Source organism: Scyliorhinus canicula, chromosome 7, assembly GCF_902713615.1.
Source record: "Scyliorhinus canicula chromosome 7, sScyCan1.1, whole genome shotgun sequence".
In the NCBI taxonomy this organism is placed as follows: Eukaryota; Metazoa; Chordata; class Chondrichthyes; order Carcharhiniformes; family Scyliorhinidae; genus Scyliorhinus; species Scyliorhinus canicula.
Genome location: NC_052152.1, coordinates 38754623 through 38889023, shown reverse-complemented (window position 1 = coordinate 38889023; position 134401 = coordinate 38754623). Strand labels below are relative to the sequence as shown.

Below are 134401 nucleotides of genomic sequence, written 5' to 3'. Positions count from 1 at the left end.
CAGGGGTCACATCTACGCCCGGCACCGGACCCTCCTGCTCGGTGGGCAACAATGACCTGGGAGTCTGAGCAGCCTTGACGTCCGCCTTGACTCTCTTCCTCATTAGGATGGGTGTGATATTGAGGGGGATGCACTTGGGCGACACCCACCCCTCGCCTAGGGAGGGAGTAATGAGTCCTACCTCCCTCCACCCTGAAATGCGGCGCTTGCGGGGTGTGGAGTCTTCTGTTTGCGAGGCCTCCACCGCTGGAGGGCGCTCCGCACCGTCCCCTCCGCCACCCCCCCTCCCCTCCCCCCCCCCCCCCCCCCATCCGCATCACCCAGCCCCTGGGGTTCTGGTGGGGCCATAGCACCCGCCGACTTGGTGCCACAGAACAGCATCCCCGTCGCCCTCTGGAGCCCGCCTGGTGGCTTTGCCGGGCCCAGGATGTTTCGGTGAGGTGGTGGCAGTGGCGTGAGGTGGGGTAGCGGCCACTGAGTCGGTCTGGACAGGCACGGGGTCTGTGGACGTGTCCAGGCCAGACTGCCGTGCTGCTTTCTTTCTGTCCTACTTTGGAGGCCTCTGGTTACGTGGAGGCTCCCTCCCACCCTCGCCAGCAGAAAGAATGTTAGCAGAGGCTGGCTACGGAACCACCCCTCCCCGGGGCTGTCAGTTGAGGCCACGAGGGCAGGGCTATTGCGCCGGATGTGTCCCACCCCTTTACAGACGTGGCACCGCACGCAGTCCGCAGACCAGAGTCCCAAAGCTACTCCGCCATTCAACCATGGCTGATATTTTTCTCATCCCCATTCTCCTGCCTTCTCCCCATAACCCCTGATTCCCTTATCAATCAAGAACCTATCTATCTCTGTCTTAAAGACACTCAGTGATTTGGCCTCCACGGCCTTCTGTGGCACAGAGTTCCACAGATTTACCACCCTCTGGCTGAAGAAATTCCTCCTCATCTCAGTTTTAAAGGATCGTCCTGTTCTTGAAAATACAGAAAAATGTGTCATTTGAAACATGGAAGTCTGGCAATATCTGGTCTGAGAGGCTACAGGGAAAGATCCCACAAAAGGTTAATAGTAGCTGCAAAGAGCAGGGTTATAAAATGCAGATTCTTTCTCACAAGCAGGTTTAGCAAACACACAGGTTTCATGTAATAAGCTAAAACAATGGCTCACACCTTCATGGAATGCAATTATCTCAGGAAACATCTGGAAAAGCATGGATGAGAGTTTCAATTGAAATAAGTGACGAATGTTTAAAGCAGGCAAGTCTTTCAAGTCATAACCAAGTTAAATTTTAGCATACAGTTAAAAGCAAAGTTTCACACCTTAATTGAAACAAACTCTCTTAGTAAACAGCTGGAAAGTATTGATGATGTTCAGTCATTAATTGGAAAATTAAATGATTCGAAATCACAGAAATAAAAGTTAACTATTGAAACCAAAGTATTTTTTAATCAGATCTGAGAGGCGACGTTATGCCCAAAATTAATAATTAGTGGTATTAAAATGTTTACATCAAAGATACTTTTTAACTATCAAAGTGAAACAAGCTTATTTACAATAAAGTTGTTAAAACGTAATAACTCTTCGAAAGAGAATATAAACCCGAAGAAGGGGACAGCCAGCAGAGCCAGAGCCAGCTCTCACAGCTCGGTACATGGGAAGGATAGGACACAGCAACCGAGTTCACCAGCGAATACATCTCAAGAAGACCAGACTTTAAAGAAGATTGATTGTCAAGGTGGGCCTGAAGGTCCCTTCAACCAACAGGAAGGATCCAGAAGCAAGATCTTTTTAACTTTCTGTTAAGAAAGTGTTTACAGCTTTAAAAAAAATTAAATTATAATAATAAAATAACTTAAAAGTTTTAACCTGAAACAGTGGTTATTAGCCTACTTTACTTACTTAATAACGCAGGACCTAGGACATCGATGCTACTAAGGGGTAAGTATGGGTTATACCAGGGGATAACTTGAAAATATAGTTTGACCTAAATAGCACCCACCGAAGCCTGCATCGGAGTCAGGGAGTGAGAATCCCTGTTCACCATTTAGAATATCGACCCTTTTTTGGTATGGGGGAATTCTAAGAATAGTGGTGAGTTTTAACTTCAGTCCCTTTAGTCTAAGATTGTGCCCTCTGGTTCTAGTTTTTCCTACAAGTGGAAACATCCTCTCCACATCCTCCCTATCCAATCTATCCAGGCTTCGTAGTATCCTGTTTCAATAAGATCCCCCCTCACCCTTCTAAACTCCAACGAGTACAGACCCAGAGACCTCAGATGTTCCTCATACGACAAGTTCTTCATTCCAGGGATCATTCTTGTGAACCTTCTCTGGACCCTTTCCAAGGCCAGCACATCCTTCCTTAGATACGGGGCCCAAAACTGCTCACAATACTCCAAATGGGGTCTGACCAGAGCCTTATATAGCCTCAGAAGCACATCCCTGGTCTTGTATTCTAGCCCATTCAACATGAATGCTAACATCGCATTTGATTTCCTAACTGCCAACTGAACCTACACGTTCACCTTAAGAGAATCTTGAACAAGGACTCCCAAGTCCCTTTGTTTTTCTGATTTCCTAAGCATTTCCCCATTTAGAACATAGTCTATGCCTCCATTCCTCCTTCCAATGTGCATAACCTCACACTTTTCCACATTGTATTTCATTTGTCATTTCATTGCCCACTCTCCTAGCCTGTCCAAGTCCTTCTGCAACCCCCTTGCTTCGTCAATACTACCTACCCCTCTACAGATCTTTGTACCATCTGCAAACTTAGCAAAAGTGTCTTCAGTACCTTCTTCCAGATATTTAATGTATATTGTGAAAAGTCGTGGTCCCAGCACAGACCCCTGAGGCACACCACTAGTCATCAGATACCATCCTGAAAAAGACCCCTTTATCCCCACTCTCTGCCTTCTGCCAGTCAGCCAATCCTCTATCCACGCCAGGATTGTACCCTGAACACCATGGGCTCTTAAACTTATTTAACAGTCTCCTATATGGCACCTTGTCAAAGACCTTCTGGAAATCTAAATAAATCATGTCCACTGATTCTCCTTTGTCTAACTTCCTTGTTATCTGTTCAAAGAACTCTGACAGCTTTCTTTGGAGAAATCTCGAATAGATTTGTCAGATATGACCTCCCTTTGACAAAGCCGTGCTGACTCAGTCCTATTTTATCATGCACTTCCAAGTACTCCATGATCTCATCTTTAATAATGGTCTCTAAAATCTTGCCAATAACCGAAGTCAGGCTAACCGGCCTATAGTTTCTTGTCTTCTGCCTGCCTCCCTTCTTAAGCCGGGTGTTACATTAGCCACTTTCCAGTCCTCTGTGACCCTTCCTGCCTCCAGAGATTCCCAAAAGATCACCACCAATACCTCCACAATCTCCTCAGCTATCTCTTTTAGGACCCTGGTAGTCCACCCAGTCCAGGTGATTTATCCACCTTAACACCTTTTAGTTTCCCCAGAACCTTCTCCTTAGTCTTGGTCACTGCACTCACCTCTGCCCCCTGATTCTCCTGGAGCTCTGGCATCCCACTGGTTTCTTCCACCGTGAAGGCTGATGCAAAGTAACTATTCAGTTCATCTGCCATTTCTTTGTTTCCTATTATTACTTCTCCAGCCACGTTTTTCAGTGGTCCAATGTCTATTTTTGCCTCTCTCTTATGTTTTCGGGATGCAGCCTCTGAGAAGGACAGAGCTCACAGCTTGTAGCACAGATCTTTACCATGTGCTGATAGTATTGACTGGTTAGGATAGGCATAGGTCTTCAGTTTAATCTAACATAGTGTCGACCCACAGTGAAAGTATGTTCAACAGTTCCTAGCTTAATAAAATAGTGTTGTACTATTTCAAGTGTTGGTAGCCTGTACGTGTTACTGCTAAGGTAAACGCAGTCTCCACAGATCCAGAGTACCCAACACATCACCACCTTGTCCTCCCCTCAGCATGTTTCCTCCTCCTTGGGATGAATTTCTGTTGTGCCTCCCGAATAACCCACAGAAACTCCTGTCTTTGCTGTTCCACTGTCTTCCCTGCTGGGCTCCTTTTCTAAACAACTATGGCCAGGTCCTCCCTCATGTCTTTGTAGTTTCCCTTATTTAATTGTAATACATCTGATTGCAGCTTCTCCCTCTTAAACTGCAGGGTAAATTCTATCATGTTGTGGTCACTGCTCCCTAAGGGTTCCTTCATCTAAAGTTCCCTCATCATGTCTGCCTCGTCAACCATGGACTGCCCACTGGCAGTCAGTTGGATTACCTTCTGTCGGCCATCTCCACTGATGCCGTTAGCCTGGAAAAAGTAACTCATTCGCTCTGTGTACTGAGCCCAATCTTCCAGGCCTGCATCGAAGGGCTCTAATTTCCCAAAGAGCGGCATTTTTCAAAAGTCTGTCAAACAAGTTGCTGCGCGGCAATATGCAGCTGCTGGGACATCCAGAATCAGAGTTAAAGTTCCTTTTACCTCGTCGCCAGTTTTCATACCCAGGAACCTGAGTGGTCGGGGGAGCCTGTTTATTTACAGTCATGGAAAATCTGCCCAAGGCAGCAAATATACACACAGAATAAAGTCCTGTTGGGACACCAACATTCCGGTCCCTGTCGGGGCCGGCATTTACACTCAGTTCCTATTACCCCCAGCTGGAGGGGGGCCTCCATCCACGAGCGGGGATTCTCATATTCCACTTCAACCCAAAATCGGGACGCAGAGCATACTCACAGGCAAATCGACACGGGAGCAAGCGTGAGGATCTTACCAATCAGAATTCTGCAGAATATCAGTCTGATTTTTAAAAGTCAATGATACAGCCAACCACAGATAAACTAATTCATTCAATGCATGGTTGTATTGACATTGAAATACAACTACGGCAAGTCTGCATGGAAACCACAAGTATTCCACCTGGTGGGCACAAGCGGAACAGCAGTAGCACGATTCAGGTTGGAAATGGAACTCAACATTGTGAGCATTCATAAGATCACCATGATACAGTAGTCCCCCGTTATAACGCGGGTGTTGGTGTCCAAGACAGCCACCCGCATTGCATCCGAGCCGCGGATATCCACGATGGGGGTTTTAAATTTATTAAAAAATCTATGCATGCGCTTCCCATTGTGAGTCTACGGGGGGCGGGAGGAGAGGTCAGACCCCCGTAGACTCACAATGGGAAGCGCATGCATGTTCTGACCGCCACCGGTTTAAAGAACCTGTCTGCTGTGCAGGGTTGAGGCAGCTGTAGCTCTGCACTATCCCCTTCCGGACGCTCTCCCTCCAATCAGCCGGCAGTGTCAACTTCAGCGGCCGGCTCACTTTGATCCGGAGAGGGAAGCTGACAGTTGGGGTCCATAAGCCCCCCCGCCGTATATCGCGAACCGCGGTATTGCGGAGCGCGGTATAATGGGGGACTACTGTATCAATCGCAGCTGAGACCCGGAGTCATAGAGTTTACAGTGCAGAAAGAGGCCACTTGGCCCATCAAGTCTACAAGTGCCCCTGAAAGAACACTATACTTAAGCCCAAACCTTCACTCCATCCCCGTAACCCAGCAATCCCACCTAACCGTTGGACACTAAGGGGCAATTTACATGGCCAATCTACCTAAACTGCACATCCTTGGACTGTGGGAGGAAACCGGAGCACCTGGGGGAAACCCACGCAGACATGGGGAGAAAGTGCAAACACCACATAGACAGTCACCCGAGGCCGGAATTGAACTCAGGTCCATGGAGTTGTGAGGCAGCAGTGCTAAGCACTGTGCACCTGTGCCGCCCAACACATAAGTCAGTTCATGACCTCCAACAGATGGACCAGACATATTCAACACTCACCTCGGTTGGGGATGTAATTGAAGAGGCTCCAGAGGAACTATCTGGTACGCACCACACAGCTGTTCCAATACATCAGGTGGGGGTAGGAACCTATGAGGGGGCAGATGGTCAGGCGGCAACCAGATCCCAGGGTCTAGCTGCCATCCAGACGGATCTCGGGCTTCAGGAAATGGCGGTCCTATCAATGCTGGAGATGCAGACAGAGAGCCAGGGACGATATGAGGGGTTGTCAGCAACCGTCCAGCATTTGCAGGTGCAGTTGGAGGAATCCAACTGCCTACATGGGCAGAAGGCGATGCCCACAACGCGTGCCACCCAGGCCAAAGCCGCACGGGTGGCATCCGTGGTGTAGATCTTGAGGGCGAAGCTCTCGGCCATGGGTCAAGATGTCCAAGGCGTGGGGAACTCTGTACGGGCAGTGGTTAAGGCACAGGAGAAGGCTGTCCTCTTACAGGAAGCTATGTACCAAGGCCACCTGGATATTGCAACGGCGCTCCGGATCTTGGCCCAGTCACAAATAGTCATGGCTGCGGGCGTCAACAGCAAGCAAGTCACAGAGGGAAGTGGCACAGTCCCACAGAGAGGCGGCCCAGTCCCTGTGCTCCATGGCCATGAGCATTGAGGCCCTCGTTGAGACGAGGGTGGGCCTCCAGGACAGGCAGCGCCAGGTGGAGGAAGTTGCCCCAGAGCTCGCTCCGGCCATCCCCACGTCCGATGGAGTAGCCCGGGGGCCATCGGGAACCCCGAGGGAGGAGGAGATAATGGGGCCTGTACAGTTGACCCCACGGGGAGGTCCTGGAACATTGCAGCACCTCAGACTCCCCCCTTCCAGTCCCTGGTACATCCAATGGGCAGTGATCATAACAGGGTGGCAGCAAGCCACCTGGGATGCCTGGCAGACAGGCGGGCCTGATAAGGCCTGGTCTCTCCAGAGTATGCCCACCAAAGGGGACCCAGGTCACAGGGCAGGAATCACATCAAACTGCCTCATCCCCTGATGTACTGCCTCAGGATGCACCTCGATGTCGGGTTCGGGCCTCGAAGGCCAGGAAGTTAGACATCAATTGAATTGGCACTGGTGCAGCACACAGGATACGTTGGGGGTGAGGGCACAAATCTGTAGATAAATGTTTGATTATTCACAATAAATACCTGTTCACAGATGTTTCAACCTGCCTCGGTGCTCTGCCAGAAGGGTGTGAGGGATGGCTGGGCTATGCTGGCTGCAAAGGGGATGCTGGGGGAAGTGGGATGGACGGCTGTTGGAGGGGGTCACGGGCCAGGACCCCAGGTCAGCCACTGCTCACCACCCTGGTACCCGGCCCAACTCCCATTCCTCTTCTTCCCACGCCCCGCACACCCCGTCCCCAAATCTGCCAGCCCAAGGGTTCGGTGGGAACCTGTGATGAAATTATTAGCTCGCATGCAGAGACCACCCAGGTGGACGGTGGAAACTGCTGCCGTGGGCAGGAGTGAGACATTTTCAAACAATGGGGGGATGGCCTATTAGGGGATAACAGCAGCAGCAGCCAGAGTACTGACACCGCGGCTGGCTATATTGTTAAGCAGGGAGGGACGAAGAGCACTAGAGCACTAGTTATAGGGGACTCTAAAGCTAGAGGTACAGATAGGCACTTCTGTGGATGTGAAAGAGACTCCAAGGTGGTATGTTGGCTTCCTGGTGCCAGGGTCCAGGATGTCTCTGAATGGACAGAAAGCATTTTGAAGGGTGAGAGTGAACAGCAATGGTCGTGATACATATTGTTAATAACGACAGGCAGGAAGAGTGACGCGGTCCTGCAAGCAACAGTTTAAGGAGTTAGGTAGAAGGTAGAGTTAGCAGAACCTCTCGCCCTGTGCCATATGCCAATGAGGCTAGAAATAGGAAGACAGTACAGCTCAACACACGAGTTCGCCTTACCAGATCTGGGTGAACGAAGCTCTCGGTGCTCCCGGAGTCGAAGAGGCACTGTGTCTCGTGTCCACTGATCTGGACGGACATCATGGATCTCTTGAGGTGCTTTAGCCATGACTGGTCTAAAGTGACCGCACTGAGCTGCGGATAGTTGGTGGCGTGGTCGGCGGTGCTGGAGCGGCCCCGTGATGACTGTGTGTGGAGGTCGTAATCATTGAGTGGCGTAGCGGGTGATGGCCAAGATGGCGGCCCCCATTGATCGCACGTGGCAGGCGGCCCTGAGGAAGATGGCGTCCAAGATGGCCGCCCCCATGAATCGCACATGGCCGGCCGCATGGGGGAGGATTGCCAAGATGGCAGCCCCCATGAGTCGCACATGTTGTGCGGAGGCGGAGTCGGCAGTCACGCTGCCACATTGCGGGGTCTGCGGGCCTGTGAGTTGGAGGAGCGAGTGTTCGGGTTAGGGTTCGAGTTAGAGTTTTTAGCTTTGGCTAGGCAGACCTTAGCAAAGTGCCCTTTCCGCCCACAGCTTCCGCAGGTCGCGTTGCGGGCCGGGCAGTGCGGCTGGGAGTGTTGGGGCTGGCCGCAAAAGTGGCATGATAGCCCTCCGTGGTGGGCGGGTGGCCGCACGGCGCAGGCCTGGGGCAGTCTCTGGTCGGGGGTCCACGATGGGGTTGCGTGATCGGCCGGGAACGCATTTAAACTTTGGAAAGTGACCTCTAACGAGATCGCTAGTTTTACCGTGTCCTCCAGGTCCTGGGCCCCTTTCTCAAGAAGACGCTGCCACACATAATCGGATCGGATTCCTGCAACAAACACGTCTCGGACAGCAAGTTCCATGTGCTGTGAGATTGTCACGGCCTGGAAGTTACATTCTCGTGTTAGAGCTTTAAGGTCGCGCAGAAAGTTTTCTAGCGACTCCCCAGGGCGCTGGCGGGGAGTTGTAAAGATGTGCCGCGCGTAGACTTCATTCACGGGCTGCACGTACAGGCGGTCGAGTATCACGAGGGCCTCACTATAAGAATCAGTTACATCAAGTTGAGTTGAAATACGATGGCTCACCCGTGCGTGGAGAAGATTGAGTTTCTGTCCTTCTGTAACAGAGGACGTAGTCGAGGCAGCCAGGTAGGCCTTGAAGCACCGAAGCCAATGCAAAAAAATTTATTTTGCTTCTGCGGCCTGCGGATCGAGTTCCAGTCGGTCAGATTTGAGGGCTGATTCCATAGTAGTTTTTAAGTCAATTAAATTGATTCGACCATCAATTCGTTCAGAGACACGAGTTGAAGTAAACTGTTGCTTTAATTGGCTTACAACTGAGCCTGCCTGCGACTATACTGAACTAAGGGCGGACTCGCAGGACCGCAGCACTTATACTTCCTGAAGGGGGCGGAGCCAAGGGTGGAGCCCTGTACATGCTCCTCATCTCCCCCTGTGGGCAGAGCCGCGCAACGGCTCAAAGATGGAGCCCACAGGGACACAGTAATGTACAGTGTGAATTTATAGTGGTTACACATTCACCACAAAGGGTTTACCTGGCTGTTGTCCTGAAGCGTTAACTTCCGCTAGACAATTGCGCTGCGCTGGGACCAACTGACAAAAGTGATTTAAATTGCTAACTTTGGATGATTATAATAATGTTATGCTCATAGTTACTCCAAAAATGTTAGAAGCAATAAAAGGCACTTTTAACTTCAGCGTAACTATTCAAAATACACAGACCGACCCCCCCCCCCCGATATCCAACACCCCCACCCTCACCGGTGTCTGACCCGCCACCTCCCAATGTCCGGCCACTCATTCCCTCAGTGTCCGACCATACCCGTTTCCAACCTTGACTGACCCCCTCAATGTCTGACCTACCCTAATGTCCCACTACTGCCCCCCCTTGCCCATATCCCTAATATCTGATCCCTCCACCTCCCCTGATGTGCAACCCCCCCCCCACACCCCGATATCTGACCCATCCCGCACAGCCCCTAACCCCCATCCCTCCTCCCATCCCACCAATGTCGGACAGAAGCCAGGGACTAGCACTTTTGGTATTTATGTTCTGAAACAGGAGCATGGCACAAGTCCCAACTTGTCCTAGCTAGGTCCACAGCTCAGGCCCACAGCTATGGATCAGGTTGCAAATTCTGGCCCTTCTCACTGCTGACAGAGGCAAAAAAGCCACAAAACATCCAGGGAGATACAAGACCTGAAGAGCTGAAACTTTACCAGCCTTGATCTGCTCTGGGAACATTCTGATCAGTGGGGTGGGAGGGGTACAGGTCTCAGCTCCATGGTTCATTGGGAATCCAGTGACCATTCCTTTGGGAAAGTGAAGGGGGAGGCTGGAATACTGACTTGGCTTCATTAGTTGACTCATTGTTGGTGTGCATTCTTGCAGACACTTACCCAATACATCTCACCCGGAAAGGCCAGAGCCATGGGACCAATCAAAACAGATCTGCTCCAATGTTCCTGTTCTCTGCACCGAGGGGAAAGGCCATTTTCGCAGAAAAAATTGGGAAAAAGAAAAAATCTACCAGGTCTTTTCAAAAAATATTTTGTAATATGGATTTTTTAAACATTTCACGATTACTTTTCTGCCCTATGTCAGTGAAATCAGAGGGTAAAACGGGGAATGAAAACCATTTTCCCCAGTATTCTGATTGGTTCACCTCCACTTTTCCTTTATTGTTGGGAGTCATTTACAGCTCTTTTCATAAATCCTGAGATGTTTCTCATCAGTACATTTATAAAAATCTCGATTCGGAATTGTACCTGAGGCAATTATAAAGTTATAATTTAGAAACTTCAAGTATCACATGTGCATTAATGTGTGGTCCAAGTTAAATGCAAGATACAGGAGGTTTGATGAATGGATGGACGGAATAACCAACCTAACCTGGCAAACATTCAGTGAAATATTGAAACCACTGACGCACAGTGGAATCTCCAAACAGGTAAACCATTTTCCTCCGGAGACAGTTTGTAATTCTTGCAGGAGTGTCAAAGCGGCGAATATTGCAGGTCATTGACATCCACTGGTCCTGATAATAAAAACCAGATGGTGACACCAAGGGCTTTCCCCGGACACACTCTCCGAGAGCTGTGGCTGAAAATAAAGAGAAACAGGCAGAGGAGTCGTGATGCACAAGACTTTGAGTTATCAATACTTGTCAATTGGTTAATCACAGTTTCCATGGTAATGACAAATCTCAAGACTATTAGTGTTATTACAGTAAGTACTTAAGAACATAATGAATTGGAGCAGGAGTAGACCATTCAGTCCTTCTTGCCCGCTCCGCTATTCAACAAAATCTTTTCCAATCTTCTCCTTCAACATTGTTTTCCTCCATTGTCCCCTCTCTCCCTTGATGTTTGAATATCCAGAAATTTTACTTCATTTTTATGCAACTGCTAAAGACTAGCTGTGGGTGAGAACATACAAACAAGACAAGCTGAATCTCTCCACATGTCGATTTACCTGAAACCAAACCAGGAGCAGGAAGGAGATGCTGAACCGAATTGAGCCCAGGGGAAAAGGTGACATTCAGAGCTGTCTGATCATGAACAAAAATGAAAGTTACATCACAGGTACCACAAGTCTTCAACTAAACAAACTAATTTATAAAAGTAACAATCTAAGTTCGACACTCTACGGAACTATCTCTAGATATCAAGTAATTAAATATGATTGAATTAAGTGATTCACAACTATAAATACTAACTATACTGAGAGCTATCTATCATACAGAAGTGCTTACTAAACACTCTTGAGTTAGAAAGAGACCGAGATCCTCTGGGAGCTGAAACATGCTGGGATCTAGTGGTGCCCTCTGGTGGCAGTGTTACAGCTAGATGTTATAATTAACCCTTTAGCTATATACACATATGCAGACCATTACAAATCATAGTAAAATAAAATGAATTTAAAGGAAGTAAAGTTAAGACATGGCGGGGACATTTGGTCATGTAGAATGTGTGGCATGTAAAATGTGGGAAGTCATGGACACCACTACCAGTGTCCTAGAAAACCACAAGCACAGCAAGTGCTCTGCTCCAGAAACTTGAGCTTCAGGTTTCAGAGTTCAGTGGTGGCTAGATTCAGTGAAGCACACCTATGGGGTCGAGAAGTATGCGGACACCATTTTCAAAGAGGTGGCCACAGCATAACTTAGGAGCTTGGAGGCAGAGAGGGAATACATGACTCCAGGTCATCCAAGAGAACCAGGCAAGTAGAGCAGGAGTCCTCTAGGTTCCCCTTCACAAACTGTTCATTCATCTTGGAAGCTGCTGAAGTAACTGGTTCCTCAGGGGAGTGCAGTCAGAGCCAGATTAGTGGCACCACGAGCAACTCGGTTGCACAGAGACAGGAAGAGCAATAGTGAGAAGAGATTCATTAGTTTGGGGAACTGACAGGTTTTCTGTGGCCATCGACGTGACTCCAGGAAAGTATGTTGCCTCCTTGGTGCCAGGGTAAAGCATGCCACAAAGCGGCTGCAGGACATTCTTCTGGGTGAGGGTGAACAGCCTGAGCTTGTGGTCCACATTGATACAAATAACTAAGGGCGATATAGTCCTGCAGTCTGTGGTGTGTGTGTGATATGTGTGTGTGGTGTGTGTGTGTGTGGTGTGTGTATGTGTGTGGTGTACGTGCGTGTGGAGTGTATGTGTGTGTGTGTGGCGTCTGTGTGCGTGTGGCGTGTTTGTGTGTGGTATGGTGAGTATGTGTGTGCGACATCTGAGTGTGTAATGTGTGTGTCTATGGTGTTAACGTGTGGTCTGTTTGTGTGTGTCCGTTTATGTGTGTATTTGTGTGAGTGTGTGTGTGTGTGCGGCATTTGTGTGGATGTGTGTGTGCGTGCGGTGTGTCTGTGTGGTGTTTGTATGTGCGGTGTGTGTGTGGTGTTTGTGGGTGCGGCATGTGTGTGTGTGGTATGTGTGTGTGTGGTATGTGTGTGTGGTATGTGTGTGTGCGTGTGTTTGTGTGTGGTATGGTGAGTATGTGTGTGTGGCATCTGAGTGTAATGTGTGTGTCTGTGGTGTGTGCGTGTGGTGTACTTGCGTGTGTCTGTTTGTGTGTGTGTTTGTGTGCGTGCAGCGTGTCTGTGTGGTGTTTGTATGTGCGGTGTGTGTGTGTGGTGTTTGTGGGTGCAGCATGTGTGTGTGTGTGGTATGTGTGTGGTATGTGTGTGCGTGTGTGTGGTATGTGTGTGTGCGTGTGTTTGTGTGTGGTATGGTGAGTATGTGTGTGCGGCATCTGAGTGTGTAATGTGTGTGTCTGTGGTGTGTGCGTGTGGTGTGCTTGTGTGTGTCTGTTTGTGTGTGTGTGTGTGCAGCATTTGTGTGGATGTGTGTGTGCGTGCAGCGTGTCTGTGTGGTGTTTGTATGTGCGGTGTGTGTGTGTGTGTGTGGTGTTCGTGGGTGCGGCATGTGTGTGTGTGTGGTATGTGCGTGTGTGTTTGTGTGTGTGGTATGTATGTGCGTGTGTGTTTGTGTGTGTGGTATGTGTACGCGTGTGTGTGTGTGTGGTATGTGTGTGCGCATGTGTTTGTGTGTGTGGTATGTGTGTATGTGTGTGTGGCGTGTAACCATCTACTCCTCATCAGTCAGGAACTGTTCTGTATACTTTTACTTACTTTGAATTCAATTCTCCTTTCTCATCTGTATGCATGTGTATCCATGTTTATTTTGAACCATATTATTGCTTTTAATAAATAATAAACTCACTATCTTTAATTCAAGAAAGCCTGGTTAAATTGGTTCCTTTTAAAACTCTTGGGGCTGGGAAAAAAATATCCAGGAAAAGGGATCCTTTTTAGATTAAATCTTATTGCAACCAACAGAGGGGATTGAATAAAGATGGAGCAGAATCTTACGCTCCCCCAGGTGGTTCTCAGATGGTGGGGAGGTGAACGGGACACCCTCCGCGATCCCATCCGCCCTGATCCACAAAAATGTTTTACGGTGGGGTGAGAAGGACCTCGGATGTGAAACCACCCCCTGCCCCTATTAAGGGTGTCTGTAAGTGGCCACTTTATGTTCACTGGCAAGCACGGGCCAGATTAGGATGGGAAACTGAGAGATGGTTGAATCTCCATCTCAGTCTGAAGTCCGCTTTAGATCTGGGGCACCCTCAACTCTGGGACCTGGAAGCTCTGGCCCTTCTTCCCCCCTTCCCCCCTTGTCTAACTCCTGATACCAAGATCGTCCCCCTCCCAACCCCAGGGCATCTCTTACCATTACGCCCCTGGGACCTACCTCATGTATGGTCCCCGAGGGCACGATTCTCTGGCATTGTTACGCTCTCGCTCAAACGAAATGAAGCCGGTGAATAGCGGGAGAGGCCAAAAATGAGAACTGCACCAGGCGTCAAACAGTTTGCGATGCAACCGGTCCGTTCCCGTTGGTGAAATTGGGATCTCGCCGTAGCGTGGCGAGAAACCAATTATCACTACTTAAGCCCCATTTCCATACAATTAACGAGAGTCACCCCATATCCAAAGGCCTCCCGTCATTCAGCGGCCTCCCCAGCAAGTGGTCACTCTGGCGCCGATTAGCACCCCTTTTGAAAAATGTGAACCTGGCAGAAGGGCTTCTGTGGGAAGCCGAGGAGGGGAGTAGCCATCGTTGCTCACAGGCAAAGAGTCTGGGGTGCTGGACTTGCCACCTCAGTGCTTGGTAGGAGATGGGGAACCCTCAGCTGGGGGTAGGGGACCCTCCTCAGGGGTGGGTGCCATGGGAGGGTGGAGGAGTGCATTGAAGGGGCAACCGCCCGCAGCACCACAATGCCAATCCCTGGACCATGTGTACCCATTCAGGTGCAACATTTGCCCCTGCCCGTCATTGCCTAACATCCGAATCACACCTTGATGCCTGTATACTGTGCTTGAACACTGTGGGAGGCAACACCACTCACCCAACATCCGAACACCCAGGGGATGAGACAGACTTACAGGGACATATCCATGGCCAGAGGATGGGTGGGTGCCATGGGGAAGGAGAGATGCCTGAAGAGATGGACCAAGGGTTCAGAGGTCAGCCCGCATTGTGCAAGAAGGTGTTATTGTGTTTGACAATTCCCCACCCTCCCGATGGTTCTGCCCCCTCCCCCACCCCCAGTCCCTTCACCCCCTACATACAGCCCTACCCCTTCCCCTTCCTGGTACCCTCAGTGATCCTCAACGTGCTTGGCCGTCCTCGCTCCAACACTACATCGAGGTGTGACCCCCAACATGCACATCAGAGGTGGAGGCAGCCAGCTGCTTACCTCATCCCACGATCTTTGATGCGTTCTCTGGGAGCACAGGCCAGTGGGCCCTGGCTCACTTGTCGGCAGCACATGCACAGTCATGCCGCCCTGTCCCGTGTGCTCGTTGTGAGATACGGCCTCATCAGAGGGTTGGAACTCGGGGGAGCTGGTGGCCACCGTCGCCACTCCATGGGAATGGTTGGGGTTGGTACCCAGCACCCCCTCCTCCCGCTCAATGCCCATAGGGTCCTAGGGTTCACCTGGGGATGGAGGGGCAGCTGGTTCAAGCCCTGGCTGTCCCTGCATCATGTGGGCTCTACCAGCCCTGCTGGTTCCCCATAGTCCACACCATGGTGTCGATGCCCTCGACGATGCTCCTCAGTGACTGGGACCCCCAGTGACCGTGCCATGCTCTGCAGTGCCTCAGCCATGCCCACCTGCAACTGAGACAAACTCCGCAGTGCCTTGGCCATTCCCATCTGAGAGCGGGACATGCCCTGCAGAACCTCATCAAGGTCAGCCTGGTACTTGGTTATATCCCCCAGTAAAGCAGACATTCTGCCTAGACCCTCAGCCATGGCCGTCATTGACTGAGAAACGCCTTGGGCATCTTCACTAATGGTTCCAACATCGTGCACCAGGCTCTTCACTGCATCACCACCCTAGCAGTGTTGGCTTCATTGCCACGCATTTGCGATGACATCTCCTGTGCCCGTAGCTTCTGGGACTCCTCCAATCAGCAATGGACCTGCTGGAGTGTCGCTGACATCTCCCTTTGAATGTCGCAGGTGCTGCCTTACATCTCCATCAGCTCCGGGTAACCCTGTTCCACAGGCTCAGCATCAGGCTGGGACCCAGCTGGGTCCTGGGATCCAGCAGGCCTCCAACTGCTGTCTAGCCTGAGGGTTTCCTGTCTCCACCTGATGTACATCAGCAGCAGTGCGGTGCTCAGCAGATTGTGCCCCAGAAGCCTGTCCATTAACATTTCCCACCGAGGCCTGCGTATCTGTGCTGGGGGAGGGTGTGAATGACAACTGTGCCAGAACTATTGCGGTGGCATCCTCAGAGCTCTTCTCTGATGTGGTCGCATAATAATCATCTTTATTATTGTCACAAGTCGCTTACATTAACACTTCAATGAAGTTACTGTGAAACTCCCCTCGTCGCCACATTCCGGCACCTGTTCCGGTACACAGAGGGAGAATTCAGAATGTCCAAATTACGTAAGAGCACGCCTTTCGGGATTTGTGGTATGAAACCGGAGCACCCGGAGGAAACCCACAAAGACACAGGGCGAACATGCAGACTCCGCACAGACAACAATCCAAGCCAGGAATCAAAACTGGGACTCTGGCACTGTGAAACAACAGTGCTAATCACTGTGCTGCTGTGCTGCCCATGGGAGACTGGAGCGGTGGCCGCTAGGGATGGGGCAGCAGCATCAGCTGGACGACATGCAGGAGAATGGACATGTGGTCAGTGGGAGGGATGGGTCAGTCAGTAAGGCAAGAACAACTCAAATGTGACAGGTCCCCCCCCCCCCCCCCGGGTGGAGTCCGGTTGTTCCTCACCCCTGCGGCATCAGCTAGCCTCCGCTAGCCTCCATGTTGGTGGCCAATCTGTCCTCGGCCACATGTTGGGTCTGTACACTCCCCATTTCCTTTTTGAATGCCTCCCCTCCCCCATCCGCCCACTGCTCTGTAAGACCATTAGTTATAGGAGCAGAAAATGTATAATTTATTCTAATGCTCTGTGAGGAATGATCTTTTATTGTTTAAATCTCCTGTTGGATAATTACTCTTTTTCCCTCTGTAAGGACCCTCCTGTTTGTTCCTGACTATTCCCTTATTTTTCTCTTTTATTTTTGCAGTTACCATTTTGATTCATTGATGATTAATGGACCTGTGACTTTAAGGTAAAGCAGCTTGGAGGTGGTCTGTGCCTTCAATTTGAGCAGAGGATTGTAGTAGTCGGAGAGATCGGTGATGACTTGCTTTGACTGACTTGGCTGGCGGCTAATGAACTGGCTCAAAATGCTGTACTTTGCCCAGTAACCAGTGGTGATTAGTTCTGATCTCACTGAGATGTTTGTTCAGACACAAGGCTGGGTTTCTAGTTTCACTTTTGGGACTGGAGCTTGGAAGGAGCAGCTCTAACTCTCTCTGTCTCTCTGATCAGTTGCATTCACTCTAAAAATCCACTCTGAGAGCTCTTCCCTCTCCCCAGTAAGGCTGGATGTCGTTCTCTCGAGACGGCAAAGGATTGGAATCAACCCGCGGACTGGAAGCCGGGATTGATGTGAGACAAAGGGTTTCAAGAAGAAAACAGGCCTGAAGGGGACGTTTCGAGTTGGAGGCCCAGTTTAATAACAGCTAAAGTGTGTCTCCAGAAGAAAGGCCAATGCTTGTGAGTAGTGAACGAATGACTCTGCAAAAAGACCATCACCAACTATAACCCAGAGGCTTTGATCAACCAGCATGTTGGGGGAAAGCCTACAGCAAAGAACTCATCATCTGAAGCAAGCACTCTTTATTTTGCTCTTAACACTTTTTTTTATCCCTTTCCACCCTTCTGTGTTTGTTCTGTGTGTGTGGGTAGAGGGTGGGTCAGTTAAGTGGGGGGGGGGGGTGTTTACAAATTAGCTTGCTTGTTATCCAGCTAAAATTACTACATATTTCATCTTTGTTTTGGTTATGAGTAAAGAGTAATCATGCTTCAACTTACAAACCTGGTGACTGTAATTATTGGGAATCCAAGGGCCAAAGATTTTGAGACTGTTTGTATAAATATCGGCTAATTCACTTGTGTTGGGACTCTGGGGTCTGTGGGGCTGGAATTGCCCGTGGACTAGCCCAGGGTGTCATGACACCTCATGCCCTACAACTTTCCCCGGGCCTTTCCTTTCTCTGTGCCCCTTTAAGATAAAACCATAAGACTATAAGCATAGGAGCAGAATTAGGCTATTTTGCCCATCAGGTCTGCTCTGCCATTCGATCATGGCTGATATGTTTCTCATCCCCATTCTCCTGCCTTCTCCCTTTATTCCCTGGTCCCCTTATTACTCAAGAATCTATCTATATCTGTCTTGAAGACACTCAGTGACTTGACCTCCTCAGGCTTCTGCAGCAATGAGGTCCACAGATTCACCATCCTCTGGCTGAAGAAATGCCTCCTTATCTCAGTTTTTTAAGGCCCAAAACTGCTCACTTTATTCCAAATGAGATCTGACCAGAGCGTTATACAGCCTCAACAGTACATCCCTGATCATGTATTCTTTGCATTTGCATTTGCCTTCCTAACTGCCAACTGGAACTGCATGTTAACCTTAAGAGAATCCAGACCGAGGACTCCTAATTCCCCTTGTCCTTCAGATTTCCAAACCCTTTCCCCATTTAGAAAATAGTCTGTGCCTATTTTATCTTACCAAAATGAATAACCTTACACTTTTCCACATTGTATTCCATCTGCCACTTCTTTTGCCCACTCTCTTAGCCTGTCCAAGCTCTTCTGCAGCCTCCTGCTTCCTCAACACTAGTTATCCCTCTACATATTTTTGCATCATCTGCAAATTTAGCAACAATGGTCTCAGTTCCTTCTTCCAGATTGTTAGTATATATATATAGATATAGTGAATAGTTGTGGTCCAAAACGGACCCCTGCGGAACACTAGTCACCGGCTATCATCCTGAAAAAGACCCCTTTATCCTCATTCTCTGTCTTCCATCAGTCAGCAAATCCTCTATCCATGCCAGTACCTTGCCCCGAACACCACAGGCTCATATCTTATTTAGCATCCTCCTGTACGACACCTTGTCAAAGGCCTTCTGGAAATCCAAATAGATCACATCCACTGGCCCGCGTTCGTCTAACTTCTTCATTACCTCCCCAAAGAGTTCTAATAGATTTGTCAGACATGACCTTACCTTAATGAAACCATGCTGACTCAGCCTTTTTTACCGTGCATTTCTAAGTACTCCGCAATCTCATTCTTAATAATAGACTCTAAAATCTTACCAATGACCGAAGTGGTAAGAGTTTCCCAAAAGAAGCTATTCCCAGTCTATTTTGGTCAGATCATGCTTTATTCAAGTAAAATCTGCCTTCCCCCAATCCAAAACTCTTTTTTTGCAAGCCATCCTTTTCCTTTTCCAAAAACAAGCTTAAATCATACTGTGTTGTGGTCGCTATCACTAAAGTGCTCCCCCACTGCCTTCTCAAACACATGTCCGGCTTTGTTATCCAGAATTAGACTGCATTATTGGACCTTCTACACATCGACATAAAAAGCTCTTCTGAATACTTATCAAGAAATCCGCCTCTTCTAAACACTTTATACTATAACTATCCCAGTTAATGTTGGGGAAGTTGAAATGCCCACAGATAATTACACTATTATTGTTATTTTTACACCCTTTAATGAATTGTCTACATATCTGCACTTCCATTGCCTGCTGACAGTTTAGGGATCTATAATACACCCCCAGCTATGTGACAACCCCCTTTTTTATTCTTAAGCTCTACCCTCAAAGTCTCATTTGAAGACTCTTACAAGATATTGTCCCTCCTTATTGCAGGAACTGAATCCTTAATTAATAATGCAGCACCACCTCCTTCTGTCTCATCTGAAGATCCTGGGCTGGGTTCTCTGCCCCGCCGCGCCACATTTCTACCCCGACCCGCCGACGGGATTCTCTGTCACACCAGCTGGGCAATGGCGTTTCCCACTGTGGGGCAGCCCCACGCTGTCGGGAAACCCACGGGCACCAGCAAAACAGAGAATCCCGCCCCCTATACTCCGGAATGTTAAGTTGTCAATCCAGCCCCTCCCTCCATCACGTCTCTTTAATTGCAACAATATCACAATTCCACATGTCAATTTATGCCCTTAACTCATCAGTCTTACAAAAATACTCCTATCATTAATCTAGAGGCCATCCAGCCTCGTCATGCTCCCTTGGAACTTAAATGTCTGAACTCTCTCTGTCTTTGTTCATTTACCCTCGTACACTGTGTCTCTATTGTACAAACACTGTGATTTAGGTGCAGACTGTCCCACTTTTACATAACCCACCTTCCTCAGAAATGATCCCAGTAATCCAGGAATCTAAAATCTTCCCTGCTGCACCAACTCATGAGCCATACATTCATCTGCCCAATTCTCCTACTTCCGTACTCACTAGAACATGGCACCAGGAGTTCAAAGAAGAAATAACAATACAGCACAGGAACAGACCCTTCTGTCCTCCAAGTCTGGACCGTTCATAATACAACCCTTGGCCAAAACCCTTACCACTTCCTAGTACCGTATCTCTCCATACCCATCCTATCCATGTATTTGTCAAGATGCCTTTTGAACACCATTAATGTACAGTTAAACAGCTCACTGGAGGAGGAAACTGCACAAATATCCCCATCCTCAATAATGGAGGAGCCCAGCACATATGTGCAAAAGGCAAGGCTGAAGCATTTGCAACAATCTTCAGCCAGGAGTGCCGAGCGGATGATCCATCTCGGCCTCCTCCAGAAGACCCCAGCATCACTGATGTCAGTCTTCAGCTAATTTGATTCACTCCCCATGATAGAGAATCATAGATTCATAGAGTTTACAGTGCAGAAGGAGGCCGTTCGGCCCATTGAGTCTGCACCAGCCCTTGGAAAGAGCACCCTCCTTGAGCCCATGGCTCCACCTTATCCCCGTAACCCAGTAACCCCATCCAACCTTTTTCGACACTAAGGGCAATTTAGCATGGCCAATCCACCTAACCTGCACACCTTTGGACTGAGGGAGGAAACCGGAGCACCCGGATGAAACCCACACAGACACGGGGAGAACGTGCAGACTCCGCACAGACAGTGACCCAAGCCGGGAATCGAACCTGGGACCCTTGAGCTGTGAAGCAACAGTGCTGACCATTGTGCTACCGTGCTCTCCATATCAAGAAATTTCTGAAGGCACTGGACACTGCAAAAGCCCTGACAATATCCAGGCAATAGTTCTGAAGATTTGTGCTCCAGAACTTGCCGCACCCCTGGCCAAGCTGTTCCAGTGCAGCTACAACACTAGCATCTACGCGGCAATGTGAAAAATTGCGCAGGTGTGTCCTGTACACAAGAAACAGGACAAATTCAACTTCGCCAATTACCGCTCTATCAGTCCACTCTCTATCATCAGCAAAGTGTTGGAAGGAATCATCAACAGTGCTATCAAGCAGCACTTAATAATCTTTATTAGTGTCACAAGTAGGCTTACATTAACACTGCAATGAAGTTACTATGAAAATCCCCTGGTCGCCACACTATGGCGCCTGTTCGGGTACACAGACAGTGGCCCAAGCCGGGAATGAAACCCGGGTCCCTGTTGCTGTGAAGTAACAGTGCCAACCACTGTGCTACGATTACTCAGCAATAACCTGCTTACAGACACTCATTTGATGTTCCACCAGAGTCACTCAGCTCCTGACCTCATTACAGCCTTGGTTCAAACATGAACAAAAGAACTGAATGCCAGAGATAAGGTGAGAGTGACTGCCCTTGACCGAGTATAGCATTAAGGAAGCCTAGCAAAATTGGAATCAATGGGAATCAGGGAGAAATCTCTCTGCTGACTGGAGTCGCACCTGGCACAATGGAAAATGATTGTGGTGGTTGGAGCTCAATCATCTCAGGATAGTGTCCTAAGTCCAGCCATCTTCAGCTGCTTTATTAATGAGCTTTCTACCATCATGTGATCAGAAGTGAGGATGTTTGCAGATGACTGCCCAATGTTCAGCACCATTTGTGACTCCTCAGGTAATGAAGCAGTCCATGGCCAAATGCAGCAAGACCTGGACAATATCCAGGTTTGGGCTGACACGTGGCAACTTACATTCATGTCACACAACTGCCAGACAATGACCATCTCCAACAAAAGAGGATGTAACCATCAACCCTTGACATTCAATGACATTATCATCGCTGAATCCCCCACTAACAACATGTTGGGGGTTACTATTGACCAGAAATGGAACTGGATCAGCCATATAAGTACTGTGGCTATAAGAGCAGGTCAGAGGCTGGGAATTCTGTGTGAGTAACTCATCCTGTGACTTCGCAATGCTTGTCCACCATCTGCAAGGCACAAGTCAGGAGTGCATGGGAACACCATCATATGCAAGTTCCTTCCAAGCCACTCACCATCCTGACTAAATCCTCTGCTAGCAGCACTGTTGGTGTACCTACACCACATGGACTGTAATGGTTCAGTAATGCAGCTCACTACCATCTTCTCAAGGGCAATTAGGGATGGGCAATCAATACTGGCTGAGCCAGTGATGCTGACATCATAAAATAATAAAATAAAGTTAAGCAGTCAGGGCAATAAATACTGGTCCTGCCAATGACATTCACACAAGATTAGATCATATAATCTCTCCTCATAAATGTGACATATCGAGCCCAGGTTAAATATTAACCACTTGTTCCAAAGGCAGCATATCTTTTATTTGCGTGTTGTGCCTATTTGCAAAGCTCCAGCTGTGGTCTAACTTTTTCTTAATTTTATTCGTTTTGGCATATCGTTAAGAAACAGGAATCAATGAGACGGATTGGTAACACTGGTGAACTGTGAGCTCCAAGTATGGATCAAAGAACAAGGAAAGAATCATCGTATCCCTGGTCCGCATTCCGGTTCTTTTTCTGCCTGTTGATACTGTTGGCTTTGCTGCTGATGGAGAATCTGAGTCTTCATCACATAAAGGTAAAATAATAAAACAACTTATTCACTGATATTCATGTTTAAGCCTTTGACAGAAAATGTTGGCAAGCTACGCGACAAAAGGTTACTCCAGATAAGAGTGAGTGGGCCGGCTTCTCCGTGCCTGAGACTAAGTGTTGATGTTGAGGCAGGATTAGTGAACTCCAACGACAGCAAAGCTGGTGCCGCGCCTGGACGAATTCACTGACCGTTAAGGGGCTTGTTCGCTGGTGGAGATCCAGTCTCAGAGCCAGGGCAACATGAGGGTTTGTCAGCGAGTATCCAACGCCTGCAGGTGCAGTTGGACGAGTCCAATTGCGTGCAGGAGCAGGAGGTGGTGCCGACCATGAGTGCCACCCAGGCCAACACTGAACAGGTGACCTGTGGTGAAGGCCTTGGGGCAAATCGTTTGGCCATGGGTTAGGATGTCCATGGCTTGGGGCATACTGTGCAGTTGTTGGCCGAGGCCCAGAACAGGCTCACCCTGTCACAGGTAACCATGTAACAGAGCCAGCTGGACATTGCAGTGGCGCTTCAGAGAGTGGCCCAATCACAGCTGAGAGTGGCGGCGGCATTGCTCAGGCACTGGCTGACGTGAAATAGATACAGAGGGAGGTGGTCCAGTCCCAGGAGGAGGTGGCGCAGTCACTGGCGCAGTCACTGGCTGATGTGGCACAGACTCAGAAGGTGCGGGCACAGCACTGGGTGATGTGGCGTAGTCCCAGAGGGAGGCGGCCCACTCCCTGTGCTCCATAGCTGCGAGCACAGAGACAAGAGCAGGGCTCCAGGACTAGCAGTGCCAGGTGGTGGGGGTGCCTTAGCAGTTAGCTCTGCTTACACCCCCGTCCCATGGAGTACCCCAGGGGCCATCGGACAATCCAAGGGAGGAGGAGGTGATGGGCCCGTGCCGGTGACTCCCGCAAGCGAGGTGCCAGAACACCGCAGCGCCTCGATTCCGCCCCCCCCCCCCCCCACCCCAATCCCTCTCCTGTCCCTGACGCATCACATGGGGAGCAGGCAGAACAGGGCGGCACCACGCTACTTGCTTGAGACTCCCAAGCAACACCTGGGTTGATCCTGGCCAAGTTGGCCCAGCAGACAGGCACCAAAGGGGACCCAGGTCACCGGGTGGGAATCACAGCAGGCCGCCTCCACTCCTGATGTACCATCTTCAGATACGCCAAGCGCTGGGTCAAGATCCTGGAGCTCTGTCCCTAATAGCACTGTGGGTGTACCTACACCTCATGGACTGCAGCGGTTCAAGATGACACTACACCAACATCTTCTCTCGGACAATTAGGGATGGGTAACAAATGCTGGCCGAGCCAGCGAAGTCCATATCCTGTCCAGCCTCCACTTACTGAAAAAACTGTGATTTTCACAATTGTTTTCTGTCACGTGAGAATTTCAGGTCTCTGATCCCAATGTTCTCCTTCTCACTGTGAACATCAAACATGCCGACACCCTCACTATTGGGTAATCTCTCGTGCACCTTCCTTGAACAATTCCAAACTCCGGAAAGATCCTGAACACATCTCGGAGGCTTTTCCCCCTTTGTTAATCACTGCTTCTTTCTTGGTTGGAGGTGGGCCTGTTTCAGAAAGTGAATCTGAAATTAAACTATATTTATTATTTTACAAAGTTGTTTCTTTCCTCAGTACAAAAAAGTACCAACTTCAGGAATGGAGGCAAATTGGAAAAGGTACCCACCTCCAAAGATTTATTCCACAAATGTACATCCGAAGGAGAATAAAACATATTTTTGGACAGACAAACTGTTGCAATGTGGCTACCAGAATCACAGCTTCACCCCTGAAGAAAGGTCAGAGGGGACGTCCATTATGAAAATGATCGAATGGCCAAAACCACCCAACCCTTCTGTGCCCTTTGTGAAAAGCAGCGACCCAGCACATGTTCGCTTTATAATTTTAAATTCTACCAAAACTTTCTATGTCGGGGATCAGTTACAAGTGATGCTGCAAATGAAAGATTTTGAAGGACACCCAAAGCAATATGGGGGTGACTATCTCCAAGGCCGGATCCACACTCCAGCTTTAAAAGCTGGTTCAGCCGGAACAGTTGTAGATACACAAAATGGATTTTACTATCTAAATTTTAATTTATCTTGGCCGGGGAAAGTTGAAGTGTCTGTTTCCCTGGTTCATCCCAGTGAAGGAATCCAAGCACTTGAAAGACTTCGCAAGGAACGGCCAGAGAGGGTGTATTTTCAAAGTACCTTCAAATATCGGGGTACTTCAGAGACCACTGTGTGTAATCTCTGTTTGCCACAAACTAAACCACTCTGTAACTTTACTGATCCCAGAACCGGGGAACCCTGGTTCTGTTACAAACCAAAGAAGCTTCCGTGCTCTGCCCGTATCAACCATGCAATGGGAGGTTATGAGCAGAAACTCCTAATGACAGAAGAAGAGCATTTTTTCAAAAGGTACGTCGCTTAACATTCTCCTTCCCTTTCTTCACATCCTTGAGACGAGTGTAAATTCACCAACCTCATGCTTCACTACTTGTGAATGATAATATGTTGGAGAGTGATATGATTCTAACTCCTTTTGACTGTGGCTTGTTGCTGAGAGTGTGGGATTGATGAGGAATGCACTTTGTCGAACTAAACCTGTCATTGCTCGAATTTCAATGACTTCCAAACCTGTCGTTGCATTCAACTAGAGATTAGAAGCTGTTGAGGGGCAGAGATGCAAATTTAGTAAGTAGAAAGTATGGGAGGAAAATGCAAAGTGGAAGTCATCCTTGATCACTCCATAGAGATGCCTGAAGACCATCATTGGCAGATACTTTGAAATTGATCCAGAATCCAATATTATGCAACATGGAGGGAGAGGGAGTGGGATAGAGGGAGAGCCAGAAGAGAAGAGACAGAGAGAGATAAAATTCAAGAAAATTGTAAATTCTTCCTTGTGTTAAGACAACCTAGGCGAATGTGCAGTCAATTCAAGCCCCACATGCCCCAGAGTTCCATTGTAAGTGAATAACCAATAATTTACCTAAAGTTTCTGGGGTGTTTGGCCCCCGACTGTTCCAATGACTTACAGGCCCCGGATATGTAAGTAAAACACAAAGTAACTGTTTATTTATAACAAGAGAATAGTTAAATATGTAATGACGATAATAGAACAATCAGCAGCAAAAACCACACAGGTCCCGGGATTTCAAAAGAGGAGATTGGCTGCTAGCCAAGTCTATCAAAAATCTGACATCACTGGACTATGCCACATAGCACACTGTACTGAGGGGAATCCTGAGACCCGTACAAATAGCACATTAGACTGGGTTATTCCAGTTTAAAATCAAAATCTGCAGAATTGTGGAATCCAGTACAACAGAACATAAAGGGGATTACAGAGCCAGATTTAAATGGGGAAAGCAATGTTTAAACATGATGGGTTGGATTCTCCATTGGCCGACCAAAATTGGAAAAGGCGATTGGGCGGACAATCGGTTCTGACACCTAAATTGTGGTGGGCGGCAGGTTCACGCCACATCTCAATGCTCCGTCACCTTTACAGCAGCGTCAATGCGTTTCCACTCCCCACGTAGAGTAAATGCTGTTTGCATATCTTTAACGGGCCTTTCCCAGTATTCTCTGGGGGTCTCCGCAATTCTCCACTTCCACTGAGGGGAATTTCCAATGACGAGGTTAACTTGTGCTGTTAAAAATTGAGAAACAGGCGCCGTGGCTGATGAGGGAGAGAGAAGAGGCAGGACATGGAGAGGCACGACTGTGTGCTGCCGGTCCTGGCACTGGCCAGGGGGAGTGGTGGTGGGGGATGGGTTGCGGGGCCGGGGCGACCCCTCACGGGACTGCAGCAGTGTCTGGGCACGGACCGCCATTGTCACGACCTGTAAGGCAGCCATCTTGCTGAGCACCCAACTGACCACCTAAATTGGCCTCTGGTTCTGCAGAATGCCACCGGCTGTGTGGGTACCAGGAACTGCCTTTCACCCGCCACTTGGCCTGGCTTCGCACAGCCTTCCCCCCTCACCTTGCCCGGCTCTTCCTTCCTTCCCCATCTGGCCTGGCCTGGAACAGCCTTACTCCCCAGCTGGCCTAGCCTGGCACTGCATTCCTCCCCCACCTGGCTAAGCCCGGAACATTTTTCTCCCCCATTGGCATGGCACTGCCTTCCTCCCCCTCCTGGCCTGCCATGGCACTGCCTTCCTCACCCTCCTGGCCTGTCCCGGCACTGCCATCCTCCCTCCCTGGCCTGACGTGGCCCGGTCCGGCAGTGTCTTCCTTCCCCGCCTGGCCTGGCCTTTCACAGACTTTATTAGCGAACACAAAAGGTATTTATTGACAACAATTGTACAGGAGCCTCCTGGCTGTAGTAAGCTGCACGGTAGCAAAGTGGCTAGCACTGTTGCTTCACAGCATCAGGGTCCCAGGTTCGATTCCTTGGGTCATTGTCTGTCCGGAGTCTGCACGTTCTGCCCGTGTCTGCGTGGGTTTCCTCCGGATGCTCCAGTTTCCTCCCACACGTCCCGAAAGATGTGCTGTTAGATAATTTTGGCATCTGAATACTCCTTCTGTGTCCCCGAATAGGCGCCGGAATGTGTTGACTAGGGGCTTTTCACAGTAACTTCATTTCAGTGTTAATGTAAGCCTATTTGTGACAATAAAGATTATTACTATTATAAATGTCTCTTTGCCGAAGAGCCTCTCTCACACCTCCCAATTGGTTACACAGACCATGTGACCCTTAATGTGCTGTGTTGCCCTTAAAGGGACAATCACCACAACCCTCGCCCTTAAAGTCCTTCACTCAACAGCTAATTCACTCAGTCCTAAATACTAACTAATAATTATATACATGAGTTGGACAATTATAAGTCTTTGTGGCGTTTTCTGTTCTTTGTAGAGCGACGTAATTCTGTTGTCTGAGATGCTTCCACAGGATCAACATTAACAGGAATTAAATTTCCGGTGGTGGCCATGAAGTGGGTGGTTGCACACAGGGCAGCTCCAGCTCGAAGGCATTGATTTGAACTCTTTTTACCCAAAAACAGGGGGAATTTTGATGGGAAAGTGTAGTTGAAGGTGTGGAGAAGTTATCAGACCCGGCAGAGGAAAGTTAAAGACCTGACCAAGGAGCTGGAAGAGACCTGTGGTGCAGCAATAATTGGAAAGATGGTGGAGGGGGAAGGGTTGTCGCATTCTGGAAAACCCCAGACAGAGCAGTTGGGCATTCATCAGAGAGGGGTTTCGTCAGCAACAGAAAGGAGATGCAAGAAGAGCAATTAGAAGGACATCGAAGGAGTGTAGCACCCTTGAAAGGCTCGATGGAGAGAGTTGAGAAGTGCTTGGAGGCACAGGGGTTGCAGATCCGGGACATGGTGAGCGTGATGTCTGACCCCAATGATCAAGTGGTGGCATTGGAGGTAGAAGTGGGGCACATGGGGGATCTTTGCAAGTCGCTAAGGGCAAAGGTAGAGTAGCAGGTGTATAGATGTAGAAGCAGAACCTGTGGATCATTGGTCTGCCTGAAGACGTGGAAGGCACGAGTGCTACAAGATAAGTCTCAAGAATGCTGGCAGGGCTGGTGGCAGAGGGGGTATTGGAAAAGTCCCCAGAGGAGGATAGAGCGCACAGGTCTCTAAGGCAGAAGCCAAGAGTGGGGGAGCCACCACGGGCGGTGATTGTGAGGCTCCACAAGTTTGTGGAGAAGGAGAAGATTCTACAGTGGGCCACAGAGAAACGGAACTGCGAATGGGAGGGGAACGAGGTCCGAATATATCAGGACATTAGAACGGAGCTGGTGAAAAAGCATGTTGGGTTCAAAAGGGCTAAGGCAGCTCTCTATTGAAGGCAGATAAAGTTTGGGGTGCTGTACCCGGCGAAACTGTGGGTGATTTTTGAAGGGTGGGAGTACGATTTTATTAGAGATCATAAACTGGGCGAGAACTGTACATTGTTGGGAGACAGATGAGTTGGAATAACGGAGTTCGGAAGATGCAGGTAGTCTGGGGGCTGGAGGGTGAGGGTTTTTTTTCTTCTCTGGTAAGGCGATTTTATTGTTGCGATTTTATTTGTTAAAGGACAATAGGTTTGTAAGGGGACAACTGTACCCCCAACCCGCCACCTGTGATGGCGTTTAATTTTTTGGCAGGAGGTGACCTGCGGTTTTAGATGTGTCTTTGTTTGGGTGGGAAAGGGGGAGGTCCACAGGGAGCCGTTTATACAGGGAGGAAAGAGTGGAGGAAGGGGTGGAGGGGTAGGCAGGAGGAGCGTTTGGGCAGGAGCTGCCACGCTGGCAATGAAGTGGGGGAGATGGCCACGGGGGTTGGTCAAGGGTGAGGGGAGGGGGGATGTGACATGACAGTGTTGTCATGGATGGAGAACGGGGCCAATTTGAATAGGCTCTCTGAGTAAAGAACCTACCTCGGACATCCCTCCTATATTTCCCACCCTGAATCTTATAGTTATGCCTCCTTGTAACAGCTACATCCCCCCGAGGAAATAGTCTCTGAACATCCACTCTATCTATCCCCCTCATCATCTTATAAACATTTATTAAGTCGCCTCTTATCCTCCTCCGCTCCAAAGAGAAAAGCCCTAGCTCCCTCAACCGTTCCTCATAAGACCTATCCTGCAAACCAGGCAGCATCCTGGTAAATCTCCTTTACACCCTTTCCAATGCTTCCACATCCTTCCTGTAATGAGGTGACCAGAACTGCACACAATAATCCAAATGTGGTCTCAGCAGGGTCATGTATAGTTGCAGCATAACCCCGCGGCTCTTAAACTCAAGCCCCCTGTTAATACACGCGAACACACTATAAGCCTTCTTCACGGCTCTATCCACTTGAGTGCAACCTTCAGAGATCAGTGGACATGAACCCCAAGATCTCTCTGTTCCTCCACATTCCTCAGAACACTGCCGTTGACCCTGTAATCCACATTTTAAAAAATTCTACCAAAATGAATCACCTCGCACTTATCAGGGTTAAACTCCATCTGCCATTTATCGGCCCAGCTCTGCATCCTACCAATGTCTCTTTGCAGCCTACAACAGCCCTCCACCTCATCCACTACTCCACCAATCTTGGTGTCATCAGCAAATTTACTGATCCACCCTTCAGCCCCCTCCTCCAAGTCAGTGATAAAAATCACAAATAGCAGAGGACCCAGCACTGATCCCTGTGGTACACCACTGGTAACTGGTCTCCAGTCTGAAATTTTTCCATCCACCACCACCCTCTGTCTTCTATGTGATAGCCAGTTACTTATTCAATTGGCCAAATTTGCCTCTATCCCACACCTCCTTACTTTCTTCATGAGCTGACCATGGGGAACCTTATCAAACACCTTACTAAAATCCATGTATACGACATCAACTGCTCTACCTTCATCTACACACTTAGTTACCTCCTCAAAAAATTCAATCAAATTTGTGAGGCAAGACTTACTCTTCACAAATCCATGTTGGCTATCCCGGATTAAGCTGCATCTTTCCAAATGGTCATAAATCCTATCCTTCAGGACCTTTTCCATTAACTTACCGACCACCAAAGTAAGACTAACTGGCCTATAATTACCAGGGTCATTCCTATTCCCTTTCTCGAACAGAGTAACAACATTTGCCACTCTCCAGTCCTCTGGCACTATCCCCGTGGACAGTGAGGACCCAAAGATCAAAGCCGAAGGCTCTGCAATCTTATCCCTTGCCTCCCAAAGAATCCTTGGATATATCCCATCTGGCCCAGGGGACTTGTCGACTCTCAGGTTTTAAAAAATTGCTAATACATTCTTCCTCAGAACATCTACCTCCTCCAGCCTACCCGCCTGTATCACATTCTCATCCTCAAAAACATGGCCCCTCTCCTTGGTGAACACTGAAGAAAAGTATTCATTCAACGCCTCTCCTATTTCTTCTGACTCCATGCACAAGTTCCCACCACTGTCCTTGACCGGCCTACCCTCACCCTGGTCATTCTTTTATTTCTCACATAAGAGTAAAAAGTGTTTTCCTTGATCTTTCCCACCAAGGACTTCTCATACCCCTTCTTAGCACTCCTAAGCCCTTTTTTTTAGCTCATTCCTTGCTACCTTGTAACCCTCAAGCGACCCAACTGAACCTTGTTTTCTCATCCTTACGTACACTTCCTTTTTCCTCTTGACAAGACATTCAACCTCTTTTGTGAACCATGGTTCCCTCACACAGCCATTTCCTCCCTGCCTGACAGGGTCATACCTATCAAGGACACGCAGTATTTGTTCCTTGAACAAGCTCCACTTTTCATTTGTGCCTTTCCCTGACAGTTTCTGTCCCATCTTATGCTCCCTAATTCTTGCCTAATCGCATCATAATTACCCCTCCCCCAATTATAAACCTTTCCCTGCCGTATGGCCCTATCCCTCTCCATTGCAATAGTGAAAGACACCGAATTGTGGTCACTATCTCCAAAGTGCTCTCCCACAAACAAATCTAACACTTGGCCCTGTTCACTACCCAGTACCAAATCAAATGTGGCCCCACCTCTTGTCGGCCTATCCACATATTGTGTCGGGAAACCCTCCTGCACACACTGTATAAAAACTGCCCCATCCAAACTGTTCGACCTATAGAGGTTCCAATCAATATTTGGAAGTTGGGCAGCACGGTGGCACAGTGGTTAGCATTGCTGCCTACGGCACTGAGGACCCCGGGTTTGAATCCCGGCCCTGGTCACTGTCTGTGTGGAGTTTGCACATTCTCCCCGTGTCTGCGTGGGTTTCGCCCCCACAACCCAAAAGATGTGCAGGTTAGGTGAATTGGCCACGCTAAATTGCCCCTTAATTGGAAAAAATAACTGGGTACTCTAAATTTTTTTTAAAATTTAAAAATATTTGGAAAGTTAAAGTCACCCATGACAACTACCCTGAGACCTCCACACCTATCCATAATCTGTTTTGCAATTTCTTCCTGCACATCTCTATTACTATTGGGGGCCTATAGAAAACTCCTAACAATGTGACCGCTCCTTTCCTATTTCTAACTTCGGCCCATATTACCTCAGTAGGCAGGTCCCCTTTGAACTGCCTTTCTGCAGCCGTTAAACTATCCTTGATTAACAATGCTACTCCTCCACCTCTTTTACCACCTTCCCTACTCTTACTGAAACATCTATACCCTGGAACTTCCAACAACCATTCATGTCCCTGTTCTAACCATGTCTCCGTAATGGCCACAACATCGTAGTCCCAAGTAACAATCCACGCTCCAAGTTCACCTACCTTATTCCGGATGCTCCTTGCATTGAAGTAGACACACTTCAACCCACCTTTCTGTCTGCCGGTACACTCCTGTGACCTTGATACCCTCCTCAGTACCTCACTACTCTCAACACTGGCTTCTGGACTACAGCTCGTTTTCCCAGCCCCCTGACAAATTAGTTCAAACCCCCCCCCCGAAGAGCCATAGCAAATTTCCCTCCCAGGATATTGGTGCCCCTCTGGTTCAGGTGCAAACCGTCCTGTCTGTACAGGTCCCACATTCCCCAGAATGTGCTCCAATTATCCACGTACCTGAAACCCTCCCTCCTACACCATCCCTGCAGCCACGTGTGTATCTGCACTATCTCCCTGTTCCTCACCTCACTAGCACGTGGCACTGGCAACAAACCAGAGATGACAACATGGTTTGTCCTGGCTCTTAGCTTCCACCCTAGCTCCCTAAATTCCTGTTTGAAATCCCTGTCCCTTCTCTTACCTATGTCTTTGGTACCGATGTGTACCACGACTTGTGACTGTTCCCTGTCCCCCTTAAGGATTCTGAAAACACGGTCCGAGATGTCACGGACCCTGGCACCCAGGAGGCAACATACCATCCGTGAGTCTATTTCGCTGCCACAGAACCGTCTATCTGTCCCTCTAGCTATCGAGTCCCCAATAACTATTGCTCTCCTGCTCTCCCTCCTTCCCTTCTGAGCCACAGGGACGGACTCAATGCTGGAGATCTGTTCACCGTGGCTTACCCCTGGTAGGTCGTCCCCCTCAACAGTATCCAAAATCGTATACTTGTTACTGAGGAGAACGACCACAGAGGATCCCTGCACTGACTGCTTCCTCCTAGGCCCTCTCGCCGTCACCCATCTATCTCGATTCTTCGGAGTAACTGCATCCCTGAAGCTACTATCTATGACCACCTCTGCCTCCCGAATGATCCGAAGTTCATCCAGCTCCAGCTCCAGTTCCCTAATGCGGTTTCTGAGGAGCTGGAGATGGATGCACTTCCCACAGGTGAAATCAGCAGGGACACTGACGGTGTCCCTCACCTCAAACATTCTGTAGGAGGAACATTGCGCTGCCTTCTCTGCCATCCCCGCCAGATAAAAAAAGAAAAAGAAAGAAAAAGCTTACCTGTTATTCACTCTACCCCTTAGGTTAAAGGATGTGGGAGGGTGGGGGACACTACAAGTGTAGTGTCTAGGGTTTAGGAACTGCCCAACTTAAATACAGGTAAAAATAAAACACTTAACCAGCAACCACTGTGCCCCACACTAGAACAGCAATCAGCAGTTATGGGCCTGCATAAACAATTCAAATCTTTACTACTTACCCAGCAGTCACTCTGTCCTCACTCCGACCGGATTCAGCTGGAAACTCCCAACAGTACGTTTTTTAAAAATTTACTCCCCTTCTCAGCAAGCACTCACTCAGCAACCACTGCGCCCCATACGAGAACAGCAATCAGCTGTTATAGGCCTGCGCAAACAATTTAAATCTTTACTACTTACCCAGCAGTCACTCTGTCCTCACTCCGACCGGATTCAGCTGGAAAATCCCAACAGTAAGTTTTTTAAAAATTTACTCCCCTTCTCAGCAAGCACTCACTTAGCAACCACTGCACCCCACACAATAACACCTCAGGGAAAAGAAAAACTACTTACCAGTCACCAGCCAATCACTTACCTGCAAGCTGTGATATCACGGTTCAACTTCTTTCTACTTCTACCTGCCCTCGAGTCTCCCTCTTTATCTTTACTCAGCTGGGATCCTTACAGTGATTATTATTTTATGGTTAGAGGAGGAGGTAGGGAGGGAAACACTGTCCACTTGACAACAGCTCCTTCACACAAACAGCCTCAAGATACAGTGACCGCAATGCACTGATGCAAATTTTCCCGCAACAGCCAATCAGTAGCTCCGCTCTACTGCCCTCTCCTGGATGCTTGCCTTCACTTGAACACGGAGGGTGTCTTGCTCAGGTATCAGCAGCCACATTCTGGGAGGCATTGAAGACGGTGGTCCAGGGGGGAGATTATCTCATTCAAGGCGCACGGCGATAAGATGAGGAGAGAGGAGTATGGGTGATTCCCACGGCTGAATGACGAAAGGAGGCAGGTGCTGGAGGAGCAATTAGGTTTGAGAGAGGTGGTGCAAAACATAAGAAGGATAAAGTTGGGGAAGGCCTCGGTGCTGGACAGTTGCCTGGTGGAGTTCTATGAGGAGTTTGCAATGGAGTTAGCACTACATTTATTGGGAATGCTTAGCGAGACGCTGAAGAAGGGGGAGCTGCTGGAGATACTGACATAGGCAATGATCACGCTAATTCCAAAGAAAGGGAAGGACCCGCTGGAGTGTGGGTCATACAGGCCCATATCACTGTTGAATGCAGATGTGAAAGTGTTAGCTAAGTTCATAGCGGAGAGAATGGAAGGATGTGTTCTGGGAGTGGTTGCAGAGGACCAATCGGGCTTCGTGAAGGGTAGGCAGCTTTCCAGTGATACTAGGCGGTTACTAAATGTGATCATGATCCTGTCGAAGGGATGGGTACCAGAGGTAGTGGTATCTATGGACGCGGAGAAGTCTTTCAACCGGGTGGAGTGGTGGTTCGAGGTTCTGTGAAGGTTTGGGTTTGGGCCGAAGTTTGTGGCGTGGGTGCATCTGCTGTACATTGCCCCGGTGGCTAGTGTATGGACAAATGAGATAAGTTCATGGAGCTTCAGGTTGCATAGGGGAATGAGGCAGGGGTGTCCGCTGTCGCCGCTGCTGTTCACGCTGGTGATAGAGCCCTTGGCGATGGCCCTTTGGCGGTCAGCAGAGTGACAGGGGATTACAAGGGGCAGTAGGGAACACTGAGGTTTTTTTGTTTTTTTTTTCAAATTTTAGAGTACCTAATTATTTTTTCCAATTAAGGGGCAATTTAGTGTGGCCAATCCACCTACCCTGCACATCTTTGGGTTGTGGGGGTGAAACCCACGCAGACACGGGGAGAACGTGCAAACTCCACACGGACAGTGACCCAGGGCTGGGATTCGTACCTGGGTCCTCAGCGCCATAGGCAGCAATGCTACTCACTGCGCCACCGTGCTGCCCGGGAACACTGAGTTTCACTCTATGCAGACAACTTCCTTCTGTTCTTGTCGGACCCATTGGAGGGTATGGGGGGAATTATGGGTTCATTAGAGAGGCTTGGGGTGTTCTCGAGTTATAAGTTGAATGTGGGAAAAAGCGAGGTGTTTCCGGTGAATGCAGCAGGTCAGGGAGACAAGTTAATGGTGTTCCATTTAGGATTGCCAGGGATAGGTTTTAGGTATTTAGGGGTCCAGGTGACTGGGGAGTGGGCGACGATGCATAAATGGAACTTAACAAAGTTGGCGGAGGAGGTAAGAGAGGACTTTAGGAGATGGGATACGTTACACCTGACACTGATGGGGAGGGTCCAAGTGGTGGAAATGAATGTCCTACCAAGGTTCCTATTCTTGTTTCAGACCCTCCCGATCTTCATTCCAAAGGCCTTCTTCCGGAAGTTGCATGCAGCAATCTCAGAGTTTATATGGGCAGGGAAGGTATCTGGGGTGAAGAGGGCCCTGCTATGGAGGCTGAGGGAGAAAGGGGGGTTGGCGTTACCGAATCTGCTGCACTACTATTGGGCGGAGCATACGGAGAAGGTGAGGTGGCGGTGGGAAGGAGCGGGGTTAGAAAGGGTTAGGATGGAGGAGTAGTCCTTTAGGGGGTCCAGCCTGAGGGCCATAGTGACAGCGACACTACCGTTGGCACCGAGGAGGTGGACAGTACAAAAAGAGACCCTTCAACCCAGTGGTACAGTCCACAATTAGGGTTGGAACCAGCTGAGGATGATGGTGCTAATACTGCTGTGTGAGAACCACGGGGGAGTCAGGTGGCATGTATAGGAGGTGGAGAGGTGGGGCTGCTGAGGGAGAGGGTTCAAATCTGGAGGCGAGGTTTGCAAGTCTGGAAGAGCTGTAGGAGAGGTTAGAGCTCCCGAAGTGAAGCAAATTTAGGTATACGCAAGCGAGGGACTTTGCATGGAAGGTGTGGAGAGGGTTTCCCAGGCTGCCGAAATATGGCCTAATGGGACGGTTGCTGCTTCCAGACGTGGAAGGGAAGGGTAGGATCGGGGACATATACGTATGGTTGGGGATGCAGGGGGGAGCACAAGTGGTGACAATTAAGGAGAAATGAGAGGAAGGGTTTGGGGGAGATAGGAAAGGGAGTGTGGAGTGAGGTGTTGCGGAGTGTGAATTCAACATCCTTTATCCTTTGATAAAGTTTAAGGTGCTACACAGGGTGTACATGACTCTGGCAATGATGAGTGGGTTCTTCCAGGGGTTGGCAGACGAGTGTGAGAAGTGTGGGCGAGGACCAGTGAACCACGTACGTATGTTCTGGCTTATGAGAAGTTGGAGAGTTACTGGGAGGGAGCGTTCAAGACGCTAACAAAGATTGTGGGGGTGGAGGCCATACCCTGTGGTAGGGATTTCTGGGGTATCGGAAATGCTGGAGCTGATGGAGGGGAGGAAGGCCGATGTTGTGGTCTTTGCCTCTCTAGTTGCCCGGCGAAGGATTTTGCTGGAATGGCGGTCAACAAGGCCGCCGGGAGTGGCGGTCTGGCTGGGGGACCTATACCACTTCCTCCGGCTGGAGAAGATTAAGTTTGAATTGAGGGGATCAGTGGGGGACTTTGAGACACGGTGGGGACTGTTCACGACCATGTTTGAGAAATGTTCGCGGGGGGTGAAAAGGAGGGAAAATCTATAAAACTAATTCATGAGATGTGGAGAATGTTCTCTGACTTTTTTATGTTTTTGTACTTTTGAACATGTTTGGAATAGAATACATTAAAAAAAGGATTAACAGAACTGCAATAATGGGTACTTCTTCTGGCACAGGGGATCTATCTCTATTTGTTTCCACGAGACATCAGTTATGTCGATAACAGGGCGATCAGGTACTTTGGTGCTTACAGGCTCAAAAACATTTGTTAGAATGTTCTACAGTACAAAAAGAGACCCTTCAGCCCATCATGTCTGCGTCAGCCATCTAGCATCTATCTATTCAAATTCAATTTTCCAGTACAGGGTCTGTCACCTTTTTTGCTATGGCATTTCGAGTGCTTATCTAAATGTTTCTTAAATGTTTTCAGAGTTCCCGCCTCTACCACCCTTTCAAGCATCGAGTTTCAATTAGTTTTCATGATTCCATGTTAGATTTTAAGATAGACATTGTGAATTGTTGTCATTTTCTGACTTTGTCAAGGTTACTTTCTTGAGTATATTTGTGAGTGTGTGTGTGTGTGTGTGAGAGAGAGAGTATGTATGTGTGTGAGTGTGTGTGTGAGAGAGAGTATGTGTGTGTGTTTGTGTGTGAGAGAGAGAGAATGTGTCTGTGTGTGTGTGTGTGTTTGTGTGAGAGAGAGAGTTAGTACCAAAGGGGTGAGTGCTTCAATCAAAAAATTCATCCATCTTTTTTCAACCCACAAAATGTTCGCTGCTGATTGTTCAAGCTGTCCACACAACGAGTATTAAAAACATGCACGCATCTTCCTCACAGTAATTGACTGATTTCAGACAGTCGACAAGGGAACAGGGACTTCAGGGCAGCACGGTGGCACAATGGTTAACACTACTGCCTCACAGAGCCAGTGAATTCTGGCCTTGGGTCACTGTTTGGACATTATAGTAAATGAATGTAGATTATATGTTTAGTATCAATTGTGTATTATATAGGAGTAAGTGTCGAATCCAATTAAGTAGTGTTAATAAATTTATAGCTTTGTTCAATTTAAAGCTATTTTGTGGTCTTTGTGAACACTACGCCAACCATCCTAATGTTAGCAACACAAGGAACACCACACGACTCTTTGAAGGAGCAGCCCACCTCGGCCCATTCCCCCACAACCCCACCTAACCTGCGCACAATGGGACAATTTTGGCATGGCAATCCACCTCACCTGCACATATTTGGACTGTGGGAGGAAACCGGAGCACCCGGAGGAAACCCACACAGACACGGGGAGAACGTGCAGAATCCTCACAGACAGTGACCCAAGCCGGGAATCGAACCTGGGACCCTGGAGCTGTGAAGCAACTGTGCTAACCTTTTGCTGCCGTTCTTAAAATGTATTAGCAGAGACCATCAAAACATTTACAGTGAAATTACTATGACTTGCAACATTACTTCTTTAAATCCAGTGCCATCCTGTGCCACCCTTCTCTCTCTCTTTCCTCCACCCGCAATGGTGGGATTAGAACCGGGACCCCAAAGCATTACCCATGGTCTCTGGATTACTAGCCTAGTGACAATACCACTAAAGCCACCACCTCCCCTTTAGTACCACGAATATGAAATTGCCTCAGACAGTACTGGAACTAACTGCGATTGTGCAGTGGTGTCCTCCAGTGGCTGCACGAGGAGCACAGTTCCTTTTAATTTATTTTAATTACTTGGACTTGGATACAGGGATGATACTTACATCAACATGCTCTGCCACCTTCAAAAACATTTACGCACCCAAGCCTGGGGGGTCTCTGTTCCTGCACCCATTTTAAAATGTAACCACATTTATAATGCCTAATTTTCCATCCAAAATGTTTTACCGCACATTCCTCTGCATTAAATTTCACCTGCCACGTGTTTACCCATTTCAGCAGTTCTCCTGAACACTTCTACTCTTCTCCTCACTGGTTACACTTTCTCATCATCGAACGCCAAGTTGACGTGCCCCCTCATACCCCGCCTTAAGCTCAAACAGAGTTGAGTTTACTTCACAAACTGTTCTCAGCAGTGAATTTAATGGTAAGAGATGAGGAGTTATGTAGTTTGGGAAGAATATTGCCAGAAAAGGTGGTAATATGTGGAATTCAGGGTGAGAGGAGTAGTGTTCCATTATATAAGGTAAGATTGGAAAGTCCAGTGAAGAGTGGTGAAGTGGTAGTAGGAGTAATAGAGAAACTATCTTGTCCAGGAATACAGTTCATCTTGGGTAATGATATAGCTGGATCGCAGGTGGGAGTGATGCCTACTGTGGTTGATAAGCCAGTAGAAAATCAAACAACTGAAGTTTTGAAGGACGAATATCCTGGGATCTTTCTGGATTGTGTAGTAACAAGATCGCAAAGTCACAGGTTAAGACAAGAGGAGAAATCAAAGAGTGAAGATGATGTCGAAGTGCAATTATCAGAAACGATTTTTGATCAGATGGTTGAAACAGAACAAGGACAGTTGGAGGATGAGACGGAATTTTTTAGTTCAGGAAAATTGCCGCAGTTACAACAGAAAGATATAGAAATAAAATGGATGTTTCAGAAAGCATATATGATGAGGAATCTGAGTGTATACCAGAGTGTTATTACCGTAAAAATGATGTCTTGATGAGAAAATGGAGACCTGTACATATGCAGGCGGATGAAAAGTGGGCAGAAGTTCATCAAGTAGTATTGCCGGTGGGGTATAGAAAGGAGGTGTTGCGAGTTGCACATGAGGTACCAGTGGGAGGTCATTTGGGAATAAGAAAAACTCAAGCTAAAATACATAAACATTTTTATTGGCCTGGACTACATAAAGATGTGGTTACATTATGTCAATCATTTATTTTTTTTAAATAATTCTTTTTGAGATTTTCCAAAACATATCAAAAACAGAAAATAACAACAAGAAACCAGTATTAACAACAACAAAAAGAAAAACACACTAACCCCCAAAACCAAACCCCCCCCCCCCCCCCCCCCCCCCCCCGCCAGTAACTACAAAAAGAGAAATAGATAAACACCCGGCATATTCAATAAACACATGTACGCATTTCTCCCTTCCCCCGAAACAAACCCCCCCTCCCCTCCTCCCTCCCTCCGTCCCTCCCTCCCTCCACCCCCCCCCCCCGGGTTGCTGCTGCTGCCGGCCTATTTTCCTACCGTTCTGCCAGGAAGTCCAAGAAAGGCTGCCACCGCCTAAAGAACCCCTGTACTGATCCCCTCAGGGCAAATTTCACCCTCTCCAATTTGATGAACTCCGCCACATCATTGATCCAGGCCTCCACACTTGGAGGCCTCGCCTCCTTCCATTGAAGCAAAATCCTCCGCCGGACTACTAGGGACACAAAAGCCAGAACACCGGCCTCTTTCGCCTCCTGCACTCCCGGTTCCACTGCAACCCCAAAGATTGCGAGTCCCCAGCCTGGCTTGACCCTGGATCCTACCACCCTCGACACCACCCTTGCTACCCCCTTCCAGAACTCCCCCAGCGCTGGGCAAGCCCAGAACATATGGGCGTGGTTCACTGGGGTCCCCGAGCACCTAGCACAACTGTCCTCGCCCCCGAAAAACCTACTCATCCTCGTCCCGGTCATGTGGGCCCTGTGCAGCACCTTGAACCGTATGAGGCTAAGCTTCGCACAGGAAGAGGAGGAATTCACTCTCTCCAGGGCATCCGCCCACGTCACCTCCTCAATCTCCTCATCTAGCTCCTCCTCCCATTTACCCTTCAGCTCCTCCACCCAGGCCTCACCCACCTCCTGCATGACGTTGTACACGTCCAAAATCCTCCCTCCTCCAACCCACACCCCCGAGAGCACCCTGTCCCGTACCCCACGTGGGGGCAGCAGAGGGAACCCCTCCACCTGCCGCCTGGCAAATGCCCTAACCTGCATGTACCTAAACATGTTCCCTGGGGGGAGCCCAAACTTCCCCTCTAACTCACCCAGGCTCGCAAACCTCCCATCCACAAACAGGACCCTCAACCTCCTAATACCTACCCTGTGCCAGCCAAGAAACCCGCCATCGATGCTCCCTGGTACAAACCGGTGGTTGCCCCGTATCAGGGACTCCATCAAGCCCCCCATCTCCCCCCTATGCCGTCTCCATTGCCCCAAAATTTTGAGGGTAGCCGCCACCACCGGGCTTGTGGTATACCTCGTTGGAGGGAGCGGCAACGGCGCCATTACCAGCGCCTCCAGGCTCGTGTCCACGCAGGACGCCATCTCCATCCTCTTCCATGCCGCCCCTTCCCCGTCCATTACCCACTTACACACCATCGCTGCATTGGCAGCCCAGTAGTACCCACAGAGGTTGGGCAGCGTCAGCCCCCCCCCTATCCCTGCCCCGCTCCAAAAACAACCTTCTCACCCTTGGAGTCCCATGCGCCCATACAAATCCCGTAATACTCCTGTTGACCCTCCTAAAAAAGGCCTTCGGGATAAGGATGGGGAGGCTGTGGAGGAACAGGAACAAAATCCTTGGAGCACCGTCATCTTGACGGACTGCACCCTACCCGCCAGCGACAGTGGCAACATGTCCCATCTTTTAAACTCCTCCTCCATTTGCTCCACCAGCCTAGTGAGGTTAAGCTTGTGAAGGGCCCCCCAGCTCCGAGCCACCTGGACTCCCAGGTACCGAAAGCTCCTCCCCGCCCTTTTCAGCGGGAGCCTATCAATCCCCGCCTCTTGATCCCCCGGGTGCACGACGAACAACTCACTCTTACCCAGGTTGTGCTTGTACCCAGAAAAATCCCCAAATTCCCTAAGGATCTGCATCACCTCCGGCATTCCCCCCACTGGGTCCGCCACATAAAGCAACAAGTCATCTGCATATAATGACACTCGGTGCTCCTCCCCACCCCGCACCAGACCCCTCCAATTCCTCGACTCCCTCAACGCCATGGCCAGGGGCTCAATTGCCAACGCAAAGGGGACAGGGGACACCCCTGCCTCGTCCCCCAGTGCAGCCAAAAGTACTCCAGTCTCCTCCTATTCGTGGCTACGCTCGCCATCGGGGCCTCATATAACAGCCTCACCCACCTGACAAACCCCTCCCCGAACCCAAACCTTTCCAGCACCTCCCACAAGTACCCCCACTCAACCCTATCAAAGGCCTTTTCCGTGTCTAATGCTACCACTATCTCCGCCTCCCCTTCTACCGCCGGCATCATGATAACATTCAGAAGCCTACGTATATTGGTGTTCAGCTGCCTTCCCTTCACAAACCCCATCTGGTCCTCATGAATGACCCCCGGCACACAGTCCTCTATCCTTGTGGCCAAGATCTTCGCCAACAGCTTGGCATCCACATTTAATAACGAGATCGGCCTATATGATCCACACTGTAGGGGGTCCTTGTCCCGTTTAAGGATCAAGGAAATCAGCGCCCGTGACATAGTCGGGGGCAAAGTTCCCCACTCCCTTGCCTCGTTAAAGGTCCTAACCAACAGGTCTGCATACATTTTGTAAAATTCGACCGGAAACCCATCCGGCCCCGGAGCCTTCCCCGACTGCATGCTGCCTATCCCTTTGACCAGCTCCTGCAGCTCAATCGGCGCCCCCAGCCCCTCCACCTGGCCCTCCTCCACCTTCGGAAATCTCAGCCTATCCAAAAAGCGCCCCATTCCCCCCCCCCCCCCCCCCCCCTCCTCCACCGGGGGCTCGGACCGATACAATTCCCCATAAAAGTCCCTGAAGACCCCTTTAATGTCCACCCCCCTTCGCACCACATTACCTCCCCTACCCGTCACTCCACAAATCTCCCTGGCCGCGTCTCGCTTACGTAGCTGATGCGCCAGCATCCTACTCGCCTTCTCCCCATATTTGTACACCGCTCCCTGTGCCTTCCTCCACTGAGCTTCCGCCTTTCCGGTGGTCAGCAAGTCGAACTTGGCCTGAAGGTTATGTCGCTTCCTCAACAGTCCCTCCTCCGGAGCCTCCGCGTATCTCCTGTCCACCCTCACCATCTCCCCCACCAACCTTTCCCTCTCTCTTTGCTCTCCCCTCTCCCTATGGGCTCGGATCACAGCCCCTCTAATCACAGCCTTCAATGCCTCCCAAACCGTCCCCACCCGGACCTCCCCATTATCATTGGCCTCTAAGTACTTCTTGATACACCCCCGAACCCGCCCGCCCACCTTCTCATCCGCCAGCAGTCCCACCTCCAGGCGCCAGAGCGGACACTAGTCCCTCTCCTCCCCCAGCTCAAGGTCTACCCAGTGCGAGGCATGGTCCAAAATGACTATAGCCGAATACTCGGCATCCTCCACCCTCGAAATAAGCCCCCTGATCAGGACAAAAAAATCGATCCGGGAATAGGCCTTATGCACATGGGAAAAAAATGAATACTCCCTGGCCCTTGGTCTCGCGAACCTCCACGGATCCACCCCTCCCATCTGGCCCATAAACCCCCTCAACACCTTAGCCGCTGCGGGCCTCCTGCCCGTCCTGGACATGGATCGATCCAATGGGATCCAGCACTGTGTTAAAGTCCCCCCCCAGTATCAGGCCCCCCGTCTCTAGATCCGGAATGCGGCCCAACATGCGCCGCATAAAACCCGCATCATCCTAATTTGGGGCATAGACATTCACCAGCACCACCCGCTTCCCTTGCAACTTGCCGCTCACCATCACATACCTCCCTCCACTGTCAGCCACCACCTTTGATGCCTCAATCGACACCCTTTTTCCCACCGGAATCGCCACCCCCTGATTTTTTGCATCCAGCCCTGAATGAAACATCTGGCCTACCCAGCCCTTCCTCAGTCTAACCTGGTCCGCCACCTTCAGGTGTGTCTCCTGGAGCATAGCCACGCCCGCATTCAGCCCCTTCAGGTGCGTAAACACCCGGGCCCGTTTAACCGGCCCATTCAGCCCCCTCACATTCCAAGTTATCAGCCGGATCAGAGGGCTCCCTGCCCCCCTCCCCTGCTGACTAGCCATAACCCATCCCCTGCCCGCCCCAGGCCAGCGCCCCCCGCTCGGCCCGTTACATTTTGTCAATCATGTCACACATGTCAAGTGATAGGGAAACCTCAAGCAGTGATAAAACCAGCGCCCTTAATATCAATTCCAGCATTTGAGGAACCTTTTACAAGGGTCCTAATTGATTGCGTAGGACCGCTTCCTAAAACGAAAAGTGGGAATCAATATCTTTTGACGATAATGGATGTGTCTACTAGGTTTCCAGAGGCCATTCCAGTACGTAATATTACAGCTAAAAATATTGTGTCGGAGTTACTTAAATTCTTTACTGGAGATGGATTACCCACAGAAATACAATCGGATCAAGGATAAAATTTCACCTCAAGGTTATTCAAAGAAGTTATGGATAACTTAGGAATAAAGCAAGTTAAATCAACTGCGTACCATCCAGAATCGCAGGGAGCATTAGAAAGGTGGCATCAGACATTAAAGACAATGTTGAAGGTTTATTGTCACGATTATCCAGAGGATTGAGATAAAGGAATTCCATTCGTACTGTTTGCAATCAGGGATGCACCTAATGAGTCTACCAAATTTAGTTCTTGTGAACTAATTTTTGGTCATGAGGTAAGAGGACCACTTAAATTAATTAAGGAAAAATTGGTGAGTGAGAAATCGGAAATTACATTAATGGATTACGTGTCAAATTTTAGGGATAGATTAAAAAGAGCAGGTGAATTAGCTAGACAACATTTAAAAGTTGCACAAAATGTGATGAAACGGGTAGCGACAAGAAATCCAATGTTTGTAGTTTTGCCAGTGGAAATAAAGTTTTAGCATTTTTACCAGTGGTAGGTGAGCCTTTAAAAGCAAGGTTTGTTGGATCTTATCAAATTGAAAGGAAATTAAGTGAGATGAATTATGTGGTAAGAACACTGTATAGAAGGAAAACTCACAGAGTGTGCCATGTGAATATGCTTAAGGGAAGGAGAGAAAAATTAGGAGGTTTTAATGATTCTTTTTTTAAATAAATTTAGATTACCCAATTATTTTTTCCAATTAAGGGGCAATTTAGCGTGGCCAATCCATCTACTCTGCACATTTTTGGGTTGTGGGGGCAAAACCCATGCAGACACGGGGAGAATGTGCAAACTCCACACAGACAGTGACCCAGAGCCGGGATTGAACCTGGGACCTCAGCGCCGTGAGGCAGCTGTGCTAACCACTAGGCCACCGTGCTGCCCTGGTTTTAATGATTCTAACTCAAAGTGACGAACCAAATCCAGATGACTGTGAATTTCGCATACCTCAAATTAAATTGGAAAATGAGGATGTTCTTAAAAATTGGGATAAATTGTTGAGTTACCTTCCAGAGGAAAAACAGACTGACCTGAAAGAGTTATTGGTATCACGTGGGCAAGTTTGTGGAGTTAAATTGAGATAAAATGGCTATACATGATGTAGATGAGGGAAATGCTGTTCCAATCAAACAACATCTATACAGACTTAACCCTTTAAAATTGGCACAGGTTAACAAAGAGATTGAGAGTATCCTTTAAAATGGCATAATTGAAGTAGGTTGCAGCCAATGGAGCTCACCCATAGTGATGGTACCTAAACCAGATGGTACCCAACGGTTGTGTATGGACTACAGAAAGGTTAATGCAATTAAAAGCACGGACTCTTATCCTATTCCACGTTTGGAGGATTGCATTGAGGAAGTGGGACAATCAGCTTTTATTTCCAAACTGGATTTACTTAAAGGTTACCGGCAGGTACCTTTATCCGAAAGGGCAAAGGAGATTTCAGCTTTTGTGACTCCAGATGGTATATACAATTCAAAGTTATGCCATTTGGCATGAAAAATGCCCCAGCCACATTTCAACGGTTAACTAACAAAGGATTACCCAATTGTGCGGTATACATCGACGATCTGGTAATTTTCAGCCAGACATGGACAGAACATTTGAAACATCTGATGGAGTTCTCGATCGACTTCAGGAGGGGGGTTTAGTGATAAACCGAGCCAAAAGTGAATTTGGAAAAGGTCAAGTCACTTTCCTTGTCCATACAATCGGACAGGGTTGAATGGTCACACGGGATGTGAAAGCTACCGTTATTGAGGAGTTTCTAATACCCTCGACACAAAGGGAAATAATGCGATTTCTTGGCATGAATGGATTTGACCGAACATTTCTGCAAAAGTTTTGTCGCGTGATTGCTCCACTGATGGACTTGCTGAAGAAACATCAAAAATCTCAGTGGACAGCTGACTTTTAACAGGTATTTGACCGCCTGAAAGCTGTATAACCAATGCTCCTGTGTTACAAGGGAGTCTTTGATCAGATTGAACTAAAGTATCTGACTTTAAAGAGACATGCTGAGGCATAGAGAAATGGATGGATCGTGCAGAGACCTTCTTGTTCAAACACACTGTCACTCAAGAGGGATTGCAGTTGGAGGAAGAAGAACAAAAAAAATGGACTATATTATTATACCTGTTTACATGTGTTGTTTTTTGAAATGAAAAGCATATTTACTGTGTGCATTTCTTAAAGGATAGTGAAAAGGTAAAAAATGAAACCATCTTGAAGTTGATGGTTTATTTTTTTTCTTGGGGGGAGATGTCATGTGAGAGTACCTTTAAGAAATGGGTGTTTTTATAGAATAACTGTAGTGGGTGTACCTTTAAGAAATGGGTGTTTATTACTACAGTGATGTCAGAGTGTGGGCGGAGCTGGACTGTCTGTCAGCTTTTAGTTTCACTTTGATAATAGCTTGGGTGTGTCTGTGTTTTTTTGGTTTTGTTTCAGTATTGGAGCTGCAGTCAGCCACAGAATGTGTAATGTTGTTCTCTCTGCCATGTAAAGACTATCTCTTGATCATTTGGTGAATTCAGAGTTATAACTGTTCTCAGTAGTGAATTTAAACCTGATATGCTTCTGTTAAAAGTTTTTTTAAAGTCTTATGGATGTTAAAAGGAAAGTAAGGATTACTTAGTGTTGTATTCTCTGGGGTTTTTATTGAATTAATGGTTGCTAAGATAGAGATAGAGATAGATAGAGAAATACAGCACAGAACAGGCCCTTCGACCCACGATGTTGCGCCGAACATTTGTCCTAGGTTAATCATAGAATTTTGGACACTTTTTCATGGCCAATCCACCCAACCTGCACATCTTTGGACTGTGGGAGGAAACCGGAGTACCCGGAGGAAACCCATGCACACACGTGGAGGATGTGGGAATCCTGGGCTGGATTCTCCACCGGCGGGATGCTCCATTTTGCCGGCAGCCTGGGTGTTTCCCAACGGTGTGGGGCTGCCTCACAATGGGAAACCCGATTGGCCAGCCGGCATAACGGAACATCCCGCCGGCGTGCTGAAGCAGAAATATGGCGCAGCGAACGGAAATCCAGCCCCCTGAGCATGAAAGACAATTCTGAGGTTAAGAGTTACCAGAATGGGAAAGAGAAAGAATGAAAGTAACCCCTCAGAAGCTATGAATTACTATGGATTGTGTCCAGGAATATTGATTGTCTATTAAGGGATAGTCTATGGTGAGATTCTCCCTCCCGCCAGACCTATTTTCTGGTGCGGCATGCCCCCGCCAGCAGCGGGATCCTCCATCCCGTCAGTTGGCCAATAGGGTTTCCCGTTGTAGCCACATCATCGGGAAATCCCCAGGTATGAGTGCGCTGCCAGCAAAGCGGAGAATCTCGCTGACGGAGAATCCCACCCTATATCTGTGAAGTGGGTTTCTCAGTTGTGCCACAATTAAAGCAGAAATTTCTATTCTACAATTTAAAGTATAAGGGCGCGATTCTCCGCAAAGGCGGAGAGTCGTGAAGGCTGCCACGAAAACGGCCGTGTTTCACGGCAGCCTCCGCGCCCCCTCCCGGGACCCGATTCTGCTCCCCGGTCGGGGCTAGCATCGCGGCCCCGTGAACTACGGCATCGCGGTCTTAACGAATTTCGCTAAGCCCGCGCGCCAAAGTTAGCGACGGCTGACGCATATGATGATGTCAGCCGCGCATGCGCGGATTGGACGACTCCAACCCGCTCATGCGCGGATGACGTCATCCGCGCATATGCGTCAGACCCGCGCATGCGCGGTCCGTAATGCCCCTCAGCCGCCCCGCGGACTTATCCTGTGGGGCGGTGGAGGGAGAAAGAGTGCGAGGGAATCAGACCCGCTGCCCGCGATTGGTGCCCACCGATCGCAGGCCCATGCCACCTTTGGCACGGCCGTGGTGCGGCCATGCCAATCGGTGGCATGGTTGTGCAGAACGGCACTTTGCCGCCATTTTCACGAACTTGTATAGCAGGTGTATTAAAATTCGTGAAAACGGCCGTAAAGGCCTTGGAAATCGGCCCATCGGCCAGGGGAGAATCGCTGTGTGCCGTAAAAAAAACGGCGGGCAGCGATTCGTGTCGGGGGGCGGGCGTGGGGGGGGGGGGAGAATAGCGGGAGGGCGTTGGACCAGCGTCGCCGTAAAAATTTGCGCCGCCCGCTATTCTCCGCCCCGTTGTGAGTCCGGAGAATCACGCCCTAAGTTTCTGACAAAATATTGAACCATAACTTCCAACTAGTGGTGGAACGTAATGGCTTGTTTAAATTACAAGAGATTAAAGTGCACTCACCTGCTCTGTGGAGCTATGTTGAAACCTCTGCAGGCTGTACCTACCTGGGACCTGTAAAACAGCTTGGTTTAAAGGGCTAAGTGAAATTGACAGCTCAGGGAGAAGGTAAGTGGCTAAGTGGATGTGATTTGGCTGGTCAATTCAGAGGTGGAGGGGATCGGGTCAGGAGCAGGGATTGGGAGGGGTGGGATGGTTCAGGAGGAAGGGTCGATTTGGGTTGGGTGAGGAGGGGTTTGGGTAAGCTTGAAGGGGAGGGTTAGGTTGCATCAGGCCATCGGGAGGGTTGGGGTCAGGTCGGGGGCCAGGTAGCAGTAGTCAGGCTAGGGGTGTTACGGGTTTGATCAGGAGATGTATGGGTCGGGTTGGGCAGGTTGGGGGAACTTAGGCATGTGGATTGTGGGGGTGGCAAAGTTGTGGGCATTGGGTGGGATTCCCATGGAGCTGGGGTTTGGTGGGATGGGGAAATTATGTGGTTGGGTGATTAGGGTGGGGTTAAGGAGATACCCTAGGGATGTGATTAGTCAGGGTGGTTGGGGGTGGGGGGGGTGGGGGGGGGGGCCTCCGGAATGTGGACGGTGTTCCATGCAGAGCTTGATCTGAGTGTTTATTATTATTATGCTGAAGTTAGAAATGGTATTATTTGTTCTAACTCACTCAGAGTAGTGTAACTATGAGTGTAAGACTGGTTGAACCACCCAAAGATGACAATTTAAGGAAAGAAACCCTGATTATAAATGAGCTGGATTGGGCTTCCTGTTCACAGCTATAACCAATCAATGTTCTGACTGAGACCGGCTAGAAGAAGCTGGTGACCCTTAGCCAGGGTTCCTGATATGGCCGAGTGGTAGAGCTCACTGAACTGGTCAACCACAAACCTACAGTAATGCTCTGGGGTCCCAGGTTGAAATCCCACCATGGTCGATGGTAAATCATCCTGTGCCAGGCAGGGGTGTGATGAAACGTTTTGATAATCATTGACAAAGGAAATAGTTCTTGGATATGTCATGGCTCAGGGGTCTGGGAGGGGGTGAGTTGCTGACTCTGCTTCCAAATAATAAAATATGCCCTTGCCCTTGTATTTTTAGGTTTCTTGCCATATGACATTTTCACTTGTTAACGTTCATGGATACAATTGTTTAACTGACAACCATCATCTATTTTCAGTGGGGTCAATGTCAAGAAACCTATATTACCCAATGATGCTGGTTATGTGATTGTAAAGCCTTCACCTCAAACAGGTAAGCGAAATTTCAATTATTATAATGACCATCACAAGAGAGGTTTAATGTGTGAGAGGAGAAATTAGAAGAATGTTGGAGTAATTCTTTGCTACAGGTACTACTATACTGCAAAGTTTAAGCTCGCTGTAAAAGGGGAAGTTTTTAGCAGTGACAAGAATGTGAGATAATTGTTCTGATTTTTAAATGTTTTTATTGGTTTTCACATATTTATGTTCCACATTTCAGTTTATATGTTAAATTACAAGTCTCATAACTGCACATAATGTCAAACAAAATTACCCAAGGCGAAATTAAAATTACAAAAGAGAGATAGACCAAAGAACGAGAAAATCAAAACGCAAACAGAAGAGAATAGTTAGATCTGCACGTTTTGCACCGCCCATCCCACGGCTGTGGGTCCCACTTGGCCGATCTGCCTCAGTTGCCCTACCTAGTGTTGGCCCCAGCTTGTATTTCCCAGCATATTGCTGCTCCCTCTAGTTGTCCGCTTGCCCTAGGGCCTGTCCCCTGTGGCTATGCCCCATGTGTCCTGCGGTCATTTTATGTGGTCCCCCCCCCCCACCCCCCCCCCCCTCCGCTCCCCTCCCCCCTTCCCTTTACGACAGGACGACCGATCGTCTGTGCCCCCTCCCCCCCACTCTATTGGCTGTTCGCTACAGGTCTTGGAACGAGTTAGTGAATGACTTCCGCGTCTTGTGGAAGTCCTATTCCTACCCTCGGATGGCGAATTTGATTTTTTCCAGTTGGAGAAATTCCGACAAGTGTGCCAGCCGGTCTGCAACTTTGGATGGTGCTGCTGATCGCCAGCTGAGTAGAATTCTTTGGCAGATGATTAGGGGGGCAAAGGCTGAGGCATTGTCCCTCCTCCCCATGAAGAATTCTGGCAGGTCTGATACCCCGAAGATTGCCACTTTTGGGCTTGGCTCCACCCTCACCCTCACAATCTTAGACATTGCTCCGAAGAAGGCTGCCCAGAACCCAACAGGTCTGAGGCAGGCTCAGAGCATGTGGGCATGGTTGGCCAGGCCTCCCTGGCACCATTCACATTTGTTCTCCACCCCTGGGAAGAACCTGCTGATTTGGGTTCTGGTGAGGTGCACTCTGCGCACCACCATTAGTTGCATTAGGCTCAGCCTCACGCATGTGGAAGTGGAGTTTGCCCTGTTCAGTGCTTCTCTCCAGAGTCGCCTCTCTATTTCTATCTCTAGTTCTTCCTCTCATTTTTCCATTGCCTCCTGTAACAGTTGCTCATACAGGTCCCCGCAGTTCCCCCTCCCTAAGTCGCTCGAGTCCAACAGCTCTTCTATCAGTGAGTGATCCGGCATCCGTGGGTGCATCATTGTTTCCTTACGGAGAATGTTTTTGACCTGTATGTGCCGTAATTAATTATCTTTGGGCTATTGAAACCTCTCCATCAGTTCTTCTAGCATCACTAGTCTATCGTCCATGTAAAGATTGCTAACTGCCAATGTCCCCCAGTTCTGACTCCACCTTTTAAAGGTGGCGTCCATTGTGCCTGGTGTGAATCTGTGATTGTTGCAGATGGGGGCCATTGTGAACATTTCTGACAGGCCAAAGTGTTGCCTGAACTGGTTTCATGTCTGGAGCATGGCTATTACCACTGGGCTTGGTTGGTGGGGATGGGAATGCAGTTGTGGCAAGGGCTTGGAGGGACGTCCCTATGCAGGAACCCTTCTCCATCCTTGCTCATCCTGCTTCCAGCTCCCTTACCCATTCCCTCACTCTTTCAGCTGCGGCCACCCAGTGGTAGTATTGCAGGTTTGGGAGGGCCAGGCATCCCATGTTTCTTTTTCTTTGCAGGACTTTTGAACGGCAGACCCTCCAGCTCTGTCAGTCACCCTTGTGGGTTCACCGCAAAGATATCACTTTTTCTCAGGTTGATTTTGTAGCTCTTTCAGGAGCATCATGATCCCCTCCATGCTGCTTTGGGGGTCCGGAATGTAGAGGTGGAAGTCATCCGCATAGAGGGAGACTCTGTGCTCTCTGTTCTGTCTCTGGATCCTCTTCCAATTTTTCCCCGTTCTGAGGGTGATTGCCAGTGGCTCGAATTGCCAGGGCAAACAGAAGCGGGGACAGCGGGCATTCCTGCCTTGTGCCCTGTGGAGCTGGAAGTAATTAGAGCTGGTGGTGTTAGTCCGCACGCTCGCCATGGGAGCCTATGCGGTGAACCCTGTTCCCAGCCCAAACTGTTCCAGTACCTCTATGAGATACTTCCACTCGACTCTGTCGAAGGTCTTTTCTGGGCCCAGGAAGGTGATCACCTCAGGTGTTCTCTCCCTGGATGGGGTCATTATCACATTCAACAGGCGCCTGATTTTCGATGTTAGCTGCCTACCCTTAACAATGCCCATCTGGCCCTCTGCGACCACCTCGGATCCGCAGGTCTCCAATCACCTGGACAAACCCTTGGCCGGTATTTTTGCACCTATATTGAGCAGTGGGTTGGGCCTGTAGGACCTGCATTCAATCGGGTCTTTGTCTTTCTTGTGTATCAGCGAGATTGAGGTTTGTGCTAGCGTTGGGGCAGGGTGCCCCTCTACAGTGAATCTGTGAACATCTCCTGCAGGTACGGGAGTACTGCCACAAATATTTTGCAGAGGTCCACCAGGAATCCTCTGGCCAGAGCTCCTTCCCCACCTGCATGGAATAAATGTTCTTCATGACTTCTCCCAGTTCTAATGCTGCTTCCAGCTCCCGTTTCCTATCTTCTCCCATGACTTGCATGTCCAATCCATCGAGGAACTATTTAATCCTCGAGTCCCCTTCGGGGGGGCTCGGAGGTGTACAGCCCCAGTAGAAGGCCTTAATACTTCATTGTCCTTTTCCAGCTCTGCTATCAGTCTGCCGTTGTTGTCCCTATTTGATGCTATTTCCCTTGTGGCTGCCTGCATTCCCAGCTGGTGAGCCAGCAGGCGGCTAGCTTTGTCTCCCTGTTCCTAAATGATCTCTCCTGACTGGTTGAGTTGATGCACTGCTTTCCTGGTGGACTTTCCTGTAGCTTTTTCCTCTCCCGCAGAAGCTCAAGGTCGGGGCCTTGGAGTATTGCCAGTCCATCTCCAGTATGGAGTCGGCCAGTTGTTGCCTAGCCTCCCTCTCCTGCCTGTCTCTGCGCGCTTTATAAGCGATAATAGCGCCCCCTGACCAGAGCCTTCACGCCTCCCAGAACATGGAGGGTGAGACCTTCCCATTCTGGTTATTGGTAACATACTGTCAATAGCCTGTGATATTTTCTTGCAAAAAGCCTTGTCGGTAAGGAGGGCCGTGTCCAACCTCCATGGGAAGTGTTGGGCACGTCCCCTCTCCAACCTCACGTCCATGTGTGGAGCATGGTCGGAGATAACGATTGCGGAGTATTCCGCACTTACTATCCCTGGAAGCATTGATTAACCCACCACAAAAAAGTCAATGCGTGTGTACACCTTGTATACCTGGGAGGAGAAGAACACCTTCTCCCCTGGGTGTGTGAACCTACGCAGGTCCACTGCCCCATCTGTTCCATAAACGCGCTTAGTTATTTCACCATATTTGAGGTCTTCCCTGATTTGGGGTTTGATCTGTCCGTCTGTGGGTCCTGTACACAGTTAAGGACCCCCTCATGATTAGTGAGTGTTGGGGATTTCCGCCATGGTCCTCTTTAACAACTTTGTGTCATTCCAGTTGGGAGCATACATGTTAACAAGGACCACTGGTGCCCGATCCAGGATACCACTGACCATGACGTACTGTCCCCCTGGGTCCGTAACCGCCCTCGTCACGGTAAATTCTGTCCTCTTTAACTCCCCTAGCTCTCGTCCAGTAGCAAAAATGGTAGGTCTGTCCCACCCAACTCTTTCTTACCTGCAGTCCGTCCCTCTCCCTCAGGTGCGTCTCTTGGAGGAAGACTATGTCGGTTTTCATACTGTTCAGGTGGATGAAGACTCTAGATCTTTTCACTAGGCCGTTATGTCCCCTGACGCTCCAGGTGACTATTCTAATAGGGGGGTTTCTGTCCCCCGCCCCTCCTGCAGGATTAACCATATTTACCTTGCAGATGTGCCCCTGCACTCCAGGGTTTCCCTTTGTTAGGGGCACATCCAAGATGGCTGCGATCTCCTTGCTCACCATGAGGACGGGCCCCTGCACTCGGGGTTTCCCTTTGTCCAGGGGCGGCCAACTGTGTATATGCCATGTGGGTGTGCCCCTGCACTCCCCCGGTGGACCCCCCCCCCCCCCACTCATATTTACTGACCCCAGCTTTCCCGCTAGTGTGGTGGGCTCCCCTCCTGGAGTCGGACTAAGCCTACCCTTCGCCCCCTACTTTTCTTACCCCTCTTTCTCCTCCTCCCCCTCTCCTGGGCTCTTCTGCCCTCACTCCTTCCTTTCTAGAGTTCTAGACACTCTATCATATAACTGCTTTTGTTTTGCTTTAATGCTTTGCATTTCCTGTAGAACCACTGCATTCTCCTCCTTCTTTGCCAAATATGGAAGTGTGGTATGCAACCTTCTATTCATGAGTAACTCTGCTGGCGTTACTCATTGTACTTCTGTAAGTGCTGGAGAATGTTTTGATGTCACCAAAAAATTATTCTTCCACGTTATAACACCAACAAACAATGATGTTTCATCACTGGAGACTGTGTCTTCCACTGTGTTGACTAATTTGAGGTTGAGCTTAGAATAACAATTCTGAGCAAAGTGGTTTTCTCTTTTGTATCTGGAATAAAACTTGCCAAATGCTGGACACTGTCTTAATTTGTGCTTTTGACCTCATTCAATGGGTTGACAATTGATTTCATTTCACGAGAGAGATTTGTGGCCTGTCTACTGGAAATAGGAGAAACAAATGAGAGTTCCTTGTGTTATTCACAGCATTGTACATTGACCCAGCCTGTTCTTTGTGCTGTGGTCCTAAGATCAGGCTCTTGCTTAATCAGGTAGACACTAGTCAATAAAACACTGCAGATTATCAATGGGGCAGGGTTCACTTATGGAAAATACTGTTAATATTAAAGGATACACCTTGAGCAGAATCAAAATTGCAACACTGCCCATTCTTCTTTTCAAATGATTGTGATTTATGTTGGCATATTATCCCATAAATTCAGAAATGCTCAAGCAGTTCACACAATGGACCATGTTTTACATGTTACATTAGTTGTTGGTATTGGGTTGATGCGACCTTTGCTCCTGCCAATCCTAATTTTGTCTTTCTGTTGTCCACAACCATATTTGTTCTTTGGGACCTCTAGATATTTGCTGGGAGCGGAAAATCTTTGATTGACTCGGTCATGATTCTCTCTTTGATCCTGGCAATGATTGACTGACTCTTCAAATGGAATATGAAATGGAATGGGGCAGCACGGTAGCATGGTGGTTAGCATAAATGCTTCACAGCTCCAGGGTCCCAGGTTCGATTCCCAGCTGGGTCACTGTCTGTGTGGAGTCTGCACGTCCTCCCCGTGTGTGCGTGGGTTTCCTCCGGGTGCTCCGGTTTCCTCCCACAGTCCAAAGATGTGCGGGTTAGGTGGATTGGCCGTGCTAAATTGCCCGTAGTGTCCTAAAAAGTAAGGTTAAGGGGGGGGTTGTTGGGTTACGGGTATAGGGTGGATACGTGGGTTTGAGTAGGGTGATCATTGCTCGGCACAACATCGAGGGCTGAAGGGCCTGTTCTGTGCTGTACTGTTCTATGTTCTATGTTCTATGATAACTTCCCAATTTGTTTGGCTCAGTTTATTGCATCAATCAACAAATCACAAAATGAGGGGTGCTCTTTGAGCCAATTCCCTCATCCTTCCATAGCGTCAGGAAGAGTGGCAGCTGACTTGTGCAGAAAGATAGTCCCACCAACAGAAATGCATGATGACAACATAATCTGTTTTACTGATCTTGGGTGATGCATACCAGTGAGGACTCCTTGATACCTTTTTGAATTATATCACGGGATCTTTTATATCATCTGCGAGTTCAGATTGCACCATTGCCAGGGCTTAATAATTTTCCTTACGTCTTGGTGACCTGTTGGTCATTCTGGGTGAGTGTGCTTAACACTCAATTTGGCTCTGTTTCTTTACTTAGCTCTGGAGTCGCCAGGTATCATTAAGATACCGCCACAAGTTCAAGGTGAAGTTCAAAGCAATAAAACCATACACCAATTAGTAAGTTCAAACAACTGAGTTTATTATAATACAATTATAATAACTACCCATGCACACGCTAAGATGATTAAACTATTCCTACCGCTAAATAAACTAATACTTATCTCAAAGGAACTGCCGGGTCAGGGAACAAGGCCTCTTGCTCTGCTCTGGTCTGCAGACTTCAGGTTGGTATAAGTTAAAAGGGGTCAGGAGTGTCTATCTCTGGTAGCGATCGTTGTGAGACACTTACTTGCTGGCGGCTGCTGTCCGAACCCTCTCCTCTCTCTCGTTCAAGGTCTTCTTGGCAAAAGCTGGTCGAGGTGCTGGTCCACGGAGGAGTGCTGGTCAAAGAGAGGGGAGGGCTGGACAAGAAGACTGAACCATGTGTGGGACCTGTCTTTTATAGGTCCCAGGGATCCGCGCCCCTTTGGGCGGACTCCCTTACCTTCTTGGAATCTATTGGGTCTCTTCCCAATCGATATGTTTGAATCCCCCCAATACTGAGGCTGTTCCTTAGCTACTGGGCGGGCTCTCAGGCTCTTTGTTTTCAAACCCTGTTGGTGCCTGAGTGTCTGGTATCCTTTACAATGTTGCAGTTGCTTCCCCATTTGTGTCCATTATCTCTGGAATCATTCCATTAACATGCTAATTATCCTGGTGATTGCCTCATTAGTATGCGGAATGTTCGTTTCGGTGCTGTCTGCTTTCTTAGCAGACAGAATCCACACCTGCTAGGTGCAGCCTGCTGGCACTGCAAACATTGTCCATTTTATCCTATATGCTTTGCGTTCCTCCATTTTGTATTCAGGGAAATAAGAACATAAGAACATAAGAACTAGGAGCAGGAGTAGGCCATCTGGCCCCTCGAGCCTGCTCTGCCATTCAATTAGATCATGGCTGATCTTTTGTGGACTCAGCTCCACTTTCCGGCCCGAACACCCGAACCAAATGGCCAACTTCGGTGGCTACAGACCAGAGCTGGAATGACAGAATATTTCTCGCAGTATTGTCTTTTAACTATTTGCCTCTTAAGTTTCTGGTCTGTCTTTGGTAATTATGGAAGGCCTTTTGGGATATTCTACAAACCGTGATTGGCCAATTGGAAAAAGACTTGGGTGACTCATATTTTTTCAGGCGGTGGCAAATGACTTTTGTGTTTTTAAATGCTTTTCTCTTTATTTTCAGGAACAAGTCTGGGTAAATGTGCCCCTGGAAGGTCTCTGCTTTCACCATCTGGGTTTTATTACCAGGACCAATGGATGTCATCAAGCTGTGACATTCGGCGCTTCAACAGTCCTGCAAGTATAACAGACTGTCTCCGTGGGAAAAAACTTTACATTTTTGGAGATTCTACAATACGCCAATGGTTTGAATATTTGACAGCATTCGTACCAGGTTAAGTGTCGCTTTTTCTCATATGTTTTTTGATATAATCTGCCTTAATTGTAGAACCACAGAATTCCTATAGCGCGGAACAAGCCATTCACTTCATCGAGTCTGACCATCTGAAAGAGCACCTGACTGGTGCGCACTCCCCCACCCTAGCCCTGCAACCCTCCCTAACCTACACACCCTTGGATACTATGCCGCTCCTCGCTCCCTATTCTCCCCCCCCTCCGGGGGGCTGGGAGCGGCGTTTCGTGCAACTCGGCCGTCGGGCCTTGATGCTGGCGTCAAGGCAGCGTGCCGAGAATGACGCGGCCGGCGACGCCTAATGTCGTCAACCGCGCATGCGCGGTTGCCGTCTTCCCCTCCGCTGCCCCGCAAGACATGCCGGCTTGATCATGCGGGGCGGCGGAGGGGAAAGAGTGCGTCCCTTGGAGACGCCGGCCGACGATCGGTGGGTACCGATCGCGGGCCAGTCCCCTCCCGAGCACGGCTGTGGTGCTCGATCCCCTCTCGGCCCCCCACAGGCCCCAAACTCACCTTTTGCGCTATGTTCACACCGGCAGCGACCAGGTGTGGTTGCCGCCGGTGTGAACAGGTCGGGAACGGCAGGTGAAAAACGGCGACCCGCGATTCTCCGAGCGGCGTGTCGCAAAACGCGTCACGCCATTTTGGGGGGGGTGGGTGGGAGAATCACGGGGGGTGCCAGAGCGGCCCTCCCGCGATTCTCCCACCTGGCCTGGGGAGTGGAGAATAGCGCCCTCGGTTTACTGAAGAGGTTCAGGTTTGCGCAATTCCGGCCGTTCACCACCGGATGGTGTTTTACCCAAGAGTTCCAGGTCAGTGCAATTCCATCCTTCCACGACCAGATGGAGATTTACACAGGATTCAGGTCAATGCACTTCCAATTACGGCCACCAGATGGAGCTTCTACCTCCTTGAGATATTATGGGGCTCAAAATCTGAGAGTTTGCAGGCCTTTTGTTTGCCTGATTCCTGTGGACAAATGCCAGTTGTATTTTAAAGAATGCTCCCAGTTTGACCTCTTCCCATCCTTCCAGAGAGAGAGATAAAAAATTACAGACCTGGATAATGACTGCTTGTTTTCTTACTCCAGATGCCCTGCACAAACCAGAGTGCTGTCTGTTTTCTCACTAGGAGAGCCTTCACAGAACTTTTAAAAAATAAATTTAGAGTATCCAATTCATTTTTTCCAATTAAGGGGCAATTTGGTGTGGCCAATCCACCTAACCAGCACATCTTTGGGTTGTGGGGGCCTTCACAGAACTGGCTTGGAGGTTTTAGATATTGCCTGGCTGAGAGAGAAAGAGCAGCAGAGAGAGAGAGTGTGACTTCCAGCTTTTTACATATTTGAAGAACTCTAGTGTGGTGAATGTAGCATGGTAATTCACACTGTATCTTTGTAAGCGCAGTAGCGTTATCAGACCACTAGGGGGAGTAGCTCTGGGAATGCTCAGGAGCTTGTACAGGGCTCCACCCTTGGCTCCGCCGACGACTACTCCCCCTTGTGCTGCTGTATAAATACCCTTGTCCAGAGTCAGCCTGCAGTTCACCGAGAGTTCATCAACGGGTAACAGGCTGGCTCTGTAGTAAGTTGATTAAAGCCTATATTCATATCGGAAGACACGTGTCTGGTGAATTGATGGTTCCATCAATTTAATCAACTTAAAACAGTCAAGACCGATCATGGAATCGGCCCTCAAGCCTGGACGCCTGAAACTCGAACCACAGGATGCAGAGGCAAAAGAAATCTTCTCCTACTGGCTGCGGTGCTTTAAGGCCTACCTGGCAGAAGCAAGCACAGCCAAAACGACAGAGGAACAGAAGTTAAATCTACTGCACGCGAGGGTGAGCCACCGAATCTCTACGCAACTAAACTCGGCCGGTTCATATACTGCAGCGCTAGCGGTACTCGATAAGATATATGTAAGGCCCATTAACGAAGTTTACGCTCGCCATGTGTTCACGACTCGCCACCAGCAGCCTACAGAATCACTCGCCGAATTTTTAAGGGAACTCAATAATTTGTCAAATGACTGTAATTATCAAGCGGTTACCGTGGCTGAACACAGAGAACTTGCTGTACGCGATGTTTTTGTAGCGGGCCTCAGGTCTAATTATGTGCGCCAACGACTGCTGGAAAAGGGGGCCCAAGACTTCGTAACAACTGTGGAAGCTGCGACCACGATGGAGGTCTCCTTCCGCAGCCTTAACTCGTTCCCCGTGGACACCGCGACCCAATCATGGGCCCCCGACCAGCGACTCCCCCAGGCCTGTGCTACGCGGCCACCCAGCCACCATGCTGCCCCAGCCAGCCACTATGCTGCTCCGGCCAGCCACTATACTGCTCCAGCCTGCCAGAATCAGCACCCGCGGCAGCACTGCCCGGCCTGCAACGCGACTTGCAGCAGCTGCGGGCGGAAAGGCCACTACGCAAGAGTGTGCCTCGCTAAAAGGGCCCCAGCTTGCAACAAAGTAATCGGTCCCCACACCCGCAGGCCCACGGGGCCTGAAACGCTGCGGCCTATGCCCCGACTCCACTCCCTCCCGCCACATGCGATCCATGGGGGCCGCCATCTTGGCAAACCTCCACCATGCGGCCGGCCACTTGCGACTCATGGAGGCCGCCATCTTGGACGCCATCTTCCTCGCCGCCCGCCACGTGCGATCCACGGGCCCGACCTGCATCTCCACGCTCGGACAACTCATCGGAAGAGTACGACTATGAACTCAGACGGCAGTCATCACGGGGCCACTCCAGCACAGCTGATCGAGCCGCCAACTACCCGCAACTCAGCGCAGTCACTCTGGACCAATCATGCCCGAAGCATCTGCGAAATTCGATGACAGAGGTCAAAATCAACGGGTACAAAACGCCATGCCTCTTCGACTCCGGGAGCACTGAGAGCTTCATACATCCAGACCTGGTAAGACACTGTTCGCTCCCCGTTTTCCCCATGCGGCAAACTATCTCGCTCGCTTCAGGCTCCCATTCGGTCTAGATCCAGGGACGCACCGCCGCGACACTCACAATCCAAGGTGCTAGCTACTCAAAATTCAAACTCTACGTTTTGCCCGACCTCTGCGCGCCACTCTTATTAGGCCGAGACTTTCAATGTAACCTTAAGAGCCTCACCCTCAGCTTCGGCGGGCCCCTGCCCCCACTCACTATCTGCAGCCTCGCTACGCTGCGAATCCCCCCCCCTCCTCTCTTCGCTAATCTTACAAAGGACTGTAAACCCGTAGCCACTCGTAGCAGGCGGTATAGCCTGCAGGATATGGTATTTATCAGAGCAGAGGTCCGAAGGCTTCTCAGTGAGGGGATTATAGAGGCCAGCAATAGTCCCTGGAGAGCTCAGGTGGTGGTCGTTAAGACCGGGGAAAAATTCCGCATGGTTGTCGACTATAGTCAGACCATAAATAGATTTACGCTCCTCGACGCGTATCCCCTCCCCAGGATTGCAGACATGGTAAACCAGATCGCCCAGTACCGGCTCTTTTCCACGGTGGATCTGAAGTCTGCATACCACCAGCTCCCAATCTGCCCGGAGGACCTCCACTACACGGCATTCGAGGCCAATGGCCGCCTCTTCCATTTCCTCCGGGTCCCTTTCGGCGTCACTAATGGGGTCTCGGTGTTCCAACGAGCAATGGACCAAATGGTGGGCCAGTACGGGCTGCGGGCCACATTTCCGTACTTGGACAATGTCACCATCTGCGGCTATGACCAGCAGGACCACGACGCCAACCTCCACCGTTTTCTCCAGACGGCACAGAAACTGAATCTCACGTATAACAAGGAGAAATGCGTTTTCCGCACAACCAGACTAGCCATCCTCGGCTATGTCGTGGAAAACGGAGTCCTGGGCACAGACCCGGACCGTATGCCCGGACTCTTAGAACTCCCCCTCCCCCATTGCCCCAAGGCCCTCAAACGGTGCTTGGGCTTCTTCTCCTACTACGCCCAGTGGGTCCCTCAATATGCGGACAAAGCCCGCCCACTCTTTAGGACCACACGATTTCCCCTGTCAGCCGAGGCACGCCAGGCCTTCGACGGCATCAAGGAGGACATCACCAAAGCAGCCATGCAGGCGGTGGATGAATCCGTCCCTTTCCAGGTTGAGAGCGATGCCTCAGAGGTAGCTCTAGCAGCCACATTAAACCAGGCAGGGAGACCAGTCGCATTTTTCTCCCGTACCCTCTCCGCTTCAGAACTCCGACACTCCTCAGTCGAGAAAGAAGCACAAGCCATTGTGGAGGCTATCCGTCACTGGAGGTACTACCTCGCAGGTAGGAGGTTCACCCTCATCACCGACCAAAGATCGGTTGCCTTCATGTTTGACAACTCGCAAAGGGGCTAAATTAAAAACGACAAAATTCTGAGGTGGAGGATCGAACTCTCCACCTACAATTATGATATTAAGTATCGACCCGGGAAGCTCAACGAGCCTCCGGATGCCCTATCCCGCGGGACATGCGCCAGCGCGCAGATTGACCGATTGAAAGTCATCCACAATGACCTCTGCCACCCGGGGGTCACCCGGCTTGCCCACTACATCAGAGCCCGAAACCTGCCTTTCTCCAACGAGGAGGTAAAAGCGGTCACCAGGGACTGCCCGATCTGTGCGGAGTGCAAACCGCACTTTTATAGACCAGACAGGGCCCAACTGGTCAAGGCTTCTAAGCCCTTTGAACGCCTCGCGATTGATTTCAAAGGGCCACTCCCCTCAACTAACAAGAACGTTTACTTTCTAAACGTCGTAGATGAGTTCTCCCGTTTCCCATTTGCTATCCCGTGCCCCGACATGACCTCCCACACAGTTATTAGGGCCCTGCATAGCATCTTCATCCTGTTTGGTTTCCCCAGCTACGTACACAGCAACCGGGGTTCGTCCTTCATGAGCAACGAGCTGCGTCAGTACCTGCTCGACAAGGGCATTGCCTCGAGCAGGACTACCAGCTACAACCCCAGGGGGAACGGGCAGGTGGAGAGGGAGAACGCGACGGTCTGGAAGACCTTCCTACTGACCCTCCGGTCTAGAAAGCTCCAAGTCTCCCAGTGGTAGGAAGTCCTCCCAGACGCGCTCCACACTATTAGGTTCCTTTTGTGCACAGCGACCAATCAGACCCCCCACGAGAGGCTCTTCATTTTTTCCAGGGGCACTACCATGGGGGTCTCACTTCCGGCATGGCTGAGGACGCCGGGTCCCGTACTTCTGAGGAAACACGTCAGGGCACACAAAACCGACCCCCTTGTTGAAAAGATGCGCCTGCACCACTCCAACCCCCAGTACGCATTCGTCGAGTTCCCTGACGGCCGTCAGGACACTGTATCCCTCCGGGATCTGGCACCCGCCGGATCCAGTGCCCCCTCTACCCCCACAGAAGGACCTCTCACCCTACACCCCATGCTGCCGCCCCCTTGCACTCCCGAGCCCACGAGCTCGCTCCACCAGTCCCGCGCACCCGCGCCGGCCAGCCCCCAGCGCCCCCAGTCCCCGGTCGAACCAGGAAAGTATGAAGCTCGGATACAACCCTCCCTGGAGTCCGCCATCGTACCCCAGCACACAACACCCATCCAGCCACCGCAAGAGGCTGCAACCCCGGTGCTCCGCAGATCACAGCGGACAGTTCGACCACCGGACAGACTGACTTTGTAAACCACCACCCCCGCCGGACTTGATTTTTTTTGCATGGGGTGAATGTGATGAATGTAACTTAGTAATTCACACTATATCTTTGTAAGCGCAGTAGCGTTATCCGAACACCAGGGGGAGTAGCTCTGAGAATGCTCAGGAGCTTGTACAGGGCTCCACCCTTGGCTCCGCCCACAACTCCTCCCCCTTGTGCTGCTGTATAAATACCCTTGTCCAGAGTCAGCCTGCAGTTCGCCGAGAGTTCATCAACGGGTAACAGGCTGGCTCTGTAGTAAGTTGATTAAAGCCTATATTCATATCGGAAGACACGTGTCTGGTAAATTGATGGTTCCATCATCTAGCAAATTAGTCAAACATGATTTACCCTTCATAAAACCATGCTGACTGTGATTAAATGCATTTTGACTTTCCAAATGCCCCATTACTATTTCCTTAATAATGGATTCCAACAATTTTCCAATGACAGACGGTAAGCTAACTGGTCTTTAGTTCCAGTTTCTACTTTTCTCCCATTTTGCACAGGGGCATTACATTAGCCTTTTTCCAATCCCTTGGAACCTTTCCAGAATCCAGGCAATTTTGGAATATTATAACCAATGTCTCCACTCTGTCTGTTGCCATTTCCTTAAAGACCCTAGGATGTACGTTATGAGGCCCTAAGGACTTGTCTGCCTTTAATCCCAATATTTTCCTCAGTACTTGTTTTCTAGCGATCATGATTGTTTTAGCTTCCTCCTTTTAAACAAGCTCAGCATTACCTGTTATTGTTGGGATGGTTCTAGTGTCCTCCACTGTGAAAACCGAGGCAAAATAGCAATTTAATGCCTCTGCCATTTCTGTGTTCCCTATTATTAACTCCCCAGTCTTGTCCTCTATGGGGTCAACATTGACTTTAGCTACTCTCTAGCTAAATAGCTAATCCGGATATAGCTAAATAGAATCTTTTGTTTTCCGTTTTTATATTTTGTGCCAGATCTCTTTCATAATTCACATTTGCTCTTTTTATTACTTTTTTAGTAACTCTTTGTTGGTCTTTAAAAGTTTCCCAAACCTCCAGGCTGCCTTTGCAATATGATATGACTCGGTGTTATATTCTTTGTTTTAGTCGCAAAGAGAAAGAATCAGAGATGGCACACATCCAGTTCGCATAACGTAGTTTCAGAAGTTTATTTACAAGATGCTGCTCAAGCAGGGTATAATGGTGAACTCCACAAAAGCCCGGGAAATGCTCCAATGACGTATTTGCGTTACACGTGACAATACACCAGTCAATAGTGTTACTCTGATACACAACACCACTCCTTCTTTACTCCTTTAGTGTCCCTGGCATTTTTACTTAATCAAACACTTTAACACAGATCCAACACACTATGCCATAACGAATAGCATGGGGCAGGGTTTTTCAAAGTGCGGATCGTGATCAGCGGGTGATTCGTAGTTGGGCGCGGCGAGGGTGAGCTGTTCCCATGGTGGTCCCAATCATGGGAGATGTACCCAATGGCTGCTACCAGCATTATTATTGAGAATGCTGGCCGCTGCTTCCTCTTAAATGAGAAGCAAAAGAAGCTGTGCGCAGTCTTCCAGCCAGACGCGGCAGCAGTGTGCAGGTCATACACCTTGCAAGTATACTTGACATCAAGTGTGCTTTTGCCGCCAAATGACGGAGGAGAACTTCATCCAATTTCTAGCTGCAAGCGAGCAAGGCAAGAGGACTGTTGAATCATTTCCTTACAAGTAAGAAAGGGCCAGAAACACTTATAGACAGTGGGCTGGATTCTCTGTCTCAGGATGTCTGAATGCTTCCCTGATGGGACGGAGAATCGAGCATCAGGGCAAAATCAGGATCGGTGCTAGATGCCCACCTGAACGCCATATCTGACCCCCGCTGATGGCGTGAACGAGTTCAATGCCACATGCCAGCAGGAGCACGTAATTAAATAGGTCGTAATGATCCATTTGTATCTCTTTAGTATGCTCAGTGCCCTAAGCTCTGCCCACCTATGATTCTCCCGTCCCCGCGGTTGGAAAGCACCTGGATGCAGTTCATTTGTGGACTCTACCATCGTGGTCCTGGCATGGTGCACCTCATGGTGGGCCAAAAGGGGCACTGCAAAGCAGCCCAAACCCCCGGATTAGCTTGGTGACCCCCCCAACCCCAAGTACGAGAGTGAACTGACCTGCCCCCCCCACCCCCCACCCCCCCAGGGACCCCTGTGATAGGGAGACCCCCGTCTCACTGCTCCCCCTTCCAGCTTTGTGATAGGGAGACCCCCCCATAGGACATCCCCAAAGTTTAACATTGGCAACATCAAAGAGATGCAAGCACACTAAGTGCGTTCCAATCACTCAAGCGTGTGATTTCACTGGACTTATCTCTCTTGGCTATGGGCAATATTTACAAATGCCTTAAGCCACTGAAGCCTGAAGAGATATGACTGGGTCAAAGCTGCAGATGGTTTTTACCAGCTGTCAATCACAGATCATAAGTCAAAAGCTATGATTGGCCTGCAGATAGAGGATCTGTGAGAATCAGAAGCAGGTCACAGCTGCTCTCCTTCCAGGAACGGTCCCGTGTAGCTGCAAAGTAAGTGTTACAGATATAGGATTCTTCAAAACGGCGGCGAAGTGTTAACTCCAGCATAAACACTGGAGTGTTTCACGGCAGCGCCAACGGGCCTCTTGGCCCAGCGATTCCGTGGCCCACAGGGGCCAGCGTGGCCCCGGAGTGAGCCGCGCTGCTCCAGCTGCCGATACACGGCCCTGCACTGCTGGCCGCGGATCTCCGCATGCGCACGGTGGCCGCTTCTGCTCAGCCCCGCATGAAATGGTGGACCCTCACAGCGAGCCAGCGCAGAAGAAGGTAGGCCCCCCCAGATCGCACGTGCCCGCCGATCGATGGCCCACGATCGCAGGCCTAGCCGTCGTGTAGGCCCCTGCCCCGGAGATTGATCCCCCCCCCCCTGTCCCCCACCAGGACGGCCACCGCACCAGCGACGCCAAGCTCCCGCTGGATAGAACCATCCGTGAACCACACCGGCGAGAACTCGGACGGTCGACCGCACGCGGGCAACGTGCCGATTCTCCGGTCGCCAGAGAATCACGTCCTGGCGTTGGACCTGATCGCGAGTCTGACGCCCCATTCTCCGCCCCCATGCCAAAGGCAGAGCCTCAGAGAATCCCGGCCATAACGTTTCCCACTGCTTCCATCTGGAATTCTCTCTCGCTTCCAATCAGGGGTCCCTTTTCCTGAGGGGGTTTCTGTACGTGGAGGAGTTTCCTTTAGGCAGTGGGACCTTGTGGGTGTTCCCCTTTCCAGGAGTCCCTGTGGGGTGTCCCTCTATTACAAGGGTGCAAGGATGGATCCTCCTAGTCCAGGGGATCCAGGAGGGCTGGTCAGGTCACGCCTGTGATTGCAGGTTGGGGGAGCCCCCAGGCAATCCGGGTGTGGGGGCACTGCTGCATGGTGTGGGTGTCAGGGCCGATTTATGGTGCGGGAGAGTTGGGACCAATTTGCGGTGCGGGGGGGGGGGGGGGGGGGGGGTCAGGGCTGATTTGCGGTGCGGCGGGGGTTAGGGCTGATTTGCGGTGGGGGTGTCAGGGCTGATTTGCGGTGCGGGGGGGGGTTAGGGCTGATTTGCGGTGCGGCGGGGGTTAGGGCTGATTTGCGGTGGGGGGGGGGGTCAGGGCTGATTTGCGGTGCAGGGGAGGGGTCAGGGCTGATTTGCGGTGTGGGGGGGGGGTGTCAGGGCTGATTTGCGGTGGGGGGGTCAGGGCTGATTTGCGGTGCGGCGGGGGTTAGGGCTGATTTGCGGTGGGGGTGTCAGGGCTGATTTGCGGTGCGGGGGGGGGTTAGGGCTGATTTGCGGTGCGGCGGGGGTTAGGGCTGATTTGCGGTGGGGGTGTCAGGGCTGATTTGCGGTGCGGGGGGGGGTTAGGGCTGATTTGCGGTGCGGCGGGGGTTAGGGCTGATTTGCGGTGGGGGGGTCAGGGCTGATTTGCGGTGCGGGGGGGGGTTAGGGCTGATTTGCGGTGCGGCGGGGGTTAGGGCTGATTTGCGGTGGGGGGGGGTCAGGGCTGATTTGCGGTGCAGGGGAGGGGTCAGGGCTGATTTGCGGTGTGGGGGGGGGTGTCAGGGCTGATTTGCGGTGTGGGGGGTCAGGGCTGATTTGCGGTGCGGCGGGGGTTAGGGCTGATTTGCGGTGGGGGGTGTCAGGGCTGATTTGCGGTGGGGGGGTCAGGGCTGATTTGCGGTGCAGGGGAGGGGTCAGGGCTGATTTGCAGTGCGGGGGGGGTGTCAGGGCTGATTTGCGGTGGGGGGGGGTCAGGGCTGATTTGCGGTGTGGCGGGGGTTAGGGCTGATTTGCGGTGCGGGGGGGGGTCAGGGCTGATTTGCGGTGCGGGGGGTGCGTCAGGGCTGATTTGCGGTGCGGCGGGGGTTAGGGCTGATTTGCGGTGGGGGGGTCAGGGCTGATTTGCGGTGCGCGGGGGGTCAGGGCTGATTTGTGGTGCGGGGGGGGTGTCAGGGCTGATTTGCGGTGGGGGGTGGGTGTCAGGGCTGATTTGCGGTGCGGGGGGGTCAGGATTGATTTGCGGTGCGGCGTGGGTGTCAGGGCTGATTTGCGGTTTGGGGGGGTCAGGGCTGATTTGCGGTTTGGGGGGGGTCAGGGTTGATTTCTGGTGCGAGGGGGGGCGGGTTGGGTCGATTTGCGGTGCGGGGGGGGTCAGGGCTGATTTGCGGTGCGGGGGGGGGGGGTGTCAGGGCTGATTTGCAGTGTGGGGGGTCAGGGTTGATTTGCGGTGCGGGGGGGGTCAGGACTGATTTGCGGTGCGGGATGGGTGTCAGGGCTGATTTGCGGTTTGGGGGGGTCAGGGCTGATTTGCGGTTTGGGGGGGGGTCAGGGTTGATTTCCGGTGCGAGGGGGGGCGGGTTGGGTCGATTTGCGGTGTGGGGGGGGTCAGGGCTGATTTGCGGTGCGGGGGGGGTGTCAGGGCTGATTTGCAGTGCGGGGGGGGGGTCAGGGTTGATTTGCGGTGTGAGGGGGGTCGGGTTGGGTCGATTTGCGGTGTTTGAGTGGGATGCTGGCCTCGCTATTGGGCTGACCGGTCAACGTGGCAGCCCATTAGCGGGATTCCCTGAGAATCTCTCATATACCACGCCATGCAGAAATTTGCATGCCGGGGTACACTGAATTGCATCCCACGTTATGACTCCAAGCGGATCGTAAAAGTGGTGCAAATTCCGCTTGAGCAGGACAACATGGGCGAAATTCTCCGCCCCCCCGCGACGGGTGGGAGAATAGCGGGAGGGCCTTCCCGACATTTTTGCCGCCCTCCCGCTATTCTCCCCCCCCCCCCCGCCGAAGTCCCGACCCGAATCGCTGCCGCCGTTTTTTTACGGCCGGCAGCGATTCTCAGCTGTTAGATGGGCCGAAGTCCCAGCCCTTTCCGCCGTTTTTACGAACGGCAAACACACCTGGTCTTGCCGTTCGTAAAAACGGCATCACAAACTCGCTATTAATAACCATGGCACCGATTGGCACGGCCGTACCACGGTCGTGCCAAGGGTGCCATGGGCCCGCGATCGGTGGGCACCGATCGCGGGCAGCGGGCCCGATGCCCGCGCACTACTTGTCCTTCCGCCGCCCCGCAGTATTCATTCGCGGGGCGGCTGAGGGGCAACCCGGCCCGCGCATGCGCGGGTTTCGCGCAAAAACGCGATGACGTCACCCGCGCATGCGCGGGTTGGAGTCTTCCAAACTGCGCATGCGCGGCTGACGTCATATGACGCGTCAGCCGGCGCTAACTCTGGCAAGCGGGCTTAACGATTTTCGTTAAGCCCGTCTTGCCGGAGCCTACGGCGTCGGGCTGCTAGCCCCGACCGGGGACCAGAATCGGTCCCCGGTCGGGAAGGGGCGCGCTGCCGTAAAACCCGCCCGGGTTTTACGGCAGCTTTACGATTTCTCCCGTTTTGGGAGAATCGCGCCCCATATTCTCCAAAATGGAGAATCCAGCCCAGTGTACCCCAGTGGACAGGATCTCACAACAGAATCTGCTGCAGAGAACTGCTCAGGGAATTCCAGGGCAGGACAGAGCAGTACTAATATTAGCTCTGTACAGAGCTCCAGGCCTCTGGTTAACAGCCTACAAAGAAGAAATGTAACTTGGTAACAATGCAGTATACAAATTATGTCTTGAGGTATGGTTTTGTCAATTGTGCCAATGTAAATAAGGATGCAAAGCTATGTGTGTTATATGCAGGGAGGTACTGGCAAATTAGAGAAGTTGCAGATTTTAAAGGGAAGTGGTGGGTCAAAAGTTCCTTCTGAGATTGAGGCCCCAGAGTTAACTTACAGCTGCCTCCAAATGAAAAGACTATGTTGCTGTACCTGACCTGTGAAAGCACATTAAAAACATGCCACAAACCCATGAGGCTGTCAGAATTCTGGAGTAACATCTCCCAGGATTATCCAGTGCTGAGTACCCTTCAGACAAACTGCATGTGCGAGGTTGGATTTTCTGTTCTCACAAAGATGGAGATGGCACAAAGGAATTGGCTGAAGTTTGCACCTGATATGTGCATTGTCTTCTCCACCTGTGAACTGATTGGAGTGAGACCTTGAGGGCCAAGAAGGCTCCCCTTTCACATTAAAGGTAAGTGAACATGACATGTGAAAGTGAAGTTTGGTCGGCGTGGGTACTGAAGGTAGACTGGTTGGCAAAAATGGGTCCCGGACAATAATTTTGAAAAATACTGGCATAGGGTATGGTATGCACTTTCAAACACTTCGGCACACCGTCTGCCTTCTTGAGTTTCATTTCGACCCCAGTCATGGATCCAAGTGACTCCAAGAATAGTTTTGCATACTTTTTCAGAAGTGGTTGAAGATCACTCGTAGAATCAACAAGTTGGTTCATGATAGCCCAATTTAACCTTATCAATGTTCAGAGGCAACTCTACTTTCTGCTGATTAACTTCCATAGTCACCCTGAGGAACCTCTTCATTGGCATGAGCTCCTTGGTATATGTCTTCAAGACCATATCAGAAATGACAGATGCTTCAATCTCTGACGCTATATCAATTTCAGGTATAAGTGAGACTGCACGCCCCCATCCACTTCCAGCTTAGTAATGTTCCCATTTAACTTTTGATACACCCAAAATCGTTGCTGGCCTCCTTGTACTGCTACAATGCTGAGCTTAAATTCAAAAAGCTGACTTGACACATTGGTACTTGGTGAGTCTTCAGTGAATCACTTAACTGGTAAACTCACTTGCAATATTTTTCTTTGTACGCTTCTTTTTTGCTGTTGAAGGTTGGCGTGACCAACATGCCTTGGCAATGTGACCAACTTTACCACAATTTTTGCATTTGTTCTCCTTGATCCAACGATCTCCAGCCATATGTCTCACTTGGTAGCAGCGATGGCATGGGAGATTGTTGGTGGACCTCCTTCTCACAGACTCCATTTTATGGACATTAGCTCGAAATCCAATTAGTGAAGCTTCTCTCACTGCAAGTTCCATGGACAATATGATTTCTACAGCAGACTTTAGGGGTAATGCCTTCAGTCAACAAGTTCCTTTGAATGGCTTCATTCCTGAGGCAACAAACTAATCGGCCGCAAAGTGTATCATCCAAAGACAGACCAAATTTGCAGAACTTAGCTAGCTTTCACAGTGATGCAACAAACGGTGAAATGTTTTCCCCTTCTTCCTGCGCACTGACGGTGAAAGCTGTATGTTTCAGCTATTAGCAATGGACGGGAAGAGAAATGTTCTTGCAAAGTAGTCATTAACTCTTCATATGACTTGCCTCCAGATTTATCTGGGTGAGCTCAATTCTGAAACAATATGAATGTTGAGAAAGGTCACAGAATGCAGGTCTGCTCTTGTCTGATTGGCTTTAAGGAATGACTGGGACCTTTCCTCATAAGAGTTCCATGTCGCCTCCTCCTCATCAAACGGGTCCATGGTGCCTTTTCTTCCTGGCATTTTTGGATTGCAGCTCCCTGATCTTTACCACTCAGCCTTCAGCCCATCTTCCGTGACCTTTATTTTCTCTCTTTTTAGGGTTGCGTTCCCGCAGCCTGTTTCAGTGCCTCGTGCGCGGTCTCCCTGTAGTAGGTAGCTCTACTGAAAACTTCAATCCTCCATTTGAAGTAAGCTCCCAGTACAGAACATAGAACATAGAACAGTACAGCACAGTACAGGTCCTTCGGCCCACGATGTTGTGCCGACCATTTATCCGAATCTAAGATCAACCAAACCTACACCCCTTCAATCTGTTGCTGTCGAATATTTCGCAGCTTTGTAAAAATCTTTTTTTGAGAACCCTTTTACTTGCACTAGCTGTAGTTGCGATCGAGCAAATGATTTGCCCCCATCCCACTACAAACTGTACGGTGTCCATGTATTTATGGAATTAAGTTTACTTGCCACAACAATGATTTTGCCTTGGAAGTCGACGATATTTTTTCCGACCTCACTCTGGCAGGTTTATGGGCTTGGATCTCCGCCCATGGTTCCTTCTTCTGGCTCACAAAGTCATCGTCGCAAGTTATTTTTCCTCCTGTTTTTCTTTACGGCCCAGATCTCCTCACCAGTTTCTCTTTTGTTATGTTGTTTGTTGCAGCTGCAAATAGAAAGAAACAGAGGTGGCACACATTGAGTTCGTATAACGTCATGCAAGGGGTTTATTTACAAGATGCTGCACCAACAGGGTACAAAGGTGAACTCCACAACAGCCCGCAGAATGCTCCAATGACGTAATTGTGTTACACGTAGCATTACACCAGTCAATGGCGTTACTGTGATGCATAACACTTAGTTTTTGCCTTTATATTATCTTTACCTCCTTTCTTAGCCACGATGCATTTTCTCCCTCTTACAATCTTTCTTCCTCTCTGGAATATACCTTAGTTGGGAGGAATTGAATATATCCTTAAATGTCTGCCACTGTTCATCAACTGTCCTACCTTTTAGTCTTTCTGTCCAGTCAACGAGGGCCAAATCAGTCCTCGAGCCAACATAATTACCTTGGTTTAACACCAGAACACTGGTGTGGGACTCAGGTTTACTCAAACTGAATTTGAAACTCAAGCATGCAATGATCATTTTCCCCAGAGAATTCTTTACTACAAGATCATTAATTATTCCCATCTCATTGCACAATACTAAATCCAAAATATCATGTTCCCTGATTGGTTTGACAACATTTTGCTCCAAGAAACAATCCCTAATACACAATGAATTCTCCCTCGAGGCGACCTTTGCCAATTTGATTAATCCAGTCTGTATGGATATTAAAATCACCCATGATTATTGTTGCACCTTTCTTACCGAATTTACCGAAATTCACTAGACTCTGGGGTGGTCCCGGTGGATTGGAAATTAGCAAACGTGACGCCACTGTTTAAAAAAGGAGGTAGGCAGAAAGCAGGAAATTATAGGCCAGTGAGCTTAACTTCGGTAATAGGGAAGATGCTGGAATCTATCATCAAGGAAGACATAGCGAGGCATCTGGATAGAAATTGTCCCATTGGGCAGACGCAGCATGGGTTCGTAAAAGGCAGGTCATGCCTAACTAATTTAGTGGAATTTTTTGAGGACATTACCAGTGCAGTAGATAACGGGGAGCCGATGGATGTGGTATATCTGGATTTCCAGAAAGCCTTTGACAAGGTGCCACACAAAAGGTTGCTGCATAAGATAAAGATGCATGGCATTAAGGGTAAAGTAGTAGCATGGATAGAGGATTGGTTAATTAATAGAAAGCAAAGTGTTGGGATAAATGGGTGTTTCTCTGGTTGGCAATCAGTAGCTAGTGGTGTCCCTCAGGGATCCGTGTTGGGCCCACAATTGTTCACAATTTATATAGATGATTTGGAGTTGGGGACCAAGGGCAATGTGTCCAAGTTTGCAGATGACACTAAGATGAGTGGTAAAGCGAAAAGTGCAGAGGATACTGGAAGTCTGCAGAGGGATTTGGATAGGTTAAGTGAATGGGCTCGGGTCTGGCAGATGGAATACAATGTTGACAAATGTGAGGTTATCCATTTTGGTAGGAATAACAGCAAACGGGATTATTATTTTAACAATAAAATATTAAAGCATGCCGCTGTTCAGAGAGACTTGGGTGTGCTAGTGCATGAGTCACAGAAGGTTGGTTTACAAGTGCAACAGGTGATTAAGAAGGCAAATGGAATTTTGTCCTTCATTGCTAGAGGGATGGAGTTTAAGACTAGTGAGGTTATGTTGCAATTGTATAAGGTGTTAGTGCGGCCACATCTGGAGTATTGTGTTCAGTTTTGGTCTCCTTACTTGAGAAAGGACGTACTGGCGCTGGAGGGTGTGCAGAGGAGATTCACTAGGTTAATCCCAGAGCTGAAGGGATTGGATTATGAGGAGAGGTTGAGTAGACTGGGACTGTACTCGTTGGAATTTAGAAGGATGAGGGGGGATCTTATAGAAACATTTAAAATTGTGAAGGGAATAGATAGGATAGATGCGGGCAGGTTGTTTCCACTGGCGGGTGACAGCAGAACTAGGGGACATAGCCTCAAAATAAGGGGAAGTAGATTTAGGACTGAGTTTAGGAGGAACTTCTTCACCCAAAGGGTTGTGAATCTATGGAATTCCTTGCCCAGTGAAGCAGTTGAGGCTCCTTCATTACATGTTTTTAAGGTAAAGATAGATAGTTTTTTGAAGAATAAAGGGATTAAGGGTTATGGTGTTCGGGCCGGAAAGTGGAGCTGAGTCCACAAAAGATCAGCCATGATCTAATTGAATGGCGGAGCAGGCTCGAGGGGCCAGATGGCCTACTCCTGCTCCTAGTTCTTATGTTCTTATGTTCTTATGTTCTTACAAGCCCCCAGTATTTCCTGGTTTATACTGTGGAACTACTATTGGGAACCAATAAATTACTCTGTCTATCCTTCTGAACATGAAGTACCCTAGGATATTCAACCCCCTAGACCTGGTCTCCTTGTAACTATGTGTTCGTAATCACCACAAAATTAAACCCCAATGTCTCTATTTGCGCGGTTAACTAATTAATTTTATTCTGAATGTTATATGCATTCAGGCACAAAGCCTTTAAAATTGTGCTCTTATTAATTTTACCAACTCTGTATGATTCCCTGATGCAATATGATGTTCACACTCTCTGTCCCTTCCTTTCATTACAGAATCATAGAATCATAGGATCACTACAGTGTAGAAGGAGGCCACTTGGCCCATCGAATCTGCACTGACCCTCCGAAAGAACACCTGACCTAGGCCACATTGCCACCCCATCCCCATAACCCAATAACACCACATAACCTTTTGGATACTAAGGCCAATTACGAATGGCCTAACCTGCACATTTTTGGACTGTGGGGGGAAACCAGAGCACCTATAGGAAACCCATGCAGACACGGGGAGAAAGTGTAAACTTCATACAGACAATCACCAAGGCCGGGATCGAACCTGGCACAGTGAGGAAACTATTGTGCCATTGTGCCACCCTTATCTGGTAACCACCCTTATCTGGTTCATCATTAACCTGTACTCCTACCTTCTCTTGACACTTTGATTTTTAAAATAATTTTCATACAACTGGATCCACCCCTCCCCCCACTATTTGTTGTGTGACTGGGGTACATTAGGGTCTCTATTCATCTCACATGTGACACCTTTCAGTTTGCTGATACTAGTGAAATGGTCAGTTTACAATTCATCAATATTGTTAGTATGTGTCGGAATTATTTACTTGACTGCAATCACGCGCACATCTGTTGCTCTGTGGAAACTGATGAACTTGCCATTTTTGAATATAGTATTCATTCTAGTTGTGACAATTGGAAGACTTTGAGAAAATTGGACTAGAAATGTATTGGACAATTTAAGGGTTAAAAGCCTGGGGTTAAAATGTGTTTGATTGCAGTGGTCATGTTTCTTTAAAAAAAGAAGTTCTGTTCTGCGGGGCTTGGGTGATTTTAGCAGCCAGCAAGTGAAATTGATGAAGGAATGTGTTTTTCAGTCTGGGTTAATGCATTGTGGTTTGCCTGGGGAAGTCCCTGTGGAGTTCATTTGTTTTTTTGCTGGGGTGATGATGTCATTGTTGGGTGGCGCTCAGAAAAGCAGAGAGACATTTTGGGAAGCTGTGGAGAGAGAGGCAGTATTGAAGAGAACTGTGGAGAGAGAGAGAAAGGAGTTTTGGAGAAAGGCTTTTGGAAGTAAAGTCTGATCCGGCAACCCTTGTTTTGTTAGACTACAAATCAAGGCAGTTTTCCTTCCCAGAAGTGAGTACAAAAAGAGTAATAATATATTAAAAGCAGAGCAGTCTTGTTTGAAGACAAGGAAAGGGCTGAAACAACCCAATGGAAGCAGCCATTTGAAGATATTCAGCCAGAGTCTGAATGGGTTCTAACAGGAACCCAATCCTGTTGTGTAATGCAAGTATTACTTTATGTCGTGCTGGTTTAAACTGGATTGAGAGCTATATGTTTATTTTCTTGTTGTTTAATTGGAAATTGAGTGGCAGAGTTAAGGCATAAGAGTAAGCTGTTCTTTTCAGGTGTGAAGTTAGATGTTTAATACTGTATTTACAATAAAGTTTTGTTTTAGAAATACCTATTTTTACATGCAATCAATCCTGGAGTGAATAATTCTTTCCGCGCAGTCTTAAATAAACTAAAGTGTTCGGGTTTCGGGTTCAGTATCCTAGCCACAGTTTGGGTCTGGTGTGGGATTGTAATGTAGTGCCTTTGAATCAGACCGGTGTTTCAAAAGCCCCCAGGAACTTTCACTGGCTTGTCACCGTTGTAAGGGAAAACTTTCATATTCCCTGGTTTGCAGAGGATGGAGCGATCCTGAAGTTTGTTGGATGTTTTGTCTCCCACGACATTGACAAATGCTCCAGAATCTACGTCCGAGCAGCCAGTGGTCACTGTCGCAAGTTGCTGGTTGCTGTGTCTGAACGAGAACGGCAACATATATTCAGAGTTATCTGCTTCTACGTTGGCTGCATTATCTTCCCCTTTTGTGTGGCACACGTATGTGGCACCATTCTGTCGGTATTAGTCATACTCGTTGATTTCACTGCCTGGTGTGGCAAGTATCGCCACAGGGGAAGCATTCTTTGGACTAGTTGCAGCTCTGGCTGTGGGGCTGCTGTTATTGCTTTGCAGCTGGTTCCCTCGCAGGTGGATCATGAGCACTGAGTTTAGAATGTGATAGTTCCTGCTGCCAACCTCAACTTCAGCAGCTCAAAGGGTTTTTTTAAAATGTATTTATTCAAAGTTTTCAATAAGTTTACAAAACCCTCCAAAAAAGAAAATAATACAAAGAAAGAAGGGCAACATGCCAACTGAACAGGACAACTTAACCCTCTAAATGATACAGTTTAGCAAATTAACACTAAATTCAAAACAGGATAGAGCATGCGCCCCTTACAAAAAGGAAAATAAATCGCAACCCCCCCCCCCCCCACCCTCGGTTGCTGCTGCTGTGGTTTTTTTAATTAAGGTTTTGCAAAATTGTCTATGTTAAATAGTAATAATCTTAAGACAGCAACGTAGTGAACATTAATCTAGTGCATAAAGAGAATATACATCAGCAATCCACTAGACGTTACCCCACGCGCCTCAATCCTCCCACCCCCTCCCATCGGGGCCCCCACCCCCCCCCCCCCCCCCCCCCCCCCCCCCCCCCCCCCCCCCCCCCCCCCCCATGGGTCGCTGCTGCTGCTGAAGTGTTAATTTTCCCGGCGAAGTCAGCGGACAGTATTGTGCCCCTGCTCAACAGCGGCAGCTCTGTACCCTTGGCAAAGTTATTTACACACATATGTAGGCATCCGTTCGTGGTGTTGTCCCTTGCTCCTTCCGGACGGATTTCACTGACGTTGTCGTCTCGTGCGCACTTCCGCTTCTGCGGCCCTCCCGTCTTCCCCATTTTCTCTGTTTCTGTGGATGCCAAGTTTGTTAACATTTCCCTGCCTCCCCCCTCCCCTTCCCTGGCTCTCCTCTATTGTTCTCTGTCTCTCCCCTCTGCCCCCCCCCACCCTCTCCCCACTTCTGCACTCCCCCCCCCTCCCCCGAGCCCTGTGGTTCGCCTTTCCCTCCCCTTAGATTTAGCTGTCCCTCCCCCCCTCGTTCTGTGGAAGCCGTCGTCTGACCCTCAGATGGCGAATTTGATTTTCTCCATTTGGAGAGATTCCGAGAGGTGGGACAGCCAGTCTACAGTTTTGGGTGGTGCTGCTGACCGCCAGCCGAACAGGATTCTACGGCGGGCAATCAGGGAGGCAAAGGCAAGGGCGTCCGCCCTCCTCCCCAGGAATAGATCTGGCTGGTCTGAAACTCCGAAGACCGCCACTTTCGGGCATGGCTCCACCCTCACCCCCACCACTTTGGACATTGCCTCGAAAAAGGCTGTCCAGTACTCCACAAGTCTGGGGCAAGACCAGAACATGTGGGCGTGGTTGGCCAGGCCTCTTTGGCACCGTTCACATCTGTCCTCCACCTCTGGAAAGAACCTACTCATATGGGTTCTTGTTAAGTGGGCTCTATGTACCACTTTTAGTTGCGTCAGGCTGAGCCTTGCGCACGTGGAGGTGGAGTTGACCCTATGCAGTGATTCGCTCCAGAGTCCCAACCCTATTTTGATCCCCAGGTCCTCCTCCCACTTCCTTCCTGTTGCGTCCAGTACGGTGTCAGTCCCTTCTACCAGTCAGTCGTACATGTCGCTACAGTTTCCTTTATCTAGTATGCTTGCATCTAGTAACTCTTCCAGTAGTGTCTGTTGTTGCTCTTTCTGGGTGAGTGTGCTTAACACTCAATTTGGCTCTGTTTCGTTCCTTAGCTCTGGAGTCGCCAGGTATCGTTAAGATACCGCCACAAGTTTCAAGGTCAAGTTCAAAGCAATAAAACCATACACCAATTAGTAAGTTCAAACAAATGAGTTTATTATAATACAATTATAAATTACTCATACACACTAAGATGACTAAACTATTCCTGCCACTAAATAGACCAATACTTATCTGAATAAGGAACTGCCGGATCAGGGGACAAGGGCCTCTTGCTCTGCACTGGGTCCGCAGACTTCAGGTTGGTACGGGTTAAAAGGGGCCAGGAGTGTCTATCTCTGGTAGCGATCATTGTGAGACACTTACTTGCTGGTGGCTGCTGTCCGAACCTCTCCTCTCTCTCGGTCAAGGTCTTCTTCGGTAAAGGCTGATCGAGAGGGCTGGTCAAGAGAGGAGGGCTGGTCAAGAAGAACAAACTGAGTTTGGGACCTGTCTCTTATAGGTCCCAGGGCTTCGCGCCCTTTTGGGCGGACCCTCTATCTGCTGGGGATCGATTGGGTCTCTTCCCAATCGATTTGTTTGAATCCCCCCAATACTGAGGCTGTCCCTCGGCTACTGGGTGGGCCTTCAGGTGCTTTGTCTTCGAACCCCGCTGGTGCCAGGGTGTCTGGTTTCCCATACACTGTTGCAATCACTTCCCTATTTGTGTCCTTTGTCCAAGGCATCGTTCCATTACTATGCTAACTGTCCAGAAGATTGCCTCATTAGTAGCAGACAGAATACACAGTGGCTTGTTGCAGCCTGCTTGTGCTGCAAACTTTGTCCATTTTACCCTGCAAGCTTTGCGTTCCTCCATTTTGTATTGAGGGAATGGCCAACTTCGGTGGCTACACTGTCGTGGTGGTTGTGGGTACTTCCTTGTCTCCTTTCGTAGGAAGTTTTTGAGTTGCAGGCACCTTAGCTCGTTCCCCTGGCTAGCTGGAATTTCTCTGTCAGTTCGCCCAGTGTTGCGATCCTGCCGTCCGTGTATAGGTCCCTGACTGTCAGTGTCCCTCTGTCCTGTGCCCACTTCTTAAAGGTGGCGTCAGTCAGCGCTGGGGTGAACCTATGGTTGTTGCAGATGGGAGCTTTACCAGACATTTTGGTCAGGCCAAATTGCTGCTGTAGTTGGTTCCAGGATTGGAGGGTGGCTATTACCACCGGGCTGCTGGAGTGTTGTTTGGGTGGGGATGGGAGTGCCACCAGCAGCTCAAAGGTGACCGTGATCTTGCTAACTCAAACAGCTTTCTGTCTTTCTTAAGTGCTTTTTGGTATAGTTGACTGGAAAGACGACTGACAATAAACGCAGAAAATGTTGGACTATCTCAGCAGGTCTGACAGCATCAGTGGAGAGAGAACGAAGCTCGCGTTTCGAGTCTGGATAACTCTTTGTCAAAGTATCTTGTGCATCTTGATTTCCACTTCGGCATGTTCACCAAAGTCACACGTAGTTTGCTAGTTGCCTCAATCATGTCCAATATTGGTCAATTGTCTTGTTTGCTTCTTGCTTTGTGCAAGAAGAAAATTGTTTATATATTGTATTTGGTTGTTAGAAGTGCATGTTGGCTCAGTTGCAGTCATTTTGCTCAGTGTCTCAAAAATATCATCCAATTCTTTATGGTAGCATAGTGGTTAGCACTGTGGCTTCACAGCGCTAGAGTCCCAGTTCGATTCCCCGCTGGGTCACTGTCTGTGCGGAGTCTGCATGTTCTCCCCGTGTCTCTGTGGGTTTCCTCCGGGTGCTCCGGTTTCCTCCCACAGTTTAAAGGCATGCAGGTTAGGTGGATTGCCCATGATAAATTGTGTCCAAAGAGGTTAGGAGGGGTTATTGGGTTAGGGGGATAGGGTGGAAGTGAGGGCTTAAGTGGGTCGGTGCAGACTCGATGGGCTGAATGGCCTCCTTCAGTACTGTATGTTCTGTGTTCTACCTTCTTGGTGGCGAAGTAAGGCCTTTTGTCAGTTGTTATCTGTGACTGCAAAACCTCTCATCACACTTCAAAATGTCACTGCTGTTTTTACCAATACAAACACAGTTCTGAAACAGTTGATGACTTTGAATGTACATCAAAGGATGATGCATTGGGCATAGGCAACTTCACACTAATCAGCAAGCCAATGCATGATCAATGATCCAGGAATGTGTTCCTTTCAAAGCAAAAGTCTCTGTTATGATCCAAGAGTGTTGGGCGCAATTCTCCGCTCTCACGAAAATTCAGAGAATAGTGGGCAGTGTAAATTTTTACGGACGCGCTGGTCCGACGCCCTCCCGCTATTCTCCCCCACCCACGCCCGCCTCCCGACACGAATCGCTGCCCGCCGCTTTTTTACGGCGAGCAGCGATTCTCTCCTGGCCGATGGGCCGATTTCCAAGGCCTTTACGGCCATTTTTACAAGCGTAAAACACACCTGCTCTGGCCGTTCGTAGAAACGGCCGTAAAGTCCCGTTCCCGGGAACCATGGCACCGATTGGCACGGCCGTACCACGGGTTGGAGGGTGGCTATTACCACCGGGTAACGTTCGTTAAATTCGTTAAGCCCGCGATGCTGGAGTTCACGGCCGCGCGATACTAGCCCCAACCGGGGAGCTGAATCGGTTCCCGGTCGGGGGGGGGCGGAGGCTGGCGTCAAACGCGCCCGTTTTTGACGCCAGCTTCCCGAGTTTTCGTGACTCAGGAGAATCGCGCCCATTATGTTTCTTTGCTGAATGGTTATTTTTGTGAAATCAATGTGTCTGTTCCCGAGATAGAGTGCCTCCTGTATGTGTCCAACACAGCCGCAATGTGTTCCCTGGCTCTCCAATTTATAATGCTGTTTGCAGAAAATAGCTTAACAACTCCCAAGAGTTTCATAAAGCCAATGTTTCCTATTTTTTACCTTCCTGTTGCCAGAAACAGTGAGATTCAACAAGGTCCTGAACTGCTGCATGTGTTGTTAAAACTTGGGGATTCCTTTGTTCCTATCTATAGGCTGCTGCATGTGTATGGCAGCCTTACGCAAACAAAACACACAATGCATTTTTCAATACACTACAAATGCAAATTCAGAGAGTGGAAGTTTGGGTGAGAAGGGGGAAATTTTAAACAGCTTTCTAAAAATCGAATATTCTTTATATTTGTGTTTAACATTTAACTGCAAGTACTGCTTAACTTCAAAAGCTCATCCAGGTGTCAAAGTTTGGGACAACTGCTGAGGGTTGGAGAGGTACTTAGAGTGGGAGGGGGTGAATCCAGTGATCATGCTCCATGTAGATTCCAGCAATATCGCCAGGGTGAGGAAGGAGGTTCAACGCAGTCAACATGAGGAGCTAGGCAACAAATTAAGAAGCAGAACCTCAAAAGTAATAATTTCTGCATAATTACCTGAGTCACATGCAAATTGGCGGAGGACAAATAAGATTAGAAATATGAATGCCTGGCTCAAAGACTGATGTGGGAGAAGTGGGTTCCAGTTTGTGCGGCATGGGCACTAGTTCTAGGGATCCAGAAAGTAGGATCTGTACTGTTGGGATGGTCTACACCTGAACTATGCTGGGGCTATTGTTCAAGTCAGCAACATAACCAGGAGGCATAAGTAGAGGCAGATGTTCTTAATTAAATGTTTTTATTGGGTTTTAGTTCTTTCCATGTGACTGTACACTCAGGAAAAGGAAGAATGAAGCAATTCACGCAAAATACTCGGATAACATCGCCCCTATTCCAACTCCCCTTGTGTATGTACAGTGGCTTGGCACTTGTCCGCCTGTTTTATTGACACATTTCCATCTGCGGGGAGAGGTGACCCCACCCCCCAGTACAGGGTTAGTTTGGTATGTGTTTGCCCCCATTCTGCCCTGGGGCCTGTTTTTCTAAATTCACCTATATGTTTTAGAATTCCCTTTATACCAAAGAACCTTAAGGGCCAATATTCTAAAAACGGCGAACAGGGAACTCCCTCCCTGACTCCAGTACAGGCCTCTGTGAGTGCTATTCGGGTCAAACTCTCCTTTCAAGTTATCCCCCGGTATAACTCATACCTTCACTGAAGAATTTTACTTACTTACCCCTTAATGGCATTGATGTCCCGGGTCCTGCGTTCTTAAGGAAGTGAAGTAAGCTAATAACCACTTTTTCAGGTTAAATTATTTTATTATTAACATACTCTTTTCTATTTCATTAAATTAAAAACATTATTTACTTTTTGATGTTGTCTGGTTGGTTGGTGAGGCCTTCAGACTCTCTCTCTCTCTCTTTCACTTTCAAGTCTCCTGGTCATCTCTCCTGGTGCAGTTTTCTCTTTTTCTCCTCTTCTGTCTTCAGTGGCTGCTGCTCCTGCTGCTGGGCCGTCTTCCTTCTGGTCTGGTCTGGTCTGCCGTTGGGCCGCTTCTCTCCTGGGCCTTCCCTCTCCTGGGCCGCTGCTCCTGCTGTCCTTCTTCCTTCTTCGGGTGCCGCTGGTGTTCTGCTGCTGGTGTCTTTGTTCCTGCTTCTTGCCTCGTGGGGAGAAAAAGGGAGGAGTCTGAAGCCCGCGCTGGTTTCTTTCTCCCAGCTGTTCTGGAAGCCCGCGCTGGCTGATCTCTGGCGCGAGATCGGGACCTCCGATAAGGATCGGACTTCGGGTCTTAAAGGGGCAGTCCATCACAATTTTCCAACAACACAAAGAGCTTTTTAAAAACTTTTTTCTTCTGCCTTTCTCCTGCTGCAGGTTGTAATAACCATTTTGATAGACTGAAATTGCTGCCCACAGTTTCTGTGCTCTTCAGCTGCCACCAACCTCTTGTGGGATCTTTCCCTGCACTCTCCCCGATCAGATGTTGGCAGACCTCTATGTTTCAAATGACACATTCTGTATTTTCCAGAACACCCCGTCTTGACATTTGAAACATTACTATAATTTGGTTTATTGTCCCCCCATCCAATTGTACTAACCTACATCCCTGATCATTGTCATTTGTATGCATATCACAGACCAGTGTCAATACGAGTCTTGTTTTCCGTTCCAGTCCAACTTGTTTTCCATTTCTGATTGGAATGTGGTAATTGTGATATCTTTTACCCCCCACTGATCCCCTAGTCTTATTAATTTAAAATGTTCAATTGATCCTGCTTGTATTCCTAACTTCCCCATTATTTTTTGAACCCCTTTTTTCGAAACCGGCGCAGTAATTTCAGCTATCTTCTTCCTCATTTCAATACTGGCCTCTCTACCTTCCTTCGATACTGAATAACCCAAATAGTTGACTTCGCTTCTCCCAATTTGACATTTCTTTAGCCCTATTTTAAAGCCTGCTTCACCAAGTGTCTTAATGATCCTGGCCACTCTTTCCACATGTTTGTCCTGATCGTCATCTCCAATTAATATATCATCGATATATACTAAGGTCAAATCATCTTGAATCAGCTCCCTGATTATTGCCTGAAAGTGATTTGGAGAATTAACATATCCCTGTGGAAGTCTACAATATACATAATGCTTAGTTCCAAAGGTGAATGCTGTTTTCTCCCTGCTGTCTGGGTCTAATGGAACACTCCAGAATCCATTCGCCAAATCTATACTAGTTAAGTAAGTTTTTCCCGCGACTTGCTCTAAGGTAGCTTGTGGATTTATTAAATATCTCTTGTCCTTCTTTGTGACTTTATTTAAAGCTTTGTAATTTGTTACCATTCTAAATGTACCATCTGGTTTTCTTACTACCTGAAGTGGACTATTTGTTGAGGCATATGTGACCCCTTGAATAATCCCCTGCTGCTCCAATTCCTTGATTATTATCTCCAGCTCGCTCTTAGCTCCTCTAGGCAAAGGATACTGTTTTTGAGGTCTGTGTTGTCCCCCATGAATTGTGTGTTGAAATTGCTGGCTAAGCAAACCTGTGTCATTCTTACCTATCGCTAGGTTTGCTCCCATCAGTACTTCTTCCATCTTCTTCCAAGCTTCGTCATTTAAAATACTTTTCTCTTTCTGTTTCCTTATTTCCTCCATGTTATCAATTGGTTTTAATATCCTTATTTTTCCAGTATCTATTTTTATTAAATCTTTCCCTGCCATCAGATTATCAGTTCCTGATATTGCCAGTAATTCTCCCAATCTAACTTCTGGCCTAATATCCTTATTCCCTAATGCTCCTTCTACTATGTATTTCTTTCCTGTCGGATTTCCAGCTTCTTCCCTTATCATTGATATCTCAGCCCCTGTGTCCACTATAAATCTTACCCCCTTGTACACTACTACTAATTCTCCTTTGTCTGTTTCTGTGGTTAGATTTTGTATAGCCTGTTTAAGGGGAGAAGCCGAATCCTGTCAATATATACCGGGGCCTCCTCTGCCTCTTCCTCGGAATCCCCCTCGCGAGCGTCCCGGATACCCTTCTGGTGGTTGATATCTACCTTGCTCAATCCTCCCCTGACCAGCTGCTCTTCTTCTCCTATCCTCAATGAATCTGTCTCTTTCCTCCTGGCTGAGGGCTAGGAATTGTTCCCTTGGTAAATAATCTAGATTTTGTGGTGGAGGTGGCCCTTGGGACCGCAAATTATACCCATGTTGTGGCATTGCTGGTTGTGCTGGATTTTGTTCCGATTTGTCAGGTATCTGCCGGTTTGGTGGTCTAATCTGAGCATTTTGTGTTGAAACATTATTTTGGGCAGCTGCTCTTTTTTGTTCCCCTTTTGTGTGTTTATCCTTAAATGCTTTGCCTGCCAAATCAAATTTAACCAGTTCTCTTCCTATTTCTCTTCTAGAGGTCGTTAACAGTATTGTTGAGAGGCTTTTTCCTCCTGGAATCTTGGGTCCTAATTCCCTCAGGAATCTGACTACATCGACCCCCTCTTCCTTATTAACCTCATATATTCGGTCGATATATGGTGTGAGGTGTTCCCCTGCATATGCTGCCTCTGTCATCTCTTTCATTAAATTAGCTCTCTCATTTCCCAAATCTAACTCACTTATTAAATCTGAGACTTCGCCTGTAACTATTTCTCCCACTGTATGTAAATCAATCAATTTGGTGGATTCTCCTGATGCCCCCATTTTCTTCGCTAACTGTTTTAACCTCTGTGAATACTCAATTTTACTCTCCCCATGTTTCTTTGGGCCTGCTGTCTTCATTACGGCTGCTACTATTTTATACGGTACCATGCCTCCCTGTCCTTCCTCTGGACCTGGTGTAAATGACTGAACTATTTTCTCACTTCTGGGGCATGGTGTTCTCAAAGGGGCACCTCTATCTGGGTCCCTATATTCGGAGAAATGTATCCGTCGTCGTACCGGTTCTTCCTCAAAATAGGGGGTACTATGTTGTGCAAACTCTTCCACCGATTCTATATATTCTTCAAACCTTGCACTTGGTACCTGGCTATCTCGTGGAGCATAACTTGCCCTATCCATTGGAGTAGGAGCAGTTTTTTGGGGTCTTGGACGATTCTGTATCCTTTCCTGTGGTCTTAGTGCTGCTATTATCTGGCCTTGTGTTTCTGTGCTGTTCCTTACCCTACTCATGGCTCTTCCGAAACTGTCATACCCTTTGCTCATTTGCCAAATTTTTGCTTTGGGGGTAACGTTTGGTAATTCTAGTAATTTCGTAGAATCAATTTGTTGACTTCCGCCTAATATTTCTCCTATTTTAAGTCCCCTAGCTGTAACCTCTCTTTCCCATCCTTCCTGATCTCTATGGTGTACCATTTCTGCTTCTGGATTATAAATATAATACGGTACATCCTTATTTACTGGTTGATAAGTGGAAGGTTGTTGGTGTTTCCAGTAATCGCTATAATCCCCTATTTCTAATGGTTTAGAATTTTTTCTATTCCCTATTCCTCTCTTTGGTTTGACTATTTCCTCATTCTCGGATGAGGATGATAATTCTTCCTGTCCCATCACAGGAGGCGCCATAATCCCAACTATGCCTTGTTCCTCTTCACTTTCTTGTGGTTCAACGAAATGATCGATAAACGCTTCTTTCTTATGTGTGGCAGATTGCTGAGGCCAATTTTCTTCCTGAAACAGACTTGGATCTGGGTATTGAAAATTGTATCCCGTTGGGAAATTTTCACAGGAGTCCGAATTCTCTCGGCTATCTGATTCTAGGCCTGATTCCTCGTCACTTTCCATTTCTAATGGTTCATTTTTCTGCAGTTGTTTTATATATTTGCCTACCACTTCAGAGTTAATTTTGTGTTTACTATGGATCTGTATTATTTCTGTCCTGTTTACTCCGTCAATGATTTTAATCAGTTTGGAACACACTTTGCCCACTTGAGCAGCTGCATGCTTCTGTCTGTGTCCAAACACGATTAGTGATTCAGCTCGCTTTTCAAATGCAAAATGACAAAGTGCTTTAAGGACCCTGACTGAATCTGTATATTGCAGGGCTTTTGGCACTCTAACAAAGAGGGAGATATCTCCGTCTGGATACATATCGCTTGTCCAGGATTTCTTTTGCTCTTTTAATTTCTTCCATTCCCTTTTCATTTCTACATTTCTCTTGACCGTATCCCAGGGCATGAGAATTACCCTAATTGCCATTTTCGGATTTTTAGTTCTGTTCCTGGTTGTCCCTTTCAGGTGCACTCTGAAATTAAGGATAAGTACCCTTTCTGGGCCCTATCCAAGGCTGACCAAGGCACTATCTTCCTGCTCTAGTTAAGGGTCGATTGATTATTGGTTTCTGAATATAAGCGTCCCTATTTTCCAGAAAATGTCCGCACAATCCGCCTTACTCTGAGGATGATTTATTCTTTAGCCCCTTTTACCAGTAATGGATGCAAGATTTTAGTGCTATCACCAAAATGTCTTGCAGACTTTTTCTCAGGGTCAGTATCTTCTAGTCTACTGATTTTCACACCCAACCTGAGCTTCAGTCCCCTCGATCCACAGAATATCCTTACAAAAGCCAATCACACCTGACTTTCCAAACTAAACTCGGCAGGTAAAGTTTGACTCACACATAGACTAGAAACTTCTAATATTCTAGCCTTTTTGCCGGTTAGAAACTTCTAATATTCCACCCGTTTCTTGGGAACTAGAAACTTCTAATATTCTAGCCCCTACTCTGCTTAACTAGAAACTTCTAATATTCTAGCCTCGCTTTACCTAGAAACTTCTAATATTCTAGTCTTTTCTTGGGAACTAGAAACTTCTAATATTCTAGCCCCCACTCTGCTTAACTAGAAACTTCTAATATTCTAGCCTCGCTTTACCTAGAAACTTCTAATATTCTAGGCCTCCACGCTGGGCGCCATGTTTTTCTAAATTCACCTATATGTTTTAGAATTCCCTTTATACCAAAGAACCTTAAGGGCCAATATTCTAAAAACGGCGAACAGGGAACTCCCTCCCTGACTCCAGTACAGGCCTCTGTGAGTGCTATTCGGGTCAAACTCTCCTTTCAAGTTATCCCCCGGTATAACTCATACCTTCACTGAAGAATTTTACTTACTTACCCCTTAATGGCATTGATGTCCCGGGTCCTGCGTTCTTAAGGAAGTGAAGTAAGCTAATAACCACTTTTTCAGGTTAAATTATTTTATTATTAACATACTCTTTTCTATTTCATTAAATTAAAAACATTATTTACTTTTTGATGTTGTCTGGTTGGTTGGTGAGGCCTTCAGACTCTCTCTCTCTCTCTTTCACTTTCAAGTCTCCTGGTCATCTCTCCTGGTGCAGTTTTCTCTTTTTCTCCTCTTCTGTCTTCAGTGGCTGCTGCTCCTGCTGCTGGGCCGTCTTCCTTCTGGTCTGGTCTGGTCTGCCGTTGGGCCGCTTCTCTCCTGGGCCTTCCCTCTCCTGGGCCGCTGCTCCTGCTGTCCTTCTTCCTTCTTCGGGTGCCGCTGGTGTTCTGCTGCTGGTGTCTTTGTTCCTGCTTCTTGCCTCGTGGGGAGAAAAAGGGAGGAGTCTGAAGCCCGCGCTGGTTTCTTTCTCCCAGCTGTTCTGGAAGCCCGCGCTGGCTGATCTCTGGCGCGAGATCGGGACCTCCGATAAGGATCGGACTTCGGGTCTTAAAGGGGCAGTCCATCACAATTTTCCAACAACACAAAGAGCTTTTTAAAAACTTTTTTCTTCTGCCTTTCTCCTGCTGCAGGTTGTAATAACCATTTTGATAGACTGAAATTGCTGCCCACAGTTTCTGTGCTCTTCAGCTGCCACCAACCTCTTGTGGGATCTTTCCCTGCACTCTCCCCGATCAGATGTTGGCAGACCTCTATGTTTCAAATGACACATTCTGTATTTTCCAGAACAGGCCTTTTGACCCTGCTATCAGATCCTCTCTTTCTGGCCTTGCTCTCGGCCCTTGTCGTCTGCCTAGGTAGTTTCTGTCCTCCCCACCCGCCCCCATCCATCCCCTTCTTTCTCCTTTTTATTTGGTGTTTTGTTCCTCTCTTTGGAGCCGCGCTCTCTCCACCCCCCCCCCCCCCCCCCCACCCCCCACCCTCTGCTCTATTGGCCTTTGGCTTCAAACAGGTCCGAGAACATGTTGGTGAATGACTTCTACATCTTGTGGAAGTCCTCTTGTGATCCCCGGATGGCAAGTTTAATTTTCCAACAGGTCGGACAGCCACTCTGCAGCTTGGGTGATTCTGCTGATCGTCAACCGAGCAGGTTCTTAGGCAGGCAAATAGGAAGGCAAAGGCAAGGGTGTCAAAACCGCTCCCCATGAAGCGTTCTGGCTGCTCTGAGACCCTGAAGGCCGTCATGTTCGGACACGGCTCCACCCTCACTCCCACAACCTTGGACATTGCCTCAAAGAAGGCTGCCCAGAACCCGGCAAGTCTGGGGCAGGCCCAGAAAATGTGGGTGTGGTTGGCCAGGCCATCCTGGCACCGTTCACATTTGTCCTTCTACCCCAGAAAGAACCTGCTCATTCTGGTTCTGGTGAGGTGCTCTCTGTGCACCATCTTTAGCTGCATTAGGCTCAGCCTTGTCCTCGTGGAGGTGGAGTTTGCACTGTTCCGTGCTTCAATCCAGACTCCACTCCCACTTCTATCCCTAGTTCTTCCTCCCATCTTTCTCTTGTCTCATCCAGAGGGGTGCATGCTTCCTCCAGTAGTCACCCATACAGGCCCTCGCAGTTACCCTCCTCAATGTCGCCCTTTTCCAACAGTTGGCCTAATCGTGAGTGTCCCGGCGTATGTTGCTGTTTCCTTGCAGGGGAAGTTTTTGACTTGGATGTACCTGAGGTCATTTCCCCTCCCCAAGGCAGCTGGAGTCTCTAACCTATCACCCATATAGAAATCACTGACTGTCAGTGGCCTCCCATCCTGTATACACCTTTTAAAGGTGGCATATATTGTGGGAGGTGCAAACTTGTGGTTGTTGCAGATGGACATTGCGGCTGTTGCAATAGACGTTGTGGTCACCATTGGTTCCAGGTCCAGACTGTGGCTATTACCACTGGGCTCGAGTGTTTGGCTGGTGGGGACGGGAGTGCTGTTGTAGCGAGGGCTCGGAGGGACGTCCCTATGCAGGAACTCCCCATCATCCTCACCCATTCTGGTTCCTTCACCCATCCCCTCGCTCTCCCTGTCCAGTCGTATTATTGTAGGTTCGGAAGGGCTAGACCACCCATACTTCTTTTTCTTTGTACGACCCTTTTGGGGATCTGAACGCCATGATCAATTTATTAATTGTGTTAAAGAAGGCCTTGGGGATGTAGATCGGTATGGATCTGAGGAACCAGGGCAACACGTTCATCTTGATCATCTGCACCCTCCCGGCTAGGGAGAGTGGGACTGTGTCCCACCTCTGCAGGTCTTTTTTACCTTCCCCCACCAGATTAGTCAGGTTCCATTTGTGGATCTGTGTCCAGTCATGGATCCCCAGGCAGTGAAGTTAGCTTTGGGCTTGCTTGAATTGCAGTCCTTCCAGCTCTGCCCCCTCCCGTTTGGGTTCCCCGGGAAGATTTCACTCTTGCTTAGGTTGAGTTTGTAGCCCGAAAAGGCCCCAAACAGTTTCAGGAGTGTTGTGGGCCAGGGTTTAGAGAGCCCCAAAGTGTATCATGGAGTTCACCTGACCCACAACTTTTAATAGATTGTGGTTATGGGGAGCACACGGGCCTACGTTACAGGTGTGGTGCACCAGAGATCCACAGTACTTTTAAATTAAAACAATGTTTATTTATGAAACCAGCTAACACTTTATAAACCCACAGTAAACATCTTAACAACTATCAACACCAATAAATCCCCAAAGAATACAGTATTCTATTGATAACCCTTAATAAATTCCCAAACAACATCCGGAAGACAAAAAACCCTTTTTAACACAGAGATCAGGTTTCAATTCACTATTGAGAGCAGTCAGCACTTTGAAATCACCCAATTGATTTGGAGACAGTCTTTAGTTTGCAGAGAGAGAACCTTATGCAGCTCCTTGCTTTGCCTGCGGCTATCCAGCTCTCAAAACGAAACGAACCACACCCTGTAGCAAACAGCCTAAAATGAAATTAAAGCAGACAAACAGCCCGGCTCCACCCACTCTCTGACATCACTGCAGCTCTCTAAGGTCCATGACACAGAGGAGCAGGTCATCCACATAGAGTGAGACTCTTTGCTTTCTGTCACCTCTCTGATCCACTCCCAATTTTTTGCTGTTCTGAGGGATATCGCCAGTGCCTCGGTTGCCAGGGCGAATAGTAGCAGGAATAGCGGGCCTTGTGCCCCTGTGCAGCTGGAAGTATTTAGAGCTGGTGGTGTTGGTCCGTACGCTCGCCATGAGGGCATTATACAGGAATTTCACCCAGGAGGTGAACCCTGTTCCCAGTCCAAACTGCTCCAGTACCTCTATGAGGTTATCCCACTCGACTCTGTCAAAGGCCTTGTCTGCATTTGCGGGAGATGCTCACCTCAGGTGTTCTCTCCCCGGGACATGATCAAGTTCAGCTGGTGCCTGATGTTTGATGTTAGCTGCCTGCCCTTGATAAAGCCCATCTGGTCCTCTGCGACCACCTCTGGTATGCAATTCTTCAGTCGCCTGAGCAGGATTTTTGCCAATATTTTCACGACTACATTGAGCAGCGAGATGGGCCTGTAGGACCTGCATTCAGTCGGGCTTCTGTCTTCCTTGGGTATCAGTGAGGCTGTCACTTGTGTTAGCATTAGTAGCAGAGTTCCCCTTGCGAGCGAGTCTGAGAACATCTCCCTCAAATGCAGGGCCAGTGCTGCCACAAATGTTTTGTAGATGTCGCCGGGAATCCGTCTGGTCTTGGCGCCTTCCCCACCTGCATGGAGTTAATGCTCTCCATGACTCTTCTCCCAGTTCTCATGGTATTTCAATCTCCCTCCTCCCATCTTCCCCAACGACTGGGTATTTCAATCTCCCTCCTCCCATCTTCCCCAACGACTGGCATGTCCAGTCCATTGAGGAACTATTTCATCCCCTGGTCCCCTTTGTGGGCGTTCAGAGGTGTACAGTCCCCGCTAGAAGGCCTTGAATGCTTTGTTGACCTTTTCCAGCTCGGCTACCAGTCTGCTGTTGTTATCACTAACCTGCGCTATTCCCCTCAATGGCGCTGGCACACCTCTGGGCGCATGTATCACAGGCTTAGCATCCTTTTTACTTTGATACTGTATGTGAATGGTAAGGTTCCCATTCCACAAAAGACATGCTTGAAATTGCCCAATATCTCTTCAATATCTTTGTCATTGAGTGTGTCATTTAAATTTCTGGCTGTGTATTCTGTGTCCCAAACTGGTACATGCATATACCACAATTACCGATGCCTTGTCATTGTCCACAATTTCAAATTCCAGTGGCATACACATATCACTATTCTGCACCATAAGGCAGCAGGAACCTTTTGTCGCTGTGCCGTTTCCATTATAGTCTGTCAATCGACAGCTTGATTTTTTAATCTGTGGCATTCTGTGCATTTGTCTTAAATCTGTTTCTGTGATTAAATTTGCATGTGCACCTGTATCCAGTTTAAATGGAACCTCAGACCCATTAATGTTAAGTGTTGCAGCCCAAGGGCAGCATGGTGGCACAGTGGTTAGCATTGCTGCCGACGGCGCTGAGGACCTGGGTTCGAATCCCGGCCCTGGGTCACTGTCCGTGTGGAGTTTGCATGTTCTCCCTGTGCCTGTGTGGGTTTCACCCCCACAACCCAAAGATGTGTAGGATAGGTGGATTGGCCAGGCTAATTACCCCTTAATTGGAAAAAAATAATTAGGTACTCTAAATTTATTTTTTTTAAAGTGTTGCAGTCCAGTCTTTTATTATATCGGAGAGCTGATAAATTGTCTATTATCAATGTCCAGTGCATTAACCTTGGTTATCGCTTAGAATCATAGAATTTACAGTGCAGAAGGAGGCCATTCAGCCCATCATGACTGCACCAGTCCTTGGAAAGAGTACTCCACCCAAGTCCATACCTCCACCCTATCCCCCACCATGAAGGTATCTTTCAGAGCAAACTTAGAGGAATCATTATTTGCAGATAACATTTTGTCTTCGTGTCTTCACTTTGTACACTCTGAACCTTTCTAAATTTGGTGAACGATTGTTTGGATTTATTTGCTAGTACTGCTGAAGTGAAACGGCATTGTGATGCAAAGTGATTGAACTTGCTGCGTCGCGAGCATTACTTTCCTTTCGTCGGACAATTTTGTTTACTGTGGGCATGGCCACAGCGTGTGCACGTCATCACTCACGTGATGTCACCATCAGTGGCGTGTTGTTTTCTGTACTGCGGCACAGCATTAATGGTGTTGGCCACGTTTCCCGACTTTGCGCCTTTTTCTTCAGCCCTCAACTCCACATATTCAATTGTGGCTCATTCACTGGCTTTGCACAAATTAATGGCTTCTTCAAGTGGCAAGTCTCAGCAATCGTTCTCGCAATTGCTCATCGTAAATGACAAACACTGTTCGATCCTGCAGCATCGAATCCGCAATGGAGGAAAAGCTACAAGACTGCGCTCTTAGTTTTAAACCAGTAATAAACAAATCCACCGACTCCTCTTTTGGCAGCAGCCTTTTCCAAAACATATAGTGCTGGTACGTCTTGTCCACTTGCCCTTTGCAGTGAGCATCAAGTTTTTTTAGCACTATGTCAGATTTTGTTTTATCCTCGGTTTCTGCAAATTCAAACGAATTGGACAGTTCTAATGCTTGTGGTCCAGCCAAATTGAGGAGGAGCACAATTTTTCTTTGATCTGGAGCTGATTGTAGCGTGGAGGCAGATACTAAAACCTCAAAATTTATCCAATTCTGACTTAGTTTACCGGTCGTCCTGAAGTGTTCTGGTTTTTTCAGACCTTCCATCTTATGATCAGTGGATTGGTGCAGTTTTCAGATCTGTGTAGAGCCAAACTAACTATCTAAACTGACTGCTTACTTTTCAGGAATAAACTTCTGGTACCATGTGTTGTGCTTTGTGATTCTGATTTCAGGATGGATGTTATAGTGTTCACAAAGACAATAAAAAGCTAAGTTCTTAAACAAAGCTAACTTTTTATTTACACTACTTGACATAGTTTAACCTCTTATTCCTACAATAAACAATGAACAATAAATATACAATATATGCTCAGCTAACACCAATCTCTGCACTATCTCTATAACTATATCCTGCTCTCACTCACACACTAGCTTTCTCCTGTCTCTCTCCTAGCCTTCTCCTGGACTCTCTCCCAGAAGCCTGAGTATCAGTGCTTTATATAGTTTTGCATCTAGCTCTATCTAGTGGTTGATTCTGATATGGCATTAACCCTTTCTATTCTTTAGATTTTCCAGAATGTCACAGATGTAACATCTTCTGTTTTAGGTCTGAGGAAGTTTGACCTTGGAAATTCTCAAAACACCGGCCCTCACCTCGCTTTGGATATTGACAACAAGATCAAAGTGGATTATTATGCCCATGGCAAACCAATCCGAATCGCCCCCATTGCGAGTCAGGATCTGCCATTCATTGCAAACAAACTGGATGAGATTAAAGGAGGAAAGAGCACAGTTATAGCCTTCACCATATGGTGTCATTTTAACACTTTCCCAGTGGAACCGTACATCCGGAGGCTCCAGAACATCCGCAGGTCAATCCTGCGATTGTTGGATAGGAGTCCAGACACACTGGTTGTAATAAAGACGGCCAATGTCCAGGCCCTCCCACGGGAAGTCAGTCTCTACAACAGTGACTGGTATTCCTATCAACTTGATTTAGTGATGAGAAAGATGTTTGAGGGCATCAACGTGGCATTTGTGGATGCCTGGGAGATGACCATTGCACATTACCTGCCACATAACCTGCACCCTGAACGAGTCATTATAAAGAATGAAGTAGATGTGTTTCTTTCTTATGTGTGTCCATCTGAGAACAGTTAAATATTGTTTTAGATCCAGCTTGGTAATGTGGAGAATTATATTGCGTGACAGAATGAAGAGATTAGCAACCTGAAGTGTTTTTGAAGTGAATCTACTATTTTATTTTGAATGTTGGTGCCCTGCAGACTACAATGTTTTTGAAATTAATCGTAAACCAAATGTGAAGAACGCTTTGTATCACATGTAGATTAGTGTTTATTTATACTAAGTCACAATGCCTGCTGGAACGATGCGTCGGGTATGCCGTGGGTGTTGAAGGTCTGCCAAAGCCATTCGATCGTGGCCCTCCCAGTGGTTGCCTTCAATCGGTGGACTTCTATCCACTTGGAGTGGGCCTCCACTATGAGGAACATCGAGCCCTGGAACGGACTCGGCTTCAGGACCTTGGAGGCGGGACCAGGGCCGACCCGACTATTCCCAAGGGTGGAGGGGCGCAGCCAGTGGCAACATTTGATGCTCCTGGCACTGCACACATCACTGGGCCAACAATTTGATGTCAGCGGCAATTCCACGCCACCAGACGTAACTCCGGGCCACCATCTTCATTTTGGACACTCCCGGGTGTCCGTTGTGGAGGTCCTGGAGGAGGGGCCATGCCCATGTTCCGGAACTGCGACTTGTGTCCCCTAAAGAATGACACCATCTTCGACGCTCGGCTTCAGGACCTTAGTCGTACAGGCCTTTAGGTGGTCTGGCCAAGCCCAGTGTTGGGCCCCCTGGTGGATGATGTGCTTCACCCGGGATAGATGTGGGTCTGTCTGAATCCAACCCAAATGCAAGGTGCCATCACAGGTAAAGTGTATAAAACGTAAAGTGGTGATGACGGCACAGGCGTAGCCTCTGGAAGTGGGTTGCCTGGAGCTGATGGAGATGATAGGCTGGTTCGTTCTGAGGGAGATGTCAGCATCGCTCCAGCAGATCCACAGCTGATTGGAGGAGTCCCAGAAGCTACGGGCATAGCAATGAGTGGCACCGAGGCCAACACTACTAGTATGGCTACCGCAGTGGGGAGAGCCTGGTGCACGACGTGAGCATCATGAGTGAAGGTGTCTAAGGCATCGCGCAGTCAGTGAAGGCCAAGGCTGAAGGCCTCGGCAGAATGTCCGACCCGCTGGGGGATGTCACCCAGTCCCAGGCTGACCTTGATGAGGTTCTGCGGGACATGTCCCACTTTCAGATGGGCATGGCCGAGGCACTGCAGAGCTTGTCCCAGTCACAGACGGGTATGGCTGAGGCACAGCAGAACATGTCCTAGTTACTGAGGAGCATTGTTGAGGGGGCCAACACCTATGGTGCTATGAGGAATCACCAGGGCTGGCAGAGCCGGACGATGCAGGGGCAGCCAGGGCTTGAACAGCTGTCCCTCTGTCCCAAGGTGAACCCCAGGACCCTATGAACACCAATTGGGAGGAGGGGATGTTGAGTGCCAGGCTGGACCCATCCCATGGAGTGGCGACAGTGGCCACCAGCTCCCCCGAGTTCCACCTCTCTGATAAGGCCGTGTCTCACAGTCAGCACGTGGCTGTTCATGTGGTGCTGGGGAAGTACCTAGACGTAGTTGTAGAGCTAGGAGCGTCGGGCATGTTTAGGATCACTGAGGGCACTGGGGTAGGGGGCAGGGGTTGGGGCGTGGTAGATAGGGGGTGGGGGGGTGGTGTTTGGGATCTGGATGGTGGGAAGGCGGCATCACCGGGAGTGGGGTATTGTACAGCACATTAAACAACTTTTTGCACAATCGTTAGGATGCCTCTGGCACTTTCTTCCACAATGCAGGTTGACTACCAGACACTCTTCCCCATCTCTCCAGGCAACCATCCCCCCCCCCCCCCCCCCCCTCTCTCCCCGTGGCGCACACCCACCCTCCGGCCATGGAAATGCACCCGGAACTGTGTCCCATCCCCTGGGTGTTCGGATGTTGCATGTGTTTTGTTATGCTCTTGACGTAATATAAGCTGCTTCCTTGATGTGCACTCTGACAAAGGAAGGTTCAGACTTGGAGATAGCTTTAACACATTTATTAAACTGTTAACGATTCTCCTATTTGGATTCGACTCTCCTGTTAATCCTGCTATAGCTACTCAGACTGATGAACCAGTCTGCTACTATCCACATGGTGGGTGCGATGTGTTCAATCAACCCTGTGTACTCACTAATTGTCTCCACTGGAAAGAGGAAGATCATGTGTGCTGTGTCCTTATATATGGGTTGGTGTAATGCCCCCCTGTGGTAGTGTCACCTCCGTGTGTGTTTTGAATGCCCATTGGTCGTGTCCTATCTTACTGGCCTATTTACTGGTCGCTCAGAGGAGATTGCTCGACCCTCATGGTCTTGTTCATGCAAAGACTGCGCTCTGGAGTCTTGCGTTGTTTCTATCATGGAGGCTATCCACGAGCTCGCTGTGGAGGCTTGTGTCACTGGAGCCACTCTCTGTGCGGAGACGTGCAGTTGTCTCGCTGTGGATTTTTTCATCGCTTTCTGTGTGAAGGCTGGGACCCTTTGTGGTGCGTGGACCACTCTCTGTGTGGAGTCGGGGACTGTTCGCGGTGTGTGGACCACTCTGAGTGTGGCAGCAGGCCGCTCTCTGTGGGCTTGTATCGCTCTCTGTCTCTTGGCGTCAGGCCGCAGCAGAATCCCGCACTCACGGGTCGGGATGTCATATTGGATTGGATTTGTTTATTGTCACGTGTGCCGACGTACAGTGAAAAGTATTTTTCTGCAAGCAGCTCAACAGATCATTCAGTACATGGAAGAAAAGGGAATTAAACAAAATTCAAGAAAATACATGAGAATACATAATAGGGCAACACAAGATATACAATGTAACTACATAAGCATTGGCATCGGATGAAGCATACAGGGTGTAGTGTTAATGAGGTCAGTCAATAAGAGGGTCATTTAGGAGTCTGGTGACAGTGGGGAAGAAGCTGTTTTTGAGTCTGTTCGTCCGTGTTCTCAGACTTCTGAATCTCCTGCCCGATGGACAAAGTTGGAAAAGTGAGTAAGCCGGGTGGGAGGGATCCTTGATTATGCTGCCCGCTTTCCCCCGGCAGCGGGAGGTGTAGATGGAATCAATGGATGGGAGGCAGGTTCGTGTGATGGACTGGGTGGTATTCACGACTCTCTGAAGTTCCTTGCGGTCCTGGGCCGAGCAGTTGCCATACCAGGCTGTGATACAGCCCGATAGGATGCTTTCCATAGTGCATCTGTAAAAGTTGGTAAGGGTTAATGTGGACATGCCGAATTTCCTTGGTTTCCTGAGGAAGTATAGGCGCTGTTGTGCTTTCTTGGTGATAGCGTCGACGTGAGTGGACCAGGATAGATTTTTGGTGATGTGCACCCCTAGGAATTTGAAACTGCTAACCATCTCCACCTCGGCCCCGTTGATGCTGACAGGGGTGTGTACAGTACTTTGCTTCCTGAAGTCGATGACCAGCTCTTTAGTTTTGCTGGCATTGAGGGAGAGATTGGTGTCGTTACACCACTCCACTAGGTTCTCTATCTCCCTCCTGTATTCGGACTCGTCGTTATTCGAGATCCGGCCCACTATGGTCGTATCGTCAGCAAACTTGTAGATGGAGTTGGAACCAAGTTTTGCCACGCAGTCGTGTGTGTACAGGGAGTAGAGTAGGGGGCTAAGTACGCAGCCTTGCGGGGCACCGGTATTGAGGACTATTGTGGAGGAGGTGTTGGTGTTCATTCTTACTGACTGTGGTCTGTTGGTCAGAAAGACAAGGGTCCAGTTGCAGAGTGGAGAGCCAAGTCCTAGGTTTTGGAGCTTTGATATGAGCTTGGCTGGGATTATGGTGTTGAAGGCGGAGCTGTAGTCAACAAATAGGAGTCTGATGTAGGAGTCCTTGTTTTCGAGATGCTCTAGGGATGAGTGTAGGGCCAGGTAAATGGCGTCTGATGTGGACCGGTTGCGACGGTATGCGAATTGAAGTGGGTCAAGGTGTTCCGGGAGTATGGAGGTGATGCGCTTCATGATCAGCCTCTCGAAGCATTTCATTACAACTGACATCAGGGCCACCGGGCGTAATCATTGAGGCATGCTGCCTGGTTCTTCTTTGGTACCGGTATGATGGTGGTCTTCTTGAAGCAGATGGGGACCTCGGAGTGGAGTAGTGATAGGTTAAAGAGGTCTGTGAATACCTCTGCCAGCTGGTATGCGCAGGCTCTGAGTGCACGACCAGGGATCCCGTCCGGGCCCATCGCCTTCCGTGCGTTCTCTTTCAGGAAGGCCGATCTGACTTCGGAAACTGTGATAGTGGGTATTGGTGAATTATGGGCTGCTGGGGCACTCAATAGCGGATTGGTGGTTACCTGCTCAAACCGAGCATAGAATGCATTAAGTTCATCGGGGAGGGGTGCGCTGCTGCCAGAGATACTGCTCGGCTTCGCCTTGTAGCCCGTTATGTTGTTTAGTCCTTGCCACAATCGCCGAGAGTCTGTCTGTGACTCTAGCTTAGTTTGATATTGTCTCTTGGCATCTCGGATGGCTTTGCGGAGATCGTACCTGGATTTCTTGTATAGGACAGGGTCGTCTCGCTTGAACGCCTCAGATCTGTCCTTCAGTAGGGAGTCAATCTCGCGGTTGAGCCATGGTTTCCGGTTGGGGAACGTAGTACTGCTTTCTTTGGCACGCAGTCGTCCACACATTTGCTGATGAAGTCTGTGACGGTGGTGGCATACTCATTTAAGTTAGTCGCTGAGTTCTTAAATATGGACCAATCCACTGTCTCTAAGCAGTCACGTAAGCAGTCATATATGCTGGGCTGAGGATTCCCCAATCTGAAGAACTCGTCGTCGGGGTCTTCAATGTGCAGCACCTCTAGTTGCGGTTCGGATTTGGTACTGGGGTAGCCACCTCCCAAGATGAAATCATCGTCTGAGTCGTAGTCTTCTAGGACCATATCATCACGGTTTGTGTCGGAGCTGGCATTGGGCTCGCGATGTCCAAAGAAGAATTCAAGGTCTGAGTCATAGTCTTCAAGGACTGTATCATTTCTTTGGGCAGTGCTAACTGCTTGTTGCAGGGTTCTGTGGAGGTTACTTTCAGCTACTGGTCGAATTTCAGGCATTGTGCTGTCGTTCCAGGTGAAAGACTCTGGTTTTGAGGCTTTAAATTTTTTTCCCCGTGTTTTGCAACATTTCCCCTTTAAGTGGGCATGGTCCGGGACCTCAGACGTCATGAAGCGTGTGATATAGGTCGTAGGAAGCGATTGCGCATGCGCAGATCGCTGTTCCTTTACTTGGGGCCTTTTTCGCAATTGCGCATGCATGGCTTCTCGTGCATGCGTAAATGGACCTTCCCATTCTGTGCGCTCTTCGCACAACTGCGCATGTGCAGCACCTTTTACAAGATGGCTGCAAATCAAAACTGCCGTTTGTTGCTGCAAGCCTACCTCGTGGTGAGTTTTGGCGCCTCTTTTACCGTTTTTTCTTCAATGTTCCTCGCAGAATTCTTGGAATTTGTCCAGGACTGCCTGGAAGTCGCTCTTGTTTTGCCCCTTTGAGTATTTGAAGGTCTGGATGATTTCAGCTGCTCTTGGACCCGCACTGGTAAGTAGTAGAAGCTTTATTTTTTCTGCATCCACCACGCCATCTGGGTCGGACGCAACCAGGTAGATCTTAAATCTCTGCCTGAATGTACGCCAGTTTTCACTGAGATTGCCGTGGTACCTGAGCTGCTGTGGAACCGGAATCTCGAACATCATCTTGACTGGGTGTTGTCACTGGTTGTCACTGTTTGCTGAGCTGTAACTATATGGATTTAAACAGTTCACTCACTGGTTCCATGTTTTGTTATGCTCTTGACGTCGCATAAGCTGCTTCCTTGATGTGCACTCTGACAAAGGAAGGTTCAGACTTGGAGATAGCTTTAACACATTTAATAAACTGTTAACGATTCTCCTACTTGGATTCGGCTCTCCTGTTAATCCTGCTATAGCTACTCAGACTGACAAAACAGTCTGCTACAATCCATGTGGTGAGTGTGATGTGTTCAATCAACCCTGTGCCTGTACTCACTGTCTCCACTGGAAAGAGGAAGATCATGTGTGCTGTGTACTTATATATGGGTTGGTGTAATGCCCCCCCCTGTGGTAGTGTCACCTCTGTGTGCGTCTTGAATGGCCATTAGTCGTGTCCTATCTTACTGGCCTATTGGTTGAATGTCTATGTGTTATGACGTCTCTGGTGCTCCCTCTAGTGTCTAGCTCGGTGCAGTGTGTTCACATTAACCCCTTGTGTATTTACAGTGTCCTAGTGTATCTACATTAACCCCTTGTGTATTTACAGTGATGCATATCACCACAGCATGTGTGCGGTTGCCTCCCGCAGTGTTGAAGCACAGTGTCCAGGCAGCAAGGTGTGATTGGGATGCTCGGCAATGAGTCCCACATGCTGCGTGACACACCCACACATCCGCTTGACATTTGGCATGAGCTCACTTAACCACGATTGCCAATCCCCTATTAGCAATAGTCTTCAGCTGCATGGCCAGAGGCCTCAGCAGTCAGTGGGGATATGGGTGATTGGTGGGGAGACGGACAGGGACAAGGGTTGCACCCAGAACCGGTACACATGATCCAGGGGTTGGCATGGAGGTGCTGCGAGCAATTGCCCCCCTCACCCCCCCAGGTGGCCCCCCCAGAGCTTCCCTCCCCCACCCCACCCCCCAACCCAATGACGGCCCACCTCTTCGGAGGGTCCTACACCCCCCGCCGAGCACTAGGGTGACAATCCCAGCACCCTTTGCCTGTGAGCAAAGATGGCTACTCACCTCCTCGGTTCCCCACAGAAGCCCTTCCGCCTGGTTCACGTTTTTCAAAAGGGTACTAGGGGCTGGTTTAGCTCACTCGGCTAAATTGCTGGCTTTTGAAGCAGACCAAGCAGGCCAGCAGCACGGTTCAATTCCCGTACCAACCTCCCCGGACAGGCGCCGGAATGTGGCGACTAGGGGCTTTTCACAGTAACTTCATTGAAGCCCACTCGTGACAATAAGCGATTTTCATTTTCATCGGCGCCAACTTGAACACTTGCTGGATGACGGGAGGCCATTGGATATGAGTTCTCTGTCATTAATTGTATGGAAATAATGCTTAAGTGGTGATAATTGTTTTCTCGCCACGGTACGGTGAGATCCCGATTCTGCCTATGGGAGGGGCCCAGCTGCAACGCAAACTGATTGCGCCTGGTGCGGATCTCTTTTTTGGCTTCTCCCGCTATTCACCGGCCTTGTTACGCTTGAGCGAGACCGCGACGAGGCCGGAGAATCGCGCCTCCATCTTACCTCCCAGATATGTTGGCCGGGATTCTCCGTCTCGCCAGCAGGCCAATGGGGTTTCCCATTGTGGGCAGCCCCACGCCGTCAGGAGATTCCTCCGGCTGTCGGCAAAACGGAGAAAAGCAGAGAATACAGCCCGTTGTGTCCAATAATAGCATCTGATAGATCTTGGCTGAAATCAGCAGTAATCTACACGTGTTTAAAGCTTTAGGAATGCACCTGGGACACTGCTGAGATGGTTGCATTATTACATACTGTGTAATGTAAGCCAACTACCCATTTCAGGGGTAGAGGGCGACTCTGGGGTTTTTTGATTTTCTTCGAATTGAACTGAAAATACGCTTGCTACGTTTTCCCACTCTCCCACCATTTGATAAATATTAAATTTCTACCCTGATGTACGATAGGTTTTCCAATTTAGTATTCCTGGCATGGAGTTTCTCAACTTGGAATCTGCATTGGGAAGCCACACATAATTTCCCACCAGTGTACCTACGTCTCGACGTTCACCATTAGAATCCATAATCCTATCCGGCATCTACAGTATCAAAGACACTAAATTATCCAATCTATTTATATAACAGCCCAAGGATACGGAGTACTCTTTTCTCCTCACTTTCAAACATCATCACACCATTTGGTTCAAGAAAATAAGAAATGAGAATGAAATGCGGAATAATCCCTCAAGTTTCCTCTGCCATTTAGCACAATCATGGCTGACCTTCAGTCTCAATTCTCTGCTGGAGGAGGTTTTGTCATGGAGTTGCCCTGAGATTCCTGAGATTGGTGGTCGAACCCCTGCTCTTCTTGATGTATATTAATGACCCCGACTTTGCAATTTTCCTTCGGGTGCTCCAGTTTCCTCCCACAGTCCAAAGATGTGCAGGTTAGGTGGATTGACACAAGGCACCGTTTTAGAACTTGCGGGTGACACAAACCTTGGAAGCACAGGAAATTGTGTTACATTTCAAGATGACCGAGGTATGTTGGTGGAGTGAATGGACAATTAGCAGATGGAAATTAATGTAGAAAAACATAAAGTGATTCATTTTGGTAGGAGGACGGAGGAGAGGCAATCTAAAATAAAGAGTGCAATTCTAAGGGGAATGTTGGAGCAGAGGAGATGGGATAGAGAGGTTCAAAATCAAAAGGGGTCTGTAGAGAAAGGTAAGGAAAAGCTGGGTGGAAGAATCAAGGACCAGAGGACACCAATGCCAAGATGACTGGTAAAAGAAGCAGTGGTGACATGAGCAGGGACGATCCTCCGGCCGTATTGTGCCCGGCGCAAGTCCCGCCAGGTGGCACTGCCTAGGAGCGGGATCTGAAGGGAACTGGATTTGGGGGGAGGGGGGTCTGGTGTCAGTGATGTGGGGGCGTCCATGTTGCCATTGGTTGGTAAGGTGCCTGATGCCAGTGAGAAGTAGGAGCACCTGATGCTGGCGGACAGAGGAGGTAAACCTTTCCGGTTAGAATGTTGGGGGTGGGGTGGTGGTCTTTGCTGGTGGGTAGGGATGAGGGCTGGAGCTTTAGTCTGAGATCTGGGACAGACACTCCAGAACAAATTCTAAGCCTGAGTGTATTGATATCTGCATCCGGCGGGAATTGCACCTCATTTCCCGCTGGAGACCACACTTACTATAGAATCCCGACAGAGCAGAAGGAGGCAATTCAGCCCAGTAAGTCTTCACCAAGCCTTTGAAGGAGCCCCCCACCCAGGTTCACATCCCTGCCCTATCCCCATAAACCCATCTAACATTTGTTTTGGTCAATAATGGGGCAATTTAGCGTGGTCAATCCACCTAACCTGCACATCTTTGGACTGTGGGAGGAAACCGGAGCACCCGGAGGAAACCCATGCAGACACGGGAGGGAAGTCCACACAGGAAACCAACCCAAAGTTGGAATTGAATTTGGATCCCTGGTGCTGTGAGGCAGCAATGCTCACCATTGTGCCACCGAAATGTCTTTGGAGAATTGCGCCTGAGGATTTTTTTTCTCTTGTAGTGAGTGGGTAGGGTCTGGACTGCACTGCCTGAAGTGTGCAGGAGGCAGGTTCAATTGGGACTTTCAAAAGGAAACTGGATCATTATCTGAAGAGGCAAAATATATCTTCGAGTTTTGGGGAAAAGGCAGGGGCGCTGCACCAGGTGAATTGTTCTTACACGGAGCCGGCACAGACACGATAGGCTGAATGGCCTCCTTCAGCACTAACCATTCCAGAATTCTGTGACACTACCCACCGTGTCACGACACTTCCATATTTGTAATGTAACTGACAGTTTCAGCACTTTGGATGGACTGGGTTTTATGCTGCCACACTACACATTGTGTCCAGTTGTTAATTCATTTTGCTGCAGTCTCATTTTAACCACACTGAGCCCAGAAAACTCAACATTCTGAAGATAGTGAAATTAGGTGATGGGTGTGGTTTGTATGGGTTGGTGTATAATTTATTTTCTATGATGATGGGTCATTAAGTTGTCATTATTAACAAAGTGAATCTGCTGATATTAGTTGCCGTGTTATGTTCCTCACATTGTGAAATAAAGCAGATCAATGATTTACAAAGAGCCTGGTCTTACCTCATGTTAACGATACACATTTGAAGAGATTGGGAGACACACAATGACGGACAGGTGTCCTGGGCATCGCGGGCCAGTAGTTTGGATACCCCCATTAGTCCGTTGTTTGGGTGATAAGTGGTTTACTACATCCACAATCTGGCCTCTTAAGAAAGTAACTCACTTGCAAAGTTGCATGCAGAGACAAGGGTCACACCGGCAACAGCGCGAGTCAAGTGTAGGAACATACAAATGAGGAGCAGGAGTAGGCCATTCAGCCCATCGAACCTGCTCCGTCATTAAATAAGATCATGGTTGATCTATGGTAACCTCAAATCTGCATCCTGCCTCTCCCCCCCCCCCCCCCCCCCCTCCCCAATAACCTATCGTCCCCTTGCTTACCAAGAATCTATCCACCTCTACTTGAAACATATTCAGACTCTGCTTCCACAACCTTTTCAGGCAGAGAGTTCCACAGACTCAGATCCTCTGAGAGAAAAATTTAGTTTCATATCCGCTCCGCTTTAAATGGGTGATGTTGATTTCTAAACTGTGATATAAGAATAATCCACAAGTATAAATATTCTCCACTTACACCCCATTAAAGAAGTTAACAGAATCCAATTGAGTCACATCAACTCTGCAGCACAGAAAAAGGCCATTCAGCCCAGCTGGTCGAGGCTAGTGTTTATGCTCCATGTTCCTAACACTATAATGTTGCCAATGAGACAAATGTGTGCAGCACATTGCTGAGCAATTGAATCATTGCATTTATTTTGGAAACGTTCAATTCTGAGCTAACAGGGGCAGAAGGTAACAAATCAACTTGTTTAATAATTATGAATTTGTTTCATACTAGAAAAATGTCACAGTTGATATCGTCTGTGATTGTGGTGTATATCCCGCCTCATTCTTCTCACTGCACAATTTGACACTGCTGCCCATAGCATTTTCCTTTAATTCGTACATTTTATTCTCCATGCAATCCATTGGATCCTCAGTATTTGGCCGCACTCTTGTAGCTATCTAAGATGGCCATCTGGAAAGGACCATGGGAATTATGGCCAACCCAGGACTCAGTCTGAAACACTGGTAACCAGACCTGAGCGAAACCCCCACTCATTTGCATTTTAATGGCTATTATCCCAGGACAATAGAACTCCAATCAAGCAACCGGTACAGCCACAGACTGATCGGCGCCACTCCCCTTACTCAGAACGCCCAACTGCCAAGGTCAATGACCGCTAAGGACCCACCCAGCCACCAAGGCACCCGCCCCTTTATTGGCCGAAATCGAAGACAGTAATCAGAGCCCTGTTGTACTATTGGATCCAAGTTTAAGGACGTCCCAAAGAGCGCAAAATCCCCGAGGGATAAAAGAGAGCACAGCAATGTGTTCTGTCTCTTTTGGATCCAGTCTGTGCCAACCTAATTGCAGCAGGAACAGCCAGCCAAGTTCAAGACCAACGATCGCCACCTGATGGATGAGCCCAGCAGAGACAGAGCCACTTTCTTTGAACCAGCCAAGTGAAATCCAGATAAAGGCCTTATCCATTTGCACAGTGCCGGTCGCCCTGAAATTAAGTACAGGGTATTGTAGCTGATAAGTTTAGTTTAACTCATAGTAGATACTGTGTTTGCATGACGAGATAACTCTTGTGTATGTAAATAAACCATCTTTTGAACTAACTAACTGGTTGTGTGGTCATTTGATCGATATACGGAAAGGCTTGTGGTTCAGCAACATTATTAATAGAGCAACATTATTGGCAACCTCTGACCGGATTCAATTAGAAGTGACTTTGACACTCCGAGAGAATCCACAAACTTTGAATCCAATTGCGAAAGAGAGAAAGAACCACAAGTGTAAGTTCCATATCGACCAAATAAACAAATTTTGGAAGTGTGTGCGAACCCCCATGCATACCGAACAGGAAGAGTAAGGTAAACGCCTTAGAATTGTGTACAACTATCAAGGGATTGTGAGCCAGAAGATAGCTTAGGCCATACCTGCTGTTGAAATTGCTGCCTTATTCCCCTGTCCCAAATTAAAAGTAGAGAAAGAGATAAGAGAAGTAATGGCCACTAAAGCAATGGAAAGATTGATGAATCCACAGGAACACAAGGTCGCAGTGACCAACAGAGCAGAGCAATGCTTCATATGGGAGGAAGAGTTAAGGAAGTACTTAAAAGGGAAAGGGTGGCCCTGTTGGTCGAATTTATGTGCTAATGATGAGTCATGTCCAGGAAAGATAGGACAAACTTGGTGGGAGAACCTAAGCGAGGTCCACAAGAAAAATGTAGGGAAAGTCAGAAAGCCGATGGCAGTAGTGTCCTGTTTGGCACAGTTACGAGGCACAGAGGAGGTCGTAGGCTGTTAATTGAGAAGGAAGAAAAGAGCGAGGGAAACAGTAACGAAAGCGAGAAGACAATTGAGCAACTCCGGGAACAGTTAGCAACTAAGGAAAAGGAAATGGCCATTGTAAAACGTGCACATCAATCTTGTGTAGTTCACCTTAGTAGCTTCCAGACCCAGTACGATAAAGCCTACCAAGATACACAGCACGCAGTCCTGGTAAGAGAGGAAACAGAACAACAGGTCGCCCAGCTAACTAGCAAATGCGCAGATATAAAAGCAGCTTTGAGAGCGCTCCACAGCTCCACCAAGGAACAGAGGCAGAGTACCGTTGACCATTCTAAATGCCGACAGAAGATAGAAAAGTTACAGTCGCTACTCTCAGTACAGAATGGCTTCAGGAACACTTTCGGGTAGAATTTAAATGAGGAAGATGCTTCTGATTGGTAAGAGTTAAACAAAAGCACCCAAAGATACGTAGAGGACATGGGAAATTAAAATTGAGCCCCTCACGCCCCAAAAAGAAAAGCACCCGCACCACCGACTGCACAGACAGCACACACCCCCACTCACCATTCGACCCCCATGAATCCGGTCACCACACAACAGGATGAGCCTGATATTGTTTACACCACCCCACTCCATAACCCAATTAAGAGAAGCTTGCACAAAAATTAATCCATTCCAGCCACCGCAGACCCGCACAGCTTCTTTGAGGTGGTGCGCCAACAAAAAGTTATGTACGGCCTAGGTGAGAGGGAGGAAGTAAAGCTAATAGTTATGAGCCTTAGCCAGTCCATAATGTCAGCTTTTCCAGAACCTCAAAAACGTAGCAGGAGGAACCATACAGGAAATGAAAACAGCCATATTAGATGTCACCGGGTATAACAAAGGAGATCGAGTCAAGGGTTTAAATCATTACAGGCAAAAGAAGGGAGGGCATCCGGCCACATTCGCTGGTCACCTGTGGATTCATTTCTTGGCAGTTGATGGACAATTGAACCGCGCACACCTAAATGAGGAGGACACCACTAAATCGCCCCGCACCTTAGTCTCGCTTTCCACAGACGCAGGTCAAAAGACTTGTGTAAACTACGACCCTGCAGACCACACACACAATGAAGTTTGGGTATTGAAACGACTTTCTAGAGCATGGGAACAAACCCTACACTGACAGACAGATCAGGACGAGATAGAAGCAAACATGCACCCAGTTAGGACTAGCCAGGACCCAGCATGGATAAACAAGGGTCGACACAAGGGACAGCACCGCAGAGCACAGTCACCACGAGGTTGTTACAATTGTGGCCACATGGGACATTAGCCTGCGATTGCCGACAAAACCCCCCCGAACCAGCAATGATACCAACAACTAGAACCCCCACCTCGGAACAATGTTAGGCCCATGCATAATGTTAGCGCCCGTTCAGATGATTTAGGGTATAATTCCACAGATTGACGGTGTTCGGACTCCCCAACTTGGGTCTGTAACACACGCTGGGACAAATCAGGCAGACCAGTAGTTACAGGCACAGTCTGGGGACATACAGTCGATTTTCTTTGGGACACAGGAGGATCCCGCACCACTTTAAACTCCTCCACCATGTTTCAACAGGACAAATGGCGCACCCCAGACACCATCACCCTGAGTAGATTCACAGGCCACATGCAACAAGGATATGTCACAACTCCCGTACCCATTCAGATAGGGAACATTAGCACCAGACACCCCGTCATTTTAGTTGACTTACCCCAAACCGCAGAGCACATTTTAAGCATTGATTTTATGAGCTCCCATAGCCTTTCATTTGACCCAGTAAACAAATGTGTCTGGCGAATGGCTAAAACAGCTACGCTCACAGTAGGGGATTATGAAAACAGGATTTGCTCGGGACTATTGGTTTAATCCGCAAACAATTAGTGCAGACCAAACGATCAGAGAGGTCCTCATAAAACACAAAGCTTCATTCGCACAACGCAAAACACGACTGTGGGAAGATCCCAGGTACAGTAAAGATTTCAGGGCCCGATCCAAAGCTGCAAAAGAAATACGGTTTCCCACAGCAAGCCGAGAGTGAGATTTCGAAGGTTATTAACAGTTTGTTAGACTAAGGAGTTATTCGACCCGTAGCATCCACAAATAATGCCCCAATTTGGCCCGTAAAAAAGCCCGACGGATCATGGCGACTAACGATCGATTACCCGGAACTTAATAAGGTAACCCCTTTAGCATCCCCCACTGTTGCCACGAGTCCCGTGACCATGCTCAAACAGGGAGTACAGGCAAAATATTTCACAGTGCTGGCCATTAGCAATGGCTTTTGGTCCATCCTTTCGCGTTTACGTTTCAAGGACAGCAGTACACGTGGACGTGCCTCCCACAAGGATTCCGTAACTTCCCCTCCATTTTCCACTGACAAGTGGCCAACGGACTTTCTAAATTTTCCCGACCTGAATGCCTAATACAATATGTAGGTGATCTGCTCTTGCAAACGGACACAAAAGAGGAACACGTAGAGCTCTTATCAGAGTTACTAGGCCTACTGCAATCTATCGGATGTAAGGTCAACCCCAAAAAGGCCCAGATTTTAAAGGAAAAGGTTCTTTATGTGGCACCAGCATCACCCACGGGAAGAGAGAAAATGAGCAAAAACGAATCATAGAATCTACAGTGCAGAAGGAGGCCATTCGGCCCATCGAGTCTGCACCGGCTCTTGGAAAGAGCATCCCACCCAAGGTTAACACCTCCACCCTATCCCCATAACCCAGTAACCCCACCCAACACTAAGGGCAATTTTGGACACTAAGGGCAATTTATCATGGCCAATCCACCTAACCTGCACATCTTTGGACTGTGGGAGGAAACCGGAGCACCCGGAGGAAACCCACACACACACGGGGAGGATGTGCAGACTCCGCACAGATAGTGACCCAAGCCGGAATCGAACCTGGGACCCTGGAGCTGTGAAGCAATTGTGCTATTCACAATGCTACTGTGCTGCCCTAAATCGAGTCCATTGTTAAATTACCCCTGTCCCAAAATGTCACTGCACTCCGGCCATTCCTAGGTTTGGTAGGATATTGCAGAAATCATATAGACGGTTTTGCCACAAAGCAGCCCCACTCGCAGAGCTCCTTAAGATGAACGCCCCATGGGAATGGCTTCCACAGCACACAGATTGCCATTGATGATTTAAAACGTGCCCTGGGCACAGCCTCCGCTTTACAAGTTCCAGACCAAGACTATGCCATAGAAGTAGCAACCACCAACCAAACCCATCAGCAGTGCTCCTGCAAGAACGACACGATCACTAAGGACCCATCGCCTATTCCTCAAGAGTATTAGATTCCGTAGACCAAGGATTCTCAGCCTGCAAACACACTTGGTTGCAGTCTTTTGGGCAGTACAGTATTTTGCGTACATCACAGGCCTTAACCCAGTCACGATCTTGACCGAGCACACCCCCACTCAACTATTACTCAACGGTAGATTAAAGGACGGTTTAGTCAACCAAATCAGCAGCTCGCTGGACATGACTATTACAATGCAGGAACATTACGGTAAAACGCATTAAAACCCACACATTTCTGGCCGATAATCTCCAATATGCAGGGACCCCACATGAGTGCCAGATCATAGCAGCCCAACACCACACAGGACCCTTTATCCCAAAGTCACTACACCCATGAGCAGGCAGTAAGACACAGAATTCCCAAACCACAGGGAACACTTAAAAAAATTATGTATACGGTTCCTCCACAATCGAAAATGGAGTGAGGATTACCGGTTGTGGAATTTACGTGGAAGATGCGCAGGGACGTCCTAGAAGAGATCTCTTTAAAATTGCCCGGCCACCTAGGTTCACAAGCAGCAGAACTTGCAGCTATAGCCTATGTAATTCAGCACCCCGACTCTTTTCCAACTCCCGCAGACATAAACTCGAACAGCCTATATTTGTGCAACAGCTTAACAGAATTCTTGCCCCTGTGGGAATCTCGAGGTTTTGTTTCAGCCGACGGAAAACCCCTACCCTCTGCCCCGTTGTTAAAGCACATTCTCAAGACAGCCTCAGATCGCGCATATGACCTTATTAAAGTAAGAAGCCGCCATCGCTCATGTCCACCCGGTAATGTAAAGGCAGATGCCTTAGCCAAAGCAGGATCACGCCATGATCACTTCTGGCAGCCACCCGAAACGAACCGATACACTCAGGCCAGGTATCCCAGACCAATATTAAGGATCAATCCCAAGCCCAAAAAGCAGATGACACCCTCAAACAGGTTTTAGACAGCAACTTCCCAGTCCCCTGATAAATGGAAGGACGCACTGACTGCACAGGATGGCATAGTTTTAAAAAACGGAATTTATGTGGTTCCCACTCAGGACAGAAACCAGCTCATTTACCAATTTCATGACGGACACGGGGGATAGACAATACCATTTGTGTTGGTGGCCCGATTTAAAAAGCGATGTAACCCATTATGTTGAGAGTTGCCTTATCTGTGCTCAGAACAATCCCGAACGTTACTCAAAGAAAGGACAATTACATCACACCCGACCTGTGAATGGCCCTTGGACAAATTTTCAAATCGATAACATTGGACCCCTTCCCCCTTATAGGAACAATTTCAAGTACGTGCTGGTTTTAATCGACACCTGTATTAAATGGGTAGAAACATTTCCCTCATGGACAAACACAGCAAAGGCCACCGCAAAGATTTTGATCCAACAGATATTCACACGCTGGGGTCTCCTCTGCAGCGTTGAGTCAGACTAAGGCTCCCACTTTACCGGCAGAGTCATGCAAAATGTTCCAACAATTTTTGGGATCAGGCAGAAATTCCATATAGCATATCACCCCCAATGTAATGGCATTGTCGAGAGAATGAATCGAACTTTAAAAGCGACCATTAGGAAGATGGTGCAACAGAACAATCCAACATGGGACACGGTCCTCCTATTGGCTCTCATGTTTATTCGGAACGCCGTTTCTAGTTCCACAGGTTTCCCCCCCCCCCCCCCCACACTCTCATGACCGGATGGCCCATGAAGGGTATTGAATATTTATTAGGCCTCGATCTGGCATGCCCCACAGTCACCGCCCTCACCCACGAAAAAGCAGTCCTACAGGTTACAGATAACATTAAAGCAGCACAGTTCGTTGCAGCTGTCCGATTAGGTGCTAGAAGGAAGCTTTGACAAAACCGTCCACCCCGTAGAGTACACAGTCAGTCAGCAAGTAATGATTTCACTTTACAACCCCAGTTCTTTCCTCTCCCCCAAATTTGCAGGACTCTACTCCATTTCCGACAAAGTGAGCCCTTCCGTGTACAAAATAACGTACCCCAACGGTAAAACTGGTTGGTTCCACATCAACCAACTCAAAGTCTACGGATCCCAATGTAGTCACTCCCACGACATCTCTCTGGCAATAGGATACGATTATGCCCAGCCCATCGACAAACTAGTCCAACCCCTACGCCAACCCTCCCCCAGCCATGTCGACATTTATCCCTTGTCTACGCCCACAGACCCGAACTTGTCTCTGCCTACAGGGACGGTTTTTCACCTTGAACTTGACTCCGACAACAGCGAGAGCCTCCCGGATTTGATTACTATCCCTGAACACTGGCGCGATCTCTCTGCCCCCAGTCACCCCAGCCCCCGGAACCACGACTTAGATATCTTTGACCCCCTATATGCCCTCCCCCAGCCACCGCCACAGCCACCGCCCTCCACTCCCACCGCCCCTATGCCTCACGACAAACAAGCCTCTCTTTGGCACCGCGACAACTCTTGCAGACTGGTAAGGCATGACGATTCGGACCATCCGACGGCCCACGCGGCCAAGGCACAGAAACGGCAGACACGAGTCTGGCAACCGGGAGATGGTGATGATTCAGACTCTCGTTTCAGTAATGCTTTTACAACACTGTTTGGTACTGAACCCTGAGGTGCCAAGATGTTGAGAAAGAGACACTGCCTAAGTATTAAGGTGTCCAAGTTCTGATGGAGCTTGCCTGCTTTTTTCCTTCTTTTTTCTACTACACGGTTTTAATTCATGTTGCTCGACACACAATTACTCTTCTGATTCAAGGGCACGATATCCAATGTCAGTTAAAGGCACAAGTTTGCCGAGAAACAGATCACTATTCTCCGAATCTTCATGCCCAGTTTCCACACAACTACAAACTCTTACCGTCCACCCGGGTCACCCAGGTAGGGAGTAACGGCACTGATCCCCGCCCTACCTCAGTACCCCAAATTCATCCGGTCAGTTAAGCTCGGGTAATGGAGTAACGGCACTAACCCCCGCCCTACCCGGGGATTCCACCCATTCTTATCCTGCAGCAGCCCACATGCACCTCGTATTCCCGTCACTTCATACGCTCTGGAATGGTTCTCTACACTCTGCGTTGCCTTTGGCCGGCCTTAGTTTCACCTTCTCTACTTTCCCTTTGGTTGTGGTATGAAGAATGCATTTTACCATGTTCTGTAGGCTCACCCCTTCTTTCCTTTACCTCCCGCGACCCCCTGGTCGCTCCCCACCTGTTATTTACACATATGACACAATTGGTTGCTGATCACGACTGCTATACTCGCTGCTACACGCAAACTACCTCTGAACCCTGGGACCAAACTCTATAAAACTGGCCGCCCTGAAATTCGGCTGGTTAAGGTAAGCCTCAACAGCCACTGGTTGCAAATACAGAAAAGACTGGTCGAAGAAATTGTCCGCCCACTCCCCACATCGACCACAAGCTGTGAGAATCTCTGTCCTTTAAAAATTTGCATTTCTTTCCTCTCCAACATGGTATTTCGAAAAAAAAAACGAGGGAGTCACACATGGTGACAATCAGAACGGGTAATTGGAGTAAGGAGAGAAAGACTAATAAAATGAGATATTAACCAAAGATAATAACAGATGCTATGCTTGCACCCCCAGGATTACCTGGAGAACAGAAAACACAGGATGAAGCAATGATTGCTGACATGCGTTTGGATCATCGCTGGCCTTCTGCAACTGCGCACGCAACGGACTGTTTTACCAAACCCCACACCAGCCCCGAACACTACCACACAACAGGCCACCCACCACCAGCCCAGACACTACACCACACATAAAGACAGACATCAAAACCCCCACTTGGTGCGATACATTGCCAAATGGAGCCCCCTTTCATACATAGTAGAGGCCCTTCTAGTAATTGCAATAATCTGCAGTGTCATTCAGACACTCCGACTCCGTAAATGGTGAGCAAAAGCCTCCCGCTCCCCGATGTATACAGTCCGAGCCCCCTTCTTTGAATTCAACAAAATTAAACTCATGTACCCATCGCTGCTAAAAAATGAACCATGTACCTCTATAACTTTATTAGGATTAAGCAGAAATGTGATGCTGCTGTTTTAAATTTTGTACTGTATATAAGTTCTTTGATATTCACCAGCAGCATGAGAGTAGCTTAGATAGTGTTAGCTAGAGATCAGCTGTGCGGATAAATTAAATGTTCTATTTAAATTATAAATTATAGTGACCGTTAGAGATGAATTAATTTATGAATGTATTAATGAAATATTAGGTAAAATTCCCAAATCATAAGATAGAGTAGAGCAAACATTGCCTACTCTACTCACCTACGTACCTACCCTGTACATCTTTGGGTTGTGGGGGCGAAACCCACGCAAGCACGGGGAGAATGATCTTGCAAATGCTCACAATGTTGAGTTCCAACCTGAATCCGGCTACTGCTGTTCCACTTGTGCCCACCAGGTGGAATACTTGTGCTTCCATGCAGGCTTGCCGTAGCTGTATTTCAATGTCAATGTACCCGTGCATTGAATTAGTTAGTTTGTGGTAGGCTGTATCATTGACTTTCAAAGATCAGGGGCGGAATTCTCCGACCCCCCCCCCCCCCCCCCGACAGGATCGGGGAATAGCCCGGGGCCTTCGTAAATCCAGCCCCTGCCGTGGCCGGAATTCTCCGCCACCCGGGAATCGGCGGGGGTGGGAATCGCGGCCCGCCGATTTGCGCGGCCCCCCGCGGTGATTCTCCGGCCCGCGATGGGCCGAAGTCCCGCCGCTGTCAGGCCTCTCCAGCCGACGTGGTTTAAACCACCTCTGGTGGCGGCTGGAGTAGGCGGCGTGAGCGGGCCCCGGGTCCTGGGGGGGGGGCGCGGGGCTATCGGACTCTGGGGGGTGCCCCCACGGTCGCCTGGCCCACTGATCGGCGGGCGGGCCTGTGCCGTGGGGGCACTCTTTTTCTTCCGCCGCCGCCACGGCCTCCACCATGGCGGAGGCGGAAGAGACCCCCCTACTGCGCATGCACCGGGATGACGTCAGCGGCCGCTGACGCTCCAGCGCATGCGCGGCCTCACGCCGGCCTGCGAAGGGCTTTCGTCCAGCCGTCGCGGGGCGGAAAGGCTGTTCGCGGTGGCCGGCGGGACCCCGGCCCCCACGGCGCGGGTCTAGCCCCTAAAGGTGCAGAGAATTCCGCATCTTTGGGAAGGCCCGACGCCGGAGTGGTTGGCGCCACACCGGTACGCCAGGACCCCCCGCCCCGCTGGGTAGGGGAGAATACCGCCCCAGAATCCTGATTTTCACACTCACTCCCGTGTCGATTTGTCTGTGTGCGTGATCTATGCACCGAAGTCTTGTTCTCTCCCTTGCTGCTGATGTCCTGCTCAGGGGGAAACTTACCACTGCTTGGAATCTTACCTCACACAAAGGTTGTGGTGGTTGACAGTCGATTATCTCAGTCCCAGGCCACCACTGCAGGCATTCGTCAGCGTCTGTCCTGGGCGGCGTGGTGGGACAGTGGTTATCACTGCTGCCTCACAGCTCCAGGGACCCGTGTTCAATTCCAGCCGGTGCTGACTCGATGGGTGGAATGGCCTCCTTCTGCACTGTAAATTCTATGATTCCATGATCTTTAACTGCTTCATAAATAATGTTCCTTCCATCATAAGGTCAGAAGTTCACTTATAACTGCACAATGTTCAGCATAATTTGCAACTCCTCAGATACTGAAGCAGCCCATGTCCAGGTGGCAAAGCCTCCGGTCTTATAGGTGCCAGATCCAGAACTCTTTTTTGCACTAGGAGTAATTGCCACAGATTCAACAATACAAATGTACTTCTGCAAGAGCTACATGGAAGATTTGGACCGGTGGCCTATGCTTCCTGGTTCCTAAACCCTGTAGAACAGGGATTGTTGGTATGCGAATAACACCTTGCAGTTTTGGGGCCGTACAAAACTTTGCCTCTATCACTGGACTCAAACCCCCAACCATATTAACAGAGCACACCCCTATCCAACTGCTACTACATGGATGGTTCAATGACAAAGCCGTGAGCCAGAACCATCTTGCACACTGGACGCAAATGATCCAAGTCCACGATATTACAGTAAAACAGACCAAATTGCTCACCTTTTTAGCTGACAACCTGAGCTATGGTGGAGAACCCCATGAGTGCCAGATAGCGACAACAAATGATCCCAAGGGACCATTTGTGCCAAAAACAAAAGAGGTGGGGGGGGGGGGGGGGGGGGGGTGCAAGGAAGGCACAGTGGCCCTTAAATATCCTTGTAGATGTGTCCTCTGCGATGGAGGATGGGAATAGAAAGACAAGGTGTGGGATATATGTAGAGGAGAACCAAGGTCAACCCCTGGTGGAGTTAGCTTTAAAACAACCCAACAAAATGAGCGCTCACTGAACGAGCAGCTGTAGCCTACGTGGTCAGCCACTCTGATAACGTTCACCCCCCCCCCCCCCCCCCCCCCCCACCCGCAGACATATATTTGGACAGTTTATATGTCCAAACAGTTTGACCGACTTTCTGCCAGTGTGGCGAATGAGGGGATTTGTCTCTGCAGATGGGAAACTCCCATCCTGCACCCAGCCCAAACTACCCAAGGAGAGAAATATGGGACTGTACAGGCCAGGGCGCACCACAGATCTTTCCTAGTCAGGAATGGATGAGCAGATCAATTGACCAAGCTGGGCGCCCTAGAAGGGGAGCCATGGCAACTCCGGATTAACAAACAAATAAATGCCGTCGCTGTCAGCCAGACAAACATTGGAGATCTTACACAGGCTCAGAGCAACAACAAGGAATTAAAGCAAATACAGGAAGGGACACACCCATCTCCTACAGTAGGTGGAGGGATAAATTACAGTTGAAGGACAGGCTCATCCTTCACGACAGACGGTACTGTGGTGATATATATCACAGTAAATACACAAGGGGTTAATGTAAATACACTATAACTAAGTAAACACTAGAGGGAGCACCAGAGACGTCATGACATGCAGACATACAGCTAATGAACGCATAGAATAGGACACGACCAATGGGCAGTCAAGACACCCAGAGGTGACACTACCACAAGGGGGCATTACACAATCCATATATAAGGACAGGGCACAAACACTCTGTCTCTTTCCACAGGTGGCACTTAGAGAAAAGGATGGGGCAGATCAGAAGCATCACACCCACCACGTGGCTTAGAGCAGACTGGTTAGTTAGACTGAGTTACTATAGCAAGATTAGCAGGAGAGCCAAATTCATAGAGAATTGTGCTAATGGTTCAATAAATCACATTGAACTTACTTCAAAGTCTGGAGTATCTTTTGGTCAAAGCTGCATCGAGTTGCAGCCTTTGTTATCCCAGAGTACATAACACAACATAGTACCAGTAGTGCCTGTTGAATCTATATAGTTCAACTCAGCAAGATCCGTGACTACCCGCAACAGCAACCAGGCAAGACAATCGAGATTCCGGTTCCCCAGCAGTTCAGGTACCACGGCAATCTCAGTGCCAACTATATTGACGCAGAAATTTGAGATATACATGGTAGCATCCAACCTAGATGGCGTAGTCGATGCTGAGAAGATAGATTATCTACACACCATTATGGATGAAAGTACTCCAAAGGGCAGGACAAGAGAGACTTCCTGGACAAGTTTGAAAACTACTGCGAGGTGAACACAACAGAAATCGGTAAAACTGACGCCTATACTCACCACGAGGCAAAGGTAGGCTTGCAGCAGAAGCAAACAGCAATTTTGATTGGCAGCGATCTTGCGCAAGAAGCTGACATGTGCAGTTCCCGAGAAGACGTAAACCGGCAAAACAGTGTTTTGCGCATGCACGGCTTCTCGCGCATGCGCAGTTGCGAAAAGAGGGCACAGTGATGGAAAAGCGATCTGCGCATGCGCAATCCATTCCTACGCTCCACGTCACAAGCGTCATGACGTCAGAGGCCCCGGACCACGCCCACTTAAAGGGGAAATGTCCGAAAATAGTGAAAACATTTTTTACTGCCTGCCCTAATGACCAGACACCCCATGAAAGGAATCATAAAATCATAGAATTTACAGTGCAGAAGGAAGCCATTCGGCCCATCGAGTCTGCACTGGCCCTTGGAACGAGCACGCTACTTAAGCCCATGCCGCCAACCTATCCCCGTAACCCTGTATCCCCAACTAACCTTGTGGACACTAAGGGCAATTTATCATGGCCAATCCACCTAAACTGCACATCTTTGGACTGTGGGAGGAAACCAGAGCACCCGGAGGAAACCCACGCAGGCACAGGAAGAATGTGCAAACTCCAGTTACCGAAGGTCAGAATTGAAACCGGGTCCCTGGCGCTGTGAGGCAGCAGTGCTAACCGCTGTGCCAATGTGCCGCCCAAGGTTGAGAGGAGAGTGGATAGAGGTATTCAAAATGGTCCAGGGTCTGGTCAGAAATAGGGAGAAACTGTTCCCATTGGCAGAAACATCATGAACAAACTGACACTGGTTACAAAAAAATATAAAGGAGACAGGAGGATAAACATTCTAAAGAATTAGAGATTAGGATTTGGAGTGCACTGCCGTTCAGTTTGGGTCCGCCAGGGTAACTAAGCTCAGTATTTTCCCTCGCCATAAATATGAATATGTGCCCCGACCCATGATAGCAGTTAAAGGCACAAGTTGCTGGCCAAACCATCTTGACCATTGTCGCTGACAAAAAGGTCCAGGGCATATTGTCCTTTCTCGATTGGTCTTATGTCATCTCGGTTTGCGCGCTCGTCTCTTTTTGTCTCTTCTCGTCTTTTCACCATAGCAAAGGCGTTTATTTTTTTCTTCTCAGTCAATTCAATTCATCTTAGAGCACAGCTTCCGCATCTGCGAAGCTCTGTCTGCTAACAGCTACCAACCTTTCCAAATTTACAAAGAATAAGCAGAGGGCAGCAGAGCAGAGCTACTGATCAGCTGTTCTGGGGGAATTTGCATACGTGCAGTGCGGTCAGCCTAAGTTGAAGGTGAATCTGCGAAGTAGACCCGAGGAGTTTGAGTGAAGGCAATCATCCAGCAGAGGGCAGCAGAGCAGAGCTACTGATCAGCTGTTCTGGGGGAATTTGCATACGTGCAGTGCGGTCAGCCTAAGTTGAAGGTGAATCTGCGAAGTAGACCCGAGGAGTTTGAGTGAAGGCAATCATCCAGCAGAGGGCAGCAGAGCAGAGCTACTGATCAGCTGTTCTGGGGGAATTTGCATACGTGCAGTGCGGTCAGCCTAAGTTGAAGGTGGTTTGTGGAGAGGCTGTTGGCAAGTGACAGTTATGTCAGGGAAGGCAGTACAATGCTCCTCCTGCAGAATGTTTGAGGTGAGGGACGCCGTCAGTGTCCCTGCTGATTTCATCTGTGGGAAGTGCACCCAACTCCAGCTCCTCAAAAACCGTTGTTAGGGACCTGGAGCTTGAGCTGGATGAACTTCGGATCATTCGGGAGGCAGAGGGGGTCATAGATAGGAGCTTCAGGGAAGTAGTTACACCAAAGACTGGAGATAGGTGGGTAACTGTAAGAGGGACTGGGAAGAAGCAGTCAGTGCAGGGACCCCCTGCGGTCGTTCCCCTGAGTAACAAGTATACCGTTTTGGATACTTGTGGGGGGGGGGACTTACCAGGGGTAAGCCATGGGGTACGGGCCTCTGGCACGGAGTCTGTCCCTGTTGCTCAGAAGGGAAGGGGGGAAAGGAGTAGAACATTAGTAATTGGGGACTCAATAGTCAGGGGCACAGATAGGAGATTTTGTGGGAGCGAGAGAGACTCACGTTTGGTATGTTGCCTCCCAGGTGCAAGGGTACGTGATGTCTCGGATCGTGTTTTCCGGGTCCTTAAGGGGGAGGGGGAGCAGCCCCAAGTCGTAGTCCACATTGGCACTAACGACATAGGTAGGAAAGGGGACAAGGATGTCAGGCAGGCCTTTAGGGAGCTAGGATGGAAGCTCAGAGCGAGAACAAACAGAGTTGTTATCTCTGGGTTGTTGCCCGTGCCACGTGATAGTGAGATGAGGAATAGGGAGAGAGAGCAATTAAACACGTGGCTACAGGGATGGTGCAGGTGGGAGGGATTCAGATTTCTGGATAACTGGGGCTCTTTCTGGGGAAGGTGGGACCTCTATAGACAGGATGGTCTACATCTGAACCTGAGGGGCACCAATATCCTGGGGGGGAGATTTGTTAGTGCTCTTTGGGGGGGTTTAAACTAATTCAGCAGGGGCATGGGAACCTGGATTGTAGTTTTGGGGTACGGGAGATTGAGAGTATAGAGGTCAGGAGCACAGATTTGACTTCGCAGGAGGGTGCCAGTGTTCAGGTAGGTGGTTTGAAGTGTGTCTACTTCAATGCCAGGAGTATACGAAATAAGGTTGGGGAACTGGCAGCATGGGTTGGTACCTGGGACTTCGATGTTGTGGCCATTTCAGAGACATGGATAGAGCAGGGACAGGAATGGTTGTTGCAGGTTCCGGGGTTTAGGTGTTTTAGTAAGCTCAGAGAAGGGGGCAAAAGAGGGGGAGGTGTGGTGCTGCTAGTCAAGGACAGTATTACGGTGGCGGAAAGGATGCTAGATGGGGACTCTTCTTCCGAGGTAGTATGGGCTGAGGTTAGAAACAGGAAAGGAGAGGTCACCCTGTTGGGAGTTTTCTATAGGCCACCTAATAGTTCTAGGGATGTAGAGGAAAGGATGGCGAAGATGATTCTGGAAAAGAGCGAAAGTAACAGGGTAGTTGTTATGGGAGACTTTAACTTTCCAAATATTGACTGGAAAAGATATAGTTCGAGTACATTAGATGGGTCATTCTTTGTACAATGTGTGCAGGAGGGTTTCCTGACACAATATGTTGACAGGCCAACAAGAGGCGAGGCCACATTGGATTTGGTTTTGGGTAATGAACCAGGCCAGGTGTTAGATCTGGAGGTAGGTGAGCACTTTGGAAACAGTGACCACAATTCGGTGACCTTTACGTTAGTGATGGAAAGGGATAAGTATACCCCGCAGGGCAAGAGTTATAGCTGGGGGAAGGGCAATTATGATGCCATTAGACATGACTTAGGATGTGTTGGTTGGAGAAGTAGGCTGCAAGGGTTGGGCACACTGGATATGTGGAGCTTGTTCAAGGAACAGCTATTGCATGTTCTTGATAAGTACGTACCAGTCAGGCAGGGAGGAAGGGATCGAGCGAGGGAACCGTGGTTTACCAAAGAAGTGGAATCTCTTGTTAAGAGGAAGAAGGAGGCCTATGTGAAGATGAGGCATGAAGTTTCAGTTGGGGCGCTTGATAGTTACAAGGAAGCGAGGAAGGATCTAAAGAGAGAGCTGAGACGAGCAAGGAGGGGACATGAGAAGTCTTTGGCAGGTAGGATCAAGGAAAACCCAAAAGCTTTCTATAGGTATGTCAGGAATAAAAGAATGACTAGGGTAAGAGTAGGGCCAGTCAAGGACAGTGGTGGGAAGTTGTGTGTGGAGGCTGAGGAGATAAGCGAGATACTAAATGAATACTTTTCGTCAGTATTCACTCAAGAAAAAGATAATATTGTGGAGGAGAATGCTGAGACCCAGGCTATTAGAATAGATGGCATTGAGGTGCGTAGGGAAGAAGTGTTGGCAATTCTGGACAAGGTGAAAATAGATAAGTCCCCGGGGCCGGATGGGATTTATCCTAGGATTCTCTGGGAAGCCAGGGAAGAGATTGCTGAGCCTTTGGCTTTGATTTTTAGGTCATCATTGGCTACAGGAATAGTGCCAGAGGACTGGAGGATAGCAAATGTGGTCCCTTTGTTCAAGAAGGGGAGTAGAGATAACCCCGGTAACTATAGGCCGGTGAGCCTAACGTCTGTGGTGGGTAAAGTCTTGGAGAGGATTATAAAAGATACGATTTATAATCATCTCGATAGGAATAATATGATTAGGGACAGTCAGCATGGTTTTGTGAAGGGTAGGTCATGCCTCACAAACCTTATCGAGTTCTTTGAGAAGGTGACTGAACAGGTAGACGAGGGTAGAGCAGTTGATGTGGTGTATATGGATTTCAGTAAAGCGTTTGATAAGGTTCCCCACGGTCGGCTATTGCAGAAAATACGAAGGCTGGGGATTGAGGGTGATTTAGAGATGTGGATCAGAAATTGGCTAGTTGAAAGAAGACAGAGAGTGGTAGTTGATGGGAAATGTTCAGAATGGAGTTCAGTTACGAGTGGCGTACCACAAGGATCTGTTCTGGGGCCGTTGCTGTTTGTCATTTTTATAAATGACCTAGAGGAGGGCGCAGAAGGATGGGTGAGTAAATTTGCAGACGACACTAAAGTCGGTGGAGTTGTAGACAGTGCGGAAGGATGTTGCAGGTTACAGAGGGACATAGATAAGCTGCAGAGCTGGGCTGAGAGGTGGCAAATGGAGTTTAATGTGGAGAAGTGTGAGGTGATTCACTTTGGAAAGAATAACAGAAATGTGGAATATTTGGCTAATGGTAAAATTCTTGGCAGTGTGGATGAGCAGAGGGATCTCGGTGTCCATGTACATAGATCCCTGAAAGTTGCCACCCAGGTTGATAGGGTTGTGAAGAAGGCCTATGGTGTGTTGGCCTTTATTGGTAGAGGGATTGAGTTCCGGAGCCATGAGGTCATGTTGCAGTTGTACAAAACTCTAGTACGGCCGCATTTGGAGTATTGCGTACAGTTCTGGTCGCCTCATTATAGGAAGGACGTGGAAGCTTTGGAACGGGTGCAGAGGAGATTTACCAGGATGTTGCCTGGTATGGAGGGAAAATCTTATGAGGAAAGGCTGATGGACTTGAGGTTGTTTTCGTTAGAGAGAAGAAGGTTAAGAGGTGACTTAATAGAGGCATACAAAATGATCAGAGGGTTAGATAGGGTGGACAGCGAGAGCCTTCTCCCGCGGATGGAGGTGGCTAGCACGAGGGGACATAGCCTTAAATTGAGGGGTAATAGATATAGGACAGAGGTCAGAGGTGGGTTTTTTACGCAAAGAGTGGTGAGGCCGTGGAATGCCGTACCTGCAACAGTAGTGAACTCGCCAACATTGAGGGCATTTAAAAATTTATTGGATAAGCATATGGATGATAAGGGCATAGTGTAGGTTAGATGGCCTTTAGATTTTTTTTCCATGTCGGTGCAACATCGAGGGCCGAAGGGCCTGTACTGCGCTGTATCGTTCTATGTTCTAATAAAAGAAATTGACCACAAATTTTCCGATCCTAAGAAGAACCAAATTAAACATGGGTACATGACCACATAACGCGCTCGTGACTCTGAGATTTTGGGATAAACCCCTCAAAGAAAAGCATCCAGTCAGTCATTCTGTATATCTGACACCATTTTTTAAAAAAAATTTAGAGTACCCAATTATTTTTTTCCAATTACGGGGCAATTTAGCGTGGCCAAATACCTATCCTGCACAGCTTTGGGGGTGAAACCCACGCCGACATGGGGAGAACGTGCAAACTCCACACGGACAGCGACCCAGGGCTGGGATTCGAACCTGGGTCCTCAGCGCCGTAGGCAGCAATGCTAACCACTGTGCCACCGTGCTGCCCTATATCTGACACACTTGACATACAAGAATAAAAAGGGAAAATGGGAAAATTGATTTTAAAAAACGGTTTTGGAGGGAAGATTTGGCAGTTAAACACGGACCACCAGTACTTGGCATGACCAGCAGAAATGTCCACAAGCAGAGGAGGGATGGAGGGATGATTCAGGTATCGATTAAGAATAATTACAGATATGATCGCGAGCATCATGGCAGTTGTCATCGCAAGCTGGGTAACTGGGATACAGCCTTCAAAGGAGCCAATCGGGCAGGAACTTGCCCACCCCGGATATATATGGTTTGCCCCACCAACGCGGGTGAAGTGAGGATGGTACCTTATGGGCATAGGCCAATAAAAGTGTAACGTTCGGATGTAACAACCAGCGGGCAGGTAGAAAGGCGAATGGGAGCTCAGACTACTGTTATCTAAAGCGTAAAGCCACAGGCGATTGGTGGGGATTCTCCAATCACGGGTGCACGGAGCTAGGGTGTCCAGCTTCCAGCCCAGAAAAGGGGTTGGAATTCCGGATGCCCCGGAAAGCTCATACAAGAGAAACACATCCTGTATGAAATAAGGAATGGGCTGAGGGCAACTATAAGTGCATCCTTCCCCACTTGTCCTGAAGCCACACAGAGAGGCCAAAACGGGTTGGTCCTGAAACACACTGGCAAACTATTATGATAACATCAACTACAAATTGGCAGCTGTGGTGGTGAACACAGCTGGGACTCAAATGCCAGGGTGGTGCCCTCCCCAACTAGAGAATCTAAACCTCCACTTATCCCATACCTTGCTGGGACGGGAAATGGGAATTGATGAGAGTAAAGACAGACCCAAATCAAAAGAACACAGAAGGAGAGACTTAATGAATGACCTAGCGACAGCGTAGAAAGGGTGCAGACGAGATTGACAAAAATGTGCTTGGAGCGTTTCAGCTATGAAGAGAGGCTGTCCAAGCTGAGGTTGTCTTCCTTGGAGCAGGGATGACTGGGGAGGGGGTCTGATTGATGTGTCCAAAATGATGAAGGACATAGGGTAGAAATGAAGAAATGCAGGGTATCTACCATCAAAGCCCTCAGTTTGACTTATTTGGGTGACAAACTTTGTTGTTTTCTAAATTTAGCATACCAAATTCATTTTTTCTAATTAAGGGGCAATTTAGCGTGGCCAATCCACCTAGCTTGCACATCTTTGGGTTGTGGGAGCGAAACCCACGCAAACACGGGGAGAACGTGCAAACTCCACACGGACAGAGAGTGAGAGCCGGGATCGAACCTGGGACCTTGGCACCGTGAGACTACAGTGCTACCCACTGCGCCACCGTGCAGCCCTATTTGGGTGACAAACTTGACAACAGACAGCAACAAGCAAGACAGAGCAGCTATTTTCCTCAGCAGCTGAAAAGACTTTTGTTTTTATAACAATCCGAGGTGTGGTGAGTATATTCTCTCAGCTTTCAGAAGTCCCCATTAGGTAGAGGTTGAACATAGAACATAGAACACTACAGCGCAGTGCGGGCCCTTCGGCCCTCGATGTTGCGCCGACCTGTGAAACCATCTGAAGCCTATCTGACCTACACTATTCCATTTTCATCCATATGTCTATCCAGTGACCACTTAAATGCCCTTAAAGTTGGCGAGTCTACTACTGTTGCAGGCAGGGCGTTCCACACCCCTACTACTCTCTGAGTAAAGAAACTGCCTCTGACATCTGTCCTATATCTATCACCCCTCAATTTAAAGCTATGTCCCCTCGTGTTGGTCATCACCATCCGAGGAAAAAGACTCTCACTGTCCACCCTATCTAACCCTCTGACTATCTTATATGTCTCTATTAAGTCACCTCTCAGCCTTCTCCTCTCTAACGAAAACAACCTCAAGTCCCTGAGCCTTTCCTCGTAAGACCTTCCCTCCATACCAGGCAACATCCTACTAAATCTCCTCTGAACCCTTTCCAAAGCTTCCACATCCTTCCTATAATGTGGTGACCAGAACTGCACGCAGTACTCCAGGTGCGGCCGCACCAGAGTTATGTACAGCTGCAGCATGACCTTGTGGCTCCGAAACTCAATCCCCCTGCTGATAAAGGCTAGCACACCATATGCCTTCTTAACAGCCCTATTAACCTGGGTGGCAACTTTCAGGGATTTATGTACCTGGATGCCGAGATCTCTCTGTTCATCCACACTACCAAGAATCTTGCCATTAGCCCAGTACTCTGCATTCCTGTTACTCCTTCCAAAGTGAACCACCTCACACTTTTCCGCATTAAACTCCATCTGCCACCTCTCAACCCAGCTCTGCAGCTTATCTATGTCCCTCTGTATCCTATAACATCCTTCAGCACTATCCACAACTCCACCGACCTTCGTGTCATCTGCAAATTTACTAACCCATCCTTCTACACCCTCTTCCAGGTCATTTATAAAAATGACAAACAGCAGTGGCCCCAAAACAGATCCTTGCGGTACACCACTAGTAACTGAACTCCAGGATGAACATTTGCCATCAACCACCACCCTCTGTCTTATTTCAGCTAGCCAATTACTGATCCAAACCGCTAAATCACCTTCTATCCCATACTTCCTTATTTTCTGCAATAGCCTACCGTGGGGAACCTTATCAAACGCCTTACTGAAATCCATATACACCGCATCAACAGCTTTACCCTGATCCACCTGTTTGGTCACCTCCTCAAAAAACTCAATAAGGTTTGTGAGGCATGACCTACCCTTCACAAAACCGTGTTGACTATCGCTAATCAACTTGTTCTTTTCAAGATGATTATAAACCCTATCTCTTATAACCTTTTCCAACATTTTACCCACAACCGAAGTAAGGCTCACAGGTCTATAATTACCAGGGTTGTCTCTCCTCCCCTTCTTGAACAAGGGGACAACATTTGCTATCCTCCAGTCTTCCGGCACTATTCCTGTCGACAAAGACGACATAAAGATCAAGGACAAAGGCTCTGCAATCTCCTCCCTGGCTTCCCAGAGAATCCTAGGATAAATCCCATCTGGCCCAGGGGACTTATCTATTTTGACATTTTCCAAAATTGCTAACACCTCCTCCTTTTGAACCTCAATTCCATCTAGCCTGGTCGACTGAACCTCAGTGTTCTCCTCGACAACATTGTCTTTCTCCAGTGTAAGCACTGACGAAAAATATCCATTTAACGCTTCCCCTATCTCCTCTGATTCCACACACAACTTTCCACTACTATCCTTGATTGTCCCTAATCTTACTCTAGTCATTCTTTTGTTCCTGATATACCTATAGAAAGCCTTAGGGTTTTCCTTGATCCTATCCGCCAACGACTTTTCGTGTCCTCTCCTCGCTCTTCTTAACTCTCCCTTTAGGTCCTTCCTGGCTAACTTGTAACTCTCAAGTGCCCTAACTGAGCCTTCATGTCTCATCCTAACATAAGCCTTCTTCTTCCTCTTGACAAGTGCTTCAACTTCCTTAGTAAACCACGGTTCCCTTGCTCGACAACTTCCTCCCTGCCTGACAGGTACATACTTATCAAGGACACGTAGTAGCTGTTCCTTGAAAAAGCTCCACATTACGATTGTACCCATCCCCTGCAGTTTCCTTCCCCATCCTATACATCCTAAATTTTGCCGAATAGCATCATAATTGCCTTTCCCCCAGCTATAATTCTTGCCTTGCGGTATATACCTATCCCTGCCCATTGCTAAAGTAAACATAACCGAGTTGTGATCACTATCACCAAAGTGCTCACCTTCATCTAAATCTAACACCTGGCCGGGTTCATTACCCAGTACCAAATCCAATGTGGCCTCACCCCTTGTTGGCCTGTCTACATAATGTGTCAGAAAACCCTCCTGCACACACTATACAAAAACTAACCCATCTATAGTACTCGAACTATAGTATTTCCAGTCAATATTTGGAAAGTTAAAGTCCCCCATAACAACTACCCTGTTACTCTCGCTCCTGTCGAGAATCATCTTTGCAATCCTTTCCTCTACATCTCTGGAACTATTCGGAGGTCTATAGACAACTCCCAACAGGGTGATCTCTCCTCTCCTGTTCCTAACCTTTGCCCATATTACCTCAGTAGACGAGTCCTCAAGCGTCCTTTCTACCGCCGTAATACTTTCCTTGATTAACAATGCCACACCCCCCCCCTCTTTTACCATCTTCTCTGTTCTTACAGAAACATCTAAATCCTGGAACCTGCAACAAACATTCCTGTCCCTGCTCTACCCATGTCTCCGAAATCGCCACAACATCGAGATCCCAGGTACCAACCCATGCTGCAAGCTCACCCACCTTATTCCGGATGCTCCTGGCGTTGAAGTAGACACACTTCAAACCAGCGTCCTGCTTGCCGGTGCCCTCTTTCGAACTTTTAACCCTATCCCTGACCTCACTACTCTCAACATCCTGTACACTGGGACTACAATTTAGGTTCCCATCCCCCTGCTGAATTAGTTTAAACCCCCCCGAAGAGCACTAGCAAATCTCCCCCCCAGGATATTGGTACCCCTCTGGTTCAGGTGAAGACCATCCTGTTTGTGGAGGTCCCACCTACCCCAGAATGAGCCCCAATTATCCAGGAAACCAAATCCCTCCCTCCTGCACCATCCCTGTAGCCACGTGTTCAACTCCTCTCTCTCCTTATTTCTCACTTCGCTAGCACGTGGCACGGGTAACAACCCAGAGATAACAACTCTGTTTGTTCTAGCTCTCAGCTTCCACCCTAGCTCCCTGAATTTCTGTCTCAAATCCCCATCTCTCTTCCTACCTATGTCGTTGGTACCTATGTGGACCACGACTTGGGGCTGCTCCCCCTCCCCCTTAAGGAGCCCAAAAACACGATCAGAGACATCATGAACCCTGGCACCTGGGAGGCAACACACCAACCGTGAGTCTCTTTCGTTCCCACAGAACCTCCTGTCTGTTCCTCTAACTATGGAGTCCCCAAAGACAAGTGCTCTGTTCCTCTTCTCCCTTCCCTTCTCTTCTGAGCAAAGGAGGGGTCTAGGGTCTTTTTGTAAATTGTGTAATGCTAAGAATTTACGTTGTGTCGTTATAGTTTTCTTTCTATCGCATAGTATTGTGGTGACTATGTTTTACTGACTTGAGTTTGGTTGAACTTATTCTTGAATAAATTATTTTAAAATTAACTTTGACTAGTCTCTCTGTCATCGTCCGTCCTGGAGAGTCACGGAAAAGGCAGAACTTAATTCCGGGGTACAGAACCGTAAAGGGTGCAAGCACTTCATAAACGCTCACTCAAGGGGGTCTACTGGTCAGGAATAAACAGTGGTGTCTCTCTCTCTCTCTCTCTCTCGTGAAGCTGTCCCAGTCTGGCACTTCTAGGTTGTATTTCACTCTCTGCAGGTTCACTCTGTGCAGGAGAGGGACACCCACAGTTATCAGTGGCACCCAAGACCAGTCTGTGCAGAGTAAAAGAACCTTCACAGGGTAAATATTTTTAAATTTCTACCCTATGTCCTTCATCATTTTGGACACATCAATCAGCCCCCCCCCCCTCAGCCACCACTGGCATGGACACCAAATCCAAACCCCACATTCCCTCACTAGCCGCCCCCCCCCTCCCCATAACCTGCTTTCTCCCCATAACCCCTGATCCCCTTATTAATCAAGAACCTATCTATCTCTGTCTTAAAGGCACTCAGTAATTTGGCCTCCACAGCCTTCTAAGGCAAACAGTTCCACAGATTCATCACCCTCTGGCTGAAGAAATTCCTCCTCATCTCTGTTTTGAAGGATAGTCCCTTTAGTCTGAGATTGTGTCCTCTGCTTCTAGTTTTTCCTTCAAGTGGAAACATCCTCTCCACGGTCCACTCTGCCAGGCCTCAATTGGCCTCAATGTGCAGGCAGCTGTTTGGCCTGCCTGGCTGTTAATCGGAAGAGGTGTTAGCGTATGTTCTAAAGTGTTGGGTCAGGTGGAAATTTGGAAGATATCTTTCGTTTGAAACTTTGGTTTGGAAACTTTAATCGAGACTAATAAGGTTCCTTATTACATAACGAAAGCACGGTCTGAGGTATCAACGGGTTTAAATAGGTCAATGGGAGAACCTGAAGAAACAAAGTTACGGAAAGTTGGCGAGTTGGCGGTTCTGGCCGAGTGAACAATGGTGAGGACTTGAGAAGTTTAATTTATATTTAGCACTTGGAGAAATCAGTTGGCGTCATTTGAGGCAAAATGGAAACCCACATTATAATAATGGGCAAGGTCTGAAAACCTAAAGATTAATTCTAATGTTTGGGAACTCAACACATTTTAATCATTTCACAATGAATACTAACACAAGAACCAGAAGCGAAAGTAAATTAACATGCTGTGGTTGGAAACATTTCTTGAATTTTTAGTAATCTTCATCGAAATTTGCATTAGATGTTGACGAAAGTGAGTGGGGGATTTTTAAGTATGAAATACATATTTTAGAGCAATAAATGGCTTTGGAATAAGTCAAGATCTAAAATATTTAAGAATTCAGGTTGAAGATCGTACTTAATTTGTTGACTACCAAGCAATGAGGATGAGAGGATTTTCCTTTGTATTGTGAGGTACTTTGAACGTACTGGAAATCTGGGCGATGTTATGGAGGGAGAAATAGGTTCCGTTTGTAATGTGTGTGGTTTGAAGGTCAGTTTTCGATCAGATAGGGTGTGAACAGTTTGGTTCAATCTAAACCATTGATCCGGTGGGAGGTGGAATTGGTGACAAGAGTATGGATATTTTGGGCGATGTGGTGAAGGAAATGGCTTCAGTATTCCCAATGTTAGGGGTCATAATTTGAGGGGAAGGGGCAAACCTTTTATGGCTGAGGGAGGAGAAATTTCTTCACCCAGAGAATGGTGAATTTGTGGAATTCGCTACCATAGCAAGTAGTTGAGACCAAAACGTTGGGTAATTTCAAGAAGGAATTAGATTTTGCTCTTGGGGAGAAAGGGAGCAAGGGATATGGGGGGGAAAGCGGAATCAGGGTATTGCACTTGATGATCAGCCCTGATCATAATGAATGATGGAGCAGGCTCGAAGGGCCGAATGGCCTCCTCCTGCTTCTATTTTTTTGCCTCTATGTTTAACTGGGGTGACATTTGACTCATCCAGCGTTGATGTTAAATAAGTGGACTGACTTATCAAAGGCAATGGAGACGATAAGAGAGATGGTGCAGAGGTAGAGAAGACTGTTATTAGCATGCACATACTCTGTCGTATCCGCATGGCCACCCGGCCCATTCAGGCTGGAGAATCGGTGGCCCCGCCAATTTCAGCAGCCCGCGGCCTGAGCCGTGCCAAACGCGCCGGCACAAATGGCACCAATTCTCCGCACCTCGGAGAATCGCGCGCCGGCGCAGGCCGTCATGGCGCGGTTGTGCCGATTCTCCGGCCTGGCGCGGGCCTTGGAGAATCGCCCCCAAAGGCTTCCAAAACAATTGCAGTGATTCAGCATTGTGCTGCACACAGTTGTCTCACTGGCAGCATTATAGGATTATATTGTTGGAAACATGGAGCATAAATGCTAGCCTCGAGCAGCTGGGCTGAATGGCCTTATTCTGTGCTGCAGAGTTGATGTGACTCAATTGGACTCTGTTAACGTCTTTAATGGGGTGTAAGTGGAGAATATTTATACTTGTGGATTATACTTATATCACAGTTTAGAAATCAGCGTCACCCATTTAAAGCGGAGCGGATATGAAACTAAATTTTTCTCTCAGGGGATCTGAGTCTGTGGAACTCTCTGCCTGAAAAGGTTGTGGAAGCAGAGTCTGAATATGTTTCAAGTAGAGGTGGATAGATTCTTGGTAAGCAAGGGGACGATAGGTTATTGGGGGAGGGGGGAAGGCAGGATGCAGATTTGCGGTTACCGTCAGATCAACCATGATCTTATTCAATGGCGGAGCAGGTTCGATGGGCTGAACGGCCTACCCCTGCTCCTCATTTGTATGTTCCTATACTTGACTCACGCTGTTGTCGGTGTGACCCTTGTCTCTGCATGCAGTTTAACTTTGCAAGTGAGTTACTTTCTTAAGAGGCCATATCGTGGATGTAGTAAACCAATTATCACCCAAACAACGGACTCATGGGGGTGTCCAAACTACTGGCCCGCGGTGACCAGGACATCAGTCCGTCATTGTGTATCTCCCAATCTCTTCAAATGTGTATCGTTAACATGAGGTAAGACCAGGCTCTTTGTGAATCATTGATCTGCTTTATTTCACAATGTGAGGAACATAACAGGGCAACTAATATCAGCAGATTCACTTTGTTAATAATGACAACTTAATGACCCATCATCATAGAAAATAAGTTATACACCAACCCATACAACCCACACCCATCACCTAATTTCACTATCTTCAGAATGTTGAGTTTTCTGGGCTCAGTGTGGTTAAAATGAGACTGCAGCAAAATGAATTAACAACTGGACACAATGTGTAGTGTGGCAGCATAAAACCCAGTCCATCCAAAGTGCTGAAACTGTCAGTTACATTAAAAATATGGAAGTGTCGTGACGCAGAACGTAGTGTCACAGAATTCTAGAACAGTTAGTGCTGAAGAAGGCCATTCAGCCTATCGTGCGTGTGCCGGCTCTGTGCAAGAGCAATTCACCTGGTTTGATTGACTGATCGATTGATTGATTTACTGTCACATGTACCAAAGTAAAGGAAAAAGTATTTTTCTGCAGCCAAGGGAACGTACACAGTATGTACACAGTAGACAAAAAGAATAATCGACAAAGTACATCGACAAATAGTGATTGGTTACAGTGCAGAACAAGGGCCAAACAATGTAAATACATGAGCAAGAGCAGCATAAGGCGTCGTGAATAGTGTTCTTACAGGGAACAGATCAGTCCAAGGGGGAGTTGTTGAGGAGTCTTGTATCTATGGGGAAGAAGTTCCTATGTCTGTATCTTCCGACTTCTGTATCTTCTGCCTGATGGAAGGGTCTGGAAGAGGTCAAAGCCTAGGTGGGAGGGGTCTCTGCCTTCCTGAGGCAGCGGGAGGCGTAGACAGAATCAATGGGAGGGTGATGCGTTGCGCTGAGTTCAACACACTCTGCAGTTTGCGATTTTGGGCCGAGCAGTTGCCATACCAGGCTGTGATGCAGCCAGATAGGATGCTCTCTATTGCACATCTGTAGAAGTTTGTGAGAGTCGGTGCAGACATGCCGAATTTCTTTAGCTTCCGTGGGAAGTAGTGACGTTGTTGGGCTTTCATGGCAGGTACAGTGCTGCTGTCTTTTCCCCAAAGCCCAAGATATATGTTGTCTCTTGAGATAATGACCCAGTTTTCTTTTGAAAGTCCCAATTGTCCAGATCCTAACCGCTCACTACATGAAAAAAATAAACCTCATGACACCACTGCTTCTTTTACCAGTCATCTTACATCTCCTCTGGTTCTTGATTGTTCCATCCAGCTTATCCTTATCTTTCTTTACAGATCCCTTTTGATTTTGAACATCTCTATCCAATCACCTCTCAACTTTCTCTGTTCCAAGGAGAATTGCTCCAGCTTCTCCAGACTAACCACATGACTGAAGTTCCTAATCCCTGGAACCATTCTCTTGAATCTTTTCTACATCATCTCTAATGCCTTCACATCCTTCCTGAAGTCCGGTGCCCAGAACGGACCTGATTCCATACCTCTATTCGGAAAATCCAGTATCTCATATGCTTAGTTAACCACACTCTCAAACTGCCCCGGCAACGTCAACGTACAGATATACCCACAGGATCCCTCAGGGTCTGATTGAAACGCTTAAGATCCTGAGGGGACATGACAGGCTGGAAGGATGTCCCCTCTTAAGAATAATAATAATCTTTATTATTGTTGCAAGTAGGCTGACATTAACACTGAAATGAATTACTGTGAAAAGCCCCTAGTCACCATATTCTGCTGCCTGTTCCGGTACACAGAATTCAGAATGTCCCAATTACCTAACGGCTGGATGCTCCCTAAATGGGGCTATGTCCCCACGCCGATGTAGAAACGATGGCGTTTCACTCCCCAGTTTCCTGCAAAAAATAAAAGGTTATTCACTTACCTGCAGGGAGCCAGCAGGGACCTGGGGAGCTTCACGCAGCTTTGGCTGCAGATACGGGCCCCCGCGCCTCCAGTTCCGAGTCCGCGCATGCGCACGGCGGCGGCCTCTAGCAACCCCGCCGAGAGCCATGGCGGACTCGACCGCGGACCAACACACAGAATCTAGACCCCCCGATCGGCCGCATGCCGCTGCATCGGACCGGCCTGCTCGCTGCCCCGACCGTCCAGAAGATCCCCCCCCCCCCCCCCCCCCCCCCCTCCCACCAGGTCGGCCGCAGACTGAATCCCGACTGGCCATACCACATTAGTTCCACGCTGTCGGGAAACCGGCCGGTCGGGAGCGGAGTATCGCTGGGAGGGCCTCTGGCAATGGCCACCCAGCCGCGCGTCGTAATTCACGGATGAGCCATTCTCCGGTGCCCGGAGAATCGCCAGAGTGGCGCCGGCCCCGATTCGGTCGAGAACTTCGATTCTCCGTCCCAGGATTCTCTGCGGAGAATCCAGCCCCACGTCTTTCAGGACTAGTGAGAGGAAACTGGAGCACCCAGAGAAAACCCACGCAGACACGGAGAGAACATGCAGATTCCGCACACTCCGCACAGACAGTGACCCAGCCAGGAATCGAACCTCGGACCCTGACGCTGTGAAATAACAGTGCTAATCACTGTGCTACCGTGCTGCGCTTGTGTGGGAGGGGCTAGAACTAGGAGAACTAGGTGCCAATCTCTTCATTTTTTCACACAATATAAATCTCCGGATTACCAAATGCAATCTAAAACAGTATTTAACTATTCTTGGATGGACACAGATAAGAAAGAAACACATCTACTTCATTCTTTATAATGACCCGTTCAGGGTGTAGGTTATGAGGCAGGTAATGTGCAATGGTCATCTCCCAGGCATCCACAAATGCCACGTTGATGCCCTCAAACATCTTTCTCATCACTAAATCAAGTTGATAGGAATACCAGTCACTGTTGTAGAGACTGACATCCCGTGGGAGGGCCTGGACATTGGCCGTCTTTATTACAACCAGTGTGTCTGGACTCCTATCCAACAATCGCAGGATTGACCTACGGATGTTCTGGAGCCTCCGGATGTACGGTTCCACTGGGAAAGTGTTAAAATGACACCATATGGTGAAGGCTATAACTGTGCTCTTTCCTCCTTTAATCTCATCCAGTTTGTTTGCAGTGAATGGCAGATCCTGACTGGCAATGGGGGCGATTCGGATTGGTTTGCCATGGGCATAATAATCCACTTTGATCTTGTTGTCTATATCCAAAGCGAGGTGAGGGCCGGTTCCTTTTGAATTGCCAAGGTCAAACTTCCTCAGACCTAAAACAGAAGATGTTACATTGTTTAGTTTGATGCTGAATCCTAATTGTGTAGTTTACAGTTAACAGGCATGAAATACTTAGAAACGCAGCACA

General features: G+C 48.6%; 2 protein-coding genes across 3 annotated transcripts in view; one reads left to right on the top strand and one right to left on the bottom strand.

The window, feature by feature from the left end:
• The first annotated feature begins 22656 nt into the window (after window positions 1-22656).
• LOC119969072 (NXPE family member 3-like) lies at window positions 22657-93838 on the top strand. The gene is made up of 5 exons (XM_038802276.1): window positions 22657-22720; window positions 24376-25163; window positions 49453-49526; window positions 56852-57061; window positions 93285-93838. The coding sequence occupies exons 1-5, from the start codon at window positions 22691-22693 to the stop codon at window positions 93836-93838; spliced, it is 1656 nt and encodes a 551-aa protein (XP_038658204.1). The 5' UTR covers window positions 22657-22690.
• A 39713-nt stretch (window positions 93839-133551) lies between these two features.
• Window positions 133552-134401, bottom strand: part of LOC119968886 (NXPE family member 3-like) — a 76794-nt gene continuing 75944 nt past the window's right edge. For both annotated transcript variants that reach the window (XM_038801822.1, XM_038801823.1), the window contains exon 6: window positions 133552-134306. In XM_038801822.1, coding sequence (XP_038657750.1) covers window positions 133753-134306 — 554 coding nt within the window. In that variant the 3' untranslated portion in view covers window positions 133552-133752. The remainder of the gene's footprint in view (window positions 134307-134401) is intronic.

What these genes read in the sequence shown, in the direction of transcription:
- LOC119969072 (XM_038802276.1), top strand. Translation starts at nt 22,691, where the DNA reads ATGGAGAATCTGAGTCTTCATCACATAAAG. An exon ending in TGAGTCTTCATCACATAAAG is followed by an intron (nt 22,721 to 24,375) that starts GTAAAATAATAA and finishes TTCTTTCCTCAG; the next exon opens with TACAAAAAAGTACCAACTTC. An exon ending in GAAGAGCATTTTTTCAAAAG is followed by an intron (nt 25,164 to 49,452) that starts GTACGTCGCTTA and finishes ATCTATTTTCAG; the next exon opens with TGGGGTCAATGTCAAGAAAC.